At 36.7% G+C, this 144,179-nt stretch overlaps 1 protein-coding gene across 16 annotated transcripts, besides 3 other annotated features; it reads left to right on the forward strand.

Moving 5' to 3' along the window:
• Nucleotides 4,578–4,777: a silencer, noted in NCBI's record as "silent region_1107". NCBI's record gives its function as "represses an Ori minimal core promoter by ATAC-STARR-seq in GM12878 lymphoblastoid cells {active_cell/tissue: GM12878}" and the evidence as "EXISTENCE:reporter gene assay evidence [ECO:0000049][PMID:35858748]".
• Nucleotides 4,812–106,767, forward strand: PTBP2 (polypyrimidine tract binding protein 2). 16 transcript variants are annotated; one of them, NM_001300987.2, is made up of 15 exons: nucleotides 4,812–4,900; nucleotides 6,592–6,622; nucleotides 32,559–32,714; nucleotides 34,453–34,528; nucleotides 52,731–52,903; nucleotides 53,736–53,879; nucleotides 60,613–60,777; nucleotides 60,864–60,974; nucleotides 68,087–68,282; nucleotides 87,813–87,967; nucleotides 89,447–89,480; nucleotides 89,894–89,986; nucleotides 95,740–95,956; nucleotides 96,057–96,134; nucleotides 96,301–106,767. In NM_001300987.2, exons 3-15 carry the CDS (start codon nucleotides 32,643–32,645, stop codon nucleotides 96,431–96,433), a joined length of 1,647 nt encoding a protein of 548 aa, NP_001287916.1. In that variant the 5' UTR covers nucleotides 4,812–4,900; nucleotides 6,592–6,622; nucleotides 32,559–32,642; the 3' UTR covers nucleotides 96,434–106,767. The 16 variants fall into 16 exon arrangements, 14 of the variants coding, with proteins under 14 accessions (NP_001287916.1, XP_011540178.1, NP_001287915.1 ...); XM_011541876.3 differs by lacking the exon at nucleotides 32,559–32,714 and having other exon boundaries at nucleotides 4,812–4,924; NM_001300986.2 differs by lacking the exon at nucleotides 32,559–32,714 and having other exon boundaries at nucleotides 4,812–4,924; nucleotides 87,828–87,967.
• Nucleotides 5,008–5,287: a silencer, noted in NCBI's record as "silent region_1108". NCBI's record gives its function as "represses an Ori minimal core promoter by ATAC-STARR-seq in GM12878 lymphoblastoid cells {active_cell/tissue: GM12878}" and the evidence as "EXISTENCE:reporter gene assay evidence [ECO:0000049][PMID:35858748]".
• Nucleotides 44,757–45,464: an enhancer, noted in NCBI's record as "NANOG-H3K27ac hESC enhancer chr1:97227285-97227992 (GRCh37/hg19 assembly coordinates)". NCBI's record gives its function as "activates a minimal SCP1, AML or CMV promoter by ChIP-STARR-seq in primed H9 embryonic stem cells {active_cell/tissue: H9 hESC(primed)}" and the evidence as "EXISTENCE:reporter gene assay evidence [ECO:0000049][PMID:30033119]".
• Nucleotides 106,768–144,179: the final 37,412 nt, after the last annotated feature.

Genomic DNA, 144,179 nt, shown 5'->3' on the forward strand with positions numbered 1-144,179 from the left:
GGAATTGCTAATATTTTACACCAAGGCTCACGCTCATGTAGGCAACTTGACAGTCTCTTTTAAAATAAAAAATATACTCTACTCTATCTAGTAATTTTTATTTATAGTATTTATCCAGAAGACATATTCACACTTGCAGGGAACATCTCAGAAACAAGGATATTCATTGCAGAATTGTGTGTAAATAGCAAGAATGGAGGCAATCTAAATGTTCCTCAATATGATCTAGATAAATAAATCATGATTTACTTATTCAGTGGAATATTATGCAGGTGTATATAAAGAATGAGGCAGCTCTAAACATACTGATAAGGAAAGATCTCTAAGATGTAAATTTTTAAAGTCGAAAAAATGTTTCAGAATAGTGTGCATAATAGTTACCACTTTTGAATCAAAAGAAAAACTATATATATATAATCAATATATGTCTTTGAACATCTCTGAAAAAATATGTAATTAACTGGTAAGATGGTTTGCCTCTGGAACATGGAACTCAGTAGCTGGAGAGCAGGAGTAAAAAGTATATGCTTTTTATCTTTATGACACCCCCTCCAAGTAGACATAGTATAAAGTTTACAAGTACAGTACTGAGAAAAAGCATTGCTTTCCAAACTATCAATAACATGTGAAAATAGAATAAACATATCTCTGAATACACAATATATTAAAAAAAAGTGTTTCCTATGGATTTTTTTCTCTGGAACCTTCTGGAAGGTGTATTTCCTGATGAGGGAATATATCAGGAAAGAAGATATGGGATCTAGGAAACCAGAGATCCAATATAGGAGAGAATTACATATTGGTGAAAGAAGCCCCAAGCCAATAGCTATACAGCAGCTTTATTGATATATAATTTACATCCTCTGAAATTTATCAGTATTAAGTGTTTAATTCAATGAATTTTAATATATTTACAGAGTTGTACCATCATCACCACAATCTAATTTTAAAACATTTCCATCATCCTGAAGCGAAATTTGTGCCCATTTACAGTTATTCCCCATTCCCACTCCCAGCTCTAGGTGACCACTTTACTTTCTATCTCTACATATTTGTTTTTTCTGGAAATGTTGTATGTGATTTCATGTCTTTTGAATTTGTTCTCCTCTATTTTGTGTTTTGATCACTTATTCAAAAGTAAAATACTATCTAATTGATCTTATTATGATTCCTTCTTCTCAAATGAAGAAACTACAGGCTGAAAAATGTAAATGATGTCTTTGGTAGTATAAGCAGTCAAGAGGTGGGGCTAAGAATAAAATCAGAACATTATGAACCAAATCCTACTTCCTATTTTTATTGCATAAATATTAGGCCTCATTTTAGCTTAGCATACACTGAAATTTAATCATTGTTCACATAAGTGTAAATCTCTGTAAAAGGTCAAAACATTTACCATTCAGATGGGAAAGAACAAATCATTATACTGCAAAAAGATATGGGTATGAAAATAATACTGTACAGGCACTTCACTTTTTATTGCCTTATTTTGTTAGGAATCCATAAACACTAATAGAATCTTGTCATATATTACAAAGGTTGGCCATCTGCTAATGTTGAGATTAATAATCTATCCCATGGTTAACTCATAAAATCATACAAATTTAGATTTGGATAGAGGTTTAGAAATTTATCTATGACATTTTCCCAGATTTATTCCTGTAGATACCAGCCAATCTAATTACTTTAGTGACACGTTTAACCTTTGTGAAAAATCTCTATATAGATTTATTTTTATGAATATTGTTGGCTGTTAAAATCTAAGCTACAAATTTGTGGCCTGTTCCTTCTCAAACGAATAATAGTAATAACAAAAATAATAAGCATGATGATAACACTCTTTGCTAAGTATTTACTGTAAGTAAGTAGTTACTGAGCTAGGGAGGTGCCTTAGATACGTTAAGGTATTTAATTCACAGTCATCTAGGATGAAGGCCCTATTTTTTTCTTTTTTTCTTTTCTTATGAGATGGAGCCTCTCTCTGTCGCCAGGCTGGAGTGCAGTGGCGCGATCTTGGCTAACTGCAACCTCCGACTCCCTGGTTCAAGCGATTCTCCTGCCTCAGCCTCCTGAGTAGCTGGGACTATAGGCACGTTTCACCACGCCCGGCTAATTTTTGTATATTCAGTAGAGGTGGGGTTTCAACATGTTGGCCAGGATGGTCTCAATCTCCTGACCTCGTGATCTGCCCGCCTCGGTCTCCCAAAGCGCTGGGATTACAGACCTAAGTCACCGTGCCAGGTCCAAAGGCCCTATTTTTAATCCTATATTCAGCAAAGGAAAGTTTCCTGGAGAGGTTAATGAACATGCCTAATGTCACACAGGTATTAAACGAAAGAGCTCAAATCTGAATCCAGGCTTTAATCAATATGCTTTTGTGTACACTGTTGCATTAGCCTCATTCCTGACTCATGCTATGCTTTGTCCTCTTGTTTTATTCTTATTTCACTTCATGTCTTAATCTAGTACTTTATGTGCCTTGACTTGTAAATTACCTTGCATTTTTCCAAGAAACTGTTAGCTTAAATAAGCAAGCAGATTAACTATTGTATGTTTGTGGTCTTGTACCGTATTCGAAAAAAAAATAAAGAAAAATGTGTTTTTGTGAACACTGTAATTTCTTCTGCTGCCTAAGGACAAGCTTCCCTCCTCATAGAATGGTTTGTCTTTGCCAAGATAAAGTGAGAACCAATCAATCAATATCGATCGAGCGAATGTGGGGAATACCAAGAATTAATACCATAGTTCCCGCCCTTTGGTAGCTTGCACATTCAATTGTTGAGTGAAAACACATGTATGAAACCACAAATATGTGAAAAGTGATTATTAGTGGCACTAATAACAGATCCTTTATTTTAAGGTTTAAGGTGAAGTGGTTATTGTAGGAAATTTGATATGTGGTTTTTTTTTTTTTTTTTTTTTTTGAGACAGAGTTTCGCTCTTGTTGCCCAGGCTGGAGTGCAATGGCGCGATCTTGACTCACCGCAACCTCGGCCTCCCAGGTTTAAGCGATTCTCCTGCCTCAGCCTCCCGAGTAGCTGGGATTACAGACATGCACCACCACCCCGGCTAATTTTGTATTTTTAGAAGAGACGGGGTTTCTCCATGTTGGTCAGGCTGGTCTTGAACTCCCGACCTCAGGTGATCTGCTTGCCTCGGCCTCCCAAAATGCTGGGATTACAGGCGTGAGCCACCGTGCCCGGCCTTTTTTTTTTTTTTTTTTAACGATTGACAATCCCATAGGCAAATCAAGAATTTGTAAAAATTTGGGTGCTTTGAAGAGTTCTATAGCAAAGTGTTTGGACAAGATGCTCTTTAAGGGTCTATCCAATTTAAAAGTAATATTATTTATGGCCGGGCACGGTGGCTCACGCCTGTAATCCCAACACTTTGGGAGGCTGAGGAGGGCAGATCACCTGAGGTCAGGAGTTCGAGACCAACCTGACCAACATGGAGAAACCCTGTCTCTACTAAAAATACAAAGTTAGCTGGGCGTGGTGGCGCGTGCCTGTAATCCCAGCTACTCGGGAGGCTGAGGCAGGAGAATCGCTTGAACCAGGGAGGCCGAGGTTGCAGTGAGCCGAGATTGCGCCATTGCACTTCAGCCTGGGCAACAAGAGCGAGACTGGGTCTCAAAAAAAAAAATTCTAAAAATTATACACAATATCATTTAGTATATGAAATTCCAATTAGCAAAGGATAAGAGCTTTGCCTGAAGGAGACACAGAAAAACCCAGAGTGAGTATTGAGAGTAACTGGAGGGACACAGGGAGTATTTGTCATTTTTCAGAATTAGAAGTGCATTTGTCCTTGTGTGTGTTGGGGGTGGAGGTGAAGGGTGCAGGAGAAGGATGGGTACTGGCAAAGTCGCTACTCACTGAGCAAATTTTCAAGCGGGTGCCTTTCCCAATTTTGTTGAGCCTCTGATAAAAACACGTTGAAGTAAAATGTCCACTATAGTATCAAGTAAAAATTGAGACCGTAAGATATAGCAAAGGGAGTCAATTTGCATAGCCCATTTTAATGCTTCTACTTTCTCTAACCAATCTGAAGACTCAGTTGTTCCCACTCCCATCTCCACTTTCCCTTTCATGCCTCCAAATGTTAAACTCCAACTATTGTAGCATTTTAACACATGGCTCCATTTGTGTCTATTTCCACCTAGCGTATTGTGAATATTTTCTACAGGCGCACACTAATCACCAACTGAAGTGAGAATCACATTTTCCTCCACTTGGCTTGGTACTACAGGTCTTGAAGCAAAAGCCTGTATTTCAGTCTGAGGAGTTCTACTTGCTTGAGAAAGTACTGTTGTTACCAAGTGGTCTCGTTCAGTGGGGTAAAGATTTTTGTTTTAGAGGCTGGAGCCGGTCTGCAAATAAAAGATGGCTTAGGAGAAAAGCTATCCAATGTTTTTTCCTTGGCCCGCATAGGTTGACGGTAGCCAAGCTGGTACTTGGCTTGGAGTGAAAAGTGGAGGCTGCCTGGGGGCGTCCTGCAGTCAGGGCAGAGAGAGTGTGGAGAGCTGTTGGGAGGTGTCCCACCCACGCCCCCACAAGGAGGGGAAACCAGGTCGCCGCGGTCTGCAGCAGAACGCCAGGTTCCAGAGGACGGCAGGCGGAGGGCGGAGGGAGAAAGGCGCGCGAAGGCGCGGAGGAGGCGTCGGCTGCGGCGCCCACTCCCCCTAGTCCCAGCGCCCTGCCGCTCGCCTCCCGCTGCCGGGCGCCGGCGCGCTCGGCTCTTTCCGCCGCCGCCGCTGCCGCGCGGTGGCCCGTGCGCCTCGGCACCTTCGGCAATTTCCGTCGGGCCCCAGCCGCCATTTTCTCGCCGCTTGTGTGGCTCGCTGGCTGCGTGGCTCGGTTCTTGTGAGCGAAGCTTTGTCCGGTTCGGCAATGGACGGGTATGTAATCGGGCCGGCGAGAAGGTGTGTGTGAGAGAGGAGTTGGACCGTCCTTCGGCCCGGTCCCGGGCCGGGGAGAAACCCTCCCGCGGCCCCTCCCAGGGCTGGGCTGCCGTTACCCAACCCCCGCCCCATCGCACACACCCCTCCCTTTGCTTCCCCCGGCGGGCTTTGGTCGAGAAAATGAGAAGAAAGCGGGCTTGGAGGCTGGGGAGGCATAGGGGCGATGGCGGGGGTGAGGATCCCGGAGTGGGAGCGGGCACCGGCTTGGCGGCGGGGGATGGGGTGGGAACCCCATAACGTCTCCCCGGTCTGTCCCTGCCCCCTCTAGGAGCCATTTCGATCCGTACCTTGGGACCCGACCCTTGGGTTAGCGGTGCCTGTGAGAGCGAGTGGGATGGGCAGAGACAGGCCTTTGGATTGGGGGAGCCTCTAGGGGAAGAGGAGAGAGGCACCCCATGTGGACCCCAGCCATGAGCAACCTCTCCGGCCTCGCCCGGCCCTCCGTGGTCGGGAGAGATGCCGGTGGCGGGAGCTCCGGGGAAAGCCTAGTGGGAGCCGCTGGGGAAGGGGGGAGGGCGTGCGGCGGCGGGAGGAAGGGGGAGGGCAGATGTCATACTCCTTTGTTTTCATTTGAGTCTGGTAGTGGGGGCGGGAGGGAGGAAAAAATGCCTTTTTGTGGGGACTGAAAACATTCAAGGCTTGGCAAAAGGGCCCAGAAATTAAATCATCTAAAAAACGAAGTGTTTGAAGCCGACATCAGTCACATGGGCAAAGGCCAACAGCAATGGCAGAAACAAGAGCAGATAGTCAACAAAGGGCTATCTCTTTAGCTACTTTGGTCAGTTTCTGGAAAAACGACTATAAAAACCCAGAACCATGCTGCATCTTTGCGAACCTGAGTCAAGACGGAATGCTGAGTGAGGTGAGAGGCAAGACTGTGAAATGGTAGGGACCGATGTCTCGCTCATATGCTTCACACCTGAAAAGACTCAGTAATTTAACTCAATGTTAGAAAGGGGGCACGCTTAAGGTCAAAAATACAGCAGTATGCAGCTCTTTTGGGAGTGTAAACATAGTATCATTTAACAAGTACATTTATTAAAATCAGTGAGTATTTGAAGAATCAACAATTTGGTTAAGCGCCTAGAGTTTGGTGTGTTTTAAAAGGTACTAAAAACAAGATTTTATAAAAGTTAACACAGTCTCACAGAATTCAAATCATCCTAGATGTTACCTAAAGATTATTTTCCAGATGAAACAAATCCAGAGAAGTTCAGTATTCCCCCCAGATCAACACGGAAATTGATGTCAAAACTTGCACTAGAATTCATGTTTCCTGATTCCTGGTTCCTGTGGAGACTACTAAAGAGTTTAAGCGTTAAATTATTAATCTCAGTATACTGGCATTGTAGAAATGGCATAGTGTTTTGGGTTTTGTTCTTTTTGGCTATTGAATGTGTTGTTAAAAAATACCACAAGTTGTCTCACATTTGAAAGTTACTTTTAGAAAACCAGGTTGGTAACAGTACAGGTAAGTCACGGATCATCTGTGGTATTTTTTATCCCCATCTGTGTGTGAGTGGCTGGAAGATTTATGAATGATGGACTATCCTAAAAAGTTTTAGAGCCAAAGAGTGAGTGATTAGAAGAATAACAGGAGGTTGAAACTACTTATTTTTTCTTTGCAGAATCGTCACTGAGGTTGCAGTTGGCGTGAAGGTAGGAAAATACTATGTTTGAAACTGGGATTGTTGGATCTATTATCATAATTACTGGAAAATTTTAGCTTTTGCTTTTGAAAACTATAACGTAGCTAACAAAACCCAAGTGTAAAATGTTTCCTTTCATTTGTAAAGTTGGACCATATAAACAGTTTGTAATCACCATAAGTTTTTCTAGAACTGTCAGTCTGTAAGAATAACCTTTTAAAGTAAGTATGAATGATCAAGAAATTGAAAATGCTTTCACACATGGCTTCTTGTAATATAAAACGATACCCCAATTTTCTGAGGGGAAATAATGATTTTAAATGGATGGTAAGTGGTTTGACCTATATCTTATAATTTTGTTAATCTAAGTTTTTTGTTTTTTATTACTTTTTGTCATGAAAATGAATATATTTTGGTTAATAATAAAGCACATTAGAAATGAATTACACTGATCCTTAAAAAGGAAGTTGTTGAGGCAGTTAGCTTCAAATTTGAATTAGAAGTTAAGAGCTGGTTTGTCTATTAAAGAAAGTCTTTATGGTAGAGATCCTTTGGAATCCTTCCTTTTTGGCTAAGAAAACTACTCATCGTTTAAACTTTAGTTCTAATGCTTAACATTTTCTTGAGTACTTGCAACTTTTAATGTCATGATGTATTGTAATTTTTTTTTGTTTTTTGTTTTTTTGAGACGGAGCCTCACTCTGTTGCCCAGGCTGGATGCAGTGGCACGATCTTGGCCCACTGCAACCTCTGCCTCCTGGGTTCAAGCAGTTCTCCTGCCTCAGCCTCCTGAGTAGCTGGGATTACAGGTGCGCACCACCACGCCCAGCTAATTTGTATTTTTAGTAGAAATGGCATTTCACCCTGTTGGTCAGGCTGGTCTCAAACTCCTGACCTCATGATCTGCCTGCCTCTTATGATCTGCCTGCCTTGACCTCCCAAAGTGCTGGGATTACAAGTGTGAGCCACCGTGCCCGGCCTGTATTGTCATTTTTCATTTGCAAGCCTCTCTGTCCTGAGAGGCTTTCTGCTTAGTCCAGTGATGCTGACTGTTCAAACATTTTTTCGAATTCTTAAAATTGTATCCATAATGGGGGGAGGGGGAAGGGATAGCATTGGGAGATATAGGGGGGAGGGGGGAGGGATAGCTTTAGGAGATATACCTAATGCTAAATGACAAGTTAATGGGTGCAGCACACCAACATGGCACATGTATACATATGTAACAAACCTGCACGTTGTACTCATGTACCCTAAAACTTAAAGTATAATAATGATAATAATAATTGTATCCATAATGATGTGGTGTTCTTTCAAATACTTTTGGGGATGGTACTGTGTTTTCTTGCTTATTTTCTGTCCTCTTTCCTATAGTGAAATAGATATTTGCCCATTCTTTAGGCTTGTTTCTTGAGTTCATTTTGTACAGACTAAAGGAGGAATAATACGCTCTTTTTGGTGATAGTATTTTCCAAGTTGAGTTAGTCATGGGATTTAAAATCAGGAATAGCTAAAGATTGCAAAATGGTAGATGTTGTAGGTTCCATCCAAACAGATTTCTGTAAATTTTGTAAAAGAATAAATGATACAAGTGTGAGTTGTCGACTGTTAGTGGAAAAGGAGAGGAGTTTGTAGACAAGGCTCAGAATGAGTAGACAGGAAAAAACTGAGGAGACTTGGAATAGGATGTCCAGGTGTAATGTATTGGTTACACCAGTTTTTTTTTTTTTTTTTTGAGACAGAGTCTCACTCTTCGCCCAGGTGGAGTGCAGTGGCACGATCCTGGCTCACTACAAGCTCCGCCTTCCGGGTTCACTCCATTCTTCTGCCTCAGCCTCCCGAGTAGCTGGGACTACAGGCGCCCACCACCACGCCCGGCTAATTTTTTGTATTTTTAGTAGAGACGGGGTTTCACCGTGTTAGCCAGGATGGTCTTGATCTCCTGACCTTGTGGTTACACCAGTTTTTTGTTAGTTGTTTGAGGAGAACACTTTAGAAGATGATAAAAAAAAATTGCAAATCGTTTTTAAAAATCCATTGTTTAATATAAAAGTCTGAATAATTAAAGTTAATTTAATTTTCTGGAATAATGGTTAAGAATTTTTGCTTTGGTGTCAGGCCTGTGTACAAGTAATTAAGTGTTCTTTAAAACTTAAAACATTTGTGAATTTGCTTTAAAGACACTGATGCATGTGCATATTTAAAAAAATTCAGGCCGGGCGCGGTGGGTCACACCTGTAATCCCAGCACTTTGGGAGGCCGAGGCGGGCGGATCACGAGTTCAGGAGAGACCATCCTGGCTAACACGGTGAAACCCTGTCTTTACTAAAAATACAAAAAATTAGCCGGGTGTGGTGACGGGTGCCTGTAGTCCCAGCTACTCGGGAGGCTGAGGCAGGAGAATGGCATGAACCTGCGAGGCAGAGGTTGCAGTAAGCGGAGATTGCACCACTGCACTCCAGCCTGGGCGACAGAGACAGACTCTATCTCAAAAAAAAAAAAAAAAAAAAAAAAAAAAAAAAAAAAATTCAAACTGCTTCACAGCTTTTTTTGCTATTTCTTAGGTGTAGGTAATTGTGTTAAAATTTTGTGCCTTTTTTCTTGAAATTATTAATTTATATATTAGCACACATATAAACATCTTTATTTACGTGATTGAATTCAAACTATTGTTTTGGCCCACATCTTGCCTTTTTTTTTTTTTTTTGAGTCGGAGTCTCCCTCTGTCATCAGGCTGGAGTGCAGTGGCATGATCTCGGCTTACTGCAACCTCTGCCTCCTGGGTTCAGGCAATTCTCCTGCCTCAGCCTCCCTAGTAGCTGGGACTACAGGCACACGCCGCCATGCCAGACTAATTTTTTTTTTTTTTTCGAGACGGAGTCTCGCCCGGTCTCCCAGGCTGGAGTGCAGTGTCGCGATCTCTGCTCACTGCAACCTCTGCCTCCTGGGTTCACGCCATTCTCCTGTCTCAGCCTCCCAAGTAGCTGGGACTACAGGCGCCTGCCACCACGCCTGGCTTCTTTTTTGTATATTCAGTAGAGACAGAGTTTCACCATGTTAGCCAGGATAGTCTCTATCTCCTGACCTCGTGATCTGCCTGCCTCGGCCTCCCAAAGTGCTGGGATTACAAGCGTGAGCCACCGCGCCTAGCCAAAATGCCAGACTAATTTTTGTATTTTTAGTAGAGACAGGGTTTCACCATTTTGGCCAGGATGGTCTTGATCTCTTGACTCCATCATCCGCCCGCCTTGACTTCCCAAAGTGTTGGGATTACAGGCTTGAGCCACCGCGTCCGGCCCATATCTTGCCTTTAAAAAAAATAGCTTTATTGAGATATAATTTGACATAAAATAAACTACCCATATTAAATATACAATGTTTTATCTCATATATACCCTTGTGAAACCACTGCAATCAAGATAATGAACATCTATCACTCCCTACAGTATCATCTTGCGCCTTTATAGTCCCTCCTTTCTGCTTTTCTTTCCCCAAGGAACCACTGATCTGCTTTCTGTCACTATAGATTAGTTCACACTTTTTAGAATTTTAGATAAATGTAATCATATGGTATGTACATTTTTGGTCTGGGTTAGTCCACTCAGAATAATTATTTTGAAATTCACCCATGTTGTCTTTCAATAGTCCATTCTGTTTTATTGCTTAGTAATAGTACACTTTATGGCTATACAGCAATTTGTTAATCCATTCAAGTCTTGAGGGACATTTGTATTGTTTTCCGTTTTGAGCTAATAAAAATATAGTTGTGAACATTACTGTACAAGTCTTTGTATGGACATATGCTTTCATTTCTCTTGGTGGGGCAGGCTATGATTGGAAAGTCTGGATCATGTGATAGGCATATGTTTAACTTTTTAAGGAACTGCAAACTTTTTAAAAGTAGTTGTACCATCTTACATTGCCATCAGCATGGTATGAAATTTCCAGTCCTTCCACATCCTCTTTAATGCCTGTTATCTTCTGTTTTTGATTATAGATATTGTAGTGTATATGAAGTGATATTTCACTGTGGATTTAATTTGCATTCCTCTAATATCTATGATGTTGGACATCTTTTCGTGTGCTTTTTGTCAGCTGTTATCTTTGGTGAAGTGTCTGTTTATATCTTTAGCCCAATTTTTTATTTGGTTATTTATTTTAAATTGAGTTTTGAGAGGTCTTCATTGTGGTTACAAGTCCTTTATCAGCCATAAGGCCTGCAAATATTTTCTGCCACTCATCTTCTTATTCTCGCATTGTCTTTTGAAGAGCAACAGTTATTAAATCTGATGGACTCCAGTTTACCAATTTTTTCTTTTATGGATTGTAGTTTTGGGGTCTTGTCTGAGCCATTTTTGCCTGACTGTAAGCCATGAAGATTTTTTTCCTTTTGTTTGTTAATAATAATAATAATTTTTTTTTAGAGACAGGACCTGACTCTGTCACCCCAGCTGGAGTGCAGTGGTGCAATCGTAGCTCATGATAACCTTGAACTCCTGGACACAAGGGCTCCTGCTTCAGCCTCCCAAGTAGCTAGGACTATAGGCACACAGCACCATGCCCAGCTAACTTTTAAATTTTTTATAGACCCGGGGTCTCTCTGTTTTGCCCAGGCTGGTGTTGAACTCCTGGCCTCAAGCGATCTTTCTGCCTCAGCCTTCCAAAGTGTTGGGATTAAAGGCATGAGCCACTACACTTGGCCACCTTTGTTTTCTAATAGAAGTTTTATACTTTGGTTTAACATTTGGGTCTCTTTCATTTTGACTTAATATTTTGAATATGGTACAAAGTGTGGGTCAGAAGTATTTGGTTTTGCATGGGGATATCCAGTGTTTACAGCATCATTTGTTGAAAAGACTATCCTTTCTCCATTCACTTGGCTTTGCAGCTTCATGAAAAATCACTTATGTCTGTATGTGTGATTTTATGTCTGTACTCTTTTTTGTATTGACCCATTTTCCTTTATCTAGATGCTGGAAACATACTGTCTTAATCATTGTAGCTTTATATTGAGTCTTGAAACCACTTACTTAGTCTTGGCCCTCCAACTCTGTTCTTTTTCAAAGTTGTTTTTAACTCTTCTGAGTCCTTTGTATTTTCATATGAGTCAGTTCTTAGAAAAACTGCTTGGATTTTACTGGATTTGACTTGAATCTGTAGAGCAAATTTGGGGAAAATTGGCATCATGACTACAATTGATGTCTCTATTAGGTCTTTAATTTCTTTAAGCATTTTTTTTTTTTTTTTCAGTGCACACGTTTTGTGCATTGTTTGATTAGATTTACCCATAAGTATTTTATGTATTTTGAAGTACTGTAAATGATATTTTAAAAACTTAATTTCCAATTGTTTGCTAGTGTATAGAAATGATTATGGCATATTGCTCATATGTTCTGAACCTTTGCTAAACTCATTTAGTAGATCTAATAGTTTTTTTTATATATTTCATCAGATTTGCTTGAGAGGGAGTCTCAGTCACCCAGGCTGGAGTGCAGTGACGTGATCTTGGCTCACTGCAACCTGCACCTCCTGGGTCAAGCAATTCTCCTGCCTCAGCCTCATAAGTAGCTGGGACTGCAGGTGCACACCACCACGCCCAGCTAATTTTTGCATTTTCAGTTGAGGCAGGGTTTCACCATGTTGGCCAGGCTGGTCTGGAACTCCTGACCTCAAGTGATACACTTACCTAGGCCTCCCAAAGTGTTAAGATTACAGGCGTGAGCCACCACCCCCAGCCTATGCCATTAAATTTTCTACATAGATAATTTATACCCAATTGTTTTTAAATAGTTTTCTTTCTTTTCTATCTGGATGCCATTTTTTGTCTCCTTTTTTTGTCTGTGGTATCCAGTACAATGTTTAATAGAAGTGTTGAGAGAATATCTTTTCCTTGCTCCTGATATTAGGGTGAGAACTCTAAAATTTCTTCCTTAACTGACACAGTTCACTAGTGAAGCCATGTGGGGCCAGATGTTTGTTTTGTCGGGAGGTTTTAAACTACATATTCAACTTATTTAATAGATATAGGGCTATTCAGTTTGTTTAGTTCTTCTTGAGTGAACTTTGGTAATTTGTATCTTCTGTAGAACTAGTCCATTTCCTTTAAGTTGCTGAATGTATTTGTGTAGAGTTGTTCATGATACTACTATTTTTTTTTTTTTTTTTTTTTTGAGACGGAGCCTTGCTCTGTCGCCCGGGCTGGAGTGCAGTGGCACCATCTCGGCTCAATGCAACCTCCACGTCCCGGGTTCACGCGGTTCTCCTGCCTCAGCATCCCAAGTAGCTGGGATCACAGGCACACACCACCACACCTGGCTAATTTTTTGTATTTTTAGTAGAGACGGGGTTTCACTATGTTGGCCAGGTTGGTCTCGAACTTGTGATCTGCCCGCCCTGCCTCACAAAGTGCTGGGATTACAGGCGTGAGCCACTGCGCCCAGCCATGATACTACATTTTTACACTTTTGGTATCTGTTGAATCCTTAGTGATGTCAGCTTTCTCATTCCCAGTAGGGATAATTTGTGTCATCTTTTTTCCTTGTCTGTCTGGATTGAAGTTTATTGATTTTATTAATCTCCAAAATACCAGCTTTTGGTTTGAGTTTTCTCTGCTGTTTTTCTGTTTTCTATTTTATTGATTTCTGCTATTTTTATTTTGTTTTGCTTTGTGGTTAGTTTGATCTTCATTTTCTACTTAGTTAACATTGAAGTTAATGTCATTAACTTAGTACTTTTACTTATATAGGGATTTATTGCTGTATGTTTCCCTTTTAAGTACCGCTTTCACGGCATTCCTCAAATTTTGACACGTATATTTTTATTCACTTCAAAATACTTTTTTAAATATTTCTTTGACCCATGGGTTATTGGAAAGTATGTTATTTATGTTATTTAATTTCCAAATATTTGGAGTTTTCCATATATCTTTCTGTTATGTATTCATAATTTTAGTTTTATTCTGGCCAGAGAACATATTTTCTAAGACTTGGATCTTTGTAAACATGGAGACTTGTTTTGTGGTCCAAATATATATGTTGTTAAGTATTCACTGAATACTCTGATGATTCTCTGCAGATTTGGAGAAATCTCTGTGCAGTTCTTTTCTCTGGTACTTTGACCTGTATGTAAACTCTAGTTACTTTGGTCTTCTCAGGCTCTTGGCTCTTTCACAATTAAAGTAGTCTTTGAGGCTCAGCCTGCTTTCCTCATAGCTATGCTATGGCCTGGACACTCAAGGGAGTATAAGCTGAGGCAAACATGGACTCATTTGTTTTCTAACTTTCAGGGATTATTGTCCATCATTGCCTGATGTCCAGTGTCTTGAAAAGCAATTATTCTGTATAGTTGCTTGATTGTTTGGTGTTGTTTCGGCGAGGCAAATCTGGGTCATGTTATTCTGTCTTGACTGGAAGTAGAAGTCCACTGTTTTTTTTTAATTACATAATATGGTCTCAGCAGTTGTAGATCTACCTCATTCTTTGTTAATGACAATGGAGGATACTCGTGTGGCTGCACCACAGTGTAGTTACTGGACATACCACAATTTAGTTTCCTACATCGATGGACATTTAGGTTTGATTCCAGTTTGTTGTTATAACATGTGGACATATTTAGAATAGAAGTAAAAATGCTGTGTCAAATGAAATTTATACTTAAAGAGTTACTGAAAACCACAATGCCAGAACACTCATTTGTTTTTCACAAGTGTGTATGGGAGTGCCTATTTTTCCATACCCTTGGCAATTCTAGGTTTTATCAAAATTTAAGAATACTAGCTTATTTTACACTAAAAATTATTTTGTAATTTATATTTTGAAATGGGTGAGGTTTTTCAGATTTGGTTATTTATATTTCATTTTCTGTGAACTGCCTGTTTGTGTACTGGACCTAGTTAATTCAAATATATATATTTGAATTAAGTGATTTTATTGTTTAAAGTCCATTTGATGTGTAAACATTTTTAGCCTCAGCTTCTTCACCTTTTAAATTAGGATTTTAATAGTTCCACAAACTAGGTCTAATGTTAATGTATTTACATTTAGAATATCCAAGTTTTTATGGCTTTAGGATACAAATGAAATCTCATTTTCCATTATTTTATAAATTTGCTGTATTCAGCTTTTCTTGATTTTAGACTTTTTTTTGTTAGCTCAGTGAGACTATTAAGAAAGAATATTTGTGAGTTTGTAATAGGAGATTTGTTGCATTTCTTTAAAATGGCTTTTTATATTCTTCGTAATTTGTAATATCAGGGGTGTCATTTCTGTACTCTTAACCATTTTGCCAATGTGAAATCCTTGCAAAGTAATCGGCCTATTACTTGGGAAGACAGAATTGTATGAAATGACTGTAGAATAATTCAGGATGGTCCCCAATACGGTAAAATGTTAACTTTTTAGATGTAGATTTTAAGTATGGTGAAATTTGTAGCAGTGTTCTTTAGTAAGTTAACTATTAATATATCAAGACCTATAACTGGACAACTAATAAATAACCTGTTTCTTAAAATGTTAGCTTTTTCTAAATATTCTGAAAGTACTGGTTGTAAATTGCTGAACTCACAATTTAAATTATGATATGACTATTGAATTCATCCTCATTGGCTTGCATAGAAAATTACAATCAAATAATGCTAAATGTAACTTTTTTGGTAATAGTTGTGTGTAACTGGTTGTTCATTATAGATGTGTTATTCAAAACTTTGGGTTTTTAGGTTTTGACTTTTCTTAAAATACTTTTCTTAAATGCTACTTAATGCTTTCTCTAGGGTATTTTTATTAGAATTTCAATTAACAGATATTTTGATGTCTGCGAAATGACAGTACTATGTTAGAAATTGATGTATTGGCTCCTTGAGGGCAGTGACCCTATTTGTTATGTTTGTTCCTCAATCATTAATAGTACACATATTAAATAGTACATATACACTTAATATTTAATAACTCTTAGAAGTGTCATAGGCTTTAATATGCTCATACTCTAATGAGCCATTTATCAATAAAAAGATAAATAACAAGACTATGTCTTTTAGGACTTTAGTTAGAGAAATAAGGACTCAAGGTTTTAATTAAGTGCTATATGGCTACAGTAGGAAAGATTGGTTTGGGTTGGTAGGCTCAGAATAGTGGTCTGTGACCTAGCTAGATTGGGAGATAGGAGAAAGAGTGGAGAGCAACAGGCGTTGAGAGAAGGACGTAACCAAAGTTGTGTCTATAGGTTGGCATAAATTTACAGCCATTGATCAGTGAGTTGAATAGTTTGGCCTTTATGGCTAACAGCTTGTATATGGATATGAGAGAAAAGATAGAATGGCAGATAGGTTATATAGAAGACCTCAATTACAGGTAGTGAAATTTGTACTTCATCTGGTAGGCATTATTCTATATACCTGTAATTTTCCACATAAAAGTAGCTCATTACTCTGCTTTCTTTCTTTCTTTTTTTTTTTTTTTGCTATAGCAAATTTATTGTAACAACACAAAGTATTATCTTATAGTTTTGTAGGTGAGAAATCTGACACAGGTGGGCTAAAATCAAGGTGTTAGCAGGGCTGTGTTCCTTTTTGCAGGATCTGGGGGGAATTTGTTTCCTTGACATAACTCGGCTGTTAGCTTCATCTTCAAAGAAGGAATGGCAAAGAAGACTCTGTCTCACATCACATCACTCCGACACATTCTTGTGCCTCCGTTTCCCACTTACAGGGACCTTGTGATTACAATGGGCCCAACTACATAATAGAGGATAAATGTTTAAATTACAAATTAATGAAGTGGCAACTGAAACAAGTTTTAACCTATTCTCAAGAAAGGGCTTTGCTGGAATGGTGGCTCACACCTGTAATCCCAGAACTTAGGGAGGCTGAGGCAGGCAGATCACTTGAGCCCAGGAGTTTGAGACCAGCCTGGTCCTCATAGCAAGACCCCATCTCTACAAAAACTTTTAAAAATTAGATAGATCTGGTGGCATGGGCCTGTAGTCCCAGCTACTTGGGAGGCTGAGACAAGAGGATCACCTGAGCCCAGGCGGCAGTGAGCTATGATTGTATCACTACACTCCAGCCTGGGCGAGAGGAGATCCAGTCTCAAAAAAAAAGGAAAAGGGCTTTCCTGAGGGTCAAATGAAGTACAGTTGACCCTTGAACAACATGATTTTGAATTACACAGGTCCACTTATGCATAGATCCACTTATACAGAATTTTCTTCTCCCTCTTCCACCCAAGACAGAAAGACCAACTCGTCCTCTTCCTCCTTAGCCTACTCAGCGTGAAGACAGTCAGGATGAAGACCTTTATTATGACTGATCTCCAAAAAGATTGGCTTCAGTATTTCATGGAGTGCTATGAATTAGAATCCTGAGTCTCTATATTGTTAATTATTTTAGTCTCTTGGTCTACGTGTGTTCCTAAACTGTAGTAGCTTTCTTAATTTAGTTCTAGGCATACTACATTAGGGGATAAGGTGGTTAAGTGATATTTTCACTTTAAAAGTAATAAGGTGTCACAGAAAGTTATCACGAGATTTTTTTGAGCAGTACTTCTTTTTTAAAACTATTATAATGAATTTTAGACACAATAGTATCATGAACCATTGTGTATCTATCATTCAGTCCCCAAAACCATTAGTAACCCATAGCTAAAATGATGATATCCACACTCTGCTTTTCCACTTCTGTTATTTTGAGATAAATTTCAGATATTCATATTGTTTTATCTGTAAAGGCTTCAGTGTATATCTTTAAAGAATAGGGACTCTCCTCTCCTTTTTAAAATATAATCAAAAGACTGTTAGGACACACACACAAAGTTACCTCATATTATAAAATGTCAAATTTGTATTAAAATTTCTAATTGTCTCATAAAAGTCATAGTATTTTTATAGGGTTTTTTTTTTTAGTGGGGGAAGGAGTCACGATAAAATAAGATCAGCAAATTTAACAGGTCGTTATTACCTCTTAAATATCTTTTAATGTACAAGCTCTCCGTTCCTGTTTTTTGTTTTTTTTTTAAGTTGCATTTCATTTGTTGAAGAAAACTGGTTATTGGTCTTACACAGTTGCCTATAGACTACATTTACTGATTGCGTTATGATTTTGTAATTTAGTATGTTTTCCATATTTCCAGTAAATTGGTAGTTAGATCTAGAGACTTGCTCAGGGTCTCTATTTTTTTGGTAATATTTTTAAGTGGTGGGTTTTTATTTCTGTTAGACATGGTTTCTGACTTTTCGTGTATGTCATGTTTTTCCCAGGAACATTTCTTATACTTTACCTTGTTTGTGCTAGGCATAGTCTGTGCTCAATAATTGTCTCCTTTTTTTTTCTTTTTTTTTTTTTTTTTTTCCTGCTTTTTGAGAGACAAGAGTCTTGCCCTGTTGCCCAGGCTGGAGTGCAGTGGCCCAATCTCAGCTCAGTGCAACCTCTGCCTCCCGGATTCAAGCGATTCTCCTGCCTCAGCTTCCCAAGTAGCTGGAACTACAGGCGCCTGCCACTACACCTGGCTAATTTTTGTGTTTTTAGTAGGGATGGGGTTTCACCACGTTGGCCAGGCTGACTTGGAACTCCTGACCTCAAGTGATCTGCCCACCTTGGCTTCCCAAAGTGCTGGGATTATAGGCATGAGCCACTGTGCCTGGCCAATAAGTGTCTCTTAATGAGTATTCTTAAAGGATATCTAAAAAGAAATGTAACTTAAAATTCACATAATAGTAATACTATACAGTATTAACATTTAATGTAAGTTGGAACTATTGATGGTGGACAAGAATGTTTTCTTGTCAAGAACATACGATTTAGAATGAAAAGATGAGGGTTTGACTTTTATAGCATTGAACAGGTTAACCTCTGAGCTTCAGTTTTATACATTTTTAAATGGTTTCAGTTGTACCTACTTCCAAAATTATTTTGAATGTTAGATGAGATGAGGAAAAGACTTATGCTGAAAGGATGAGAATGGTTGTTGTTGTAGTTCTTTAATCTGTAAATCTACATTTGGAAGGAACACTTTTATGGAAATCAAATACAGTAAATTAATTTCTAAGAGGTCCTGGAGTTCAGGTTAAAAATAGCCTCAGACAGCACTAAATATCTTTATTAGTGAACAAAAAAATAAAAATAACTTAGAATTTAGCACAGAGAAGCAAAGAGATGAAAATAGGAGAAGCGTTAAAAATGTGTTGGAAAGGAAGAGAAGTTCTAACAAACATCTAATTAGCGTTCCAGAAATTAAAGATTGCAGAAAGGCAAAATTTGAAATGCTAAAGGCTGATAATTTTTCAGAATTGGTGAGCTATATGAGTTCTTAGATTTAGGAGGCACAAGAAAACCTGGACACATAACAGTAAAAGAGCAGAGCACCAAAGACATAGAGATCTTTAAAGCAGCCAGAGAAAATCAGATTCCCTAAAGAATAAGAACTAGAAAGTCCTAATATGCTTCATCAGCATGGGCATCCAGAAGATAGTGGAATAATATTTTCAATGTGTTGAGTGAAAATAGCTGCCCACCTGTTATTTTATAGCCAGCCAAATTATCATATAAGGAGAAGAACAAAATAAAGACACTTTTTGAAACACGTCATTCTGCCTCCAAAAAAGCAATTTAGGAAATGTATCAACAGACCCACTGAAGGAATTTCTGGAGTTTGTACTTCAGGAAGAAAGCCAATGACACCAGAAAGGAAGTCTGATATAGAAGTGAGGCTAATCAAGAAATTGGTAGGTCTGTGAGTAAATCTAATTACTGACCATATAAGAATGTAATAGCAGTGATTGATAAGGGGTTTAAAAATAGAATTAAAAATATTAAATCATAACAATATGTGAGAGAGTGGTAGAGACACTGGAGTTTGAGTTCTGATGATCTAGTATTGATTGGAGCTGTGTTGTCAGTTACAGTAGCTACTAGTCATTTGTTACTGAGCACTTGACATGTATGTAGTTTAAGTTGATCTTCTACTTAATTGAAAAATACACATTTCTGAGCCTTAGTCTGAAAGAAGAATGTAAAATATCCCAAGTTTTCATATTGGTTACATGTACAGCGGATAATATTTTGGTATTTTGGGTTAAATGAAATACATTATGTGTGTTGCCTTTTCCTCTTTTTTCCTTTCCTTTTTTTAAGATAGGGTCTTGCTCTGTCCACCAGGCTGGAGTGCCGTGGCATGATCATGGCAGCCTCAACCTCCTGGGCTCCAGTGACCCTCCCACCTCAGCCTCCCAAGTAGCTGGGACTACAGTTGTGTGCCACCACACCTGGCTAATTTTTGAGTTTTTTTTTGTAGAGACAGCGTCTCGCTGTATCGCTTAGGCTGGTCTCAAACTCCTGGGCTCAAGTGATCCTCCTGCTTTAGCCTTGCAAAGTGCTGGGATTACAGGACTGAGTCTGGCCACCTTTTTCTTTCTTTCTTTTTTTTTTAGACGGAGTCTCCCTTTGTTGCCCAGGCTGGAGTACAGTGGCTCTATCTCTGCTTCCTGCAAGCTCTGCCTCCTGGGTTCACGCCATTCTCCTGCCTCAGCCTCCCGAGTAGCTGGGACTACAGGCGCCTGCCACCACACCCGGCTAATTTTTTGTATTTTTAGTAGAGATGGGTTTTACCATGGTCTCGATCTCCTGACCTCCTGATCTGCCCACCCTGGCCTCCCAAAGTGCTGGGATTACAGGCGTGAGCCACTGCGACCGGCCCACTTTTTCTTTTTACTTTTAAAAATGTGGCTAATAGAAATTTATGAGATTATATTTATGGTTCATACTACGTTTCTTTTGGACAGTGCCAGAGTGAATCAGATAAGCTTGCATTTTAAAATCCTAAGGGTAAATGCAATAGAGATAGAACGCAAATAATTGGGGAGGGGGGTTGACTGAAATTAAAGATGTATAATCCAAAAGAAGGCAAAAAAAAAGGAAAGACACAAAGTGAGCTTATATGTTAATAGCGTGGAAAGGTTCTATGAAGGGTTGTTTAGAGCCTTTAAGGGCAAAATTTTCTTGTCTGGTTGCAGGAAAGAGTGGCATTGTTTTTGTTCACTTTTAAAGCTACAAAAACAAGTAATGATGAGGAAAATTGGGACATGTTGAGGAAGTAAGTAATTTTTTGGAATGTAGGTTGAGTTAGAGTAGTAGAAGACAAAATTTAAAAAGTAGTTTTTGACAGTAATATGGAGAGCTTTGAGTGCAAAGGATTTGCAGTGAGGACCTTTGAAAATTGAACCTGCTTTCTCCTATCAGTATTTATGTTTAAATAAACTTGATTCTTTGTGAGTATTGTTATATATGTTTTCATAACTACTGTTGTAGTAACGTTTCTTTTTTTTTACTAGCTTGCTTTCATGCCACGCTGTTGATTAAATATTTATGGGCCATTTTAAGGCTTCTAATCTTCATTTGTGATGAACTTTTGAGGAAGAGTTAGGTTTTGTAAGTGTTGAACTCCAATAAACACAGTTCCACTTTCCTTAACTTCTCAGAAAGATACTTTGCTATTTGATACAGATAGTTGTCTAGGCAAGCTATTAGCAGGGTTTCAGGTAAGACATATGTGTTTGCTATTTGTTTTAAGCACTCTTCCCTCATTTATTCAAATTGTAGCAAACATCTACTACACCCATTTCCAGTTCTTTGTCTTAATAGTTCAACTATTATAAAAAGGAGTGGTATATATATATATAAACTCTTGCTTGGCTTTGGTTTGATTGAATTAATAAGGTGAGTTTTTTTTGTTTGTTTGTTTTGAGATGGAGTCTCGCTCTGTTGCCCAGGCTGGAGTGCAGTGGTGGGATCTCGGCTCACTGCAGGCCATTCTCCTGCCTCAGCCTCCCGAGTAGCTGGGACTGCAGGTGCCTGCCACCACACCTGGCTAATTTTTTGTATTTTTAGTAGAGATGGGGTTTCACCGTGTTAGCCAGGATGGTCTAGATCTCCTGACCTTGTGATCCGCCCGCCTCGGAAATACTTTGCATTGTTGGATTGATTGGGTTTGAGCCCCTGTTGTACTTAAGTGATTATGAACAAGTCTTTTATAATCTGAATTTCCCTTTCCTAGTTTGTAATATTGAGGATAATAATTTCTAACTTGCATGATTGTTGTGAAGATTAAATAAGACAATGATATTGGTAGGAGCTCTTTATAATCTTTCTCTCTTATGTACAATTCAAATATATGTCGGTTTAAATACCAAAATACCACTTTAAAAAATCTGGGCTGAAATGGACACTTCTAATGTAGGAGTAGTGCTTTAGAAAATAATGCTTTGTTTCGTATTCTTTTCCTAGTATTTTATGTCTAGTAACTCATAAGGAAAAAATGATCAGATAAGTATATTTTTTAGATGCTGATTACAGCATTATTTAAATAGTAGAAATAACAACTGTTCAGTGATAAGACAATGAATAAATTCTGTTCATAAACATTACAAATGTTTTTTAAATATTTTTCATATGTGTGAAAAGTAGGATTAAAAATAACTTTGACAAATGCATACAATTTATATGTGTCCCCAAAAGCTGGAGGGCAGTGTACCAAAATAGAGTAGTTTTCTCCAGGTTGATGGGATTAGTTTTTTGTAATTCTTTATATATTTTCTCTATATTCCACATTTTAAGTATTTTATGATAAAGTTATTAATATTGATAAAGTTATTAATGTTGCTTAATTGATTAAACCCTGATATTTTCTTGTTTCTTTAAAAAACGTTGCATAACTTGATATAAATCTTTTTAATTGTACAAAAAAACACATAAAATTTACTATCTTAACCATTTTTAAGTGTACACTTAAATTGTTTAATTATTCTTATACGTACTTAATAATATTACATTGCAAAACCCATCTCCAGAACTTTTTGGAGAACTGAAACTCTATACTGATTTTAAAACTCCCTCTTTTGTCCTTCTGCTGGTAACCAGCATTCTATTTTCTGTGTCTATGAATTTGACTACTTTAAATACCTCACATAAGTGGAATTATACAGTATAGGTTAAGCATCCCTAATCTGAAAATCCAAAGTCTGAATGCTACAAAATCTGAAACTGGTGTGTGTTTTTTTTTTTTTTTTTTTTTTTTTTGAGACGGAGTCTTACTCTGTCGCCCAGGCTGGAGTGCAGTGGCGCGATCTCTGCTCACTGCAAGCTCCACCACCCGGGTTCACGCCATCTTCCTGAGTAGCTGGGACTACAGGCGCCCGCCACCACGCCCGGCTAATTTTTTGTATATATATATATATTTTTTAGTAGAGACGGGGTTTCACTGTAGCCAGGATGGACTCTTATCTCCCGACCTCGTGATCCGCCTGCCTCGGCCTCCCAAAGTGCTGGGATTACAGGCCTGAGCCACCGCGCCTGGCCAATCTGAAACTTTTTGAGCACTTACTTGATGCTCAAAGGAAGTGCTTAGTGGAGCATTTTGGATTTTAGATTTTCAGATTAGGAATGCTCAGGTTGTGTTTGTCCTTTTGTGACTGGCTTATATTCACTTAATATAATGTCCTCAGGGTCCATCCATTTTGTAGCATGTGACAAGATTTCCTCCCTTTTTAAGGCTACATAGCATTCCATTGTGGTACACAAAAGTTCATTTGAAGCCCCCTGTGTCATAACTCAGACTTCCATAACAAAATACCATAGACTGAGTGACTTAAAAAACAGAGATTCGTTTTCTCACAGTTCTGGAAACTGGGAAGTCCAAGATCAAGGTACCAGCAAGGCAACTTTCCTTCTGAGGCCACTTCTCTTGAAGTGAGGCCACCATTTTACTTTGTGTGCCTCACATGACCTTTTCTTTGTGAGCACACTTTGGGGGAGTGGGTGGCAGAAGCTCTCTGGTATTTCTTCTCATAAAGGCATTAATCCCATCATGAAGGCCTTACTCTCATGATCTCATGAAATCCTCCAGTTAACTCCTAAAGGCCCTGTTTCAAAATTGCATCACATTTGGGGTTAGGACTTCAGCATGTGATTTTTGGGGAAACATAAGCATTGAGTTGATAATACCCTGCATATAGTTGACCCATACTTCTCCACTCCAGGTAATTACTATACTAAATTTGATGTTTACCATTCCCATAAATTTCTCATTTACTACATGTTTATGTATTTTTATCTTAAGCAATATATGGTTTTGTTTTGCATGTTTAAACTATAGATGTACTATCATGCTGTATGTATTCTGTAATTTGCTTTTCTTGTTCAGTGTTATTTTTGTTAAGTTTATATATATATATATTTTCATTGCCATATAGTATATGATATATGAATATATCATCTTGACAAATGAGTTAATATTTGACGAGATTGATTTGTCAAATATTTTAAATTTTTTTCCATTACAAACTGCTACTGTAAGCATTAATATGCATATTCTAACGTGTTAATATTAGAGTTTCTCATAGATTGTGTCTTTTCAAATCGATTGAATATTAACATATTGCTTTCATAGGTAATTATATTAATTATACTGTTAGCGCTGCATGTAGATTCTTGTTTCTATACATTCTTTGAAAATCGGCATTGTTGGACTTTTTAATTTTGCTGATCAAATGTACATGGGAAGGATATCTTGTGGTTTTAATTTGCATTCCCTATTAATGCAAAAAAAAAAAAACATTGATTCCTGGGAGTTTTTATATACTGTGCAGACTAATTGTTTTGTTATTTTTTTTGGTTTGTTTGTTTTGTTTTGTTTCATTTTTGTTTTTGTTTTGAGAGACAGAGTCTCACTGTGTCATCCAGGCTGGAGTGCAGTGGCTCGGTCACAGTCACTGCAGTCTTGACATCCCAGGCTCTAGCAATTCTCTCACCTTTGTTTCCTGAGTAGCTGGGACTACAGGAATACACCACTATGCCCAGCTAATTTTTCAATTTTTTTGTAGAGATGGAGTCTCACTGTATTACCCAGGTTTGTTGCGAACTCCCAGGCTCAAGCAGTTCTCCCGCATTGGCCTCCTAAAGTGCTGAGATTACAGGCGTGAGTCGCTGTGCCTGGCCTGTTTTGTTAGTTACATGTCCTACAGATAACTCTCTCCTCTCTCTGACCTGTTTTTTTTACACTGATGAATAGTTGTAAATTTTAATGGGACATTTATGTTTTTCTTTTAAAAAAACATTTAACCTAAGGCCTTACGTATAGGCTTGTGTATTTTATTTTGAAAGTTTTAAAATTTTGATTTTCACATTTATGGCGTTAATCTACCTGGAATTTATTCTTTGTGTAGCATATGTTACAGGTTTAATTATTTTTTCTATATGGATAGCAAGCTTAGTATGTACTTGATTGAATAGCTCAGCTTTTCTCCAATGATCTGCTTTCTCAGCTCTTCAGGTTTCCGTATATTCACAGAACCATTTCTGTGCTATGTCTTGTAGCAGTACAACAGTGTCTTAATTACTTATGGCATCAGCATTAAGTTTTGGAATCTTGTACAGTGAGTGTCAAAACTTTGTTTTTCAAAATTGTCTTGGTGTTTTCTTCACTGCATTTATTTTAAGATCATTTGGCTAAGTTCTGTGAAGGCTCTTTGGGTCTTATTTATACTTGCCTTAAATTTAGTAGTTAATTGGGAGAACATTATAGCTGCATTATCAAAATAAAATGGCAATTTTTTTTGAGCTGAAAGGCAGAGAACTATAACATTTCTTTGAAGAATTTTCCACTTTCTTCTTCATGGTATTTTCCCTAAGAGACATGCTTAATGCAGAAAATATATTAAAAGGATTTTAAACAGCTTATATGTAAGGGATGAGGGAACAGGGATACTTGGACTAATATTTCAATATTTCTAAAATTATTGGTTTATTGAGTACGTTCCTAGAAAACTGTTTTATTGAAAGCTTCAAATTTCTCAGAATTGTATAGCATTTTTGAATTCTCTCTTTTATTACTAATATCAAGCACCTATGTTTTCTCCTATTTCTTGATTTGTCTTGTCACAGAATTTATTTTACTGGTCTTTTCAAAGAACCAACCTTTTTACTTGTTTTCTTTTTTGTTGGGGGCAGTGGAGGGATTCACTTTAATTTGATCCTGAACTCCTTTATTTTCTTTTAAAATGCATTCAAGGTTAAAGGTAATCAGCTGATAGCTTTGGCTTTTTTTTTTTTTTTTTACTTTTAGAGTTCTCTTTTTATTGTAAACTTCATTTAAAGGTTTTAAGCTACACAAAAGTAGAGGGAATGGTATATAATACACTTTTTTCTGTTGGATAATATTAATGCAAATCTCAGATCATTTCATATAATCTGCAGATATATCAGAATGTGTGTCTCTCTATTAAATGTGACATTGGTACCATTATAAAGTTTAAAATAATTTCTTAATGTCGTCTAATCTCCAGTATTCAGAATACTTTCTTTTCATTATTTTATTTTTCTTGCCTTTTCTTTTTTGTTGTTGTTAGATAAAGTGAGTCATCTGTACAATTTCCACTTTCTGGCTGGGCGTGGTGGCTCACGCCTGTAATCCCAGCACTTCGGGAGGCTGAGGCGGGCAGATCACGAGGTCAGGAGATCAAGACCATTTTGGCTAACACAGTGAAAACCTGTCTCTACTAAAAATACGAAAAAATTAGCCAGGCGTGGTGGGGGGCACCTGTAGTCCCAGCTACTCGGGAGGCTGAGGCAGGAGAATGGTGTGAACCCGGGAGGCGGAGCTTGCAGTGGCGCCACTGGACTCCAGCCTGGGTGACAGAGCAAGACTCCGTCTTAAAAAAAAAAAAAAAATTCCACTTTCTGGATTCTGCTGATTGTACCGCTGTGTTGTCATTTCATATGTTCTTCATGTAAACAAGTTTACCTGAAATACAGGGGTTTGATCAGACTCTGGTGTAATTTTTACCAAGAATATTTTGCAGATGTACTCTATGTAATTCCTGTTGTATGTCAGCTTGCTCCATCTATTACAGAGCGCATCATCCTTTCACCTAATAGTTTTTAGTAGCTAATGATTGCATACTTTTATTAGGTATTGCAAAAGTGGCGCTATTCTTTTTTTCTGTGTATATTAGAATTCTTAAGAATTATATCCATCAACTGTTTGGTCATACGTAAGTACCTTTTTATAAGAAAAGCAGGAGAGAATTTGACTTCTTAAGTTTTCTGATGAGTTGTTACCCTAAAACCTCCAGTATAATCAATATGAGTTCCTTTTTGTTGCTGTTAGTATCGTCGCAACAGCAAAGAGTTTAATAACATTTATTTTCTAGTGTATTGCAGTAATCATTCTTCTTTTTTTTAAATTTCTAAGCTGTTTTATTAAATGAAAAGAGAACAATGCTAAGCAGCTTGTATGGTGTGTGTGTTGTGTGGGTTTTTATTTTGTATGAATGTTAAAAACACGGTGGCTAAAGCCTGTAATCCCAGCATTTTGGGAGGCCAAGGTGGTTGGATCACAAGGTCAGGAGCTTGAGACCAGCCTGGCTCTACTAAAAATAAAATGTGGTGAAACCCCGTCTCTACTAAAAATACAAAAATTAGCCCTTTGTTGTTGCACGCGCCTATAGTCCCAGCTACTCGGGAGGCTGAGGCAGAAAAATTGCTTGAACCTGGGGAGGCTGAGGCAGAAAAATTACTTGAACCCGGGAGACAGAGGTTGCAGCGAGCCGAGATTGCGCCACTGCACTCCAGCCTGGGCAACAGACTGAGATTCCATCTAAAAACAAAACCATGTATATATGTAAGTTTGAGGAAAAGAGTTGTATGAAAATTCAGGATAATTAATAAAAGTAAACGAGAACTTCTTTACATATATATATATTTTTTAATTTTCTCAGTTAATGTTTGAATTTTTTTAACGTAGAAAATGTCAATGGGGTTATCTGGGGAGAAAGATTATAGTCCATGAGTCCCCCTGTTGTATATATACCTGTATTAAAATATGCAATAAATGCTATTTTAAAAAATGTCTTATTACATAGAACAGAAGACCAGAATACTAGCTCTCCACGTCTTATGTCTTGATCAGTGAAGATTAGCTAGCAAAACAACCATAACTTAGGGATAGCTTTATTTGTGGGAAGTGTCATTTAGTATGTCATGTATTAAAAATCATTTGTAGTCTTTCAGAGAGCATCTTATCTTTCTTGTAGGTGATAGTATTGGCTATCTATGTAGTGTCTTAAGTTCTTTAAATTATCCTTATTCTTACTTTTTGTGTACATTGTTTATAAAATAATGTGATCATCTTAATCTACCATTTTGATTATGGTTTGATCATTCTTTTACTATTTCCACTTGTTAGCAAAGCCTTTATACTTACTAAATTATGATAAAAATGATTATTATAACATGCCCGGTTTTACTTAAATGTCTTATTTAAACGTTCTGATTGTTATTCTTTCTTATTCAGGTTTCTTATTGTCATGTTTTATGTCTGTTTTCAGGTGTAATTGTCCTCTCACAAATGTATCCCATTTTGGGTGACAAAATACCTGATCACCTTATCCTTATAGTTTTCTCCCTAGAATCTTTTTTGTTATATTAATCAAAGTTTATTTGTGAGAATGTTATGAAATATAAGAAAATGAACATCATGAACCTGTCACTCAAATAAAAAAACTTGAATGTTACCAATACTATTGTATATTCCATATGCAGCAATATTGCTTTTTTTTTTTTAGAGTCTTGCTCTGATACCCACGCTGGAGTGCAGTGGTGTCATCTCGGCTCACAGCAAGCTTCGCCTCCCTGGTTCACCCCATTCTCCTGCCTCAGCCTCCCGAGTAGCTGGGACTTCAGGCACCCGCCACCACACCCGGCTAATTTTTTGAATTTTTAGTAGAGACGGGGTTTCACCCTGTTAGCCAGGATGGTTTTGATCTCATGACCTCGTGATCCGTCTGCCTCGGCCTCCCAAAGTGCTGGGATTATAGGTGTGAGCTACTGCGCCCAGCCCAATATTGCTTTTTAATCCCCCTTCTTACCCTGCCATGGGTAGGTGGCTGCCACAACTTTTGCCTTATTTTTTCAATATGGATTTTTCATGTAAATGACAAAAATATATTTAGTTTTTTTTTAGTTTATGGAAACGGTATGCCTATATAATGTTTTCCATGTCTTGTGTTTTAATTCAATAATGATTCTAATAAATAGCCGTATTTTTTGGATAGTTTTATAATACTCATTGCTGTGATATACTCTTTTGTGAAAATACCCATTTTATCTTTTATTGGACATTTGGGTTGATGGACATTTGAATATTTAAAGATTTTGACTTAGGCCGGGCGTGGTGGCTCAAGCTTGTAATCCCAGCACTTTGGGAGGCCAGGGCGGGCAGATCACAAGGTCAGGAGTTTGAGACCAGCCTGGCCAACATAGTGAAACCCCCATCTCTACTAAAAATACCATAATTAGCGGGGTATGGTGGTGGGTGCCTGTAGTCCCAGCTACTCAGGAGGCTGAGACAGGAGAATCGCTTGAACCCAGGAGGCGGAGGTTGCAGTGAGCTGAGACCGCGCCATTACACTCCAGCCTGTGTGACAGACTGAGACTCCATCTCAAAAACAAACAAAAAAAAACAACAACAAAAAAAGATTTTGACTTTAAGAACAATACTGCTGTGAACTTCTTTGTACTTGTTTCCTGGTGCATTTATGCAAGCGTTTTTGAGAGGGTATATTTAAAGGTATAGGTATATATTACTAGTGTGTAAAATAAACTTTATGAGACAGTACTAGATTATTTTCCAGTGTATTGTTCCTATTTATGTTCTCACCAGTAGTGCGTAGGAGTTCTTGCTGTTTCAGATCCCCACCAGCACTTGGCTAGGTATTTAATTTCTTAATTTTTAACAATTTGGTGTGTAGTATATTCTCTGGTCTTCCTTTGTCTTACCCTGATTATTAATGAGGTCTTACATCTTTTTTCCCCCCACATTTATGGCCATGGATGTTTCTCTTTTGTGAAATTCTGTTAAATGCCTATTTGTGTTTTTTGCTTGATAAAATGTGAGCTTATTATTTAACTGATTTTGTAGTTTTAAAAAATTGCTGGGGGCGGTGGCTTGCGTCTGTAATCTCAGCTTTTTGGGAGGCTGAAGGAGGAGGATTGCTTGTGGGGCCCAGGAGTTTGAGGCTGCAGTGAGCTATGATCGTTCCATTGCACTCTAGCTTGGTGACAGAGCAAGACTTTGTCTGAAAAAAAAAAAAAAAAAAGTGTGTGTTTTACAGTTACTGATTGTCTTTTGGTTATTTGTGTTGCTGGTGTCTTTTCCCAGTTTGTAGCTTGCCTTGTCACTTCTTTATGCTGTCTTGTCTGTCTGTCTGTCTGTCTCCCTCCCTCCCTCCCCCTCCCTCCGTCCGTCTGTCCCTCCCTCCCTCCCTCCCTCCCTCCCTCCCTCCCTCCCTCCCTTCCTTCCTTCCTTCCTTCCTTCCTTCCTACTTTACTTTAGATTCAGGGTTACATGTGCAGGTTTGTTACATGGGTATATGGCATGAAGCTGAGGTTTGCAATACAAGTGATCCTGTCAGCCAGAGAGTGAGCTCAGTACCCAACAGTTAGATTTACAATCCTTTCTCCCTCCCCCCACCACTAGTTCCCAGTGCATATTGTTGCGGATTAATACAGATTCTTAATGTATAGTTTTAATGTGGCCACAAATTCCCTTTGCATCTTAGATAAAAATAATTTATATGATCCCATTCTTTACACATTCCAAATTTTCCTTTGCTCTTCTGGACATCTTCCATGTTGATTGCTGGAAGTCTTGAAGGCAATCCCAAATAACAGTTTTTAGCTTTTCAACTGTTGCTGTGATACGGTTTCTTATAGAGATTTTTGTAGTAGAATTTATCAGTATTTTCTTTCATGTTCAGTTTTCTTGTGTCTTAATTTAAAAATCCTTACATACTCAGAGTTCATAAAGATACTATATTTTCTTCTGAAATTTTAAAAAATTTTGCTTTTTATATTTATCAGAAAATTATTTTTGTGTATTGTATTTAGTAGGGATCTGGTTTCATTTTTTTGCCCTTATTAAGATAGTCAATTAAATTGAAATCTCTGTAATGACTTTTTCATATTACAGGTATATATATCGTAAGGCAAAGGCTGAAAAAACTATCATAACAAAATGCAGAATATGGTGGCATAAATAAAAGAGTTTTTTTGTTTCTTTTTCTGTCATAGCAGAAGTCCTGTTGGTATAAGAAAGTGGTATCAGTCTGCTCCATAAGGTTATTCACTGGGCCAAGTTTCTTTCATATTGTTGCTTCACTGATCCCTAGGCTTTTGTTCTTGGCTATGTGGTCTGTTGATGTGTGATTGTGCTCTTCTCCTTGTTTAAAAAAAAAGTTTTCCCTGTATTTGTGTATTTCATTGTCTTTTTTTTTTAAAGTCAGCTTTTGATTTTACTGATCCTCTTCATTGTACCATTGTTTTCTCTATTTTTATTGGTTGCGTGAGTCAGGGCTTTTGCAAGTCTTTAATAGGTAGGTGGTATTCAGTCCACTTCTTCATCATCTTGGTGGCACCTCTGTTTAAGGAGACCAGGAATACTCACCTGGGTACGTACCTTTCTTCCTCTCTGATAATCTATTTTTCCTCAGGAACTTAATATTTGTGTCCTTGCCCGGTGTCTTTCTGTCATGGTTCCCTAGGCTGCCATCTCCACAGGAGAAAATGTTTGGTTAGTTCTCAGTCCCAAACCATAGCAGAGCCCAGAGACTCTTGTCACCCTCAGCCTTCAGTCCTTGGTTGCCTTCTTCGCAGACCTGGCAGCTCTTCCACCTGAAAGTGATACATGGTATTAATAGTTGGACTAGACTATTATGATAAACAGAGTATCTAATAACCATGAGAATAAAAAACAAGAAATTTGTAACATTGAAATGAGTGCTAAATGGCCTTTAATCTGTACTTGCTTTTGCACATTTTTTTTTAAGTGGTTTCTTTCTCTGACGTGTAGAGTGTATCTTCCTATTTCTGAATTTTCTTGTTTCTGTGGGATGTTAGTTTCTCTTGAAATGGTCATTGATATTACTCAGGAAGAAAAGTTTCTGTGGTCAGATTTAATAAGAGATATCTATGCTAGTCTTAACATTTAATTTCTTTTAGTTGAATCTAAAATTGATATCATTCTTAGATTAATTAAAAATTTTTTAAAGAGCATGTATTCTTTAGTATTTTGATTCTAAGTACCACTAATTTGATTTGTTTCAACAGTCATTAATGTGGGGCAGTCATCAATCACTACCATTGATCATTTATTTCATATACATTGTAAGTTAAATGACCAGGCTGAAATAATTCAGATGAAATTATTCTGTCAGTTAATGTGGTAATGTTAACATTTATCAGTAGTGCTGAATCACTTCTTTTGGGCATAATAGTGGTAAGCTTTTTGCTCAATGCAAAGACAGGCATAATTGCTTTTTTCAAATAAAAATGTAATTTGTAAAAATACTCCAGTAATTTTTGTAAAATCTCAAAATTGCAAATAATTTGACGTTATTCTCAGTAATGAAGGCTGTTAAATCTCCTCTCTTAACGGCAGGTATGAAATCATTTGAGGAAGAAAAAAGTTCATAAATACAAACTTAAAAAAAAATGGAAAGACTTTTCCATGCAAAAAGATGCATTGCAGGAAGGAGGAAGAGTGTCCTTCATAGCACACCACAAGTCAGTATTAGAGGCTTGCTTTTCTACTTGAGTAGACCCAAGATTCCCCACCTATCGTCTTCCAAAGTTACTTGTGATCCACTGCAATCACAAGTTTTACAGTGTGTATACTCTAGGTGTATGGAAGGATTTGAATTCACAAATAGTCAAACATCAGAAGAATAAGCTGATAATAATACATTTGAAAAGAGGTCAAGTATATTTTTGAAAACTAGGAGAGTTAAAGTGTTTTTGTGAACTAAGGAACAAATAAGGCATTGACAATATTTTACTTGATTAGGAATTTTGTTCAGGTGAGTAAAACTTTAAGCATCACTTAAGTTTTGTTTTTGTTTCTTACTTTTAGAATATCTGATCTGGACTTCTGTGGATTTATGGAAGAGCTGGCTTTATTTCTCTATCCTGTGGGAGGGGCAAACTTTGATTTTGTATGTGGAGTAACTTGACCTTCAGTTTTTTTGGTCTGAGAACAAAGGCCAAAAAATATGTAACAGTTAATAACGTAATTCACTTACTTAGTCAATAAATATGTGGGGACATTGTACTTGGTTGACACTTGGGAATATTGTAGTGAGCACTACTGATGTGAGCCAGGCACTTTGCCTGGTAATCACTGTTCGTGTATAATTTAATCCTAAGGGCTGTGATGTAGATGTTATCCCTGTTTTACAAATAAAGAACTTCAGGCTTAGAATGATTAAGTACTGTTACCTAACTGATAAGTGGAAGCTGAGCTCCAGAGCACCCTTTCTTAATACAGTATTTTCTACTTGTCATGAAAACATGAAGAAAGCTAGGAAACATTTTCTGTGTTGATAATGAGCCAATAATGTGTATCAGTGGTTCTTAAACTTTAGCATGCATCAGAAACACTTGGGGATTTTTTTTTTTAAACCTGGGGTTTTTAGATCCCACCCTCAGAGTTTCTTATTCAGTAGGTCTGGGATTGGACCTGAGAACATATACTGTCAGTAAGCTTCCAGGTCTAATCTTAGGATTAGGGACCACACTTTGAGAATGATTAGAGTATTCAATTAGATCTTAGGGACTACACTGTGAGAATCAGTAATGTATACAATTCTGCTCATCATGTTCTTATAAAACTATGCCATGCCAGATCTTCCATATCTTGATTAGAAATTGGTTAAGAAATTAGGCTTGGTGTAAATACAGTATCAATGTGGCTTGAAACTGGTTGTATTTTTCTGTTTTTTTTTTTCTTTGTGCATTTGATGCTAATAAGTAGAAAGCTCTTAAAATATTTAAGGGAGACAACCTATGGATATCTGTTTACTCTTCTCATATTTGTTGTAATACAGTTTATTCATTATGAGTTTAAATACAAATTAGCGTAAAGCTTATGGTTAATTTGGATTTTTTGGACTTTCTGAAATGCTTTGATAATTCATTGCCTCCTTTGCACATTTTTTTCATTTTGATGGTTGCATTTAACTTCTTTGTACTGATTTTTTAAATCAGCCAGTATTAATTTAACCTATTTTCAATACTAATATCCATGTATGTAAATATCCATAACTAAGGCAAAACAGTTGATTTTAGCTAGTTTAAATATTAGTCCATTCATATTTTTGTAAGTACATAACATTTTCAAAATAGCTAAAATGTCACTGGCTGGTTTGAACAACTGTGCAGTTACCGAAGAGATGAATGTATAACCTTTTCTGTAAAGAATTTTAAGACATGACCTTATTTTTTTGCAGAAAGAAATCTCTTCATTCCAAAGATTTTGCCTTTGCTTTCGGTGTTCTAGCCACTGAAGTATATACCTGTTTAATTTTAATAATGATGAAGATATTGATATCTAACTCACCAGAATGAAGTTCTAATTTTCTAAAGACCTGAATTATCTGGATGAATAAAGGACCATTGGGATGGAGGATTTATAGAACGTTTCTGAGAAAGTCTAGCTGTTGTGGCTTTGGTTTGTTTGTAAACAATTGAGATAGCTTTCCAAAGCTTTTGCTTATAGAATCTAATCACTTTTTCTATTTATTGTCTTTTGGGCTTAGAGTAAAGAAGGGAAGGGAACACTGTTGCCTTTGTGAGAATGGGAGAGGGATAGATGGGAGAGTAGAGGGATGAAGTTAATTTTTTATTATAGGGATTAACATTTTTAACTATTCCCAATAGTGTAACATTTGACATTTAAGTGAAAGGCTTTTAGATTAATATTTTTAAATTTAAAGATGTCTTATGCTAATTTGTTTTTGTTTTCATAGAGAGGATCTGACGAACTACTCTCAGGCAGTGTTCTCAGTAGTCCGAACTCTAATATGAGCAGCATGGTAGTTACAGGTAAGTGTTACTCTCTTAGCAGTCTGTCATTTGCCATTTTAGGGGGCAGAATGTTAAAACTCAAATTTAACCCTGTTATACCAGGAAAGCCTTTCTTTTTAAATGCGTGTTGAAACATTTTAGAGTAAATTTTACTAAAGTATATATGAGCCGAGTGGAAAAAAAAAAAAAACCTGAAGCTGGTAACTTTGGTGAACAAGTTACTCTTAAATTTGATTGCTTTTCATTTTTGAACCACAAATGTAATTCTGTCTCACATTATAGTCCCTTCATCTGCCCCTCTGGTATTTTTATTTTGTTTTTATTTTTTGTGTTTGTGTGTCATATAATATTTTTACTTTAAGTATTTATGCCACAAACCCTAAAACCCAAATTTTAAGTAAAAACCGAAGAATTCAGCTACATAGTTGTTTAAAACCATTGCAACCATAGTTGCTATGGTTTTAACTAATTTTTTGCTGAAACAGTATTTTAATTCTGAGTTGATCCTTTTATGTTGTCTACCTGCATATTTAAGATGATTTGTTTTAATCTTCAAAGTTAGAGTTAAAAAAAATTGTATATGTCTGAAATAATGTTGTTTGTAGCATCTGTCAGTAAAACAATATAGACCAAATTTTAGACCTTAGTTTTATGGCTGATGGGCCAAATTTTTTTTTGTATTTTGTTTAGTTTTGCTTGAATTGACGTGTTCTCATCTGAATGGGCCAAATTTTGAATTTGATTATTATTATTATCAAATGAATTTACCTCACAACTCCACATTTTACATTATTTACCTGAAACCAAAGTTCCTTTTTCTGTATTTTAACTTTGAATTATTTGCTTGAAGAACAAATTATATTTGGCAATAAAAGGATCATGAAAGACTAGAAGACATTTTGATTTCCCTTAGGTAGCTGTGCTTAATGTATACATACATCTTGACACACACAAACACAAACACACATCTCTGACAATTCAGTTAACTAAAAATTATAAGGACTTAACAGATAATAGTCATGATGTGAAGATAAATTTGTCAACAGGTCATTATCATTGATTTTGCTATGTAATGATTACAAAGCAAAATCACTGGGCCTTGATTTTGATAGTCAAAGTACCATGTACACATAATTGAACAAATAGGCAGAAGTGTGTAACTCTGGTTTGTCGGTTTCTCTTTTTGTTTTTACAATGCATACTGTGATCGATAATGGGAAATTAATTTGGAATTAATTTCCAAATATTTAGGGCTAGTGACAGAGTAACTAGTAGCAGCCTTGGCCCCTTTTTCAGTCTCCCCCCAAAACCAAAAAGTATGTAACTGAATAAAATACGTGGAACAACTGTTGTTTGGAAGTGATGAGCAGACGGTATAAGATCATCCTTGAGAGAAGGGGTACACGTGAGGTAAGTATCATGAACACTCTGGCTTTCTGTCTTGGACTATTTTACTGCTCTAAACCACAGAGAAGTGGAGAGCCCAGAGTATACAGGTCTCACTGAGCTGAAGAGACCAAGAGTGGGTGTCAGGGCTGCCCAATCATTTGGAATTTATGGAGAAGTCCTGGAGAAAAGAGAGCTGTCTAGGGGTTTAGGAATAGAGCAGGGGGCAGAATTTAGTATGGTCATTTCACTTCATTCACAGTTTTGGATAATGACTTGGTTACATGTGTGCAGGTTGAGGCTTTGCCAGGTCTGTCAGAAATTGTCTGCTCTGGGGCTAAATGGTGATTCCATAGGTTGCACGGTACTCTGAAACATTGGAGTTCTGAGAAGTCAGAATGCAGACATATTGCAGGGTACTTCAAACACTCCATTTAGACTACAGAAAGCCTGGACCTGAATAGAAAGGATCACACCCTATAGGAAGTGCCATCTATAAGACTGAGATAAAAACCAGAAACCTAGCCCGATAGGAAGTGAAGGATTCACCAGTTAATCTAACCAGTAACTGATGAAGGATTAATCAGTAATTTAGTTGCCTTCCAAAACAAAACAACACCCCCAAGAAAGACATGATATAGTTTTCCTGCAACTATCTTCCATAATATCTAGTATACCATCAAAAATTACAAGTGATGTGCAGAAGCAGGAAAGTAACCCATGAAATATAAAGAACACATTTAATAGGAACAGATTCCAAAATGACCTAGAGTTAGAATTAGCAGACAAGGACGATAAGTATTTTAAGCTGTAAAGGAAAAGATTGAAATAATGAGTGATGGAGGAGTGTGTTGAAGAGATAAAAAACTATAAAGAAAGCATGTAGAAATATTCTAATTGAAAAATACAGTTTTTGAAATAGTTGGGACTGATTCACTGGTTGGAACTAGTAGCAGATTGGAGACAATAGAAGAAATGTTAGTGAACTTGAATACTGTTGAATACAGTGATTAAATCTGTCAGAGAGGAGAAAGTATATCTAATGGACAATGAAGCAGTCTGACATGTAAGTTGAATTTCAGAGTGAGAATGTGGGGGAATAAAACATCTATCTGTTTGAGATAGTAATGACTGAGAACTTCTAAAATTTGAATAAAATATATCAACTTACATTCCTAAGAAGCTCAGGTAAACTCCTCATGTAGGCTAAATAAAAAGAACCATACTTAGACACATAGTAGTCAAAATATTGAAAACTAGAAATGAAGAGCAAATCTAAACAGCTGCGAAAAAAACGTCTAACAGGAGACCAACACCTCGTATTAAAGGGGGAAAAAAAGCGAATTTCTTTAGACTGAATGGCATAACTTGGCTCTACAGGGGATAAGAGGAGTACTGGGAATGGTTAATATGTGTATAAATTTTAAAAGGGCTCTCTCTTTTCCTATCAGTTTCTTTGAAAGCCTTTATGTAAACAACAACTTTGTATTATGGGGTTTATTATGTAAATGGATGTTTATATGACAACAGTTAGTACAAAGTGAAGATAAATGGAATTCTTCAGTGGTAAGGTTCTTATATTTTACCTGAAGTGATACAGTGTTAACTCTAACATAAAAAGATTCTGTTAAGGTTGCATATCAAAATTCTAAGTGTAATCTCATTTAAAAAGATAAAAAGAAGTATAACGAAAAGCCAATAGAGGAAAAATTGGAGCATTGACTACCAGTTTTCAAGAATTACTGCAAAGCTACGGTAATTAAAAATAGCATCATAATAACATAAAGATAAATAGGTCAGTGAGACAGAGCAGAGAGTTCAGAAGTTAACTCACACAATTATGGATAACTGATTTTTGACAAAGGTGCAAAGTCAATTCAGTGGAGAAAAAGTAGACTTCCAACAAAGGGTGCTACAGCAGTTGGAGCTATCCGTATGCAAAAAAATGATCTTGGATCTGTATCTCACACTGCATATGAAAATTAACTCCAAATGGATCATGGCCTAATGTAAAACCAAAAATTATAAAATCTCTAGAAAAAAATACAGAAAATCTTCGTGACTTTGGATTAAGCAGGAATGTATTTGATATGACCCTAAAAGCACAATCTATTAAAAAATGGAATTTGACATCAGAATTAAAATCTTCTGCCATTCAAAAGAAACTGCTAGGGAATGAAAAGACAAGCCATAAACTGGAAGAACATCATAACAAAGCATATAGCTGATAAAGGACTTCTATCCAGAATATTAAAAGATTCAGTATATGTAAAATCAGCAGTCAAGCAACAAACTACTCAATGAATTGGCCAAAATATTTGAACAGGTAGTACAGCACAAAAGATACACAGATGGTAAGTAAGCACGTGAAAAAGCTGGTCAGCATCATTAGTTATTAGGGAAATGAAAATTAAAACTACAGTGAGATAATATTACAAACCTATTAATAGTGACTAAAATTAAAAAGAGTGCCATCTTGGAAAGCATGAGTTGGGAAGAATGTGGAAGAATGTTAATATTCACAATACTGCTGATGGGAATGTAAAATCGTAGTACTTTGGAAAACAATCTGGTAGTTTCTCCATGATCCAGGTTATTTGTCTCCTAAGCATTTACCCAAGAGAAAAGAAGGCATCTATTCATTAAAAAACTCTCATGTTAATGTTCATAGCCATTTTATTTGTAATCACCAAAATGTGAAACAAACATTCATCAACAGATGAACTAATAAGTAGATTCCTGTTTTGGCATCATATGCTTTTCCATACAGTGGAATACAACAGCCATGTAGAATGAGCTATTGATAGACACAACAGCAAGAATGAATCTCCAAACAATTATGTTATGTAAAAGATGGGAGAAAAAAAGACTACATCCTGTATGATTCCATTTATATAAAACTCTGGGAAATGCAAACTAATCTAAAGCAAATTCATGGTTCTTAGGAGTTTAAGAGTGGGAAAGGACAGGCAGGAGGGGTGGCAAAGGGACACAGGAAAACTCGGGAGTGATGGACATATAAATTATTGTGATGGTGGTTTTATGGATGTATGCATATGTCAAAACTTGTCAAATTTTATAATTTAAATACATATACACATCCTAGAATGGCCGAACTTCAGAACATTGATAACACCAAATGCTGGCAAGGATGTGGAGCAACAGGAACTCTCACTTACTGCTCAGTGGAATGCAGAGTGGTACAGCCACTTTGGAAGACAATTTGGCAATTTCTTAGAAAACTATACGGCCGGGCACAGTGGCTTACGCCTGTAATCCCAGCGCTTTGGGAAGCCAAGGCAGGCGGATCACCTGAGGTCAGAAGTTCAAAACCAGCCTGGCCAACATGGAGAAACCCGATCTCTACTAAAAAATACAAAATTAGCTAGGCGTGGTGGTGCATGCCTGTAATCCCAGCCACTCAGGAGGCTGAAGCAGGAGAATTACTTGAACCCAGGAGGTGGAGGTTGCAGTGAGCCAGGATCACGCCCATTTCACTCCAACCTGGGCAACAAGAGCGAGACTCCATCTCAAATATACTTTCATTGTATGATCCAGCAGTTGTGCTCCCTGGTATTTGCCTAAAGGAGTTGAAAACTTAGTCTGCGCAGAAAGTAGCACATGGATGTTTATAGCACCTTTCTTTATAGTTGCCAGAACTTCATAGCAACCAAGAAGTCCTTTAGGAGGTGAATGGCCAAATAAACTGTGGTGTATATTCAGACAGTATAATGTTAATCAGCACTAAATGGAAATGAGCTATCAAGCCATGGAGAACCTTCAGTGAACATTACTAAATAAAAGAAGCCACTCTGAAAATTCTGCATACCATATGATTCCAACTATATGACATTCTGGAAAAAGCAAAATTATGGAGACAGTAAAAATCAGTGGTTGCTAGGGTTTAGGGGTGGAGGGAGGGATGAACTGGTGGAGTACAGAGGATTTTAGGGTACTGAAAATATTCTGCATGATACTATAATGATAGATACATGTCATACATTTTTCCAAACCCATAGAATGTAAGACACTTGGAGTGAACCTGGAGGTAACTACAGACTTTGAGTGATTATAATGTGTCAGTGTAGGTTCATCAGTTGTAACAATGTGCCATCTGGTGGGAGATGTTGATAAAGGGGAGGCTATTTGGGGCAGGAGGCAGGGAAATCTCTCTGCTTTCCTCTCCATTTTGCTGTGTACCTAAACTTACTCTGAAAAATGTCTTTGAAAATTTACTCATGCGCTTGCATTGCATTTCTTTTGGATATTACTGGTCTAAGTAGTCCAGTTAAAAGACAAAGATTGTCAGACTTGATTAAAAAGCAAGGCCTAACTACACTGTCAATACGAGGGTCAGGTAGAAATATCAAGATGCAGGTTGAAAGTAAAAAGATGGAAAATGATATTCCGTGCAAACAGTAAGCACAAGAAAGTTGATATGATTATATTACTAGACAGAAAAATTTAAGACAAATATTACCAGATATAAAAAAGCATATTTCACAATGTTGAAGGGTCAGTTTATCAGAAAACATTTCTTAATTTGTATGCCAATAATAACAAATCAAAGTATATTAAGAAAAACATCACAGAACTAAGTAGAGAAACAAAAATCCACAATCATAGCCTGGTTTTTTAAAACATAATTTATGGCAATTGATAGGATAGTACAGTCCTAGCCCCCAAATAAAAAGATACATAATTTGAAAAGTGCTATCATGTTGGCTTAACTCACATTTATAAAACTATACCCAGTAACTGTAAAATAACTTCAAGTGTACATAGAACATTCACAATGATAGACCTTATATTGGATTATAAAATAACTCAATAAATTTCAAATGATTGACAGCTAATGTATCTGACTGACTATAGTGGAATTAAATTAGAAATCAAAAATAGACATCTAGGAAAGTACTAAATATTAGAAATTACACAATCGTGAACAATACATGGATTATAGAAGTGTTACCACAAGGACATATTTTTGACTGAATGAAAATATATCAAAATTTGTTGGATACTACCCAAGGGTGTGTATGGTGAAAAGTATGTCTTCAAATACCTATATTACAAAAAAAGGTTTAAAACTCCCAATTTAAGACTGACCAAGGAAAAAGACATAAATTACCAATACTGGAAATCAAGGTCGAGATAATCACTTTCAGAGAAAGTGGATATATGCAGAGTATAATAGTATAACATAAATAATATAAAGTGGAGATAGCACTTTCAATAAAAGCAGAGATATATAGAATATAATAGGAAAATAAGTCAATATTAGTAATGTTGTTAAGGCTAACAAATTCAGCAACTTAGATGAAAAGTTTCTTGACAAATGCAAAACTGACTTAAGTATATAGCTTAACAGCTATATACTACTGTATTATACAAATTGGAATTTATAATTAAAAAAATCTTTCCACAAAGATTACTCTAGTCATAGATGGTTTCACTATTGAATTTTATGAAATTTTAAAGGAATACTAGCTGTCTTTGAAAATGGAGGAGGGAATACTACCCTGTTCACTTTATGAAACCACTATAACTGACAGCAAAACCTGACAAGGGTAATATATCAAGATTTCAGACTAGTATTTCTCATTAACCTAAATGCATATATTCTTAAGAAAATGTTGGTAAATCACCTCCGGTAGAATATGAGAGACAATTCTGAGACTTATCGCAGGATTGTAAGGTTTGTTTAACATTTGAAAATGAACTCAGTGTAATTTGTCACAATGATAGAATGAAGAAAGAAGAATTTCTCTCAGAAAACTAGGAAGAGAAGGAGCTTTTACAATGTAAATAAGGGGTATCTACTAAGAACCTACAACAAATTTCATACTTAATGGAGAAATATTGAATGTTTTCTTCTTAAAAACAGAAATGAAGCAAGGATGTCTGTTTTCTCAATTTTTCCCCTTAGCTTTCTGCTTACATTAAGGCAGGTGAAATAAAAGACATAAAGATTGTAAAGGAAGAAAGAAAACTGTCTTATTCACCATTCAACATGCTTTTTAAAGTAGAAGACCTGAAGGACTCTACAACAGATTTGGTAGAACTAATAAGTGAATTTAGAATAATTATAGGATACAAGTTCTATGTACAGAAATAGTCTCCTTATACTTGGCAGCAAATTCTTAGAAAATGAAATTTTAAAAAATCTGTTTATAAAAGTATCAGACAAAATATCAGGAAAAAAATTTGACAAAAGATATGTAAGACATCTACACCAATATGAAACACTGCTAAGAGAAGTTTTAAAAAGACTTACATGAAGACGTAGACCATGTTCATGAATTAGAAGGCTCAATATGTTAACATGCCAGTTCTCCCTAAATTGGGATGGCATTGAATCTATAAAGACTTATAAATTGAGAGTACATTCTAAAATTTATGTGGAAATAAAAAGGAGCTAGGACAATTAAAACCATTTTGAAAAAGTAAATTTTGCCACAGTTCTCAAGACTCACTACAAACCTGTAGTTAATCCAAAACAGTTTACTACTAGCATAGTTAGTGACACAGAATAGCGTTCAGGGAATAACTCATGCATTAAAGTTGCCTTGATCACTCAGTGAAGAAAGAGAAGGCCTTTCAACAGATGTGCTAGAACAGCTGAATATACATACAAAAAAGCAAAAGAAACTTAAACCCTACATCATTCTGTATAAAACAATGAGATTAATTATATAAAAACTAATATATAGAGTTTTTAGGAAAAAGCATAGGATATACTTGCAACTTTGGGATAAATGAAGATTTCTTAAAATAGAAAAATCTTAAAGGAATATATAAACTTGACTCCATCAAAATGGGAAATTTCTGCTTCATCAAAAGACATTGTTAAGACATTGAAAAGACAAGGCACAGACTTGGAGAATATAATATTTGTGTATCAATACATGCATATGACTGTATTAGTCCATTTTCATGCTGCTGATAAAGACGTACCCGAGACTGGGCGGGCAATTTATGAAAGAAACCAGTTTAATGAATTTACAATTCTATGTGACTGGGGAAGCCTCATAATCATGGTGGAAGGCAAGGAGGAGCAAGTCACATCTTACGTAGATGGCAACAGGCAAAGAAAAGAGAGCTTGTGCGGGGAAACTCTCCCCTTTTTAAAACCATGAGACTTACTTCACTGTCACGAGAACAGCATTGGAAAGACCTGCCCCCATGATTCAGTTAACTCCCACCAGGTCCCTCCCACAACACATGGGAATTCAAGAGGAGATGTGGGTGGGGACACAGCCAAACCATATCAATGACAAAGGACTTGTATCCCAAAGGACTTGTAAAAAAAAAACTCCTCCAATCAATAAATATGAGCAGCCCAATTTTTTTTTAAGTGGCAAAAGAAGTGACATTATAAGGATGGGTAACAAGCACATGAAAAGATAATGTTAGTCATCAGGTGATCACAAGTCAAAACCATTAGAGATAGAATTTACACCAACTAGAATGGCTAAAATTAAATAGATTGGCAATACCGAATGTTGATGAAGATGTGGAACTGTCTTTAATTACTGCTGAGTATATAACATAGTTGGGAAAATAGTTTGCTTTTTTTTTTTTTTTTTTTTTTTTGAGACAGAGTCTTGCTCTGTCACCAGGCTGGAATGCAGTGGCATGATCTCAGCTTACTGCAACCTCCGCCTCCTGGGTTCAAGCGATTCTCCTGCCTCAGCCTCCTGAGTAGCTGGAACTACAGGTGCACGCCACCACACCCGGCTAATTTTTTGTATTTTTAGTAGAGACTGGGTTTCGCCATGTTGGCCAGGATGGTCTTGCTCTCTTGACGTTGTGATCTGCCCACGTCGGCCTCCCAGAGTGCTGGGATTACAGGCCTGAGCCACTGCGTCTGACCTAGTTTACTATTTTCTTACGGAGTTAAACATTAACCTATTTTATGGTCCATAACTTCTACTTTTAGTTTTTTACCCAGTAAGAACATGTTTGCTGTAAAACTTGTATGTGTATCAAAAACTTTACTGATAATGGTCCCAAACTTGAAATAACCCAAATGTTTATCAACAGGAAAATGGATAAATTGTGGTATAATCATATAGTATATTACTACTTACTAATAACAAAAGAATGGTTAGTAGTACATGCGAAAACATGGGTGAATAGTAAGCATTGTATGAAGCAAAAGAAACCAGACAGACCTGAAAGAGTACATAGTGTGATTCCATTTCTTGAAAGTTTAAGAGCAGATCATTAATTTTTTGTTTAGAAACCAGAATGTTGGAGATTAACAGAAAGGGAATATGGTGGCATTTTCTGGTGTGATGGAAACGTCCTATGTTAATAAACTAAGTTGCAAAACAAATCCAAAAGTTGTTTGAAGCAGTAGATTATCTCTGAGAACTCTGAATTTCCAGTAGTTGTGTCTTGCTGTAATGAGAAATATGAGATTGGGAATGACTAGGTGAGTCCATGTAGCAGGGGCCTAGATGTGGGATTTGATGTGTGTGTGTGTGTGTGTGTGTGTGTGTGTGTGTGTGTGTGTAGCTTGGACTTTAACAGATTTACATTTTAGAAAGAATTTTTGTTCCATTTGTATTTCACAGGTAGGATCAGTATTGTATAGAGGGGAGAATAGTTTTAAAACATTACGGTAGTTCATTCCAAAGATACCAAGGTCCTGAATTTTAGGGTCTTGGAAGGAGAATGCAGGAAATGATAAAACGAGTTATCTGGAAGAAGACAAGTTTGGAATAATATTAAAGAGTTTTGTCTTAGAATCACTGGGTTGGTAGAAGATGATGCCATTAACAAAGGGGGAAAAGTAGGAAAAGGAGACTCGTTTTTGGTGGGAAAAAAGAATAATCCGCTACTGTTCTGTTTTTTTTTGTTTGTTTTTTGTTTTTTATTTTTTATTGATCATTCTTGGGTGTTTCTCGCAGAGGGGGATTTGGCAGGGTCATAGGACAATAGTGGAGGGAAGGTCAGCAGATAAACAAGTGAACAAAGGTCTCTGGTTTTCCTAGGCAGAGGACCCTGCGGACTTCCGCAGTGTTTGTGTCCCTGGGTCCTTGAGATTAGGGAGTGGTGATGACTCTTAACGAGCATGCTGCCTTCAAGCATCTGTTTAACAAAGCACATCTTGCACCGCCCTTAATCCATTTAACCCTGAGTGGACACAGCACATGTTTCAGAGAGCACAGGGTTGGGGGTAAGGTCACAGATCAACAGGATAAGAATTTTTCTTAGTACAGAACAAAATGAAAAGTCTCCCATGTCTACCTCTTTCTACACAGACACGGCAACCATCCGATTTCTCAATCTTTTCCCCACCTTTCCCCCCTTTCTATTCCACAAAACCGCCATTGTCATCATGGCCCGTTCTCAATGAGCTGTTGGGTACACCTCCCAGACGGGGTGGTGGCCGGGCAGAGGGGCTCCTCACTTCCCAGTAGGGGCGGCCGGGCAGAGGCGCCCCTCACTCCCCAGTAGGGGCAGCCGGGCAGAGGCGCCCCTCACCTCCCGGATGGGGCGGCTGGCCGGGCGGGGGGCTGACCCCCCCACCTCCCTCCCGGATGGGGCAGCTGGCCGGGCGGGGGGCTGACCCCCCCACCTCCCTCCCGGACGGGGCGGCTGGCCGGGCTGGGGGCTGACCCCCGCCACCTCCCTCCCGGACGGGGCGGCTGGCCGGGCTGGGGGCTGACCCCCCGACCTCCTTCCCGGACGGGGCGGCTGGCCGGGCAGAGGGGCTCCTCACTTCCCAGTAGGGGCGGCCGGGCAGAGGCGCCCCTCACCTCCCGGAAGGGGCGGCTGGCCGGGCGGGGGTCTGACCCCCCCACCTCCCTCCTGGATGGGGCGGCTGGCCTGGCGGGGGCTGACCCCCACCTCCCTCCCAGACGGGGTGACTGCCGGGCGGAGACGCTCCTCACTTCCCAGACGGCGTGGCTGCCGGGCGGAGGGGCTCCTCACTTCTCAGATGGGGCGGCTGCTGGGCGGAGGGACTCCTCGCTTCTCAGATGGGGCGGCCGGGCCGAGACGCTCCTCACCTCCCAGACGGGGTCGCGGCCGGGTAGAGGCGCTCCTCACATCCCAGACGGGGCGGCGGGGCAGCGGCGCTCCCCACATCTCAGACGATGGGCGGCCGGGCAGAGACGCTCCTCACTTCCTAGATGGGATGGCGGCCGGGAAGAGGCGCTCCTCACTTCCTAGATGGGATGGCGGCCGGGCAGAGACCTCCTTTCTTTCCAGACTGGGCAGCCAGGCAGAGGGGCTCCTCACGTTCCAGACGATGGGCGGCCAGGCAGAGACGCTCCTCACTTCCCAAACGGGGTGGCGGCTGGGCAGAGGCTGCAATCTCGGCACTTTGGGAGGCCAAGGCAGGCGGCTGGGAGGTGGAGGTTGTAACGAGCCGAGATCACGCCACTGCACTCCAGCCTGGGCACCATTGAGCACTGAGTGAACCAGACTCCGTCTGCAATTCCGGCACCTCGGGAGGCCGAGGCTGGCGGATCACTCGCGGTTAGGAGCTGCAGACCAGCCCGGCCAACACAGCGAAACCCCGTCTCCACCAAAAAAATACGAAAACCAGTCAGGCGTGGCGGCGCGTGCCTGCAATAGCAGGCACTCGGCAGGCTGAGGCAGGAGAATCAGGCAGGGAGGTTGCAGTGAGTCGAGATGGCAGCAGTACAGTCCAGCTTCGGCTCGTCATCAGAGGGAGACTGTGGAAAGAGAGGGAGAGGGAGACCGTGGGGAGAGGAGGGAGGGGGAGGGGGAGGGGGAGGGGGAGGGCTGTTCTGTTTTTTTAACTATGCTTTAGGGATGATATATAATGTACTTCATGACCAAGGAATCAATCTAATCTTTTTGTAATGATGGCATAAAATTCCTTTAAGCCTTGTTTTAATACAAGAAGTCAGTTTATTTAACCTCCATGTACAGAGGAAATACTGAGTTTTAAGATTTTTCTATTTTTTTTCTGACAAAAATGAAAGTCTGCATATATTCTAAGAGACACCAATTTGAATACTGTTGCTTATAAGAGCAAATAGCATAAAAGACCTTTAAAAATTGGTGATTATATTTGCCTGGAAAAATACTCCATGTAATTCAGATGACTCAAAAGGACGTTGGTAGACAATGTTACAAGGACACTTTTATGGTTATCAGATATAGTACAGGATTTCATTTTTATGTTCCAGCTTCCAGCTTTATCTAAAATATTTCTTGTAATAGATTTTACTGTAGAATTGTTTCCTAAGGCATCTGTCTCAACAGCCTTTCCCTTATCTGTGCAGACTTTTCTTTCTCTGTACTTGTTGAATAGGTGCTTTTTGTCAAAGAAAAAAATAATTTTACAGGTGAAAAAATTTCATGTTATTAGAAACTTAATCTCAGGTAAATAAATGTTTAATAAATTGATACAGTAAGGACATTTTCTAATGAATTGGTTCCTTCAAGAGATATAAAAGTGAAATATTTCAAAAATACAACTGTTCCTAAGTAGCATTAGAATTTGATTTTGTTAAATTTGTAACTATTTAGCAGTGACTATGAGGCTTGACAATTCTAAGGTACAGTCTCTTTAATTTTCTAGTGATTTCTTTGTAGCTACGGAACTGGAATATCCCTTTAGGTATACATATTTCTGCCAGTGGTGATTGTTACTCTGTAATAGCAGGATTTTCTGAAAATTATTGCTAAACATGACATTTTGCTCTACCTGAAAGCAGTTAAACCATTCCATAGAGTCTGGAACATTTTACTTAGAACTCTTTTAAGATTTTCATTTTAACTTTTACAGACATATTTTTGAGGTGATGTCATTCTTTTTGCTATAATGTTTTGAAAGTATTCCAGTAGATTATTTCATAGTTTTACTATTTATAAAGGTTTTAACAACTCATCTTCTTGCATATAAAGGTAGTGAGAGCCTTATTTCATAGTGTTACTATTTATGAGGGTTTTAACAACTTATCTTCTTGTATATAAAGGTAGTGAGAGCCTTCTCTAGGTGCCTTCTGTGTTTTTCCAGCTCATGCCTAATATGCTTTTGACAACTACACCACACAACTACTTGGAAATACAAGAGTTAATAGTTACCTTTTACGGAAACCTGGTGAGGCTTTTTGCGTGGTGGCTGTTGCAGAAACAGCCAACAGAATAGCAGAAGTACCACCTATCTGCACCTACCTGCTTTTTTTCTCTTTAACTCTTCTTTGGAATTTGTTTCTCATACAGGAAAGAGTAGCAGCATTCATTTTTTTTTTCTTAGCTTAGAGTCTTTTTATTTTGTTTTTTGTTTTTCTAAAGCTAGAAAACACTGCTTTGCCTTGAAGTCTAAAACTGCTTAGAATTAAAACTTCTTTGCCTCTCAGTTTCATATTTGATAAAGAGAGTTAGGAAAACTTTTATAAATGTGTGTCTCTGAAAGACTTGGAGAATGAAGATGTACCTAAGTTTTGTCACTGATTTTCATTGGACAGAAGTATAAGGTTTTGCCGTGTCGTATTTTATATTTGTACACAGTTGAAAGTATAACGGTGAATGAGTAGGACTAAAATAATTTACAAATTATATGAGAAAGTAGGCCAGGTGCTGTGGCTCATGCCTGTATTTCAGCACTTTGGGAGGCTGAGGCAGGTGGATCACTTGAGGCCAGGAGTTCGAGACCAGCCTGGCCAACATGGTGAAACCCCATCTCTACTGAAAATAGAAAAATTAGCTGGGTGTGGTGGTGCACACCTGAATTCCCAGCTACATGGGAGGCTGTGGCACGAGAATCACTTAAACCTGGGAAGTGGAGGTTGTAGTCAACCAAGATCATGCCACTGCACTCCAGCCTGGCAATACAGCAAGACTCTGTCTTAGATAGATAGATAGATAGATAGATAGATAGATAGATAGATACTGTGAAACCCAGTGCTAGAGTGTTTATATTTAATAAGTAAAGATAGGTAGAGTATCGGAACAAAAACAGCATGGGAAACTAACAATTTTGGGGAATGAATGAGTAATCAGGATTCAAAGCAAGTATCAAATGAGTCGGGAAATTAGAAAAGTAGAAATTGAAGTTTTTAGGGGTGCTATTAGAGAAATTCAGTGAGGAAGAGAGGGTTCACAGTTCCTTGTTGACTGATGGATGTGGTGATTTAACAAATTACCCATGATCCTTGCCGACACCCATTTATGTAAAAATTGCAGGTAAAAGCTAGTGGAGAACAAAGGTCAGTCAGCAGGAGAAAAGTGATGTACTGATCAGAGGTGAAGATGCTGGCTTTAGAATTGAGGTGAAAAACTGGTTTTGAGTTTGGAAGAGAAGTATTCAAGTAGAAACCATTTTAAAATTTTATTTGCTTTGAATCCGTGATTACATGAACATCTTCCCTAAGCAAGAGGCTTTGAAAGAGTTGAATAATGTATGGAAAATGGTGTGCTTAAAGATTTTTTACATTCATATACAATGAATAAAATTTATATGCATAAATAAAAGCATTACCTCATGCCTTCTTAACTGAACATAAACATTTGAATTATTACTGGTTTTACACGCCCAAACAAAAGTTCTGGGTTTACTGGAGGAATGGAAGGGAAAGATCTCTTTCATTCCCCCAGTAAACCTTTCCCATTCAGGATCATGGGAAGATGCTGAAGAATTGTAGAACTGTAACACAGGCAGACCTAATGCTTCATAAGCTAATGTTTCCATTTTTGGACCCTTTTTCGGTGTTGCTGGAGTGTGTTTATATTTGAAAATAGGCTTTGTTATATTATTAAAGGAGCCCCCATTCCCAGTTTCACATTCTCATAGTATCATTTATTTAAAATGAAGACTTTTATAATATTTGGCACTAAGATATGAATACTTAGTAGTCACCTCATGGAAGCTATTAACTGAGGGAGTGTCAGGTAGTGTAAATGTTGATAGTTTACTACAGTAACTGGCTTGGTCTTTGGGAGAAGAGGACAGATCTTTTTTAGGCAACCTGTATGTAATGTAATGTTTGTTTTTGAGATCCTACTATAGTGTAGTTGTTGAAGAGCACAGACTATGGAATCATGCTCCCTGAGTTTAATCCTTTCTCTGCTACTTCCTGTCTATACCACTTAGTAACTATCTAATCTTGGGCATTTAACTAATTGTTACCTGTAAATGGGGTTGATAGGTCATAATGATAGCAATCTGAGAGTTGTAAATTGCCCGGCATGTAGTTAATTAGCAGTGAATATTAAATATTGATGCAAAATAAAATTACATCTTTTCTATATTTTTTCCAAGAAGTCAAGATCTTTGTCTTATCCTTTGATTCTCAGAAGTTTCCTACGTTCTTTCTGTGTTATTCAGCTATTTTACTTCTGCTTAATATCCACTATCCAGAAAACATCCAACACAAATCCAAAATAAATTATTTAATTTCCTTAATAATAGGTTTAGGCAGGCTTTTGCCTTTTGGGAATTATTTTTGGAAAATCATTTGAAAGGGGAAGCCTTTTTTCTCCTTATGGGTACAGTGATAGGTAGTATCTTTATTGGTCTTTTTTTTTCCTTGTCTTTCTCCCAGAAGGAAAAGGACAGACCAAATTAGGAGAAACTGAAATTTGCTTTTTTGAGTATCCTGATACCATAACTATAACACATGGGGCTTTAGGTTGGATTGTGAAGTATTTGTTCTCGTTATTCAAACAAACTAATGAACAAGAACAAATTATCAAGTTTCTGTACTCAGACTGCTTTGTCAAAAAAAGGTCTTAGTCCTGTATCAGAATAATATGTGTTCCTTGTTGACTGATGCCGATTGTTGTGTGTGCCCATTATGTGTTTTAAAGTATATGTGTATTTTTTGGATTCTGTGCTTTAGCTTACATTTTCAATTAACGGGCCTAGAGATGATTTTGTTAGATAAGATACTACAAAATGCAAAGTTCAGTCTCTTCCTTTTGACAAATTCAGGTGCCCTGTGCGCACACAAATCTTTGTCAGTAGTGAAAGGACATGTGATAGCTTCCTGTAGTTTTTTCATATTTCTGGAGTGGTGAAGAGCTACCCAGCCAAGATTTTCAGGGCAATATATTCAGAAGCCAGAGCTTACTCTTCTGTACAAAGACAACCTAAGGGGATTTTTAAATGCATTGGCTTGCCGTTCAAGTATATAAACCTAAGTGAAACTCCTAGAGTAAAATATGACTTAAGTATAGCTTGAGTCCATATATTATCACTTAGAGATACCTTCTCTGATCATCCAATAAAGTCATTACTACTATCAATCTTCCAGTCCTAGACAAAGTAACTTTTAAGCACATCACTGTTTTACCTCACAGCATATACCGTAGAAAGTATCTGGTTCAGGTACTAGTTAGTCCAGCTCCCTACTATAAGGTATCAGGAATCATATAATCATCTTGTTCACTCTCTGTACCCTCAGAACGTAAAACATTGCTAGACACATCCCTGAATACCCAGTAAATGTTTAAGGAATTAATGAGTGAATTAATTTTGAAGATACGTTGGAGACCAAGATAATCTGACAGTCTTATAGATGTTGTTGAACATACACAAACACATTATATAGTTTATAGGTTGTGTTGAATGTTTTAGGAAATACCATAAATTACCTAAAGTTTTATACAAAATGGAGTATACATGTATATTTCTGAATGTGTCAAGATCCTTCATTTTAGCTAAGTCTCAGAAATATCCTTGAGATCCTAAAAGACTAAGAACCATTGATCTGGCATAGTAGATATACTGCAAGTCCTTCAAACAACTGTATTTAAATATTACCTATTTTATAGGCATTTTGAATAATATTTTTATTTTTTGGTGAAGTTTTGGAATGAAGACAGTTAACTAATTTGTTGATTGAATTATGTTACTTTACTTTAAATCTCACGGTAACAGAATAAGGTAATTAAGTTCATGAGTGATTTAGAGTATATTGATGTTAATAGTCACAAAATATTAGGTAGTTTAGACGGCAATAGTAATATATCAGGAGAGGCTCATTGTAGATAAGCCATAATATGGATTGACTGCATTATCATTTTTATAAACTTTACATTCTTTGATCCCACCTTCAAGTACATTTTTCAAATCAAACAATTTATAATTTCTCAGGTAAAATTATAATCTTCCTAATTTTGGTCAAACCAGTTTTTTCACTTTTTAAAAATGTTCATATTAGTTCATTATAAGATGATTAAATTACAAGATACAGTCATAAATCTTGGGGATAGTGATGAGGATACTCTCGGAGAAATGCATTGTTAGGTAATTTTGTCACTGCATAAATGTCATAGAGTACATTTGCACAAACCTGCTACACATGTAGGCTATATGGTATATGTAGCCTTTTGCTCCTAGGCAACAAATTTGACAGCATGTTACTGTTCTGAATACTGGAGGCAGTTGCAACACAGTAATAAGTATTGATGTATCTAAACAGAAAAGGTACAATAAAAATATGGTATTATAATCTTATGGGACCACCATTGTATATGTGGCCTGTCAATGACCAAAATGTAGTTATGTGGCACATGACTGTGATTGTATTCTTTAGTCATTGGACAGTTTCTTTATGAGATTACATTTTAATGTTGTTGCTTATTAATAATTACTCTTTATAATACTGTTAAGAAACATTAACAGCAATCTTAAATAGTTGATAATTTCATTTAATAATAATAGGTGGATATGATTTTATTCCTTTGAAAGCCTGGCATTTGAATTTTCAAGAATTATTTAAGTATTCTCAGCTATGTTTTTAAGTTCTTTTTGGAAATTTGTAGTTTTTTTACACAAATAGGAAAATTCATACATTCTTTTATTGTTGATATATAAGGACTGTTTTTTAATGTCTTTCAGCCAATGGTAATGATAGTAAAAAATTTAAAGGAGAAGATAAAATGGATGGTGCTCCTTCTCGTGTACTTCATATTCGAAAATTACCTGGGGAAGTAACAGAAACTGAAGTTATTGCTTTAGGCTTACCTTTTGGTAAGGTGACCAACATCCTTATGCTGAAAGGAAAAAATCAGGTACACTTCTTTCAGGGTTTATGAAATGTTAAACCCCAAACTATCCAGCAGGTGTGAATTAATTGTAAAAGGGAGAAAATAGTAGGTTATTTTTCTTAAAGAACAGAAGTCTTATTCTCACTTTTTCGAGTAGATGTCTGTGGGAAACTAATGCTAGGTAGCCAAAGTGAGTGAATCACTATAGTTTTTAAACTTTGTCTTTTGAATTGACTTTAGGGCTCTAATTGAATAATTGTTATGAAATTGTGGAAAATACAAATGAAGTATTTCTTTTACTGTGGCTCTGTTCTTTGGTATCAGAAATCAGCAGGGGTACTAGTCGCATCTTTCCTTAAGCTTTATGAGAATATGAAATTTTATTTAAAAATGTTAAATGATACCATTTAGAAGAATTTATGAAATTTAACACTCCCTTTTATATACTTGAGGTTAATCTGACATTTAATTTGTAATTTTGTTCTTTGTCTCTATATAATTATACTGCTTTTAAAATGACTTGGAAATCTTACATTCTCTAGGGTAGAAGTGGTAAAATTCTGATGCTAGAAAATGTTTACATTTTCTCTAGCATTTGTTGCAAGAATAGATTTGTGGGTGTGAAAAATCATAGGTGGAAGGCAGAAGCAGCGTGTACTCGGTTTTCTTCTGAGGTTAGCTTTAACTGTATACCTAAACTTCAACAAGAGATTTCTAATTCTGCTTATCAGAACATTTAAAAGTAACCTGAAGGATTATATTCTAGATAATTGATTAAAATCATCTGAATAGATTGCTTAGATATTAATTTTATTTGAATTTATAGTATTAAAAATTGTGCTACTTAAATTTTCAGGCATTTTTGGAACTAGCAACCGAGGAAGCAGCTATTACTATGGTTAATTACTATTCTGCTGTGACACCTCATCTTCGTAACCAACCAATATATATCCAGTACTCGAATCACAAAGAACTAAAGACAGATAATACATTAAACCAAGTAAGTATGTGTAGGTACATAAATAAAATGGCCTAGAACATATTATGAATCTCATAAACATTAATAGGAAGGAAATGTTTACCTGTTCAGATGTTCCTTATAGGCATTTTCTTGTTATTTTTAAGGTATTTTCATGCAGAATGTTTCTAAGTATTAAATACTATGTCATTTTGAATTCCTTTAATCCCCTGGTCAAATGTTCTTTTTCTTGTTGCAAGTTAAAATTTTTGTGTAGAAACTTATCAGGTAGGATTTATTATTAGCATAAACTGTTTATACAACTCTCCTGCTTAGAATTTAAGGTAAGAAGTTCAGTGCCTTTGGTTATTTGATTTTTTTTATAGGTCTTAATTTCTTACGGAAAATTTTTTTTTGAAGATGTGTTAATGGTTTTCCTGGAAAAGAAATCTTAAGGATGAAGAATATGTGAATGTATTGATGTTTTAAAAATGTAATATAGAAGATATTGTTTAAAATTAATGTATTCAAAAATAGCATTAGAATGTTTTCCGACCTACATTATAAGACTGCTGTAATGATCTAAAACTTTAGCTGTTTTAATATAGTTTTAAAACTAATGATATCTTTCTCTGTCAGTAAAATACAAACTTTTTCTTAATAAAAATGTAATGGAAAACTGTTCCTCATAGATTTTTGTCACTTTACAAAGTGACAAAATCATTTTGTTAGTTTATGGAAAATAAGCTTGTAAAACTTTTTACCTAAAAGATAGGACTGAAATTTCAGCTTTTTTAATTTGATGATGAGTTTTTAATTTCTTTTGAAAAAGAATGTATGCTTCTAATAATTTATCAAGAGGAAGAATACCAAAAGAAAATATCTGCTCTTCTTTCTTTTTACTTAGATTTTTTTGCATTTTTAACTTATTTTTAACAAATAATTGTTTATACTTATGGTGTACAATGTGATGTTTTAATACATATATATTATGGAATGATCAAATCTGGCTGGTTAACATATTCATCTCTTCAGTACTTACAATTTCTTTATGGTAAGAACATTTAAAATTCCTTTAGCTATTTTGGAAGTATACAGTGGAATGTGGAAAAACTGTTTTTCCTCTGCTCACACCACAACAATCAACACAGAAGGCTTCTGTGGCCTCAAATGTGGGGGAATTTTTTTCCACGCCAAGCAAGCAGTCAGGTCTGCAGTGTTCTCCAACTTAGCTCAGTTTCAACACTGTCTGCCGGGAGATAGCATCAGATCCCACAGGTTGAGGGCTCAGTCCCACAAGATCTCCTGAGACACCAGCAAGTCAGGCCTCTGGAACTTCTGATTGACCAGCTTCAAGTTGGGGTTCCCACAACCCCCTTTTTGGATTTCATTAATTTGCTAGAGCAGCACACAGAACTCAAGGAAACATTTACTGAGATTTACTAGTTTATTATATAGGATATTAAAAAGGATAATAAGCCTCTAATCATGCCTTGATCTTTCAGGTGACCAGTCCCCATCTTAAAGTGGGGCTGCCAGCCATCAGTCAACTCATTAGCATACAAAATATATCATTTTGGAGATTTATTAGGAATTTAGAGTTGTATGCCAGGAAATGGGGTTGAGGACCAAATGTCTATTTTACAATGTCACAATACAGTATTATGCATTACAGTAGTTGCCATGCTGTGCGGTAGATCACCAGAACCTATTCTTCCTGTCTGAAACTTTGTACTTTGACCATCATCACCCCTTCCCTGTTCACTCCTCCCTCCCCCAGCCTCTGGTGACTATTTTTCTACTCTCTACTAATGTGAGTTCAGCTTTTTTAGATTACATATGTAAGTGAGATAATGTGTTATTTGTCTTTCTTTGTTTGACTTATTCACTTAGCACACACAGTGTCCTCTTAAAATGACATTTAATATCCCATTTCTAGTTCGTTATTATTTAAGTAATTTGCAAGTACATTCTCATTTTAAAAGATTAAACGAAAGGAACATGTAAAGAATAAAGCTGGGGGCTGGGCTTGGTGGCTTATACTGGTAATCCCAGCACTTTGGGAGGCTGAGGCGGGTGGATTACCTGAGGTCAGGAGTTCAAGACCCGCCTGACCAACATGGTGAAACCCTGAGTCTACTAAAAATACAAAAAAAAAAAAAAATTAGCCAGGCATGGTGCCAGGTGCCTGTAATCCCAGCTACTTGGAGGCTGAGGCAAGAGAGAATTGCTTGAACCCGGGGGGGTGGAGCTTGCGGTGATCCCAGATGCGTCACTGCACTCCAGCCTGGGTGACAGAGCGAGACTCTATCTCAAAAAAAAAAAAAAAAAAAAAAAGAGTAAAGCTGAGGCCTACACATGGATGGATGTGGAGGAGGGGCACTTAGGATGACTAGTGGAAGCCCCATTGAGAGGGGATATTTGAATAATGAACTTCAAAGTGGTTAGGGAATAAGCCACTTATTCCAGACAGAAGGAATAATCAATGCAAAGTTCCTTCTGTTGAAAAAAATGCTTTTATAATTTTATTTTTCATCTTCTAAAGCCCTTCAGTCTCCTTTGGTCATCTTTTTTTTGTAGTTGGTTATGCCTTAACAACAGTACTTTGAGGATACTAGTTACAGTATTTAAAAAATACGTCACTATATGCTGAGTTATTTTTTCAGTGTTAGCATTTATGTTTATCTTGTTCTCATTCTCTTCATCCCCCCTTTGTTGTCTTTTCGTGTTTCAGAATGGACAATTAGATTTTGTTAAAGTTGTATGCTTTCCTCTAGGATAAAGTAATGAAGAGCGTTTACTAAGCTGTTACCCCCATTCCCCCCAAATACCAAAGAGGCTCTTATTCTGGGTCAACAAAACTCCCTTTAGAATTTCTGGTACCAGGCTGTGCGTGGTGGCTCACACTTGTAATCCCAGCACTTTGGGAGGCTGAGGTGGGCGGATCACGAGGTCAGGAGATCGAGACCATGGTGAAACCCCGTCTGTACTAAAAATACGAAAATTAGCTGGGCGTGGTGGCGGGCGCCTGTAGTCCCAGCTACTCGGGAGGCTGAGGCAGGAGAATGGTGCAGACCCAGGAGGCGGAGCTTGCAGTGAGCCGAGATCGCGCCACTGCACTTCAGCCTGGGCGACAGAGCGAGACTCTGTCTCAAAAAAAAAAAAAAAAAAGAATTCCTGGTACCAGCAGGGCACTTTGGCTCATGCCTGTAATCCCAGCACTTTGAGAAGCTGAGGTAAATTCAGGGCAGCAGTGAACTGGTCACACCACTGCACTCCAGCCTCAGCAACAAAGCAAGACACAGTCTCTTAAAAAAAAAAAAAGGAAGAAATTCTGGTTCCTTTAAGGGAGATTTGTTGTTGTTTTCTTCTTTTAATGGTGAGGGTACAAGTTGGTCACAGGAGGGAGAAGAGAAATTTAGCTCTTTTGTTAATGAACTAGACTTTCTGTTCGTCTGTTTTTCACCCACTCCCTCCTCCTGTGAACCTGCCAATTTCTGATTTGGTTCCTGTGGCTGCTACCAGTATAACACCTGTTTGCTGTGTGTTCACTGTGTCTCCAGTCCATTTGGTTCCATTCATTTTCTGTGTTCCAGGAATTTGATAAAATTATTCTCAGCTAATGATAACCTTCCCTCCCTTCAGTGTTTGTTTATTTTATATTCATTCACTTCTAGGCATTTTAATAGAGTTTCATAATAGAAGACATGCAAATGAGTATGCATTAACCATGAATTCTTTCACATCCGTTCATGAAATCACCAGGTCCTATTAGTTCACACTTTTTAATTATCTGCCTGGTTTTCTCCATCTTTCCTGCTACTTGTATTGCTCAAACACACTCACCTGTTGGCTATATTACTACGACAGTTCTCTTTATAAACTACTTTCTTTTTCTTTTCCCTTCTGGAATTTTTTTCTCGCTAGTACAGCCAGTACGTATCTTTCTCAAATGCACATATCTAAGTTACTCCCATGCAGTAGGTCCTGTTCATGCTCAGGCTAAAGGCCCTTTCTGAGCTTACTACTTTTTGTCTTGTCTTATGACTACTCCCACCCTATTTGCTTATGCTTCTGTCCCAAAAGTAATGGTGCATCCTGTAACCTGGCATGTTTTCTCTTGATGTCAGTCGTTTGCTGCCATTATGTCACTGCTCTCATGCATGGAATATTGTGGGTTGGCCTGCCTTTTGCACCACCCTTCCTCCACCTCACACTTCACATGGCCAGTGTTAAATATCTTGAGGTCTCCCTTTAGCTATTTCTTCTCCTAAAAGCTATCCCCTGATAAGCAAAGAGTAGATTAGGTTTGGATTGAGAGTGTTAACTCCGAATGAGATACTGCTATGCACATAACCAGAGTGGCTAAAATTAAAAGGATAGGTAATAAAATACTGGTGACAACCATTTTTGAAAACTCGAAATATCTACTAAAGTTGAGCATATAGCTATTCTTTGATGTAGTAAACTCGCTCCTAGTTAACATACCTGAGAACATGTACATAGGTATGTTAAAAGATATGTACAAGAAAGTTCATGGAACACTGTATGTAATAGCCCAAAAAACTATAAATCATCCAAATGTTCAACAGCAGCAGAATATGTTGTGTTGTATTCATTTAGTGGAATATTGTATAGTAATAAAAATGAACAAGCTACTGCTGCCTGCAAAACATGGGTAGTGTACATCATAATTATTGGAAGAAGCCAAACCAAAGTAGAATACATCTGATATGATTCCATTTATGTAACTTGGAGGAAGCGTGAGTATGGCTTCTAGAGTGTTGATAATATACTGTTTTTTATCTGGGTAATTATTTCACAGAGATGTCCAATTTGTGGTATTTTATGGAGCTTTATACTTAGGTTTTGTGTCCTTTTGTGTGTGTGTGTAATATTTTGATAAGAAGTTTTATTAAAATCTAGGTTTGCAAGCCAACACTGCTCCATGAATTATAAGAAAAAATATATGAAGTCATTAAAAATGAAATCATAAAGAAATGTATGAAGTAATTTGTTACTGATGTGAGAGAACATGATTGTTAAGCCATAAAAGGAAGATAGAGAACAATGAATAGTATTAAATAAAAGTATGAATAGTATTGAATAAAAATATGAATAGTATTGAAAAAAATACAGACTAAGTATAATATTTATATATATATGCTTGTAGATGTAGCTAGTATCTCTGGAAGGATATCGAAGATAATACTGTGAGGGGTTGGTAGGGGAAAATAGACTGGGTGACAGAGTTGCAGGGGAATTTTTAATCTTTAATACCACTTTTATACCATGATCATGGATTCCTATTTTAGAAAACATTTTATTATTTGAAGCAGATGTTAGTGTTTTTCTAAGTTGTGGTAGTCTATGCTTGTTATTATAGATAAATACAGTAAGAACATGTTCACTAATGAAGAAGATAATATTGCAATGAGCTACTTAAAATATTTAAATACATTTAAACATTTGAATAGATACTGCTCTATAAAACTAATTTTACCAATTTACAATTATTTTTTCAATAATAGTATCAAGATGTCTACTAAAATAATCTATCACATTTCAAAATGTTGAGTTTTAATTAGTAAGTCATTTTGACTAATACATAAATTTATAGATAAAATTAAGTAGCATTTAAATGATTGTTTAGATATATATCTGGACTCTCAAGCCGTGTGATCTGTGGTTATATAATATTTTAGTAAAATGACTTTTCTTGTTTATTCTCCTGAGTGTCCTAATTCTTTTGTATTCTCTTTCATTAACCTGTTGATATAGATTTTTCAAACTGTAAACCTATGTATAGGTATTTGTGGTATTTGTCATTGTTATATTTTAGAACTATTTGCCTTTGTATGTTTTTTGACCACAGATAAGGTAGAAAGAAATTATTTCCTTATCATAGACTGTCATCATAATAACAGGAAAGGGATAATAGTAATAAAGGCAGTCTTTTGGAGCATTTAACATAATATTTGATTGACAGATTTCCTACAAATACTGTGTTTATTCAATTTTATGGGTATATTTTTTCGCATTTTAAAATCTCAGAAATTTGATGTGTCCTGCAATAGTCTATCTTCCATAGTTCAATTGGCAACATCTTATTAGTCATACATAAAACAATAGTGCATTTTATAATTAATGGTGTATTTGATACCATAAAATGTATGGGAAATATTCTTCATATTATATCTTGAAGTTTACCTGAGAATTTTGTGGTTTTGGACTAGACTACACGTTGGTTTCTATTCTAAAAATTTTGGTGTCAGAAGTTAAGTGTAGTATGAAAAATGTATTTTCTGAATGTTCCTATTTTAAGATTGTATTAGAAATAATAAGCTTTATGGGAGTTCTTTTGGATAATTCAGTAACCCCCTTGTTGAGATTTACAACGTACCTGTTTTATGGAGTGATTAATGTTAAAGTTGTATTCTCTAAATTTCTGTTTAAAACATTTTCTGATGGTACATGTATTTATAAAACTACATCTTGTTCTTTTGAGAATAAATTACATATCATACCTTTGCATGTTCAACATTGATCCCAAAGCCTGGATAATTTTTTTGAATGAAATACTAGTAGAATATTTGATTTATTAAACAGGTAGTACCTGGCTCATGGCAGGTGCTTAAAAATATCTGTTGAGGGGCCATTTAATTTTGTTTAATCTGTGTAAGTTCTAGGAACAAAGTGAACTAGTAGTGTAACAGGTTGCAAAGTATGTGACAATAATGGGTATGTTTCTAAACTACATAATCTTAATTTCCAGCGTGCTCAGGCAGTTCTTCAAGCTGTGACAGCTGTCCAGACAGCAAATACTCCTCTTAGTGGCACCACAGTTAGCGAGAGTGCAGTGACTCCAGCCCAGAGTCCAGTACTTAGAATAATTATTGACAACATGTACTACCCTGTAACACTTGATGTTCTTCACCAAGTAAGTTTAATCTGCATAATTACCTATAAATTAGAGAAATAATAATATAGTAAATAAGTAATGTTTTGATTTTAATGTTTTAACAGATATTTTCTAAGTTTGGTGCTGTATTGAAGATAATCACATTTACAAAAAATAACCAGTTTCAAGCTTTGCTCCAGTATGGTGATCCAGTAAATGCTCAACAAGCAAAACTAGTAAGTCTTTCTTTTGAGATGGTGATTTTTTTTTATTGAAATGTATATGTAGAAAAATATATATATATGTATGTATACTTAATGATATCTTGTAGCATTACAGATAGTAGAAATTGATGGCATTAATATTAAGAAACCTTAATATTTGTCATAAAAGAAATATTTATTTTTAGGAAAATCATAGTTGTAGTTAACCATGATGTGGGTTTCTATTATTTTACTTTTTTTTTTTTTTTTTAATTTAAGGACAAAAGTTTGTACTCTTAAGAAAAAAGCAGGACTATATTGTGAATGTGCACCAGCATAAGATTTGAAGTGGCTTTTGCTGGGAATTTCAAAGTAATTAGTTTTCAAAAGAGTTTGGCTGAAATATACAGATGTGGCTCAAATGCTATGATAGGCTCTCAGTTTATTTAAAACTATATATTCTCTTTAATGTCTTTTTTTTAAAGGTTTTATGAATAGGTTTCTAGTCACTTTTTATTCATATCATTTATCTTTTTTGTCATTGTTACATATGGAGGATGTAAGGTCATTGAGAGATGTAAAATTTCCCATCAAGGCTGCCACTGAAAACTGCGCACCACATCTTTGCTTCCAAGTACCTTAATCTTCTGTTTGTATATCTTAAATCTACTTTTGCTCTGTCTCTTTAACTTTTTGTGCCATAGTATCTCATTATTATTACTATTCCATTATTAAGCCATTAAAAATTCATTATTAAGCCATTATTATGAAACCATTTAATAAGCTTACATTTATCTTAACTGGTTTTCTTCCTTTCATTCATTCTTTTACTTTCAGATTAATTATTGTCTCTAATACTTAAATGCTTCCTCCAGATCAAGATTACTTCTGTGGAGCCCAGACCATTTTTTACAATTGTTTCATTGCATTTCCATCCACACAACCTCATTTTGGGAGCAAAATTAGTTGTAGGTAGCAGAAAGGCTATACAAGTAATAATAGCATAATTGTAATAGTTTACCAAGTGCCGTAGTCTCATTTTTTCTGACCACTACTCTATATTGTCAACAAAACAGGGTTTTCCCCTGCGTTACAAGAGGATGCTAAGATTTAAAGAGGTGAATTACTTACAGTGAACACCACCTATAAGGTAGACATTTTTTCAGTCTTAGCCTTTCTCTCCAGTATGCTGCTTCTCACTGGTTCTCGGGTATAATCTAATCTTACTGTGCTTTCCGCTTCAGGCATAGGTTAATAATTAGAATTCTTTTTTTTTGTCCAAAAAATGATTATCCTCCTTTCACATGCCCTGGCTACCAAAATCAATGTGGTATGAGGTTTTATGAATAGGAGACAATCTAGAAGTCATGGTTTCTGTGACATTTTTCACAACTTCAAACGTTTAAATATAGTCTACATTTTTCTTGGTGTGGAATATTTTCCTTGCTCTTCTGACCCCAAAGAAAAGTATTTGTTAGAGGACCAATTAAATGAAATTTGAGTGGGGATTATACTGTGTTTGAGCTATAATTCTTAAGGGGAAAATTGTTTATATGTGTATCTTGTCTGAAGTAATACATAGTTACATTAAATCTCATAAAAGTACCTCAATTGTGTCAACTGTTTGACATTTTTGTTTAATCTTCTGTGAACAGATACTAAGCATCCAACTATGATATTGATGTTTGTGCACAGGTATGCACTCAGGTCTTCTTGACAAAGATCTAAAGTTATAATTCTAAGAGAGTAGATAATTGTTTTACTAAGTACTTATTCTGGTATCAGAACTCACACTTCACTTATTACAGAAGGAAAAAGAAATTTGTTTCCTAAACTTGCTTTGCCCCATTACCTTGTAATCTAGACCCTTTGGTAAAATTTGCATTTTTGATAACTACAGTAATGTTCATTTTACTTGCCTGCATCTGGGCTCTACTTAGAGAATATCACATAATATTACATAATCTGACAATTGGTACCAGTTTAAATCCATCAACGTCAACTACAAGTAAGCCCTCTACTCTACTTTAAAAATCTCTTCCCATTTCTTCAGTCAACAGTTTTTCTGTTTTTCACAATGCCTATGTCAGATAGAAATTTTCCCTTCTACCATATCTCTCCTCACTCTCACTTGCTTGAAGAGGAAAATCACATGGAAGCTTCATCAGCTTTTCTTGCAAAATCTGCTAATACTCACACTTGTCTTTCTCTTTTAATAAAAGGCATAGATGTTTAGTTATCTAAGACCAATAAACACCAAAGCCTATCGTCTTCTGCCTGTCAAGAGACTGCACTATCTGTCATCCCCTTTCTCATTTATTTCTCTCTATATTGGCCACTTTTCACCAGTTTCAAGCATTCTCAGCTTCTTTCATTTTAAATGAATTTACCTTCAACTTTCAATCCATCCATCTATAACTCTACGTACTTTCTATCACCCTGCCTCCCCTCTCCCTTTTCACTCATAACCAGACTTCTTAAATAGTCTATCTTTGTTGTTTATTATCTCATTTCTCTACTTACTATTATTTGGTTTTAGCACTGTTGACCCAAATTGCTCTTCCTCAGCGTCACCAGCGATTAGTAGAGTAGCTAAATGCTAGTGATATGATTTAGTCCTTGTCTTACTTAATACCTAGATAATATTTGGCACTGTGCACCATTGTCTTAAAATTCTCTTTCTTCCTGGTCTCTGATACTTCTCACCTGGATTTATCCTACCTCTCTATTTCTTCCTTGTCTTGTAACTCCCCTTCTACCTGGGAGGCCTCACCTGCTGTCACAGCTCCATTAAACCTCTTATGATTCAGACAGAGTTCACATCACATTTTCTAGCTCAGACCTCTCCTAAGAGACCCACACTAAGAACCTGGCGGACTAATGAATATCTTCAAACAGTGTGTTCAATCTAGCTCCTGTTTTTGGTGTCCGCTGTGTTAGGAAAGTGCAAGATACCAACTTCAGTCTCATTAACAAGCCAGTAAACATGGTATTTTTCCCTTTCCTTCCAACCTGTCATCAGATATTATTGATTATACCTCCTAAATTTTTGTTGAATCTGGCCTTTTTTCTCCAACTCTTGCTACCATTGCAGTCTAAGCCAGTGTTATTCAAGATGCTGGTCTCTCAAGGTAGTAGTGTGTGTCAAACTGAAATCAGCATACTTCTAGCAACAGTATGCTTAATGTCAATATTGGCATAAATTTTGACACAGACTTCTTATATTCATGCAGAGTAGCCTGGGCTTCTGGACCGTCAATCATAATTTAAGTAGCATTGATGTAGTAATAATTCTCTTTCATATCTCCACTTCCTTGGCCTTCTGACTGAACTCACCATTTTGACATCTTCCCCTACCTCCATTATTTTTCCACAGAGTACTAGGAATCATCTCAACGTCAAGTCATATTGCTTCTAATCACAATACCCTTTAGTGACTTTTTTGTCCTTGCAATAAAGTCCACAGTCCTTATCATGGCTTATAAGACTCTAAATCAGTCCTCAGCTTGCCTCTCCATTCTCCTCTCATGCCTTTTTAGCTATATTGGACTTCTTTAAATAGCTTGCATATACTGTATTTTCTCTGATGTCTCGATCTTACAGATTGCTGTTCCATTTGCTAATACTATTTTTTCTCTTCATCTCTTTATGCCCAACTTCTGCTTCTCTTTGTCTTTCAAGTATCAGTTTAGAAGCCTCTTCCTGAGATAAGTCTTCTGTAACATTTCAACTAGATTAGATCCCTTCCTTTCTTAGTTCTCAGTATCACACATAAAATTTATAATTTGTTAAATGTGTATATTTTCTGTCGGACTGTAAGTTCTGAGTACCATGTCTGCTTTGCTTTCTGCTGTATTTATTAAACATTGACATTCAGGGTGAAAATCAGAAGTCATAGTAACAATCTTAATTATCAATAAAAAGTATTTTATGCGATCCTCATATTTATTAAAGAAAACACCTTAATACCTTTCAGAAAATCTTGTTTATTTATTGGAAAGTAGTGTATTAGGCAAAGATGCGTCTTCTCTTGGCTTTCTAATTCAGCTTTTATAATGTTGAGGAATATAATTACTTGATGCATAAAAATATCAATCTTTTTAATAGTATAATAAGACATATAATGTAATCTCCTTTTCACCTGGGATTTAAAAATTGTTTTTACATAGTCCTTACATTATAACACACATAAGTAGGAAATGGTTCTTTTTGGTTTTTGTTATTAGAAACAGCTTTTCAGAAACATGTCTTTATTAGGAATATCTTTAGTTGACACTGGACAGTATATTGTGTCTTCTGGAAGTCCTGTTTATATGATCATTTTATTTTAACATATAAGTGGGTTGTTTCTTATTCTTTATTTCTTCCAGGAGATTCCATTTCATCACTAACTGATAATAAAAATAAATATGAGATAAAACATTTGCAGCAGTAAGATTATGTCATTCATTTCCTTCTCACAGAGTACACATTGCTTTATGCAGATTCTTTGAGAGACCTAATGGAATTATCCTTTGCTAATTTCTTGGGCAAAGATTCTCCTTGACATCTGCTTAATTTACAATCTGTATATTTTACATTCATATTAATGGAGAATTTATGATGAAATCAGTGGTTTTAGGATGCTTTAGGAAAATCCTGCATAATCTACCAGGGTGGGGTTATTTGATATTGGTAAATAATTAGTCTGAAGTATTACATTAGTATTATAAGCTTAATTTTGTGTTGTTGATTTTGATAATTTTTCATGACTTGCCAAATATTAAAAAGTAGATATTTAAAGAATTTGGAAGTTAAGGTTTCTCTCAGTGTGTGTTAAATCTGATCCCCAACAATCTCTTCAAAAAAGTAAGTTATCAATAGTAAACGATGAGAAAAATGGAAATAGTTTTATTTTGGCTTTTCATGTTTTCAGTCCATATGCAGTGTTTCATTGTGCTGCTTTAATTATGCTTTCTGTGCCTAATATCTTTCCTGTGTTTTGATTTCCATGTTTTAGCCATAAACTTTAAATTTACATGAAAACTTTTTTTTCTGATTGTTTTTGCTTACTGTCTAAACCTTCACTGTGAGTAGGCACATTTGGAAGGTCTTTCTGCAAATTATCTTGAGCTTTTAATGTCAGAAATCTTTGCTCCAACAAGATCACCACATTCCTGATTGCTGAACCACAGGACTGGTTTGTGTGCTACTGCTATTTCTTGGGATTTTGCAAATACATGAGCTTGAAGTGAGCTTGCATATATTTTTTAAATTTGATTTTACTCCCTTTCTTATTTGTGGTCACCTCCTTTAACCAACTATTTAAAATACCTGGATTTTTGCTCTCATACACCCTCAGCTCCTATTTCTTTCCTCTTTTGCCAACAGATGATTAATTTACATCTTGTTTGCTTATTTCTCTAGCTCTTGTACCTTAGGTATACTTCTGCATCTTCCACCTACATAAAGTTTTTGTTTTTGTTTTTAATGTTCAGAGGGAAAATTTCAAAGGGTCCTGGAGGGCTTTCTAACAATTGGCATATTCATTGTTAGATAATTTGGCAGTCGGACCTCAGTATTGCTGGGAAAGAATTCAACTCCTAAAAAACTTAGTGTGTGTTTAGTAATTTTGTATCAGCACTTTTAGCATTAACCTAGATACTGTGACTCAAACCCAGCTCTTTTCTCATAAGGTATCATTTTCTCTTTGATAACATTGAAGTAGTCACCTAAGAGTGAATTTTGCTACTTATCTTTTGATATTTATCTATTGTGTAGAAACATCAGTTCTATTACTTATCTCACATTTTCCCTATAGGAATGCTACATTAGTAAATGAATACCTATCTTCAGTGCTTTCTTCACCTTTACACCAGGGTATTCAATTAATAGTTATGTTATTCTGGCTGATAAAGTTGATTGATACATGGCTTCCACTTTTATGTGATGATAGGTACCTTGCCTAACCCAAATGTAATTCAAATCCTGATGTGTATGAACTCTCTTTCAGTTTTTACCAGTGCTGTATTGAAGTGGATGAATCTGTGTTGAATTATTTTCTAGGTTAGTTTTTAGGTAGGTAGATTAGTCCATAAAAAAATTCGTATATTAAGAGAAAAGGTTTTATATTCCCAGAGGTGAGAATATTTGAATTAAAAGCTTTATATACTTAAGCAACTGTAGAGGTTTACTTTTTCCATAACACGACATGTTTATTCTTCTAATGAAAAGTTAACAGTATGTTCACCTGTTCTCTAGTTTGTTTCCAGCTTATATCCAGCTGAACTAGAAATGGTGATTATATAGGAGCAGAAAAAGTACAAGATAATCATAGCGGTAACATAGTCCTTTATAATTCATGATGTATTTTCACATATGTTGTCTTTAATTTACTCCTCTTAATAACCCTTGAAGAAGCATGACAGCCATTGTCATCATTCCTGTTTTCCCGATTAAGAAATTGAGATTCAGAGAGGTCAAATAACTTGCTTAAGATGACCGAAAAGAGTCTAGGCTTTTAATTAATCCTAGACCTGGCACTCGTCAGTTTCAGAACTTTTCGGGAATGACATTGGATTTGCTAATTTCATCAAGATAATCTGATTGGGGGTGAACATTTCAGGTTAAGGAAAATACTAGTTTTTTTCTTTTTTGCCTCATTTTATGGGAATTGCTATTATGTGTTAGGATAATTTGGTTTGAAGCAACTTTGTACAATGTGGCATCAAATAGCAGTTACCTTCTAAAACTGTACTGAATCATATAAGTACTGCCATCCAGCAATAAATATATGTATAATAAAATTAACCTTATTGAGCAGAGTAGTGTGGTACTACTTTGGTAGGACTTCCTGTTTGTGATCCTTATTAGTTTTTTTAAAACTAACCTATTTGCAATTTTTAAAAATTAAAAGTATTAGCATGGATGCTTAGCTGGTTGTATTTTAGGTTGAAGTAGCATTTTCTATTTAAGGAAGATAATATTTGGGGGAAAGTAATACATGGACAGCTGGAACAGCAAAATTTGATATATGAAATTTGAATCCTTTTCCTGGTAGCTTTTAAGTTCGAGTTTTTGTTGTTGAGTTTTATTACTAAAATTATACTTTCACTAATTTTTATTTTTTGTTTAAGATTGCTGATATGCTTTATTCACTTTTACAGGCCCTAGATGGTCAGAATATTTATAATGCCTGCTGTACCCTAAGGATTGATTTTTCCAAACTTGTGAATTTGAATGTAAAATACAACAATGATAAAAGTAGGGATTATACTCGACCTGATCTTCCATCTGGGGATGGACAACCTGCATTGGACCCAGCTATTGCTGCAGCATTTGCCAAGGAGACATCCCTCTTAGGTATGATTTTTATTGTCTTAACCACTTTTCTCCCATTTTGCCAAATGGAAAAGTACCAGTAAGTATAATGAATCCCCCCATTTTGGACCTTACCAAATTGTGTTAGGTTTCGTGAGTTTTCTTTTTCTCAAGTGAGAAGGCATATGAATACTGTTAAGAAAAACCCAAAGTATTCTTTATAAGTCTAATTAAAATTATATGTTAGTTTTGTTCCTTTTAATACCTTCAGCTTCTCTTCCATGCCACTCTCCCAGAACAAAAGAAGAAAAGCTCTAATGAAGAAATACTGTTGAATTCTTAATGCCATATTTACACTTTAAACTTGATGTCACTATGCCTGAGTCTAGGCCTAAAGTTCTTGTGTGTGTTTTTCAGTGCTGATCTGATTGTTTTAATTTAGCATTGCATGGAAACAGTGAAATGTTAAGAGACAAAACATACATAATGGGTGGAGGCATATGGGATTTTTTTTGAAGCATATTGTAGTGGCCTTTTAAAAAAACAATTTAAACTAGAAGAAATTTTCTGTAAAATTAATTTTGCTATTTCTTTGCATTTTGTCTTAATCATTTATATTTTACTTTGTACCACAATGGACTTGAGCCACCTAATAAAAATACAGTGCAAACATATGCAACTTATAGTTGATAGCGTGGAATCAAGATGAAGAAAAAAATAAGGAAAATCTTACTTTGTAAGTAAAATGTGCAAAGTGATTTATAAGTTAAGATGGAATTTTAGAGTTTCCTTTTATTTGATGTATTTCTTGATTTCTAGTATTGGTAAGATTATCTTTAAGTCATGATTTTTATATATATGGAACTCAAAATTGATAGTTGACAAACTAGCTTTTACAATTTAGTTTATGTCTGTCATTTCAAAAGAAAAAATAGTATAATTAAGTAGTTATTGGAAATATTTACTTCCCAATATATAACAGTCATGCCATCAGTTTGTGAATATGAAATCTGTAAGTGGTATATATGTAGAGAGAGATACTCTAAGGCAGTTGGTATTTGATTCTGGTAACTAATAAGAATTAACTACCTGTTAATTCTGGCAGCTGCAAACAAATCTGACCCTTTATTCGAATTTTCTGGTGTATCCTAGCAGAAGTCATAGTGTTTATTATGACTGTAGTAGATGCTTTAGGTCACTTACACTCTTTCCTGACAGAATCTCTACTACCTCTGTGTGTGTCTAGCTTAATTCGTAATTCAAGTTAATAAGATTGAATATTTCACAGTGTGCAGTTTTTAAAGGCAAAGTCAGGAATGAAAGAGTGAAACATGGTTTTTGCTTATAATTATTACTATAGATTATTAAACTCTTTACTGATAGACATTGTTTTAGAAAGAATCAAAATTTATTGAGTAGCTTCTAGGTCATATTCATTCAGCTAGGCACTTGGCAGATACATTACTTTGTTAAAATAGATGGTCTCATCAAGATTTTACATATAGTTTCTAAGAAGTTGAAAAATTCACATGCAACTCATCAAAGAAACAATTTAAAGATAAAATACCAAGAAACTCCAGCTAAAGATAAAATACCAAGAAACTCCAGCTAGTATTAACAATGGACTACAATAATCACTTCTTTGGACCCTACTGAGGTGTGTGTATTTGCCCATCTGGATATACTTAGATGTGCTTGGATCCTGGGTGGGAGGCTTGGTTAGAAGTCACGTGGATTCTTCTAGGGAATTTATCACCATTTTTCTTGTGATCTTATGACCTTGCTGAAACTTTTAAAACAATAATAAAGTCATTTTTTTTCTCTTTGAGATGGAATCTCACTCTGTCGCCCGTGTCAGAGTGTGGTGGCGCAGTCTCGGCTCACTGCAACTTCCGCCTCCCGGGTTCAAGCGATTCTCCCGCCTCAGCCTCCTGAGCATCTGGGACTACAGGCGTGTACCACCACCCCTGGCTAACTTTTGTCTTTTTTCGTAGAGATGAGATTTCACCATGTTGGCCAGGCTGGTCTGGAACTCCTGATCTCAGGTGATCTGCCCGCCTCAGCCTCCCAAAGTGCTGAGATTACAGGTGTGAGCCACCATGCCTGGCCGCTTTTGTTCATTTTTTGAGCGTTGTACATTTTTACATTAAAGGCGTGTAAATTAAGTTGCTCGCTTTGCCAAAAAATTGTCTAGTGTCTTTTTCCACTTCTGTGTTGAATTTTTTAGTATAACGCATTTTTGTTTCTTCATCTCTGCCTCATAAGAAAAAGGAAAAAGTGTTTAGCCTTTCCTAAGTGACTTCTTTTTTTTATCTGTTTTAATGTTTTTGCATCTTGTTATAACTGGGCTTTTTAACTATACTCAAAAATAGGTTAAAAGTAGGTGAGTTAAAGGTTTTAAAAATCAGATAATGGACCCTGGTTTTGATAATTCACAAGAGATAACCATTTATTTTCATATTTTTTATGTAAATACATGTTTCTGTACAAAATTAAAATTGCTCTGTATTTGCAGATTTGCATTATCTTTTATTGTAATTGACATTTTACTTAGAATTTGTTTTAAAAGATAGCTTTAATACCTGCGTAGCATGTTCATGGGTATGCCATACCTTTGAAAGTGGACATGTAGGCTATTCCATACTTTTTATTAAAACACCCTTGTACTTTTTTGCCTCTCAAATTATTTTCTTAGACTAGATTCCTAGAATTAGAATTATTGGGTCAAAGAAAATGTTAAAGCCTGTTTACTTTATTTGCAAATTTCTTCATCTAAAGGTGATATTAACTTAAACTAACATTAATTATATATGAGGCTGGGTGTCCTACTTTTTCCCCTGCCAGCATACTATTTTTTAATTTCACAAGATTAATTTGATAGGCAAATGCCTATTTTAATTTCTGTTAAGATTTAGTTTACAATCTTTAAATGTTTATTTGATAGTCACAATTTGCTAAATTGCTTGCCTGCATTCTTTCTGTTAGGATGTACGGTAATTCTTATAAAATGCATAGTAAGGATATTAATATGCATATTTTGGATGAGCCAAGCCTTCAGCTTTATTCACTTATGTTAGGTCAGTTTTTGGAAAAGTATTTTTCAATAATCTCTCTTTTTAAATAATTGATCTCAATCCCAAAGTATTCATTTGTAGGACATGAAGACACAATTTTCTTCTTCATACGTTTGGTGAATATTTTGATCTCAGTTTCCACTTCTCTTTTTGCTTTTTAAACATTGTTTATGGTGATATCCAATATTGCATGAGTGAGGTCATGCCTTTTAGAATAATAACTGAATCTTTTCTTCTAATTATTTAATCAGATGACTTCAGCAAACTAATATTGGTGGGATTAACTTCCTGCTCAGTCTTCCAGTAACAGTACTTGTTCAAAATGAAATAATTGATAGAGTATTTATTTCAAAAATTTTTAAGAACACAAATATAAGGTGATACTCTTTTGCTAAAATTTGTGGGGGGCTTCACTTTACCTTGTATGATTTTTATATTAGATCTAGCTACTTGACTGAATTTAATTACTTTAGAATCAGTACTATAAATTTTAATTGATTTATTTTACACAGTAATTTTTTAAGACTAACATTTATGTCTGGCTTTTCTGTTTCCTTTAATGCTAGGTATCACAGTGTCTCAGAAAATGTAATTTGTTCAAAGAAAGGAGACTGAGTGCTTTGTAATGAGTTTAAAATCTGACATCTAAAATACATAATCACAAATGTGGCCGACTATTAGTCATTCACATATTCTGTTTCAAAGAACACAGTGATCAAAAATCCTTCAGATTATAAATTGAGACATCATTATAATGGATCATTTTATCATGTTAAGAGGTGTAGTTAATTTATTAAGGGGTAGATCACTTTTAGAAAAATTGCTGGAAGTAATTTTTCATGATCATGTTATCTACATTCTAAAAATTAGGAGAGAGACTGTGTACAAAGAGTGTTTATTTTAGAGCTTTCCTTGTATTTCAAATTGAATAACAGGCATTCTCATCATAAAGTTTTTAAAAGAAAGGCAAAGCAGACTTTCTGTAGGAAATCATTGACGTTAAAATAGTTATAATTGTGAACAGATACAACATTTATTCATGAAGGTAAACATGTAGGTCTTATAGAATATTGTTTCTCAAAATTTTGCTGCACGTTGAAGTCACCAGATTCTACCCCAGGCTGAGAATAGTTAAAGAGTGGGTCACAGGCATTCCTATGTTTTTAGGATCTCAAGATGGTTTTACTATGTAGCAAGAGTTGAGAATTACTGCTACAGAAAAGAGCTTGTAACTTAATGTCATTTAAATCTATTTTGGTACAGTTCTCCTGGCACAATTTTAATTAGCTGTTAAACTGAATTTATAATTTTCTATATGTTTGTGATACATAAAATTAACTGGAAAACTTTGATTTTCTTTCTTTGTTACATTTGTATGGGTTATTCATTTGGTAATATTTATTAATTTATTATTAGAGATTTCAGCTATTTGCTAATATAATGAATCCCATACACCTGTCATCTTGGTTCAATAGCGCTGACACTTAGTTTTATCTATTCAGTTTTTCTTTTGTGTTCTAAAGCAAATCCTTGACATTGTGACATGTCTTCTCAAATATTACCATAGTATCTCTAAAATAATTACATTTTCTTACCAAACCATAATATGATTATTACACTTACCAGAATTGACAATGATTTCTTAATGTCCTCAAATACCCAGCTTACATTAAAATTTCCCCAATTATTTTGAAAATGCTTTTAAAGTTTGATTTGTTCAGAACAAGGTCCTATGGAGGGCCGCACATAGTATTTGGTTGTTACATCTCATTAGTCTGTTTCAGTCTGTAATAGTCCTCTCCCTCTCTCTACTCCCAATCTCTCATTCATTTACTTATGAAGTGATGTTTCCTTTTAGAAAGTTTCACAGATTAGACTAGTCTGGCTGTTTCTTTAGAGTGTCATGTTAACTTGTTCCTCTATCTGCTGTGTTTCTTATATAAACTTAAAGTTAGTTCCAAAGGCTTGATAAGATTTAGAGCCTTTTTTTTTTTTGAAGTGTTTCTTGTGCTTCCTATTGTGTCTCAGTAGGAGACATCTAATATCTGGTTGCCCCACTTTTAGTGATTTTAATGATGCTTTAAGACTGATTGTGGATTTGGGTGTTGACATTCTGATCCTTTCGTTACTTTTTTTTCTACTAATGATTTTAGTATCCAATAATGGTTGCTGCCTTAATTAATTTCACTAGTGGGTTGCAAATATTGCTTTTTCTCCCCTAATTCACATATTCCTTCTCTACATTAATTAGCTGAAAATCTTTATAAAGTAGAATTTTCCTTCATCAACTAGAATTATCAACCTTGTAATTCAATTTGTGCAGGACAATTAGTTAAATTCTTGCATTTGTTTGCTAATTTTAAGTTGGTGCCCAGCTTTTGTTTTCAGGTAAGTACTTAAACCAGCTTATGAACAGGTACAGTATAGATTCTTCCCACTGTCTGCTTTAAACTTTTGAAACTGTCAGTTGTTTGCAGGTTCTGGTAGCCCAGAGTGGTTTGAAATGGTGACCTTAGCCCAGAAGTATGTAATTATTTAATTTGGCCTTGACCAGTGGCCCAAAAAAGGAAGGGGGTGGGGTGGATAAAGGACTAAACAAAATTAATTAAAATTTAGAAATTTTTCTCTCAGAAGGAATTCATGCCCATAAAACAAAGACCAGGATACATTCGTATTTTATCGGTAAATACCAATAGATTATAAATCACTTTTCTCGTATACATAATTGTGAAAAAAAAAAACCATCCAGGTATGCATGTTATTTATTCATTGAGAGGATATACATCTCTCAGGTGTTTTTTGTCGTATGTGTACTTTTGTGTAGTCTGCCTGTTTATTCTTTTTGAATAGGATGATATGTACAATTAAAAAAAATCTTTTGTGAAATGTGGTTTTCTTAAATACATTATTGCATTTCATACACAGTGATGAAGGGAAAAACTACAAAGCTAGACAGATTGCAAATTAGTATTGCAGTAGTGAGGTAATAGAGCAATACCCAAATGTTTTCTTAAAATATATGTAGGTGATGCCTGTGTTCTTTACTTTTGTGTGTGTGTATGTGTTTTTAAACAAGATTCATTGTAGTCTTTTAGATATAATTTAATAAATTTAGGCTGTTCAGGGTTTCAGTATCCTACAAAGAAGAACGCTGCTTCTAAGTTTTTGGGTTTCTTGAACCAGAGCTTAGAAAGAACAAAAATATGGCATGGTATTTTCATGGTTTAGTAAGGCTACTTTTAGTTAATTATTGTGATGTAGGCCATTAAGTAGACTTTTCTAAAACGAAACCCCAGAGGAGAGGGGTTTTGAAGATACATATATACTGGTTTCTAAGAACTAATCTTTTTGGATCATTGGTATTGGTAGAAGGGATTCGCTATGTTTTCTGCCACCATTGGATCTCTGTATAAAGTTTGGCTCCACTATCAAAATGCTTAGATAGATGCCTTTGCAATAGTTGCCACCCTAGGAATAGCTCAAAAATTATTAACTTAATACTGGTTACTTAAATTCCACCTCTGTTGCTTGGAGTTGTGCTTTTTTTTTTTTTTTTTTTTTTTGAGATAGAGTCTGGCTCTGTCACCCAGGCTGGAGTGCAGTGGCATGCAATCTCGGCTCACTGCAAGCTCCGCCTCCTGGGTTCACGCCATTCTCCTGCCTCAGCCTCCCAAGTAGCTGGGACTACAGGCGCACGCCACCACGCCCAGCTAATTTCTTCATATTTTTTTTAGTAGAGACGGGGTTTTACTGTGTTAGCCAGGATGGTCTTGATCTCCTGACCTCCTGATCCTCCTGCCTCGGCCTCCCAAAGTGCTGGGATTACGGGCGTGAGCCACCGCGCCTAGCCTGCTTAGAGTTTTTTATGTAATTATTTTGTGACACAAACATTTAAAATACTGTAGCTTAGAATGAAATTGTCTCAATCCTAGGAGCCAAAAGTTTGATGAATATGAATACTAATATTAACCATTTTTGTGTTCTGTGTCAGGCACTGTTCTTAGCCCTTTACAAGTAAGTTAATACATCATCTCTAAATGTAGTTACCATTATCGATCCCATTTTATAGATTTGGAAAGTAGGGTACAAAGAACAGTTTGCCCAGATTCCTTTAACTTTTGAGTGGCCGAGCCCTAGCACTGAAAGCCAGGTAGTCTGGTTCCAAAGTCCGTACTCCTGACTAATAAATAGTGGAATAAAATTAGATTAGCTTGACATTTTAGCCTGTCGTCTTCTCACCTGTAGAATAGTTATCAAGAATAGTAATATACATATAGTAAAAATTTAAGTCCCATCATTTTAGCTTGCTTTTTTTTTACATACTAAGATATTTTTTGTTACCAAGTCCATTAAGTATTTAGCCTGATTATCTTATTGATTAAAATACCAAAAATGTGTATTGTTCATGCATTGATTCAAAATTGGGTACAAAACGGGTAGATATGTAACATGCAAATAATAAATTGAACTTATATTTTTATCTTTTTGACAAACAACACGTTAAAATTTATGTCAATCTTATTTTTTCAAAATCCTTTTCTATATTTTATTAAGACTAATTATAGCAAATAATAGCCATAAAATTAAACCAAAAAACTCATCTACTGCAGACATATTTGAAAGCTGTCCCCCAAGAAAGACCAAAGTAATCACACATACCTAAACATGCTAGTATTTCCCAGAAATATTAAAAATACATAGATTTTGAAGCACATTGCTGAATGCCATAGTAACACCAAACTAAAAAATACATGTAAATTAAAAATTAATATTTTATTTTCAACATAAATCAGAAATACTTGGTTAGAGGTCACATGATAATACCTGTCCTAACTGTCCCATAACTTCGGCTTTCTCATTTCATGTGTTTTAATATCTAAGAAGTAAAAAATAGTTGGAGCATGCCTCTTTATATGTGCAATTTTAAATTATGTTGACTTCTTTGGATTATTGAACTGTCCTCTGCTTTGCTATAGCTGAATTTTTAAAATGTTAATTTTGAAGTCTTAAAATGTGTCTTTTGGAAAAAACATTGGAAGAGCTAAAGTAGATAGAGTTGTTCATTTAAATTGTTTATTTTTTATTTTATTTTATTTTTTTTAGTTGGAGTACTGGCTCTGTTGCCTGGGCTGGAGTGCAGTGGCGGGATCTCTGCTCACTGCAAGCTCCGCCTCCTGGGTTCACGCCATTCTGCCGCCTCAGCCTCCTGAGTAGCTGGGGCTACAGGTGCCCTCCACCACACCTGGCTAATTTTTTTTGTAGTTTTAGTAGAGACAGGCTTTCACCGTGTTAGCCAGGATGGTCTCAATCTCCTGACCTCGTGATCCGCCCACCTTGGTCTCCCAAAGTGCTGGGATTACAGTCATGAGCCACCGTGCCTGGCCTCATTTAAAATTTTTTAACACTGGGTAAAATTTTTATTTTTGAGTCACAAATTAATTTGAAGCTGTGTCTTTTAGAGAGCTTATTCAACTCTTAATTCCATTATAAATAATATTTGAATGAATGTGTTTTACATCTGGAATGATTTTTATCATCTGAGTAAAGGAAATATGTTTGATGGTAGTTGGGAACTTTGAAGGTATTACGGGCTACAGATGAGAAAAAAATGTTACTACGTCATTTCATGTTTACATACTGACCAGCATTTTCAATGAAATAAGCTTATTACTATAGGACTATAAAATGTTTTTCAAAGGTTTAACTGTCCAGGGCAGATACTTAAGACTATCTGATCATCCATTAAAAACTTTTCACATAGTCTTGCTTAAATGGATCCATTATGTTTACCCATTATATTGTTCTCAGCTGTAGTTTTAAGAAATTTATTTCATTTGTTAATACTTACTTTCCATTACCTTCCCCTTTTCTGTGACAATCCGTTGATACTTGAAGACCTCTCTTGTATTCATCTTAGGGTTAATATTTTTAAGGCCAAACAGCCTAAATTCTATGGTAATCAACTCCAGCCTTGTGTAATGAAATCTTCTGCATAAAGATAGGTTTAAATCAAATCAGATTGCAGATTTTATTGAAGAAATTGTGTTTTTAAGAGTTGACAAATATATGTTGTATGGCTAAAACAAAGAAAATACTTCTGTTGCTTCTGCATTTAGTAGAAGAAAAACTATATATGTTTGTGACCAAAGTATAAAATATGATTCTTTCCAGGGAGGTAAAGGTTATGCAGAAGATTTTCACTAGCAGCTCTAAAAGGCTACCCTCAATTAATTGCCATGAACATTTCATAGCCCTAGAAGGATGTTGGCTCATTTCAGTGTCATCCTGGTTTATTCTTTATTGTATTATTCAGCAGTCATTTTAACACTATGCTAGACACTTTAGAGATTCAGAAGAGTAACAGGGTTTCTGTTCTCATGAAGCTTATCAGAGACAGAAAACATATGAGTTAGATCTAATTGGAGGCAAACTGAAATATATAGTGGAGTTAGTGTGGTTATCAGCACATAAATGAGTGATCCATCAACAAAAGGAGAAATTGGGAGGGTTTTATGGGCCAAAAACAGCATGATTAAATGTGATAGAGTATATGTCATGTTTTAGGTGTGATGAACATTCAGTTATGTGTGACGAATAGGATAATTGAAAAAATATGAAAGGCTATGATGCCAGAAAGTATTATGGGACAAGATCTTAAAACCAGTGTTACCCAGGGAGTATGAATTTAATATGGGAATTCTTAAACTCCTTTATGACTGGAAGATGAGCATCAGAGTGTCTGCGACCATTTGATGATATTATGTACCAAGTTTTAGATGTTTGGCTTTTTTCAGGTTATGAAAGCGGGGGATGAGTTAAGAACCACTGCTGTGAAGGATTCATCAACTATTTTTAGGCAGTTGGGTAAAAATGACCAATTTAGTTTTAAGAAACTGACTGTGGCTCCAGAGTATGTTGGAGAAGTGAAAATGGAGACTAGGAATAACAGGTGGGAGACTATTAGTCTAATTAAGATGTAATTATAAATCTAAGCTAGGAACGTAAAATGAGAATGCAAAGTAAGAAACAAATATGGGGAAAATTATATGTAAAAGTAATAGGACTTGGCATCTTACTGATGTGATTGATTATGAGAAAAATGAAGCATGTGGAGGAGTCCACTGGACAGTAGGAAATTCAGCCTAAGACTTGGGTAAGAGTTCTGTGGAGTTGTGAATTCAGAGGCCAGAGATGTGATATTTAAAATTTTGGTTCAAGATTTCCCAGGTATAAGAAAGCAAGAGGATTAAAGCATTGTAATTAAACTTTAAGCAGTGCATATTTATGTTATAGATAAGATAAACAAGAAATCTAGGGATCAAATAGGATTAAAATTAGTAGTGATCATTCAGTACAGTAGTTACGTACTGTTATTCACAAGAGTATATAAATCAAATTACAAGGAATTAAGGATATAAACGTGATAAGAAAGTATGCACTGTACTCTTTGAGGAAGTTTGCCATAGAAAGGAAGAAGAAATAGGATGGTAGATCAGAAGTAAAGCAGGACCCAGTGGGGGGAGTGTTTGCAGTGAGGCAGTATGTATAATCATTTAAAACATGGGTTTGGAGTCCTCTCAGGTTCCATGTTTGTAATGGACATAATGATAATAATCCCTTTCATTTAAGGCTGTTGTGAGGATTAAATGTGTTAATGTGCAAATAACTTTACACAGTGCCTGGTATATAATAAATGCTTGCTACCTATTAACTAGTATTTGTTTCTAAGGCTAATTTAAGTCCTAGAATTGATTGCAAGGATTAGATCAGGAGTATAGTGGACATGTTGGGATTTAAATATTTAAATATAGAGATGCTTTTTAGGACCATTGTTAGAACCAGAAGAGATTTTTTACCAAGTTCACACAGAAATGTAGGTGCATTGGCTGGGCATGGTGGCTCACACCTGCAATCCCAGCACTTGGGAAGGCTGAGGCAGAAGAACTGCTTGAGGCCAACATTTTGAGACCAGCCTGGGCAACATATTAAGACCCCGTCTCCACCAAAAAAAAAAAAAAAAGAAGTAGGTGCAGAGCTGGAAGCAGAACCGAAATCATCAGTGTTACAGTCATTATTCTTTCCTGTCACCATTATATGTCTTTATGAAGCAAGGGAGAAAGAAGAACAGATGAAAGAAGTGAGGATTTTGAAGTTGGTTGAAAGATTTGATTGAATTCTGATCTAAAAATTATAAGGCACTTGTTTAACAAGTTGAAAGTAGGAAAGTAGACATAAGACTCTACTAGATTTGGGGAAACTCTCAAAAATGGACTGGAAATTCAGCTAAAAGTGGATAACAAAATATTTCTAGAATTAGCATTTGTGGGGTGTGTGTGTTTTCACTCTAGTATTTGTCAAGCCCAGATGAAAGCATAGACAGAATGTAAGACTGGATTTATCTAAGTCTGGAATTGTGTAACATTAAAGGAATAGTAGCAAATGAGCAGAGTGTTGGCTCAAGCCTAAGCTTGAGCCTAAGCTTGACTCTATGGTAAAGTCAAGTCAAGGGAGAATAGAAAGGGGGTCACCATAAAGGTCAAAAGTGGGTTTAGTGGTTGTGTGGGAATAGGCAGATCAAGAAAAGAATGAAGTTAGGAAAGGAGATATAAGTGTTGAATGACCATTACAAAAAGAGACAGAGGAAAGAAAAATGAAGATGTATCAAAAGAAGTTGCTAATATGGATGGCAAAGTAGATGTTTTTAAGAAATCATGAGACCAGAGTCTTGGAAAAGTCATAGGATGATGCAGGGAATGGAGAAGAGGGAAATAAAGCCAGGTGCTGAAGTCTTTATGTAATGGGAGGAGATGTTCCAGTAATCCAATGGCTATTTTGATGGGAAAGAGTGTGGTATGATTGGGTGGCATTGACATCGGAAGCCATCCTCATTGATGGTGGTGGAACAGCAGTTTGAAAGTAACATTGTGCGGTGAGGTAGAGTGGCACATGATGCATCCTTATTCTTACCTTTGGAGAAAAGTTGAGGGAGACCAAAAATGACTTTTTGAGGGAATTGTAGAAGTTTCATTAGAAGAAAAGTAAGTTTTTAATTAAAAAGTTAATCTGAGGAACAGGTAGAATAAAAGTGTAGTTGTTAGTGGTAGAAGAGAATGGATTCCATAGGGCAAAATAAGAACTCAAGGGAAGGTTGGTGGAAGAGGAAGAGGATTGAATTGTTTCAAGAAAGAATAGCAGTTGTCATCCTTATGAAAAGTAAAATTTTTATTTTCAAATCAGGAAATGTAAAATGTGCCTTCCAGACCCCTTGGTGGTATACATGGGAGATTGGTTCTAGGACACACACAGTCCCATCCCCCACCCTCTGACCCCATACACCCCCTGGATACTCAAATCCACTGATGCTCAAGTTCCTTGCATAAAATGGTATAGTGTTTGCATGTGACCTATACACAACCTCTTATGTGTACTTTAAATCATCTCTAGATTACTTATATTACCCAGTACAATATAAATGTTATGTAAATGGTTGTTATAGTGTATTGTTTAGGGAATAATGACAAGAACAACTTTCTATACATTTGCAGTACACCATTGTTTTACCCCCAAATATTTTTGATCCAAGGTTGGTTGAATCGGAACCCAGAGATACAGAGGGCTGACTATACTTTAAGAATTAGAATTAGCTGGGTGTGGTGGTGGGTGCCTGTAGTCCCAGCTACTCGGGAGGCTGACGCAGGAGAAAGGCGTGAACCCGGGAGGTGGAGCTTGCAGTGAGCCGAGATCGTGCCACTGCACTCCAGCCTGGGCGACAGAGCGAGACTCTGTCTCTAAAAAAAAAAAAAAAAAATTAGAAGGGGCTGTCAGGCGTGGTGTCTCATGCCTATAATCCCAGTCATGCCTGTAATCCCAGCACTTTGGGAGGCTAAGGTGGGCATATCACTTGAGATCATGAGTTCAAAACCAGCCTGGCCAACATGGTGAAACACTGTCTCTACTAAAAATACAAATATTAGCCAGGTGTGGTGGTGGGCGCCTGTAATCTTAGCTACTCAGGAGGCTGAGTCAGGAGAATTGCTTGAACCCAGGAGGTGGAGGTTGCAGTGAGCTGAGATCATGCCATTGCACTCCAGCCTGTGTGACAGAGTGAAACTCCATCTCAAAAATACAAAAAGAATTAGAAAGGGCTTTAGAGTCCCACCACTAATGCTCTTCTGTTCAGTAGTACACAAGACTAATAACTACGAGATGTTATGAACAGGGAAAAGAAGTAAGACCAAAAGAAATCATAAATTACTTTGGATGGAACTTTTAGAATGGCAGATGGAGGGATAAATTTGACATTGTTCAAAATCATAGAGTAAACTCTCAAAAGTAAGGGGAACCTAAGGAGACAAGATGATTAAATGTAATAGGAGATACTGGAACAACAAAAAAGGGACATTAGATGCAATTTGAGGAAATCTGATAATGGACTTTTGTTGATTTATCGATATTGGTTGATTAATTGCAAGAACTAATAAATTGTAATACCATACTAATGTATGATGCTAATAATGGGGGAACTGCGGTTTCCAGGTTATATAAGAACTCTGTAATGTCTTAAATTTGTTTGTAAATCTAAACCTTTTAAAATAGCTAAAAATTATAGATACAATTTCTAAATGATTTAATTAACAAAACCAGTTTAATTCTTCAGTTGAAATGAGCAAGGTTAGGGATACCTGTGTGTTTCAGTGTAATATCTGAAAGGAAAAGAATAGATACATAATTTATATCACTTCTCTCTGGACTTAGGGTCTCTTGTCATATACATGACTGGGCATCCATCAGCTTCAGTGGAGGAAAGGTTAGGAATAATAGTGTCAGAACTAACATGAGAATTTTAGGAGATTACTGAGTCACTCAAAATGTCTGGGTGACCCAGCTGATGAGGGCCATTTCACATGAAAAAGATTCCTGCAACACCTTCTTTTCTTTAGCACATGATCGTTTATGAAGCTCTTTTACATTGTTTTATCTTTATAGCAATCCTCAGAATAGATCAAGCTTTTTTTTTTTTTTTTTTTGAGATGGAGTCTTGCTCTGTCGCCCAGGCTGGAGTGCAATGGTGCGATCTCGGCTCACTGCAAACTCGGCCTCCCGGGTTCGTGCCATTCTTCTGCCTCAGCCTCCCGAGTAGCTGCTACTACAGGTGCCTGCCACCACGCCCAGCTAATTTTTTTGTATGTTTAGTAGAGATGGGGTTTCATCGTGTTAGCCAGGATGGTCTCGATCTCCTGACCTTGTGATAGATCAAGTATTTTTATCCCTCTCATCAACATGTGTAAACAGTTTTTTCCTCACATATCTGCTGCCTTAGCTAAAGATGCAAATCATTAAAGTTAAAATTATAATTTATGTAGCTAAAAGTAATCTGTTAGAGCCAGTGTATACAATATGTGTAATATGCTTTCTATAACTTTCTCAAAGGGCCCTTGGTAAGTTTATTGTTTTCTCATTTAGCTGGGAGTTAAGAACAGAACTATTTTCTAGAATGTATTAATTATATAAATAGTGCATCATGAAATATTTTGTAGGTTTTTATATTTTTATTGCAGCAGACAGCATTTAGATTAAACCTAAAAATACCTGATTGACAAAGTAGTTTTTCAGACAAAAGTATATTGAGGGAAATTGGAGAATCTTCAGAGGCTTTAAAAGTCCAGGAAAATCTTAGACTACTCCAGTGATTTAGAACGGTGTAAAGATAGCCTAAGTAGTTTTTCTAAGTTATCAGCCGCGGGGAGGAAATAATGAAAGAGAAATACATACGAGTGGCATTAAGGACAGGTGGTGGCTTCTTTTACCTATTAAAGCATTCTTACACCATACTGTGAACTGTGTAAAAGGAAGGATCATTGGACATAATAGATTATCTGACAGGGTGGTCCGGAATGGTGGAAGTAAATCGACAGGTGAGGACACTGAATTAGCATTCAGACAGTGGGGACCTCACACCTTGTATTCCCTTTTTTGGTAAGATTTTTATTACCTCCTTAGAAAGAGGTAAATTCATCTATTTCGAGCCCAAATTTTTCTGTCTAGAAGATTGGTAGTCTTATTTTTACTAAAGTACAAGATTATTTAGTAAAAGGTAGCATTCTCTGGCTTTTTTTTTTTTTTTTTTTAATGTTTCAGATCTGTCACACTAAAAAGGGCTTTAGACCAGGTGTTGTGGCTCACACCTGTAATCCCAGCACTTTGACAGGTCAAGGTGGGAGGATTGCTGGAGGCCAGGAGTTTGAGACCAGCCTGAGCAACATAGTGAGATCTCAGTCTCTACTAAAAATAAAAAAAATTAGCCATGCCTGGTGGCATGTGCCTGTAGTCCCAGCTACTTAGTAGGCTGAGGTGGGAGGATTGCCTGAGCCCAGAAGATAGAAACAGCAGTGAGCCATGATCATGCCACTGCACTCTAGCCTGGGTGACAGAGCAAACCTTGTCTCAAAAAATAAAGGGTGGGGAAGCTTTAGCCTAGGCTTTTAATTCTCAATTACCATTATAAATTTATTTTAATTATTAACTAATTACTTTAATTCTCAATTACTATTTTTCCATGAAAAGGCTTGATGTTCTAAACAGTATTATACCACCAAGTTATCTCTACTGGAAAACCCAGATTTCAAGAAAAAAAAAATGTATTTTGAAAACAATTATGTCTTAAATATTTAAAATTCTTTTAAACATGTTTTTAACCATCTTTAAATTTTTTTGGTAAGTAATTTTCATTAGATTGTTAAAATGTATAGTGGCACGGTAGGGTTGTATCTCAAGATATGAAGCAGTTTTTCATAAAAATAAAGTATTAACCTTAGGCTGGTATGTTTAGATCAATACTGTATTTAAATAGATTGATAATTTTTTATATATTTTATGAATTTATACTTTTTCCTGAGATTTCAGGAGGGAAAAATGAGTAGGAGATGACTGAGAGCTTAAAGTTTGGGAGTGTCAATTAACTCAGCATTCTTTTAAAAAACATGTGTCATATATTACAGCATTTTCTTTTATTTGAAGTGAGTAAATGTATCTTTTTAAATTCCTTAGTAATTTTTGAGCACTCCATATGTATAAAGCATGTGAATATTTGGTAGCATTTTACAAATGTCCAGAGATTTGTGAGAGTTCCTGAGATCTTCATAGGGGGCCCACAAAGTTTAGTATTACTTTTCACGGTAATACTAAAGTGTATTTTGCCTCTTTTTACTTTTTCTCTTAATAGCATACAGTGGTAACTGAAGGCTAATAGTATGTGTGTTTATGTGCTTTAAAAAGTTCGTGGTTTTGGCCAGGCGCAGTGGCTCAGACCTGTAATCCCAGCACTTTGGGAGGCTGAGGCAGGTGGATCACCTGAGGTCAGGAGTTCAAGACCAAAACCAGCCTGGCCAACATGGTGAAACCCCATCTCTACTAAAAATACAAAAATTAGCCAGGCATGGTAGTGGGTGCCTGTAGTCTCAGCTACTCGAGATGCTGAGGCAGGAGAATCACTTGAAGCTGGGAGGTGGAGGTTGCAGTGAGCCAAAATCTCGCCATTACACTCCAGCCTGGGGGACAAGAGCAAGACTCCATCTCAAAAAAAAAAAAAAAAAAGTTATTGGTTTTAATTTTGGAAATGACAACCATTAATAGAACCCACATTAGGCCGGGCGCGGTGGCTCATGCCTGTAATCCTAGCACTTTGGGAGGCCGAGACGGGTGGATCACGAGGTCAGGAGATCAAGACCATCTTGGCTAACACGGTGAAACCCCGTTTCTACTAAAAATACAAAAAATTAGCCGGGCGTGTTGGCGGGCGCCTGTAGTCCCAGCTACTTGGGAGGCTGAGGCAGGAGAATGGCATGAACCTGGGAGGCGGAGCTTGCAGTGAGCCGAGATCACGCCACTGCACTCCAACCTGAGAGACACAGCGAGACTCCGTCTCGAAAAAAAAAAAAAAAAAAAAAAGAACCCACATTAACAAAAACTCCTTGTGATTCTCCATAGTTTTAAGACTATAAAGGGGAGCTGAGACCAAAAAGTTTGAGAACTTTTTCACTGTGGGATACAAAGTTGAAGACAATTATAGTTAAATAAGCAGGAGATACAGAGTATTTTAATGAACAGTAGATGGTTATAAGAGTCAAGAGATGTACAGAGAAAATGCTAGTGATTAGAGTTTTTAGATTATTTTAATTTTGGTAACTAATTATAATTCCTCAGTTAAGATTTTTTGGCTTAGTGGGCCCTTAGAATTACTTCTTCCTGTTAGAATTAAAAGTGAAACCAGAAATTAAAGTGATTTAATTTTTTTATTGTGGCAAAGATCTAGTCCAAATATCTTTGATGGACTTTTTGAAAACAGACTTTATTGTTAAAAAGGGAATTTGAGGCTTGGTACTGAACTTCTTCTGCATGCCATATTGAAGTTGGTGGTTTTTTGTTTGTTTGCCATCAGTGGGATCTCATACAGACTATGGAATTTAATAGAATTTTTAAGATACTGTTTTTCCTAAAAGGTAGCTAACTAAAGGCAGGAAAATAGAATGATGTAACAATATAATGACTACATCTGGAGTTTCTGCTACTAATAAATAATTGTATTGTCAACTTTAGTCAAATATTCTGTGCATTCAGTCAGAGCTATCTGAAAATACTGACGAATAGTATTACAATATGGGGAGGTCACTTCTCAAGACTGCAAGAAAAAAAATTGTTGTGTGTAGGAATGTTTGCCTAGGAATTAGGAATGTATACTTGACAACAAGTGAACGTATCCATTGAATGTTAAATGAGAACAACTTATGGGGAGGATAGTGAGAGGTATAGTATTTAACATGGAAAAGTTAGTAATATAGTAGAATATTTGGTTGAAAAGATCCACATTGGTGTATTCAAAGACACACTGAAGACTATTGTGCATTAGTAAGTATTAAACATGAGAATTCTTAATTTTAAAATTGGACCCTAATTTCTGAGATTTACTTTAAGAATAAAAGGGGATGAAACGAGATTGGCCATGAGTTGATCATTGTTAAAGTTGGGTGATGGCTACTTAGAGTTGCATTATTTTAGTCACTTTTACTTTTGTATATGTTGGAAATCTTCCAAAACAAAATGTATAGCCATAAAAAAAAGGGAGCAAAGTAAGAAAAAAAGGAGAGCCTAAAAAAAAAGGTACAGGCAAAAAGGTGTGAAAAGAAACTCATCAAGAGCAAGAGTATTAAATGAGAAACATATGCCACTGACAGAGTTCTCAGAAGAGATAAAGGCTGAATTAAAAAGAGATGGAGGGGAAAGTTTTATAAGTCAAAAACTTAGGTTAAGGTTTGTGAATATTAAAGAGCGCTTCAGATTGCCAATGAAAGGTCATAGTAGTTTCTATAAAGTCAAAAGATCAAAAACTTGACTTAAAAGAGTAAGATCTCTAAAACCAAAGGTAACAGCAGATTCTTATGAAATGCACCAGAAAGCTGGAAAGAAAGAAGAAATAAAATGTGAACTTATGGAACAAGAGTGCTAAGGGCCTGTTCTACCCAGGTATGTTATGAAATCAAATTCATTTAGTTTGGGTGTTTGTTCCTTTATGTTGGGAAGATAAAAAAGAACATATAATTCGTTTCTTGAGTGAACCAGTATTTATGAGAAATAAGCTGGGTGTGTAAGAATTTAAGGGATGAAAATATTCCAAGTTGATTGGTAATTGAAAAGTAGATGAACGGTGCTAACACAAAAGGGAATTCTGTCTAGAATAAATGAAAATATGGTGACTTAAAGATAGTAGGACAGCAATAAGACTGGAAATTAGAACAATAAAATAAGAAGGAAATGATAACATAGATTGGGAAAGGATAGGAAAATACTGAAACAAAATCTGTGTTGTATAGTGATGGTTTCTTGTTCTTTCAACCGGGAGAGTGTTGTGTTGAAGGAACTTGTATTCATTTTAATTACTTGAGTGTATAATTAAGAAGGCAAGCACATTTTGCTAAGATTTTCTTTATTTGCATGAATTAAATAATGATGTTCAGAGTGATTTGTCTCTAGGAGCTGAAAGACTACTACCTTTGTTTCATAAGCTGTAATTATTTGATTTCAAGTGTGAGTTTATGAAGAAGATAGCACTTGCGGAAAAAAGTGAATTACCATTATGTCGAAAGTGATACTTTTTTACATTTGGCCTTTTACTGTAAATCGTGGAAGTGAATTTTCCAAGCCTGTGACTTGGAATTATATTTTTCATGCTTTGTTTGCTTTTCCAGAGGAAATAGAGTATTATATATTTGATATTTTAACATAATACAGGTATGTACTTTAGTTCAAATAATTAATGGTTTTGTTGAAATCAATTATTTTTCTTTACTACACATCAGCAAACAATTTTTCTAAACACTATAAAAATTAACTTTCAGGAACCATTTGGAATGGTCAGCCGTAAGCCATGCAGCCATCGTGCTTAAATTGGTTTTTGTAAACGACTTGTGTGTGTTTCGTAAAATATGCTTTATTTTAAAATTAGGGCTTCCTGTTGCAGCTGTTCCAGGAGCTCTGAGTCCTTTGGCCATTCCAAATGCTGCTGCAGCAGCTGCTGCAGCTGCTGCTGGCCGAGTGGGTATGCCTGGAGTCTCAGCTGGTGGCAATACAGTCCTGTTGGTTAGCAATTTAAATGAAGAGGTTAGTAAAATAATCTCTAATGTTTATTCTTTAACTCCATTTCATTTGTGAAAGTTTTTCATGTTTATTTCATTTTGCACTTGCCTTTCTTTTTATGTACATTCATTAGTCAAAGTATTTTCTGTATGTTTCTACTTCTGAATAAAATCTACATATTGTTTAGGTAATACTTTATTTCCTTAAACAGTCATGTCTCTTTATATCTATATCTATATATGTATATTTTTTAACCTAACCTATTTTTCCTAAGAAAAATATGGTGAAGTACTGTAGTTTGGCTTATCTTTTTGTTGTTCTCAAAGGCAAATGTGATCTAATTTGCAAATTTAACTGTAAAACAATTTTGCTCTTTGCCTTTTCTAATTATTTGCTTGTTCATTTCATGCTTATATGTCATTGCATTTTTTTTAAATCTTATTTTATGTGAACTACTCTAATACATTTTTCTTTGAAGGTTCTTCCAAAGATCTTGACGAGGCACTCTTCCCGTCTTTCTTAGTAATTTTTTCTTTGCAGTTATTAGTCATTGTCTTCTAAAAATATTTTTTAACTTTATTCCCCCACCCCTTCCTTCCTTACCACCCCCTCCACCCAGTTAAATAAAATTTATTGCTAAGTTATTTTCTTTAGTTGTACATTTTATGTCTGGTATATTTTATTTTGAATGCTATGAAAGCTGGTATGAAATGTGGGAAGCTCAGTGTATCAGTTTATGATGTCTAATTTGAATATTTGTTTCATTTTTAATTGGCCTCTGTTAATATGAACATTAGCTTATTTTATCCATTTAATACTATTATCATTCACAGTTCTGCATGCTAAAATGTTTGAATCAGAGTGCCTTTGTTTTTATTTTAAGACTTTTGCCTGCATTTCATAACCAGCCATGCTTATGCAGTTAAAGTTCAAAGTTTAAAATTCCTATGCATGCTTTCCTTCCCTATGTTGAGATGAAATGCTGTAATTTACTCTTTGATATAGATGTACTTTACCCATATTTGTCTTGGATGACTACATTTTACTCAGTTTTTCTTGTACAGTACATAAACCAACCATTTTCTGACCAAATTCCTGCATTTCCTATGTACTGACCTATATTTTATTTTGTTTTTGTTCCCCAATTCCTTATTTTTTTCTTCTGCATTGCTGTTTCCCTTCCCCATTTCATCCTTTTCCCTGTGTGTTCACCTTCCCTTTCCTTGTCTTTTCCCAAATGCCCATTCCCTTCCCTGTCTTATCCTTTATTTTCCTTGTCCTTGTCTTCATTCCCTGTCTCCATTCCCTATGTTCATGCTTCTGTGCTTGAACAAATGTTCCTCGGACCAACTTGCCCCAATTAACCGCCTTGAACCATGATCCATGACCACCTCACCATTCTGCGGGAACCACCCTTCGTTATGGATGATCTGTTCATCTCCGCTCTTCCTCGACTCTTCTCTCTTCTTGTCTTACGCTGCTTGCTCTTCTCTCCTTCTAAAGATGGTTACGCCCCAAAGTCTGTTTACCCTCTTCGGTATGTTATTGTTAGCACTATACTTTTATTATTGATTTGATTTTTGTTTCACCTTAATTCTTATTTGTAGCTAGCACTTTGGCTTAAAGTTGAATAGTAAATCTTTTGCTATTTTTCTTTGCTATTTAAAACTCTCCATAGACACAAAATTTGTTTTAATGCATGCTAATTTATTTTGCATGGTCTTTAATTTAATATCATTCACATAGCTTTGAGGGTTTATCAAAAATTATTCTTTTCAAAATTCACTGTTCAAAATCTTGATCTTCTTTATTCATTTGTGAGAATGATGAGATTGAGTGATCATGTTGATGTCTGAATGTTTCATTGATATGTCAGAAAGATAATCTTTAGGTGACTTCCACATAAAATTAATTCCATTTTTGGATTACCTCTCTGTGGCTCCAAAAAAGGTGTTTATGGAGATGTGCAGCGTGTGAAGATTTTATACAATAAGAAAGACAGCGCTCTAATACAGATGGCTGATGGAAACCAATCACAACTTGGTAAGATTAAACTATGTTTTATCTATACATCTTCACTTCTGCTTTCAAATGCATAATGTGAATGTGCGAATAAAAATAAACTCCTTTACATCAGTAAGAAATTATTTTAATGGCCAGGGCTCAAAATGTCATTTTAATGTGAATAGTTGTATGTGACGAACATATTTGTATTTTTCTGCTATCCTCCTACTGTTTTTCAAATGCACTCATAATAGGAAGAGATTTTAGCTTCAAAATTGTAATAATAGTTTCACATGAGAATTATATCATTTATATTGAAGATTCATAGTGATTTTTATTCTAGGTACTCCTTGTTAATAGAGGCTAACTGTTCATACAGTCCATAGAATCCTTCTTAATGCCATGTTATTTTAATTCTTCTAAAGTCTTGCGATACCAGGTTCTTAGAAAATGAAAAGCTTGTGCTAAAAACACTGTTGTTAATCCCTTTGGGAATCTTAAAAGGCACTTTAGTCAGGTTACACTTTATATCATTACTTAAATAAGTAATTGATTATTTTAATTAAACTTATGTCGTTTGACTTCATACATCCTCGAATACATAAATCTAGAACACACCTGCACATTCACACCAGTGATTGACTGTAAATGCCAGGATGTTCTTACATTTCTGTTCATTGAGATTCAGGGATAATGGTGCCTCAGACTGATTGTATTCACATTGTTAATTTGTAAATTTGCCATTTTTGATGTAAGGACGAGTGTATTTTTGCTCAGAGATGAACAACTTGCTATATTAGACCAATTTTGGCCTTTGACATCACATAGAAAATTTTGAATTTCAAACACATAATAGGTTTGAATTTTAGTGTTTCTTGGCAATAGTCTTAGCAACTCAGATGAGGTATAAAACTATCCATCTGGCTGTCCATTTTTAAAATGGTGGTATGTGTTTTAAAGAGATACGAAAGTGCTGATTATGTCAAGATACTTAGTACATATTTTCCTCTTTCTCTGTGTGCACTTCTGTACTCTGGTTGGAATAGTCATTGCTGTTGTTTTCATATATGTTGTAAGTAGCACTTAACAGTACTTCATAATAGGAGTATTCTCAAATATGTCATTTTTTTCCCTAATTGTTTGAGGTATGGGTGGCATTGTGTCATTTAAATAAGGGATGCATAGTCTTTATGGTTGGTAATTACCTGTGGTAGAATTACCTCAGATCTTCCAGATAGTTTTTGTTTTATGTAAAGACTGTTTTATGTAATATTTTAATTTTTTGCCATGCTCGTAGTCTGCTTGGGCTGCTGTAACCAAAATACCATAGACTGAGTAGATGAAACAACAAAAATGTATTTCTTCAAAGTTTTGAGAAATAAAACTTTGGGGTCTAGAAGTCCCAGATGAAACTGCTAGCAGATTGTTTCTGGTGAGGTCTCTCTTGGCTTGCAGCCAACCATCTTCCCCCTGTGTCCTCATGTGGCCTTTCCACTGTGCAAGCACGTTAAGAGTCTCTTCCCCTTGTAAGGATCCTAGTCCTGTTGAATCAGGGCTTTACCCTTAATGACCACATTTAACCTTAATTACCTCCTTAAAGGTCCTGTTTTTAAGTACAGTTACATTGGGGGTTAGGACTTCAACATATAAATTTGGGGAGGACACAATTCAGTTAATAGTACTTAAATTTGTAAATCATTTATCCCAAATTTTATAAGATATTGTCACTAAAGTTTTGACTTGCTAGTAGGGCTTATAATTTTTGGACTATCTGTAGTGGTAAATAATTCATCATTTCTCATTGCTGCTAGGTAGATTTTGCTTTCTTGAACTGTGTGACCATAAAAGTATGTACTGACACCATCATTTCCTTTAAAACACACACACACAAACACACACACACACACGCATACACTCCCACACAAAACTCTATGGTGTACTATTTAGTATGGTGTACTAAAAAGATTATCAAACTTGGTATTTAAAAAGTTAGCTATATACTTTTTACAAGAGACATGTAAAGCAGAAGAATATGAAAGATTGAAAGGAAAAGGATGTAAAGAGATACTAATATACTGGACAGATAGTAAGCAAGACAAAACTTAAATACCTTTATTAACTTAAGACAGAATTGATAAAGGATTTAGTTCACTAGAAAGATATAACAGTTTATGTATATGTGTGCCTAGTGAAATAGCCTCAAAATATATAAATAATAAGTAGATAGAACTACAGGTAGACTTGAGCAAATCTATTATAGTGGTGGATTTCAATTCACTTTTCTGAATTACATGTCAAACTGACCAAAAAAAGACAAAATCAACAAAGATACAAATGATACAATACAATTACCTTAACAGAATTATGTGTCTAAGTTATGCATCCAACACAGTTTTTAAACGCATATGGAACATTTTTGAAAAATCAGTCACATACTAAACCATAAAGCAAGCTTCAGCTAATTTCAAAGAGTATCATACAGACCTCATTCTCTATTGCACAAGTAAGTTAGAATTAATAACAAAAAGATGCATATAAAATCTGTATCCTGAGATTTAAAAATAAGTCTCAGTATTGCATGAGTCAGAAGTTTGTTTGTTTGTTTGTTTTTGAGCCAGTGTCTTGCTCTGTCCCCCAGGGTGGAGTGCAGTGGTGCTATTGTGGCTCACTGCAGCCTCGACCTCCCAGGCTTAAGCAGTCCTTGCACTTAAGCCTCCAAAGTAGCTAGGACTAAAAGCATGCACCACCTGCCCGGCTAATTTATTATTATTATTATTTTTTGTAGAGATGAGTTCTCACTGTGTTGCCCAGACAGAAGTTATTTTAATGGGAATATAAAATACTTAAAATTAAGCGATAAAGTACTATATACAAATTAGATATATGTGGTACAGTGAAAGAGAAGTCTTGACGGGAAGTTTTAACTTTAAGAATAACAGTGTTACCCCCAGGGAAGGAGATATTAAAGACAAGACTGGAAATCAATGGTATAAAAGACAGTTGAGAGAAAAAAACATGCCACAAGTTGGATTCTTTGAAAAGACTAAAAAAATAGACAAACATCTAAAGATTGATTAAAAAATGAGAGTGGTAACACAAAAAAATTTTTTTGAATTATAAAGGGGAGAAGCATTGATAAAGCTCCAGTTTCCACATCATATAAACACCACTATGTCTGTAAATTTCTTGAGGTCTTTTAAAATTTTTATTATTCGTTAATAATCTCTTTCATAGATGGATTAAGGGAAATGTAAAAAATTACATTAAATCAAAAATGTCATTTCAATTGTGAAACATTGACTTTTTCCTTTATTATTGCCTTGTCCATTTATGCCATATTTCTTGGAATAGGAGAGTTCAAGTGTAAGATTCACATTGTTTAAAATTTTATTCATTTAAAATTAGTAATTCAGGTAATTTCCTTCTGCTCTGTTTACTCCTTGTGTACTTTCAGTTTTTGACAAAGCTTTTGTTTTCTTTTTTACTTAAAAATTTTGGTATTCTAATTATCATCCCCCTTCCCCTTTAGATCACTTCAGATCCTATTGTCAGCAATCAGCTGGCTAGAACTCTCTTGTTACCTGGCTACTTCCTGAGGTAGCTGTTTGGTTATTTAGCTTTATTTTAATCCCATTCCTCTATCACTCATCTGTTCTGTATGCAGTTACTATGCCTGGGACTTATTTTCTTATTCTTTCCCTCCATTATCTCAAAGCTCTGCTGTTTGTGCTGTCTTTTTATTTAGACAGCTTTTTTTCTGACAACGTTAAGTCTACTTATTTATATCACTTTATTTCTCAAACTCACACTTAATAACACATTTTATCTGAGGTAGTTTATCTAAACAAAAGTTTGTTCACTTAAAATAGTTATAGAACTTTAAAATTTTATAATTCAGTGGGTTTTATTGTAAAAGGATTTTATGTACTGTCACTGTAGATAATTGGTTTTACAGGTGTAAGCGTAAATTTGCAAGTATATGAAATTAAGTATGTGAAATGCAGTGTGAGAAACAAATGAGAAAATTCAGACTTGTGAGAAGATTGTTTTGTTTTTTTTCTGTGCTTAGCCTTGGCGAAAAATCTGAGAAAACTTAAAATATATAACACTGGAGTGACAATCAGGAAGAGTGGACTCTTTTTTTTTTTAATTTTTTTAAACAAATTAGGGAAGTAAGTTCAATGGCTAGTGGTTATCATAATAAGAAAAATTTAAGGAAGTTATAGGTAAAATAAGAATTTTACTTTTGTTTCTTTTCTGAATGGTACCTCATATTTTGACAGCATTATCCTTTTCAGATCTGTTTTATATTTAATTGGTTTATTATACATGTAAGTATGATTAGATTCATGGATTTAACCAGTTCTTTGTATCTTCTGTGTCAAAATGTATACTGTAGTATACTGTTTATATTAGAAACTCTTTAAAAGTGGATGTTCTATTCTTAATTTCCTGATCTTCCACATTGTCTTTATCTGTAACTCTACTGTTTTTTGTTGGTTTTTGTTTTTGTTTTGAGACAGAGTCTCGCTCTGTCACCCAGGCTGGAGTGCACTGTGGCACCATCTCAGCTCACTGTAACCTCCGCCTCCTGGGTACAAGCAATTCTGCCTCAGCCTCCTGAGTAACTGGGACCACAGGCACGAGCCACCACGCCCAGCTAATTTTTGTATTTTTAGTAGAGATGGGGTGTTACCATATTGGCCAGGCTGGTCTCGAACTCCTAGACCTTGTGATCCGCCCACCTCAGCCTCCCAAAGTGTTGGGATTACAGGCGTGAGCCAACGCGCCCGGCATCTACTGTTAATACTTTATTATCTAGTTGATTATAGTCATTTAGACCTTCAGTTTAGCCAAAGTGCATGACATATTAGAAATGGTCTTTTTTAGTTATTTTGACTGGTGAATAAAACATATAACTTTCTAGCATCAGACCAGTTCATTTAGTTTAAAAATGATCCAGCAGCTATGTCAAGAAATAGTCATGTAATGTTCTGTTTTCACACACTGCACTATGTTCTGGGGTAGAGACAAAGGTTTGGATTTTGGAATATTTGCATTATACCAATTGAGCTTCCCAAATCTGAAATGTTCCAATGAGCATTTCCCTTGAGCATCATGTTGGCCCTCAGTTTTGGATTTTGGAACATTTCAGATTTCAGATTTCTGCATTAAGGATACTCAACCTGTACAGACTGGGAAAGGTATAAGCCATGTTAAAGAATGAGTTTCAACTTTGTCCTTAAGGGTTTTAAGCAGGTATTGACGTGATCAGATTTGTAATTTATGAAGGTCATCAAGCTGCTGTATAGAAAATGGATTGGAAAAATTATCCAACAGGAAGACAAATATGAGACTGAGTTATCCAGATAAAAAATAATGTCAGCGAGAAGTAGAGAAACAGATCATGAATTTGAGGGACAATTAGGAGGAAGGCTATCACAATATTTAGCAATTAGGATGTGTAACAGAAGGGAGAAAAAGAGCTAGGGATGCTTATTAAGTTTCTTTCTTGTGTAGCTCACTATACGATTTGTTAGCAGGATTGTTGAGGAAGATAGATATTCATAATCTGGATTTTCATTCTATGAAAGTAGCTGGCTTTTTTGCCAGAATGCCTTGTCTAGTTCAAATGAAAATGTACTTAAGTCTTATCACCAGTGGCTATGGTAAATTGGTGATTTATTTTAAAATCATAAGAAAATTCAAATTTTTAAACTGTTACGTTAAAAGAATTATGTTTGTTTTGAGCTTTGATATTGTTTGTTAATAGACATGCTTTCTTTTTATAGCCATGAATCATCTTAATGGACAGAAAATGTATGGAAAAATTATTCGTGTTACTCTGTCTAAACATCAGACTGTACAGCTACCTCGAGAGGGACTTGATGATCAAGGGCTAACAAAAGATTTTGGTAATTCCCCATTGCATCGTTTTAAGAAACCTGGATCCAAAAATTTTCAAAACATTTTTCCTCCTTCTGCCACCCTTCACCTATCTAATATCCCGTAAGTATATAAGCTAGAGTGTATTGAGATACATTCTATTTTGATAAAATATGAAATTTATTCTTAATCTTCACTTTTTCTTCCCATTCAATTTTCCTAGTCCATCAGTAGCAGAAGAGGATCTACGAACACTGTTCGCTAACACTGGGGGCACTGTGAAAGCATTTAAGTTTTTTCAGTAAGCAAGCTTCCTTATCTTTAAATTAGTGACCTGATAAAATTTTTAAGTAGTTTTTGTTCTTTTCGTTTATAGAAATTTTTGATTCCGGAATGGCCAAAATTCAAGTATTTAATAAGCCCTTTCTAATTTGTATGAAGTGTCTAATTTTATAATTTTGTTTCAGAAGAGATCACAAAATGGCTCTTCTTCAGATGGCAACAGTGGAAGAAGCTATTCAGGCCTTGATTGATCTTCATAATTATAACCTTGGAGAAAACCATCATCTGAGAGTGTCTTTCTCCAAGTCAACAATTTAAAAATGGGAAGATGAAGATTGGGGGTGAATCACATTGTTCAATGTCATCACCTATTTGACTGTTCAGAAAAGTGGGGACCAGAGTTTGATTTTTTTTGTTTTTGTTTTTTTGGGGTTTCTTTTTTTTTTCCATGCTGTTATCATTCCTTGGTTATAAAATGAAATGGCATATGTAAAGGCAGAGTTGTTAACTGCTATATTTCATCTGTTCTATAGGGAAGCCATTTTGTCTGTTTAAAATTTCAGTTTAATTTTGCTTTTTTTTTTTTTTTTTTTTTCCTTTCAACTTAGTTGACATACGTGCCTTAAAAAGGAAAACTAGTGTTGCTATTGTGCATTTACTAGAAAAAAGGAATTGGTTGTTTAGGGCACACTGTTATATGGGAATTAAAATATGTTTAGGCAGGGGTGTGTAAAAAGGTTAAGTTTTTGTTTCTCCTGCTTGGAACTTATTTTGAATTACTGGCTTGTCACCTTTTTTTCTATTTAATCAAATAAGATACATGATATTGAAAGAATAAAGCAGCATTTTTAGTTTTTACTACCTTAGGCTTTATTGCTTTGAAAACAACATTGGCCTTTTGTATCTCACAATTCTGGTCTAGATTCAGTTATGAATGTAGGCATTAGTTAAAATTAACAAGATGCAGAGTATTAATTTCTTAAGACAACAAAGTGATTTCTGTAAGTTTGAGCCCTATGTGGAAAGCATTGTGGAATCTTAACCTTTTCGTACACACTCTTGTGGGACGTATCATATAAATGTCAGCACTAAGTAATGTCTTGTTTGTGGCTGAATATTTTTCGTAGATGTTTTTGAAGTTGACATGACTTACGTGCATTTAAATATATATTGCCATCCTTAGTTTGTAATTAAGATTTGGAATATGGTTGTGGATTTCTGAGCATGTGCAGACTGGTCTAGCTAGTTCAGGAACTGGTGCATGTATTTTTCAAAGATAAAGAAAGTGTACTGCGAAAATATGCAGGAAGATTAATTTTGTGGCAGTTTTCTAAAACTGACAACCAGGTGGGACCAAAGTTTATGTGCCTTTAGTCTTAATTTACCTTGCATTGTAATATTCAGTTTTAATAAATCTTCAAAATATTTTGTATTTAGGAATAGATCTGACTTTAATAAAAACATGGCTCAGAATCTACAGGTCAAATTAATTTGAACAGTTCTTGTCAATCCGAATTGTTGATTCTGTTTAAATGACCAATACTTTTTGAAATTGATGTACTTAGTTTCAAGATTCATAGATTCTGTTATCTATGTAGACAGAATGGTCATGTATATTTTCTATTAGTTGAGTTTTTACATCTTTAGAAATGTAAAATTCAGTATAGTTTGAAAGCGGCACAATTAAAAATTAATTTTCTAACAAAGTTGGGAGGTTTGATGGTTGTTTAATTTCATTTTGTGTGTACTCTGCTTACCCCTGTAGCATGCTCAATAAACACTTCTGTAGCTCTATATTCACCTTTTCTGTCTTTCTCTGCTGCCTTTTCTCTCTCCTCTTCTTTGTTTTCACTCCACTGTGCTTCTGAATTCATGTTTATTCTCTGCCAGGGTGGGAAAGGAGTAATAATATTACAATTCTATGGCTTTATACCATAAATAAATCTAGATGCTGTGAAAATATACCAGCTGGTTTTTTTTAATTTAAAAGATGGTAACTGCTTTTCAGGAGGACACATATTAAACATTTCCCACCCTGTTATAATCTACTGCTTTAAAGACATAACTTTTATTGTAGCTTGTTAATTCTATCTCTTTTGTTCTTGTTGTTTTTTTTTTTTTTCCAGTAGATTTATGCACTAATAGATCTTTTGGATTTGCCATGCTCTCTTGCTGCAGTTTCATCTTTCATCTTTTGTGTCTGCTAAAGATTTCTTACTAATCTTAGACTACCTTGTGAGTTAACAAAAAGAACTTGATATTACTGGGAAGAAAGAGCAGCATATCTGCATATCAGCATATCTGCTTTTGCCTTGGGTGGGAAGAATGATATACATTCAAGTATTTAAAAACTTAGAGTAATTTGCATTTAACAACTGAGGATGTTACTACTGTAACTTGTTAAGCAGTTACAATTAGGGTGCTATTTATATTCAAAATATTTCGGTCAGTTTTTCTAAACAGATATATTGGTATCAAATAACTTTGGAGTTACACATGTTTCTTAGGTTTGTTCTGTTATAAAATATCCCACACTTATGCAAAACTTACACATAGGATAATAAAAAGTAAATGAAGGAACATAAAATATGTTTTACTATACTTAATGTAGTAATTCAGTTACCTCCAAGAAAGAAGAATATAATAAGTAAAATAATTTTGTTTACACTAGTGTCACTGTTGTCATCTGAAGAAGAACCATTAGAGTCAACAGTCTGGGATGATTTGGAAGCTAGGTGATCTGTGTTTTTTTCTTAAAATAACATCGTAGCACAGAGGAACTCTACCAGCATCAGATAAGTCTAAAGTCTAAAAAACCAATACCAGGGTTAGTGAATAGTAATTGAACAAAGCTTCTCAAGGTGAAGTTTTTCTCAGTAATTAGTGGTGGCTATAATATTTGAAAGTAGGTTCTGTCACCTTTTCAGGTGCTCATTGTGGGTGGGATTGCCTTGGGAAGGAGAAACTAAGTCCTGAGCTGTGTGTGTGGACTTAGTTTGTGCCAGTTGCTAAGCTGGTGGGAGTTCCCAGTCTCCCTAGTGGGAGATAACCAGAAACCAGCTCTTCCTGCCTAAGGACTACAGCAGATTCTATACTGTCTTACAGTATGCCCTAATACGGCCTTCCTTCCAAAGCACCAAGTCACTAAAGGGGGATTTTGACATTCTAGAATATTTTTAATTCAGTACATCAAATTAACCCAGGCCTTGGCATATAGTGAATTGCTTATTAAAAGTTAGGTAAAAATAAAAACAGCTTTGTCGTATATTAGTACTCTATGACTCTTAGAGTGAACAAGCTAACAAGTATTCTTAGGACTTAGCTGCTTTGTTAATAGAGGTCTTAACTTGAATATTTAGAAATAATCAGAAAAATTATTTTTTGGTATTGAAGATGTATTTTGGAAATGGGTTTTAAAGTACCTACTTAAGGAAGAGATATCTACAGTTTATATTTAACGTTAGCATTTGAAAGCAATGAAGAAAATTTTTCCTTAACCAGGAAGTGTAATGAATCATTATATTAGAGATTAAATTAACACTTTGGAAGCATTTTAGCTCCTAGAGTTAAGGTTAGTATAGTGAAATTATGGTGATTAGCTTAATTCATTCATGTACATCTATTTGTATCACCATATAATTACTAGGGAAAGGACAAATCACTTTTCAAAGCCTCAATGTTATTTGTAAAATGGAGGCAATAAGTTCTGCTCTGCTCCCCTCACAGGATTATTACAGAGGCTCAAATAGGATAAGTGAAGGAATGCTATGCAATTAGTTAACTAATGCCAGTTCCCAGACTGCCAGATTTGCCCACAGTAAACTTCATTATCCACAATACATGTTATCCTAATATGTCTTTTTGCTACAAAGAAATACTAATGTTTTAAAATTATTTACTAGTTTCATAAAGCAGAAAGATGTAAAATGCAGTTATAGAGAGCATCCCAAGCCAGATGAAAAGAAACCATGGATTTAGCTTTATATTTTCTGTTTGAACTTGATAGCCCAATCATAAAATGCACATATTTAATTATAGACTGCACTTAAGATTTCATATGTATAAAAAAGTTGCTGTGAAACAGGTAATTTTAACACTCAGGAATTTCAAGGCTAAGGAAGAAAGACATACTCTCATGAGCAGCTCTGAACTTCAAACAGGATTTTCTGGCTGCCTTAATATATTAAAATGGAGCCTAAATCTGAAAACGTTTTTTTCATTCAGAAGAAAGTACAGAATTCAGTGAAATTGAGTATACTAGGAAATCTGATGGCAAGAATTCAGCAGAAAGTCTTAATTTTAAACCGTAATATTCATTGATTATGCAAAACCTTAGTTTTATAGTTATTCTTTGTTATTTTGAATAGCTTCCCTTTAAATTTTCTAGTTTCAGATTTTGCAAATAAAAGTGTACATGTTAAAGTTATAGAGTATTAGATTATTCACATTAAGAACTGTTCAAATACGCGGAAAAATAAAACCGTAATGAACACCTATGCACTTCACTCAACTATATCACTACCTAACATATTCCATATTTTAAACGTAATTATATATTAGTTGAAAGAAAACGTTACAGAATGAACTGAAATCCCATATGAACCTCTTTCTGATCTTAGTTCAAACCTTATTCTTTCCCAAGAGGTAATTGTTACCTTCAGTTTAGTATTTTATTATTCAGTGGTTGCTTTTCAAGAGGAATTTGTCCTATATTCTGTAGGCTAAATTTCTTGTTTTGCCTAGTTATAAAAATGGCAAATAATATGATATTGGGTGTTTAAATAGTACAATATTGTTCAAAACACACTTTATAATTTTTAACAGACTGTTTGGACATTGATAATTCCCCTATCAAATCTCATGACATTTAACCAATTTTTAACAAGGATTTTAAATTGTGTTTAAGAAATAAGTCATTTGGGCCTCAGGTTTCTCTTAAGGATGTAAACAAGGAGCTATATCATTGGTATTTTAGACGCTGAATTATGTGTAAGGTCCTTAAATACAAACATACCCTTTGTAGCTTCACAGAGCCACCCGTTTTGCACTTCTCTCGCTTTTCTTCCTCCCTCTTTGGCTCCCATTTCAATGGACAGAAAGACTATGTGGCATCTCTATTTTCATTCACTTGGTTTATTGTCTTGGTATGTTGTATAGGTTTTTGAATCAGAAAATTTTAACATTTTTAGATATTTCAAACATACAAAAAATAGAAGAATATTTAACAAACCCTTGTCAGCTTCAGTTAGCAACTTAGATCTTCCTCGTTTCCTCCACCCAATTCTCATCTCCTTTATTAATGCAGATCCCAGATATATTTTATCAAGAAATTTTGTAGCATATATTTGTGTTGTTTTATTCGTGGTCATAGTTGCTTTCTCTAATATCTAGACTAGCCTAGCTGGTCAATACTACTTTTCTTCAAATCCTAGAACCTCCCTATTAAAAATATAGTCACCAGACCAGTGGCAAATTAGTATCACCTAGGAGTTTATTAGAAACTCAGTCTATGAGCCTACTGAATCTACATTTTGACAAGATTGGCAGGTGATGCATTTGGACATAAGTTGGAGAAGCACTCAATGCATTTTTTCAGTTCTATAAAAATCAGCTTCAAAGTTTTTTCCTGAGTGTGGAAATTATTTCATTAGTAATTTTAAGTTATGCAGATATAGTTAATACCAAGAAATAATTGAACTGAAAAGGAACCCGGATATCTAGTTTTAACCAGCTGTTTTAAAGATAAACAGTTCTAGAGATCAAATGAATAGTTTAGCAACATATTTATTGTAACTTACCTGTAGTTAGAATCCAAGTCCCTGGCTTTCCAATCCAGTCTTCAATGTATAATACTGATCAAAAGAAATACAGGCCTGCTATTATTCATAAATTTAAACTATTATGTACAAGTTGATAGCTTATAATAGAAATCAGTATGATTAGTGTTAAAAGTCAAATTTAGTCTGACAGGGAAGGAATGTCCATGTGAACTGATTTTTTTTAATAGAATGCAAATTAATACTCAATTCCTGATTTGTTTATTACATTTTGTGGTTTAATGAAATGATACTCAGGTCATTTTCATAAATAGCTTTTCTATTAATGCTTCCTCAGTCACATTCTCTATTCCTATTGCATAGCACAGTCTAACAGTTGAAATGCCTAAGCCTTACTGAATGATGACTGATATTCTCTGTGAGAGTTAGAGCTGTACTATAAATATACATTACCTGTGCAAAGTATGCCTTCAGGGGCTATTCCCCATAACCTTAGCAAAATTTTAAAATATTCTTATGGCTAGCAATCTTATCTATTGTCATGTCTTACTATTTCCTGCTTACCACCCCCATTTCTCTCTCAACCTTGTTGCTGCATTAGCTGTCCATCACTTAACACTGTTTATTTCTCTGTTTTTCTTCCATCATTCTCTTCTTTGCAACTAAATGATTTAGACTTTTTATAACCATAATCAACCAGTTAGATTCTTTTTATTTGTGGTTATTGAGTTGATAAATGATAGTGCATTTTATGTAATATTCAGGTGTTATGCTATTTTTATCTGGTTCACTTTAAAACCTCCCTCCCCCCACTCCCTTTTTTTGTGGGTTTTTTTTTTATTATTATTATTTTCCAGTTTTGTGTTGTTTTGCTTTTTAACTTCTGAGATTGCAGTGGTTCCAGATGGTTGAAATCACTAGTAGTGATTTACATGAAGCATTCATGTATTTATTACTGGTATATTCAACTATGGTGGAGGGAAATTGGTCGAAGAATTACGGTTAAAGAGCTCCTTTAAAAAGGAGATTTGTAGAATTCTAAAATGTGATTCTGATTCATATAGTCATGATTCTTAGAAATTAGCTACAGGAAGAGATAGAAACATTGCTATAGTTGTCTTTGCCCTAAGTTTGGAGTTTTATAGTGTAATATATATATAATAGCTCTAATTATAAATACACTTTTACTCTGGAAAAAGCATAGACATTGACATAAGAGACATTTAAAAACCATTATTTTCTCATCTGTAAAATGGAGAGAATTACTTCATATGTTCACTTATAAGGATTATGTGAAATACTGTTCCATTCCATTAGTAGTTTTTCTTTTCCTCTAATTGGGGGTGGGGGCAGTTTTTGGCATTCTATTTATGGAAGGTGTTTTTTTCCCTAAGATCATTTTGATGTCTCAGAAGACATTTGCTATGTACGTTGGACATTTGCCATGTACATTGTAGAGAATACAAAGATAAACAGAACCACAGTACAGCTGGTTCTATTAGACATTGAAAATGCATATTCTAGCATATTTAATATATTAGGGAACAATTTAAGCATAATGTGAATTTCATGTTTACTGAAGATTTCATCCTGAGAAACAAATGAAAGCAGAAAATTACAACCAACTGAACCAGCTGTGTAAGAAATATATATATGGTGTGCACACATGTACATACCTCAGACATCTATTAGCATTCTCAGTTTTCCACAAGTTAAAAGCCACGCTCATCCATATCTGGTGCTAATAACTTCCTATCCAATTTCAGATAGCTGTTTTCAACACATCTGACACCTTCTTTTTTTCAAGCAAACTTCAGGTCTTTTTCAAGATAAAGTCATTTATAGTAGTGTCTATATATTTCTTAACCATTTAACATGTAAACTGTGCTGCCTTTTAAGAAATTAATTCTATCCTTTTTAGTGTCAGAGTTGAAGATTTTGAGTGTTGTGCCCTAACCTTATCATTTTCCTCATAAGTCCTGTGGTTTTTATTGTATGATTTTGCATAGTGTGGCAATTCTTGGAAATGCTTATGTTGTGTTATAGTATAACTGACTTACTACTTTCAAATAGCTTCTAGTCTGATTCATGTTATGACAGTATACAGTATAGCAAAATAAGGACATCAGGGAACAGGAGGCTGAGCATATCACCATTTACCAATGGTAGCTTGAGCAAGGCACTTCATTTATCGAAGTCCATTTTCTCATCTGTACAATGGAGGTGATGATAGTACATGTCTTTTCTGTCTTGTGTTATTTGTAGTTTCAAGTAAGATATGAAATATGCTGTAGAAATACAGGGTTGGGAATATCTAGTGGTACAAAAATCAACTTTTGGCCCAATTTTAAGGTGAGATAATTATGAGACATTTTTCGACCTCAAAGTCTTTGTTCTTTTCTCTCTACACCATTGTGAATAACACAGTGTATATATGAGATTAATTTATTACCTCGACTTTCCATTTTTGTTTTGTAAAGTAGTTTAATTTTTTATATCTATTTATAAAGTTAACTGCAGGAGTGTACCTGCAGTTAACTTTATACAGTTAAGAAGAGGTTGGTTTCAGTTTTAAAGATTGTATGTCAGTGTAAAACATCCATTATTATGCTTTCAAGTAAAATAGCTCCTAAAAATATGGATTACTATCAACTTTCAAGGAAAATAGCTCCTAAAAATATGGATTACTACCAACTTTCAAGGAAAATAGCTCCTAGAAATATGGATTACTAGCCACATAAATTGCTAACATTTGCTTTTATTATTATTATTATTATTATTTTAGACACAGTCTTGCTCTGTCACCCAGGCTGGAGTGCGGTGGTATTATCTCGGCTCACTGCAACCTCCACCTCTCGGGTTCAAGCAATTCTCCTGCCTCAGCCTTCCGAGTAGCTGGAATTACAGGCACCCACCACCACACCCAGCTAATTTTTGTATTTTTAGTAGAGACAGGGTTTTACCATGTGACCAGGCTGGTTTCGAACTCCTGACCTCAAATGATCCACCTGCCTCAGCCTCCCAAACTGCTGGGATTACAGGTGTGAGCCACCGCTCCCAGCCTATTTGCTAATATTTAACCTCTTGAGAGTCTTTAATTCTTTTTTTCAACAAGTGTTCATTACCTGCTATGTGCCAGCTTAGATGCTTTGGATGAAATACAGGTTGGTGCGAAAGTAATTGCGATTTTTGCCGTTAAAATTAGAAAAACCACAATTACTTTTGCACCAACCTAAATAACTAAAACACAATTTCTTCCTATCATGGGGCTTTCAGTTCAGTATGAGATAAGTAAAGAATTATATGGGTTGATAAATTTTCTGGAGGAACTATTGGGTGTTATTACAGTGTGCTCAATCTTTAGCAGTTAGGAAAGGATTCTTGAAGGTAGTTGTATTACCTGGGTTGGAGGTAAGTGTTGGGGACACAAGTGTTAGAAACAGAACAGTTTGTTTAAAAGTTGGGGACAAAAAAGGACCAGAATCAAGATTACGGCACCCTGGAGAAAGTTAAGCATGGCTCGGTCATAAATTAGGAGACAAGGAACAAATAGAGAAATACGTTTGGATAGAATAGTCAGATTATAGGCTGTGCTAAGTTGTTTGGGCTCCACTAGGGTTTCTAAATGCAGTTATTGGTAAACTGGACTTAGGAGAAGGGACAGGGTTGACATGACAAATCTAGTGAATTTATGTTCATTAAAATATCCCTTTTGAATTGATTTAGTTTTTGTATGTTTCTTTTTTATAATTCCAAAAAATCATACAAATAAGTTAAACTTATCCATCTAAAAGCTGCACACAAAACTTGATGTTAGATTCTTTTAAAATTACAAAATTAAGACTTCCAAAAGAATCTTGTTGAATAAGAGTAAAAGAAAGACCCTTACTCAGTAAAGCTGCGTAATACTTTGGCAGTTTGAACCCATGGCCATGCCTCTCTGTGTGATAAGGATTTGGCAAAACCATGGAAGAAACATGCATGTTTTTGAATTGTCTTTCCATGGTAACTTAAAACATTTTTTCATGAAACATGGATATATATCCTTAGAAAACTGCAAAACATAAAGCTTGTAAGTTATAAGACAAGATTTATCTCTTTTTTTTTTTTTTCTGAGAGAGAGTCTTGCTCTGTTGCCCAGGCCGGAGTGCAACAGTGTGATCTCTGCTCACTGCACCCTCCGCCTCCCGGGTTCAAGCAATTCTCCTGCCTCAGCCTCCTGAGTAGCTGGGACTACAGGCGTGTGCCGCCAAGCCCAGCTAATTTTTTTGTATCTTTAGTAGAGACGGTTTCACCATGTTGGCCAGGCTGGTCTCGAACTCCTGACCTCAAGTGATCTACCTGCCTCAGCCTTCTAAAGTGTTGGGATTACAGGCATGAGCCATGGCACCCGGCCAAGATGAAATGTCAAGGCCATTTTAGCCACTATGCTTTTAAGACTACTTAAAGCTGTGCTTTCAGGTCTCCCCAGGAATACTTGTTCACTCTATACTATTGCTGCTGCTGTTCTGGCTTGAGAATTTTGAGAATCACTAAGATACAATTTTAAGTTTTGACATGTAAATTATTTGGTTGAGTAGAAAGAATTAATGTAGATAAGCAAAAACCCCTTTATAAAAAATGCTTACCCTTTAAAAAATGTTGAATCCTCACAGTATGATTAAATACTACTTGTAAAAGTGTCTGTTAACCATAATGTATTTTTTAGATAATTTGAGTAGAATTATACGTGCAATATATTCTTGAGTTTGTGACCAACAAAGAAACAGATTAATGATTGAAAATTCACCATACATTACTACCTATGTCTCTCCACCTGCTATCTACTTCCAATTTTTTATATATATAAAAGTCATTAAAGTCATTTGTAATTGAGTTTGTTTTTTTTTCTTGAGACAGGGTCTCACTCTGTCACCCAGGCTGGAGTGCAAATGGCATGATCACAGCTCACTGCAGCCTCAACCTCCCAGGTTCGATAGATCCTCCCACCTCAGTCCCCCACAGGCATGCATCACCATGCCTGACTAGTTTTTGTGTTTTTTTGTAGAGACAAGGTTTTGCCATGTTGCCCAGACTGGTCTCAAACTTGGGCCAAAGCCATCCACCTGCCTCGGCTTCCCAATGTGCTGGGATTACATGTGTGAGCCACCACACCCAGTCATGAGAATTATTTTAAATCAGGTAAACAAAATGTCTGTGGGAATATTGAGCTTTATGATAGATACCTAAGTTTTCCCAAAAATAATTGTGTTAGCATTTCAGTGAATCACTATACTTAACCTAGAAATCTAGGTTACCAATAACAGTCTCTTTCAGGTTTTTTTCTTTTCCTGTGTCTTTCTTTTTACTAAAATCATTCATAACTGGGATGACTTATGGAGTTGATACCTTAGGTCAAATCCCAATTTAGAAACTCCCAAAAGCCTGTCAAATTTTGACACATACTTTAAATGAACTGTTATTGAGTAGATATAATTTAGTTGTAATAGTTTAATAGTGTTTGACCTATCCAAACAGATAAAAGAACTCATTTTATTCAATCTGTATTTAATATATTTACTGCATAAATCTCAGACCCTCTTCGTCTAGCACATGGCCCTAATAAATGAAAAATAAGTGGCAAAATCAGTCCAAATTTTGTTTTCACTTATCTATTTTCACTAAATTGTGTATCTAAACACAATATACACAAGTACTAATCTGCCAGTAACAAGGTTTTCCTTTTTTTTTAAGAATAGCTAGGATTTTGTTTTCTGCTGGGGTTGGAAAGCTGAAGTATGTGGTTCCTTGTAGAATTGTTAAGGCAAACTATAGGAAGCAATTGAGATTATAAAACAAGACACACAAGAACATAGCAACATTATTTAACATGTAAGAAGATTATGTAAGAAGAAAGAACACAAACATGGTTACGTATGTCCTTTTCCATCTGCGCTACTCTCAACAATCAACTTCATGCATTGGGATCTGGAATCGTGGTGAATTTTTCTCTTTTCAGCTTCCTTTTAAAAAAAAAGTATTTCCTAAGAAGCCAATAACAGCTATTTGACAATTTGCTGAAAATTTGAGGTTCAGTATAAAAAACTAAATTTATACTGTTTTCATTTGCTCTGATGAAGACATGACAAAATCAGAATGGTGTTCCTGCCCATGGACTTAATCTAGCTTTGTTAGATTTGCAGTGCAAGAAGAGGACATACAACCAACACTAAAAGTAAACCATCCATCTGGTAGTCCTTCAGTGAAAAAAGAGGATGGAGCAAGGAATGTTTTTTGAATTTTATCCTTCTTGGTTCTGGCCCCTTATCTAGCTGTCTTATTTCTGACACAATTTTATATTAACATTTCTTCTGTCTTTTAGATGTAAGTCTTACACATTTTTATCATAAGATCTAAATGCATTTTTGCACTAAAGAGCCAGAACTTTCAGCTGTCCCCCATCTTTGTCCTGAAGTACCAGCACTGGAACTTCTGTTTTCATTTTTCAGATTAGGGCTTAGTAAAGCTTCAGGAAATGACACTCCTGTTGGAGCAGTGGCAGCAGGAAAACAAATCTGATGTCCAGTAGGCTGGATTTAAAGGTGTGGTCTTGTAGTAAGTAATAGCTAGAGCTTAGAGAATATTTTCTAGCCACATTCACTATGCCGAACTCTGTATGCATTGGCTGATTTAATTCCTGTGGCAAATATTACTTCCATATTAGAGAAAACAGGTTCAGTAGGTGTTAACTACCAAGGTCATATAGCAGATGGTAAAGCCTGAACCTGTATTTTAAACTCTGATTCTCCCGCTGTCATCCCAGGCCACAAGCTTTTAGTGATAACACTTTATCATAAGCCTCCATAAATATGCAGAATTTTCATTTGACACATTTATTTATCCTGTCTCATTGCCCTGCCTACTTAAGGCTCAGGTAGGGACAAACAAACACAAAGCTGGGCTCACTTTCCAGTGGAGGTGAGCCAGTTGCAGAGACCAGGTGATAGCATTCTTTGCTTTTTACTCTTCAAGTTGGGTAGGTACACCAGAATCTCGACTCTGCCTAAAAGGAATGTATGTGTGTTCATATATGTGTGTGTGTGTGTGTGTGTGTGTGTGTGTGTGTGTGTGTATGTATAAAATAGTTACAGTCTGCTTCAGCCATACTAGCTGCTTTCTAACAACATATACACATTTTTTGTTTTTGGAGTTAGGTTTTTGTGTTTCTCTCTCCCCTCAGCTTGCATGCTTCTAGCTCTCTGATCTCCACATATCTTTCCAGAGTCATTAAATTTCCCCTCCTCTGTAGAGCCCTCTCTGATGTCTAGAGACTACATGGCTTTCTGTACTATTTGGCTGATCACATTATTCATTCAAAACAGACTTTATGAATGACCTCTGATTACCAGGAATGCATTTGTAATTAGGGCCTGAATTTATGATTCTCTTATTTGTGGCCCTTGGACCAGTATCAACATTACTTGAGAACTTAGTATAAATGCATATTCTCAAGACTCACCCTAGATCTACTGAAATACAAATTAGGAGGGGTGGGGCTCAGCAATTTGTTTTTTTAACAAGCCTTGCAGATGACTCTGATGGACACCAAAGGTTGAGAATCATTGGCTTATACAACAAGGCCACTGATTTTCCAACACTTACTACCTGTGCTGGCTGTGAGGCTCTGATCACCTAGTATGTCTGTTACTTACCCCAGTGTAGTGAAGCCTCAGTCCACTCTGAGTTTTGCAATATGTTCACCTCCATTTCCACTCGGAACCTATTTGTACTAACTTCAACATCTACAGACCTCTGATTTCTCAAGGCGTCAGCCTACACTGGCTTATAAAACAGGCCTTCAGTGACCAGTTTCTTTCAACTTTCAACACTACCTTTGGTTTTAGCACATTAATAATAGCTACTATTTAAGAATTGCAGCTGGGTGCGGTGGCTCACTCCTGTAATCCCAGCACTTTTGGAGGCCGAGGCGGGCGGATCACGAGGTCAGGAGATCGAGACCATCCTGGCTAACAAGGTGAAACCTTATCTCTACTAAAAAAATACAAAGAAATTAGCTGGGAGTGGTGGCGGGCACCTGTAGGAGGCTGAGGCAGGAGAATAGCGTGAACCCAGGAGGTGGAGCTTGCAGTGAGCCGAGATCGCGCCACTGCACTCCAGTCTGGGCGACAGAGCGAGACTCCGTCTCAAAAAAAAAAAAAATTGCTTTTGGCAAGCTCTATATAAAGTACTTTATACGATTTCCAAAGTCACAGAGTCTGTACGTGGTAAAGCTGTAATTCTAACAGCAATTCTTTAGAGCCTGCACTCATCTGCCGCACTTCGCTCTTTCTAACCCTTGAGTCAGCCAAGTGCACTCAGATCACTGCCCACAATGTCCGTTCCTCAAATCATTTCTCATCTTCCACCTCACACTCACCCATATACTTTTCTGTGCTTTTTTTTTTTTCTGAACCAACTTCACCACTGCTACTATCTCCTTGACCTTTTTAGTGGGCCTGTGGAACGCTGTTCCTCATGCCATGGTAAACAAAACGTATCCTTAATGTTCATAAAATGTGTCTTCCTTGATCTTGTCTTAACCAATACTAACCTAGTTCTGCCCATTTTGTGTGCATCCCAGAGGATCAGAAAGTAGTGCATGTTCTTTTCTCTCAATGGCTGCTTCTCGTCATATTCTACTTTCAAGTAAAAATTCTTGCTTCAATGAAACATTTACATCTGACCATGCTCTCTTCTACCCATTTTCATCTTTACAACCCAGCAACCTCCTGTTCACTCCACATTCATTGAAAACTTTTGCACCTAGCCTTTTGTCCATTATCATCCAAGTCCTTATGTCCTGATTATTCTGATTTCCTGTTTATCACTTAAACATATTTTTATGGAATATGTTTTCCTTAGAGTTCCTTGTTCACCTAAACTCCAGGGACCCAGACTTCCACCACACTTGAGTCGTGTGTGGTCATGATGTTTTCCAGAACTGGTTTACCTCTGAACACTTGAAGATTAACAAACATCTTGGGGATTTTTGTCTTTCTTTTCATTGTTGTATCCCCAGTACCTAAAACAGTACTTGGGACATAGGAAGTGCTTAGTAAATAACCTATTGGATCCATGAATTACAGCTTTCAATTTTTCAATTCCAGCATATCTGATTTTTGAAAACATAGTCTGTGTTCCTTGATTCCTCCCAGTTCTTCTACATAGTCTGGAACCAATGACAGGTTATCTGAACCATTCACTAAGATCTTCATTATCCTTATACTTGTCTGCTTATGCCACACCTGCCCCACAAATCCCAACCCAGATCAGTATCAAACTCTATATTCTTTGTATTGCTAGGTACAATTGAACAAAATCTTACATCCTTGCAGATTAGCTCAACTCATCTGAGTCTTTAGCAACATCATTTAAACATTTGAAGGATCAGGTTCAATTCTCTTTTCTTATCCCCCTTAGCTTATATATACATTTTCCCAGCTTTACCACTAGCAAATACTTATGGATTACTGAACATGACATTTTGTACATGTTTGTCCTTCTGCTGGAATGTCCTCCCCCTTTCCCAGCTTGCTGATGTATATGTACTCCTAAGACTGAATTATTTTATGTGAGTCCTTCCTGATTTCTCAGCCTAGCCTTGGTAATTTGTACTCTGCTAACAAACTCTGTTTATTTGTATCACTGTACTTTCCAAATTCATTCAAGTAAAAATTACAAAAATGATCTATAGTCTAGCAAAGAAAACATAAGCCATACCAATATATATAACCATGGTAGTATGATTTATGTTTATAAATATATAATATGTATGTATATAAATATATATAGATATATATTTATATAAATTGTGCCATGAGAGCACATGGGAAGGATAATGCTACAGAGGAAGTGACATTCCATTAGGGTACTGAAGGTTAGGTAACCATTTGCCAGAGGAGAAAAGGATAACGTGCACATCTTGGTTAGATACAGTAAAAAATATGTGCAGTATAGTGGAAAGACATATTACGTTTAGTTCATATGAATAGTTCAATATTGATGGCAGGTGGGAAGTGGCAAGAAATAAAAGTGGGAAAGCTGATAGGTCTCATTTCTATAGATAGAAATAGTCAATATTTAAGCAAGAGCTTTATCTCATCAGATTTGTATTAGAAAGGGAACTGGTAGGAATGATGAGGATGAATTACAGTGAAGAGAGCCTGCAGTAATTGAGATCAGTCTGAGAAACTCTTGAAGTAGTGCAGGCCAAAGATAATGCTATCAGCTCGGGCAGTGGGATTGGAGAGAATTTGAGAAATTCTTTATAGATGGGTTGAAGGATTGACTAAATGAGAAAATGTGAAGGAGAAAGAAGAGCTGGTGACCAGAAGGTTAAGCTATTATTTTTTAAGGAAAAAATTAGAAAAAGTAGTTCTTGTAGTATAGTCTGAGTGTGAAAGCTAGTGATTTTCACATTAGTTTAAAGAACTATTGAAACATCTATTGGATTATAAAAGCATAATATGAATCACAGAGAATAGGTGAGAGTGAAGATAATATTTAGAGAGTCTTTGGCCATACCATGTAGATAATAGTTTAAGCAGTGGGAGTGAATAAGATAAGACTATCTCTAGAGAGTGGGTAGATATTTATATTTTTATCTGTTTCATGTTCTATCAGTTATCTCTGTCCAAGTAGACTGTGTGCACCTTGAGGGCTGAGACTGAGTCAAATTTTGTATGCCTCTAAAAGTGCAGCAGCAGAAAATGATACTTTCAACATGAATGAATATTTGCTTAAGAAGTTTTTTTCCCTCTTTGCTCCTTTATGTTTAAAGCCCTTTTCTTTCTTTGCTTATGTACTCTTTGTTAAATTCAGCACAGAGAGTAATTTAGACAGTAATTTCTGGCAAGGTGCAGAACGTAATGAAATTCCACCACAGGGAAAAATTTGAATGCTCTGTGGAACCTACTCTGGGCAGAGTTTCTTTTCACCTTAGAGATTTTTCAAGAACATTAAAAAAGTCATTTTTTTTTGTAAAGTGATGATGATGTAACTTCTATTGTTATGCTTTGAAGCTAAAATATATGCTAATTGGAATGGATACAGTATATAAATAGGGTACTGCGTGGTTTTCACCAAATGTATGAAAAGGGGCTTAGACTATCACTGCTTATTCTATAATGATATAAATTACTTACAGATATGCTGTCATAGAAAAATTGCACAATTCTACATCTATACATCTATACTCTATGTCAATAGGCTGACTCTATGCTTGTAGATACGTGTTACAATTTTATTCCTTTATATTTGGCATTTTTTCCTTCATATTTTCCTCTAACTGGCTTAGGTGAGGTGGGTTTTTCTTTTCCCCCTTCTTTTCTTTTTTTCCCTACACTCTTTTTGTTCCATTAAAATCTAAGAGTTAAATAAGCAATTTTCTAAGGTGTCCTTGTCAGGCAACATTATGGAAATTATTTGAATATCATTGCTAAGCCAGGTGAGCCTTTAAAAATGTAAATAATTTGCAATACCATGAATCTAGCTGATGAAGAGCAACCTTAATGCAGATTGATTTATTAGAATCTTATCCTGATTAGTAATTGCTTCAAAATCTCTTTTCTATGGTTCAGTTTATCATTTTATTCCCAGATCTTAATATATACCTGTATAACTATCAAATTTGTAATAAGCATTTTACATCATTAGTTACCCCATACTTTTCCAGCCAGTCAGAGAGGGCCAATAACTGTACAGTTTTTACATCGATTGACTGCTCACACTTAGTACATCATTGGTATTATTAATGATCTGATTCATAAATATTTGAAAGCTTTGCATTGGTTCTACTCAGCACTGTTTTCCTCATGGTATTCTATTTTAAAATATATAGTATAGCCACAAAACAACATTCAGGTCACTGACTTTCAGGCTTGCATTCATTCTTTAATATTACTTTAAAAGGTATAATCATGACCTTGAAGCATATTGAACTTGAGCTTTGCCTGAAATTCACAAACATGATTATAATTTCAAGAAACACTGCCTTAAAGTTGCCTTATTCCTGTAATTAAGCTGCTAGAAATTTCATTTATTCTCAAGTTAAATCTCAGGAAACCTATTTTATCATAGGAAATCAGTCAGTGCTAAAACACTGCTTTGATTCTATAGTTCAAACTTATTCATGTACCTCCTGAGAAAATCCTTTCAGTCAATCACAGAAATTTTATTGCCTATTATATTTATTTTTAATATACATTTAAATTTAGCATTCTCTGAGGGTAAGTACCCTGTGTGTTGCTACTTTTATCGTGTGAATGTCTTCTTTTATTTAACTATAGATACATCACGAAGTTTGCCATATTCTACACGTCACAGACTTTGGTTGTATAGTGCTAGTAGGATTTAAGGACAATACATGTTAACTCAAAAATCTGTGGTTATGGCTGATTGGTAGTTATCTATTTAATGGTTAAGAGATATACTATGTGCTATACAAGAATGTTTTGCACTTTGGAATTAACATGACGTTATTTTGGCAGTTATGATTATCATAAGAACCATGATTTACTGATGACAAGTTTAATACTTGCTATGTTCCTGAAAATGTTAGGACAGATCATTTATTAAAATGAGAACAAATGCATATCTCTTTTAAAATGTTCACTTGTAGCTCAAAATCTTATGCATTGAATGTCCCAAAAATATCCTTTCATGAAAACAAAAGGCATTAATTTTTATCAATTTCTCAAAATGTGACTACTTGTCTTTAAAAATGCGTAGTTATATAAACAATTTTTGTGCTAGTATCTATTACTTTAAAAGTAACTTATTCTTAAGTTGAGGTAACATATTTCAAAAATCAGGAGATAATATACACCACAGTATTGCAGATAAAATATGATTTCTCTTTGTGTATTCATCTAAAAATTGTTTTTGTACCTAGAAGTATGTATAAGTTTATTTGTTCAATGCTATACCTTTTCTTCTGAAGTGCAGGCTAGTTTCATTCCATTTACGTTTTATTTAGCAAGACTTTGTGAGGCCTAAATAGACTACTTATTTGAAATAATAGAGTACTAGAGTATAAAATGAACATGTCATTTCTGAAGTCAATAGGGAAGAAATGACAAACTGAAAGGATCCTAGCTAGAGTGAAAAATTAAGCATCTTTTTCCCCCAGATAGTTGTATTAAACTGTTTTTCTTTCAGTTGATTACATAAGATATAGTTCAAAGATGCTACACTGGAACTTAAAAGTAAATAAGCACTTCTTAAATAAAAAGTATTTATCTATTTATTTTGTTGATAAGGAAGCCTATTTGTGCAACCTAAAGACTGTGTCACCTCTGATCCATTATATTTATTTAGTACAATTGTACTTTTTCATCTATAAAATGTCCATTTTATCATGAAAAATGTTTTGTTGTAAAGTCAAAACTTAATACATAAGGGAACACATTTAAAAGTAGTTTAGGAGAATGAGCCAGTATTGAGAATGATTTAAATCTGACCTTGAATAAATCATTTAACTATTTAATGGATAAATTTTCTCATGAATAGATTGACTATATTTAATTGATAGTTTTAGAGAAACTAAAATATCTTTCTACATAGAAAAAAAATCTTTTCTTTTCTTTCTTTTTTTTTTTTTTTTTTTTGAGACGGAGTTTTGCTCTTGTTGCCCAGGCTGGAGTGCAATGGCACGATCTCGGCTCACTGCAACCTCCGCCTCCCAGGTTCAAGCAATTCTCAAGTGCTGGGATTACAAGCGTGAGCCACCGCACCCAGCCAAAAAAAAATATTTTCATCTATCTTTCCATTTCTGTAGGAAATGCTACACATTTTTTAAAGAATGCTGACAACAAATAATGTTTTTGATTATAAAATAAGTGGAAATTTTATCTCTGATGGAAGAAAAGAATCACAGGATAGTTGAAAAAAATCATACTGTGATGTAGCTGAAAAGAGCTAGGCTCCTAAGTAGTATCTAGTCTTAACTAGTTTAAGGACCCTGAATAGTGCCTGTGTCCTGAAAATCATGGTTGCTTGGAAGATCTCTACAGGACTTAAAAATCTAACGTCTTTAGTTAAGATCATCACAGACTGAGAATATGTTTAATATAAAATGATAAAGGAGAGCTCCTTGGAACATTACCACAGTTGTTTCAGAGAGATGGAGTCCTTTAAAGAGTACATCAGGCAGGATCCAAATGGCAAGTTTCTTCAAAACTTACTGCAAATAACAGTTGTTTGGTAGCATGTTTTGTCTTTACGGTCTATGTAGTCTCATAAGCAGACTTCTTCATTTACATATCTGGGCTATGGATCCAAAGATAAAGATAGGCTCACAACTATTAGATTGAGGCCATCACTTACTGCGTCCTCAATGCTCCATATCAGTCATTTTACTTGACCTTGATGAACTCCTACTCCCCTCCTTCTCCTCCTCACATTTACTCAAGCCTACTGTCTAATAAACATGCACACACACAGGTAATATGTATGTACACATGTGGTTCCACTCAGTAAAGGATCCTGTGACACCCTTCCTCTCTTCCCATCCCAAATTTGTAATCTAAATAGGAAACATCAAGTGAGACTCCCAACTTCTGTCTGCCAACATCACTGTCACATATGCACTTCTCTGCAGTCTCAGAGAATGAGCCCATTCTATACCAGGATAATTCCTCTCAAAGCCCTCTTCCTACACTTTTAAGAACTTTTCTGTGAATCACCCTCTTTCATCAATCTCTAAATTGTCCCTTTGTATTCTGTCTCAGCGTATAAACATGTTCAAATTGCCTAGAACAATCACACACACATACACACCTTCTTTGGTCTTATTTTTCCTTCTAAATACAATTTAATTTCACCTTCCCTTCTCATTCAAACTGCTTATAGGTATAATCTATACTCAATATTTCAATGCCTTATTCCTTTTTTAGTCAACTGCAGTCTGACTTCTGCCACCAACATTCCACAGAAACTGCTCTCACTAAATTATTAATGACCTTCTAATTGCCAAATTTACTATGCAAGTGGTTTACATGTATCAATGCTTGTAGTCCTCTAACATCCTATTACATGTATATTCTTATCCTAGTATTGCTTAGGACAGGAGTCATCAAACACTGGCTGGTCCACAGACCAGCCTTCCTTTTTTTGTAAATACATATTTATTTCTGTACTGTCTATGGCTTCTTTTATGTCACAATGGCAGAGCTGAATGTTGGAACAGAGACCTTATGGTTTGCGTGGCCCAAAATATTTACTATCTAGTCCTTTACAGAAACACTTGTCAGCCCCTGGCCTAGGGAGTTGAGCCTGGCTGGTCTTGTGTGAGAGCAGAAGAAATGTCTGCTATGCTTAGGTTGAGGGACTGGACACAACCACTAAGCACATAATAAGCAAATGATTTCCCATGCATTCAGAGTGGCAGAAGAGTGGAGGAAAGCCTAAGACAGACAGGTGAGTTTTTCACAACTTATGTATGGCATGGATGCAGCAGAACAATGACTATACAGAAATAACTAAGACTACCATCAGGGCTTGGGGGAGCCAGCACAGAAATGAACAAAGGATGGCCCCTCAGTTTCCCGCATGATCCAGTGACCAGGGACCCAAAGGGATGACTAATGTTATAACAGATGCTAGTCTGGACTAAGAACCTACACCACAGACCAGGTATTCTTGACTTGCCATGCCAATGCCCAATGTCCCTTTAAAGAATGGCAGAGATGGGAGAGTGGAGACCTTATATCCATTGCTTCATTCATTCATTCATTCATTCATCCATTCGGACATTCAACAAATACTCATAGAACCCATATTATCTTCCAAAATGGATCTAAGAATGGGAAGAACAACATTAAAAAAAAAAAACTTTTGCTTAATCGTTTTCACTATGAAAGACAGTGTGTAAGAAGTTTAAACAATGTTGAACTTCCCCAAAATATCACCAGACAACCTGTTAATGAAACAAAGATAAATTCATTAGAGCTTACTGCAATAAAGGAGAACACCACCTTGACAGTTTTAAGAGTGGTTCAGAAAGGAGAAGTCAAAAATTAAGTGTTGTATGACTTTGAGTTTGAGCTCAAGTAGTTTAAGGCAGGCCTTTCAAAGTGGGCACCTGAAATTGCCCACTTTGAAATTATTATAAAATTTTTCAGGATTAGTGAACATGGGAAATTGAGAATTTTGAAGAGAACTTTGATAAGTAAGCTGTGGTTGATGAGTGAACAGTTCATTGTCTCTGATAAATTGTTCTCAGGGGATTTCCTAAAGAAAACAATGAAGTTATTTATTGGCTAACAGCCTTGCCTTTTCCTCACAAAAATTTTCTGTAACAAACAGTTCATGCTGACTGACATAGTGGGTCTGCTGTCATCTACATCATATTACCACAGATGCCCTCGATGCTCATCAAAGTCCTCGTGGAGCTTCCATTTAGAAAGGGATGTCAGGCAATGAACAAATTATACCTACATCTGTCTATCTAAATCTGTCCATCATCTATCTGCTATATCATCTCAAATAGTGGCAAATGCAGTGGACACACAAACACACGCAAACAAAAAATGGAAAGAGATTGGAATAGAGTTAGGGAGTGCTATTCTGTATCATGTGATTAAGAGAGGCTTCATTGATAGAGGAACATTTGAGCAGCATTCTGAAGGGTGTGTGAGAGAGCCACAAAGACTGGGCTAGGAATTGCCTGAGGGTATCTTCACCACTTTAGAAGCAAAGGCTCCACAATTAGTTCAATCAGAGAAAAATACAGTTACATTTCTTTCTCACCTGAGACTGAAATTTGTACCTGCTCTTCCAATAAAACGCCCAATCTGCATTTTTCCCCTTTTTCTGGCCTTCCTGCTTTAGCCTCCCACCATCCTGTCTCAACTGTTCATCTATTTTTCTGAGTATATCTCACCTCCCCCAGCTCTGCGGCAGGAAAAAGCAGCTTTGGCCTTTCATATCTCCAAGTTTCTGTTCCACGTTTCATCATGCTTCACTCCCCTCTTCCACTTACTGAACTTCCCACACTTTGCTGCTCAGGAAACATTCCTTTCCTCCTCTCGCCCGGGGCACACATAGCCTCCTGGCCTGGGCAGACCACCAGGGGATGGTGAGAAGCCATGGCACTTGATACTGAGGCACAGATGGGTGAGAGTGTCCCTAGCAGACAATGTTAGGGCTGTAAGACGCAGCTGAGCTTTCCTGACACCTAGTTCTTACCTGTTGAGCCAAGAAGACTGTCTCAAGCCATGTGTGGAATGTAAGGCTTTAATCTCAGACTCTTAGGTCTAAATTTTTAATTTCATATAATTATAACTTACACTCCTGTAGCACTTTGCAGTTTGCAATACATTCCTACGTTCATTTAGGCTTGATACAAAACTTTCAGAGGTAGCTCAGCCAATGAGGAGGAGGAGGAGGATGATGATGATGATGATGATGACAATGACTTCAACAATGATAGCAGCTAAATTTTAATCAATCATTAATTATGGACCCCTGTCAGATCTAGGTGGTTTACATATATTATCATTCTGTTCTCACAAATTCCCCTATGATTACCATTCCTGCTTATTGGTTAAAATACTGAGTTAAATAACTCATCCCAAGTATGTTAGCTGTAGGTGACTGAGTCAGGAGTTAATCCCAATGGTCTGATCTGGAGTCTGCACACTCACTACTCTATTGTATACTCCTACAGTATCCCTATTTTTTTAGGTATGGAAACAGGTTTCAACATCACTGTTCAAGGATGAAACCAGAAGTGCAACCCATAGTTTTGTCATCTTTCCACCTCATAAAATCTCCCTTTTAAAACCTAGCTGTTTTTAGCTAAACTCAAAATGGAAACCATAAGAAGCAGCTTTGTTTAACCTGAAGGAGTGGATAAAAATGGATTTAGCATGAAGATAGTTTTTCACTGTTCAAGACAGTGTAAGAAGTTCCAGACTTCGCAATCTACCCCCTGTCATCTTCCCCATAGCCTGTGGTAATATAAACTACTGCATTATATGAGCTCAATGTAAGGGTCAGAAGTCCCTTAAAGAAAGACCAATTTCCATGCAATCTTGTCAAAATATTTAAAAACTCTATTCTCATAGACGGAACATGAACAGTAATGTTTTCCCTTGAGGACTGTTTGCTCTCTGACACTGAAGATTCTTATTTTCTACAGTTTCTCTTCTCCTGACTTGTAAACAGTTTGCAGCTAAAAGTTAAAGCAAAAAAGACAAGATGGATCTATTTAATAGGATCCATCTGGGCATTAGTGGCAGTTTGAAATACACAGCTTCTCCACAAACAACTTTATTTTTAGAGCATTCTCGTTTATTCTCTTGAATATTCTGTTTCTCACTGTGGTCTGCATATACTTAATATGCAGCACCCTGAGCAGTTAAAACAGGGTGAATGCAAAGTATGTGGAATAATGTCAGTATATAGTTCCACGTCTCTTCATGGTCTCTGCTGAGTCCTTTTGCTCACAGGTAGAATACTATATTTGCCCATTTTCATCTTCAAAGAATTTTTCGGGACAGTTGGTGATTAATCTTTATAACCCTCTTTAGAACTGTTTTCATTATCTCTCTTTTATGGGGGAAGAAACTGAGGTAGAAAAGTCAGGAAGTTAAGACACTTGCCAAAAGCTACGGAGTGTGTTTTATGAGAGCTGCGATTAAGATGAGGCCAGATCTTTGCCTCAAGTTCTGCGCTCATAGTTCTCCTGCTTCATGAAAAATACATGCCATTTAAATATTTACATTTTGCTAACAGTAGCAGAAATAATGCCGACAAATGTTAATTAAGCAGCCACAAGATGATTAAAACACTGGTACTGGCCTCCCCAGCAAGAGTAAATCTATTAACATTTTCTTATTGACTCTCAGATGCCTCACTGTGATCTGTCTCCATGAGCTGAAACAAAACAAAATTTCTGATCAAAGGGATTTGTCTCATGGGGGATCAACTTTGTCAGTAGATAACTCATCACTCGGCTGGCAGGGAGTTGTTGCTTATCTGAGGACAGCCAGAAATGGCAGCATGACTCTCAGAAAGGATTTGTAGTCAAAACCAGTAACTCTCTGGGTGTCAGATATGAACAAGGGCTGCTCAGTCCCCACCATTACTTGCTTCTACTATTTCTTGAACAAAGGGTTATCTCTGCTTCCTGCTTCAATAGATGAGGTCCCTATCGCTACAAGCAGTGTTGTGTTCCTCACCCAGCCCAAGGGCCTGCAGACACAAGATGCCAGGTGAGCATGAGGTTGTGTGTAGGAGTGGGGGTGGGTCAGCTTTACCTTTTTCCTCTCATCCAGCAAGTTCTTTCTGCAAAGCTGGGAACTGATTTCGTCACCTTCACTAAGCACAGAGGCAGGCTGGGTACACTCGGTTTCCTGGCCCTTTTCTTTGCATTCCAGTAGATTCATATTGGCCTCTTTACTGTCTTACTCTTTCCTGCACTCCTTGGCAAAGCAGCCATGGGAAGTCTTTCTTTTCTCTTTAAGGCAACTCTTGTGAACATGGCTGGATGAGGGCCCTCTTTATTGGCCACATTTTTCCCCAACTCCGATCTCTCTCTCTGTCTCTCTTTCTCTCTATCTCTCTCTCTTAATTTTCTTTTTTCACTAGAGTTCCTTCTTTGTGGCCTTGACACTGCCACTGAGAATTGAGGACTGTGTTTGGTAGATTGGAGGCCGCCAGTGTACATGCTCAGAGCTGACTTCAGCCTGGCTTTGTAGTACCCCCTGAAGCCACAGACACCTGTCATTGAAGGAACGGGAGCTTTTCTAACAGAATAGATTTCAGTTACAAGCAAGAATTTATAGTAAGAAGAATCTGAAAACAAGAAACACCTCATTCATTCAGTCTGAAAATATTCTTATGCGTTTTGCCCTAAAGGAACTCATGAAATAACAGGGGACATAAGGTAATTAGTGTTCAAAATAGTGAGAGAAGTACTCTGATAAACCTATTCATATGGAGCTTATATAAGGGGCACCAAAATTAGACTGTTGGGTTAAAGATGCCAGCATGGAGGAAGTAATGCTAAAGTTCTAGTTGTGGAGGATCAAGGGTAAGTGGAGATAAGACCGTACTTAGGAGGTTGTGACAGTTATCAGGTAATCCAAGTGGACAGATTTTGGCAACTAAGTAGAGGGAATATACAAGACCTCGTGAGTCATTGGCCTTGAGAAGAAGTAGGGTTGCTAGTGAGAGAAATGGAAAAATTAGGAAGAGCTCTCTGATTTCTCTTTTGAGTGTCTTGGTTTTTGGAGGTGCCAGTCATTGAGATGGGAAGGCAGGAAGTAGATTGTGTTTGTCAGGGAAGAAATGTGATTGGTTTTGGACAGGTTGCCTTTGAGATGCTTGTAGGTCATCCAAGTGAAGATGACATTCTACTTGCCTGTGTGTTTCACAGACCCATCTGCAGACTCAAAGCAACAGACACATTGCCAGGCCCTAGCAGGGCCATTTCCAATTAGCAAGGAGTCTTAGGATATCCTGAGGAGCAGAAAACTATTCAATGTTATTTATGAATGCATAGATGGTTAGAACTGGAAACACCCTTAGACAACAACAACTCACCTTATTTTGAAGATTGTCTAACCTTAGCAACATGTGTTGTGTACCACTGGAAAAAAGTACCACAGTTGGCTGCTATAGAAAGGATGAAAAAGGCCAAAGAAACATTTCTGCTGCCTCTAACACAGAATGCTAGGAATGATGAGGCCTTTCTCTGAACAAGCCTACTTTATTCACTTATGAATAAGAATCCAGAAGACATATACTTACTGAACCATGTCAAGACTAGACAACTTCACTGGGATAAAGAGACCCTCTCCTCATCAGTGCTCTGAGTTGGAAATCCTCAGTAGCCTAAGACATCTCTGTTTTTTAAAATCCTCCTGGACAATGTCTGGCAGAACTGGAAATCAGAATCTGAATAACAAGGACAATCTCCCTTGACATTTGCCACTCACACTCAATTCTATAAAATAGATACATTCAATGCTTACTGAGTTTTCTGTACCAAGTACTACTAAGTACCATGAGTCAGAGACAGAAAGAAAAATTATAAGCTATGGTCTCAACCTTCAGATTGCTTATGGCCTAGAAGAAGAAATACACATTTAAAGAAAACTTCACAACATAAATTCTTGACTTGTTCTATTGACAGTTTTATCTCTCAGGAGGTTAAGAAAGCAATTGGAGGAACAAATGCATTGGGTCTATCTGTGAGAGACATATGGGGAAGAAGCATTAAACTCACATTTTATTTTCCTATCAAAGGAAATTATTATTAGCAGAAATACTAGGTTTGACATTAGCAAGAGGGAATTAAGGCTGGAGAGAGGGTGCCATTCAAGTGTCCTGGTGTGGATGAACTTCTTCATGCTAGGTTACTCTAAGAATTTACAGGCGCAACCTTCAAATGCTACTTAGTGATTTTTGAGGAAATGAGAAGTGCTGGAGAGGTACCCCCAAACTGAAGGCAATAGTGCAGCTTTTCAAATAAAAAAGAGAAGCATATGCTTTTCAAACCACAAGCATATGAGTTTTATGACAATGCAGGACAGTATTCTAGACTAAATTTACTTTTTAGAAAACACAAATACTTAGAAAAGGAATCATAATGAACGTGAATCAACCTTTTTGAGTATAAGTTGTGCCAAACTCACCCTATTTGCCTTTCAATTCAGCCACCACACTGACGCATCATGAAAACTCAGTCAACATTGTGTTTCCAATTTATGTGGGGACACCACATGTGGTTTTAGAGCCACAATTCCAAAGATATTTCAAGAACATTAAAAATTCTCAGAACATAGCATTTTAGCTCTTACTTTAGGTGTAATTAAATTCCCCTGTATTTGCAGTGTCCTCATGACCAATCAACTGAAAGCCATCGTACAGCCCAGGAGGCTATTAGAGAGCACCCAGCGGTTACATTTTAGTTATTTATTCACTTTATCTCATGCTATTTTCTCTCATCTCTTCAACCTTTCCATTAATCTGTTAGCCTGTCTTCAGACTCTGTTTGCTTTAAGTTGCTTTTCTCAGGCCCTGGGACTTGATTAAGGAAAATATCTATGCAATTCATCAAAGCCAAAGGAAAATCCAAGCAGTCTTTCAAGTATAATGTAACCTTTTGCTTTGCCTCCATATTTATTAACTAGGTCAAGTAGTGGACATGAGGCCCTGAGTGTCTCTGTTTGACCTTGATTTGGGCCAGGCTGCCTCCAGAAAAACAAAATGAACTCAGAGTATGGATTGCTTTTTATTTTGCTGACACTAGATCAATGGCTTTCCAGTTTTTTGGCTGCGACTCATATCACTTACGGCCTTTATATCTGCACCACACTTTCATGGTTATTGCCAGATTATAGGGTGTGGCAAGGATTAGATTGGGGCAGTTTACCTGCAATTCCTGACAGCTTAGTTTTAAATCCACCTTTTCCTTTATCACTCAAGAGAACATGAGTGAAATTCATGTTATTACAGGGAAATCTTTTTTTTTTTCTTTTTCTTTTTTTTTTTTTTTTTTTTTTTTTTGAGGCAGAGTTTCGCTCTTGTTGCCCAGGCTGGAGTGCAATGGCTCAATCTCAGCTCACTGCAACCTCCACCTCCCAGGTTCCAGTGATTCTCCTGCCTCAACCTCCCGAGTAGCTAGGATTACAGGCATGCGCCACCATGCCCAGCGAATTTTGTATTTTTAGTAGAGACAGGGTTTCTCCATGTTGGTCAGGCTTGTCTCAAACTCCTGACCTTAGGTGATCCGCCCAACCTCGGCCTCCTAAAGTGCTGGGATTACAGGCGTGAGCCACCACGCCCAGCACAGGGACAATCTTGATTCTGGTCCATGTTTATGAAAAATCTGTTTGTTCCTATATCTTAGTATTATTATTAAAGGTTACAAGTTACTTACAACATCTTATAATTGATTGTTCAGTGATAGTGGGTTGTGACTCCAGTACCAAGAACTGTACCAGATAATACACAGCCAATGGCTTATGCTTCAACATAAACTACTTACTATGTTGGGGGAAAATTCAGTTTGTGAAGACCTTTGTGTTTCTAATAATTAAGCCCGTGTCAGGCCGATTGGTGAAAAAGGTCAGTCTTTCATGTTTCCGTTAATTATTTCTCAGATTAACACAAAGAAACAGGAGGGGAAAAAGGAAAGCAAAGATATCAAAGATATTAGTTACTACCAATATCTTTGCTTTCCTTTTTCCTCTCCTATCAAAATCTTCCCTCATCAAAATGACATCAGTCATTAACACTATAGTATAAATTCAAGTCAATGTACATTGTATTTCCAGAAAACGTGTATTGCTTGCATTTTTTTTTTTTTTTGCCTTATTTCAGCAGTAGAGTTAAGAGCATTTCTATCCAGTAGATGTAATTTTAAGTAACTGCTCTAACACCAGATAGCTTGATGCTGAAATCTAGTGGGGAGATGAGTTACCCTTTTCTGAAATCATTAAAAAAAAAAAAAAGGGAAATTGCAAAGAAAGGCAGTGTTGATTTGCAGCCTCCTCTGCTGGTACTTTGCAAGATTTGCTGGCTAAGATCAGTGATTTCTCTCCACTGCTGTAATAGTTCCTCTATAAAGGGCCCATTTCCCTGAAATTTAAAAATTATCCTTCTTTACAGGAAAAACAGTTTGATTCAGCCCATTTTCACAAACTAACTTTTTCACACTGGAGTGTTCTGAATTGGATAATAAAACCAGATGCCAAAGAGAAGGGGAAAAAAAGAAAATCAAGGCTTTATATCAACCATAACCCATACATAGTATAGGATCCCTCCTCAGTAATTCTTTTATAATTCCATGTATACCTTTTCTGATTTAGTTAAGTACACATGGTGGGCAGCTAATCAGGGTTTTGTTTTTTTAATTAAAAATTAGGGCTCGATACGGGGGAGGGGAATCTCCGATTGACTAATTTAAGTGCTCAGACATTGAAATTTCTTTTGAAACAAATCACATCCCGGTTTAGGTATTTGCTACATTTCAATTTCTTTAATTTTAAAAGTCACATTGGGGATAATAACAGCTATTTAAAATAAGAGGTCTAAAAGGCACCACAGACATTGAAGAAGACAGACACAGCATGGAGTTTGAGGGAGTCAGTAGCAAGTTTCCCTTCTGGAGTGTTACTCAGGCCCATAGGCCTGGGTTAGTTTCGGGGAACCAAGTTACAGTGAATAACAGGATTGTTTTACTGGCACAGTTTCTAACCTGTGAAACTCTACTCTGTCTTTAATTTATTGGCCAAGTATCTTCACACTTCAGCACTGAGGCTGTGGGGAACCCAGAAGAGAGTGCAGCCCCATAGTTTCTGTTCATATGGTGCCAGTACGAGCTTCCCCAAAATACAAATTCATTCACTGCTTCTGTTAAACCCTCTAACAAACTCGAGCTGCTCAAAAAAAAAAAAAAAAAAAAAAAAAGCCATAGACTGGGTGGCTTATGCAACAGGCATTCATTTCTCACAGTTCTGGACACTGCAAGTCTGAGATCAGGGTGTCAGCATGGTCAGGCTCTGATGAGGCCCACTTCCTGGCTTGCAGACAGCTGCTTTTTCATTGTATCCTCACATGGCAGAGAGACAAAGCTCTGGTGTCTCTTCTTCCTCTTCTGGGGCATTCATCCCATCATGAGACCCCACCATCCCTACTTTATCTAAACCTAATCACTTCCCAAAGGCCCCACCTCGTAATACCATTTACATTAGGGGTTAGGGTTCAAAATATGAATTTTCTTGGGGGACACAAACATTCAGTCCAGAACAACCTCCTTACTTCAAGTCCCCTATCCCCACCTGGAATTAGAAACCCTTTTACACACTGCTCCCTGCCTGTCTATCTCCACCCTGCATCTCTCATCCCTCCCCTTACAGGCTGATCCACATCTGTTCCAAACCACTTGCCATGTGCTTTCTGATGGCTTTTTACACCTTACGTTACAGGCCTGGAATCTCTTCCTTAACATTTTTGATCTGAGCAATTCTCATTCTTTTAAGAGTAGCCAATATAGCCTCTCTCCTCTCCACCATATTAGCCTGTAGCATTCCATCACTGAGTCAACTGGGGTATTTATTCTGCTTATTGGCTCAGGAAAAGCAGAAAGCAGAAGACAAGGACATCTATCCTTGACTTCTGAGTTTTTAAAAGCCTTAGGCCCTCAGGGAAAGGGAGGCCATGGATTTGAGAAAATAATGAGGCATAAAAGCAGCTTTTCCCCTACCATAGATGAAAGCACCAAAGATGAATTCTCTACTGGTTTAAGGAAGGAGGAGTTGGTGGAGGAGCCATGAGGAATGAGAAAGCAGGGGCAGTGGGTAGGGGTTGGAACAGGGAGAGGCAGATCTCTTAGAGAGGTGCGTGTTATTGGAGAGCACAGAAGGCTGTGTCCACACTAGGAGAAGCAGCCCCAGAGAGGGAATGGTTTCGTGGCCCATCCAAGCAGACAGGCCTAGAGCTCCAGCCAGGAGACCCTGGTTCAGGGAGCTGTGGCATCTTCACAAGAAGACAAGTGCCATAAGATTTTAGCACCCTTGTTTTTGAATGTGCAGCTGCAGCAACAGAGAGGAAATTGCTGAATGGAGTTGCTAGATTTGAATTGACCTTTTGCTGGATGTGAAGGATGACTTGGGTATGATCTGCATGGACCACCCCAGGAAGCAGGTGGGATGATGGATGTGTTTATAGATGCCAGGCCCTCAAATGCCACCATACACACAACACTTGGGCACTATAAACACCCCCAGAATGTGGATACAACCCCAAACTGACTGAGGTGAAAATTCTACCACCTGGCAGAATGGGCACACAAGATAGAAATTGATTAAAATCAATTAAAATCAATTCTAATTGCACATCAGAATTTTTAGACAGGGATTCAAACCCATACAAAATTAGGGCTTAATGCAGAGATGATCAATGCAGATTCAACGCAGAGATCATCCATACAGACCTTCTAATAAACCTTCATGAGAAAGTTAGGGGCTCTCTCTTTTTTTAAAAAAGGAAAACAATTCCTTCCTTATAGGGTTAATATAAGGATTAATGATAGCATGTTTGTAAAAGACTCAGCATAGTGCCTAATTTGTAGAAAACCCTCAATAATTTGTGGATTTGATTCCAGTTCATCTTGCTCACCTTTGTTTGCATGGTGCCTGGCACAAAGCAGACACTCGTATATGCTCACTGAATTGAACCATGATCTATAATCTAGTTAATAGAAAAGACTGGCACATGTAAAATGTGAATGTTTATAAATTATGTACCACTGTCTATATTTATAGAGTAGTATATAATCTATCAAAGCAGTAACAGTACAGAAGGGAGGGAGAGATCATTTTTGTTAGTAGTCTAACTTCCTAAAATCTGAACCACAAAGAAACAAGAAAGTTTGCTTGGCAAATAAATCAAATCACTCTACCTGGAATATGAGAAAAATTATCTAACATCCACTGGACCACTGCAAATTTAGGCTCTGATTCTAGCTTAAGGAATGTACAATAACTTCCAGTACGACTCTGTCCACACATGGATCTAAACACCCATCAAAATTCTTTTTCTTTACAACATTTGGTTAAATTTGAAAGTAATATTGAGAGAGGCCACAGAGAAATGCAAGCTACATCACAGTGGGACATGTGAGAGGCTGTTACCAGACGACAGAAAGCAAAAGTTACGTTTCCATAGGAGAAAGTTAAGGGAAGACTGTGGGTCGAAGGAGTCCGCGTGGGGCAGGAAACAGCACCCCCTACTGTCTCTGAACTGCAGGCCACCCCACCTACTGGGCATGCTGTGGGAGCATCAAAGCACAGTGCAGGATGTTCGACTCCTTGGAGAGGTCTGTGGCTGTGACTGCTTGGTGGCGTTAAGGAAGGTAACGCCAGCATCACTAATCAGATAGCTGGTAAGTGTCTTTATCTGCATGAGGTAGAAAACTAATTGGAGAACAGGCCCATTGTGAAGGTGTGAGACAACCAAGAGGGTGACTTGGTATATGCTGTGCTTGGCTGGAAAGAAGAAGTTCTGTAAATTAATTGCCAGCAAAGAATGAAATGAAATGTTTTGTTAGATACAGCAGTCCTTCCCTTTCCTTTCTGCCCACACCCCACTTCCCTCTCCTCCCCCTCTCCTTCTTTTCTCTCTCTCCCACCTCCACCCCTTACTAGACATTCATCAGTTGAACAGCCTTGGGACAGCCACAGGTTTGAGAACGTTTTTCCAAGTAAGATGTAAAAACCCCAAACCTAGGCCGGGCGTGATGGCTCACGCCTGTAATCCCAGCACTTTGGGAGGCCGAGGCGAGCAGATCACCTGAGGTCAGGAGTTCGAGACCAGCCTGGCCAACATGGTGAAACCCTGTCTCTACTAAAAATACAAAAATTAGCCAGGTGTGGTGGTGGGCGCCTGTAATCCCAGCTACTCGGGAGGCTGAGGCAGGAGAATCGCTTGAACCTGGGAGGCGGAGGTTGCAGTGAGCCGAGACTGTGCCATTAGACTCCAGCCTGGGTGACAAGAGTGAAACTCCATCTCAAACAAACAAAACAACAACAAAACACCCAGGCCTTTAATGGGATCCAGAAGGGAGAAAGGGGAAATAAACTATTTGTGTCAGAGGTCCTGTTCTGAAAGAAATGGAAATGGAGGCGCTCTTAATAAGGTGTTAGTGCTAGGAAAGCTTGTGAATATATGGACTGGTGGCTTCTGCTTTCTTCCACTGAGGTCAGAATGAGGATTAATAGACAAACTGGAATAGGGATGGGGAGGGAGGTACTGGGGGAAGAGGCTTAAGTTTATTGTGAGGCACTGAAACCTATGGAGCCAAAATACAGACTCACTTCAATTGGTTTAATGGGGGCATTTTGCTTTGTTTTTCTTTTTGTTTTGTTTTGTTTGACTAGTGTAGTGTTGAAAAGACATTAGACCACAGTTTCTTATCCCTGGCATTATAGATATTTGGGGCTGGAAATCTGCCCTGGGTATTGTAGGATATTCAGAGCATCCCTGGCCTCTACCTTCTAGCCACAGGAAGCACTCTCCTATGTTTTGACCACCAAAATGTCCCAGACATTGTCAAATGTCCCCTTGGTGGCACAATCAATCCTGGCTGAGAACCACTGCATTAGAGAGTAAAACAGCGAGACATTCACTGATGCTGGTAGCACTGTGATTCTGGGGTCTAAATTAGAGTAGAAAACTTCTTGATAGAGAACTGATGATGATTCCAGGCTGTTCCAAGTTCAGGGTAGAATGATCTGAAAATTTATAACACGTGTTGAGAAGTTTGTTGACAAATCTGGGCATAACACTGATAATAGCATTTACTTAGAGATGCATTTCTGTCTAAAACAATTATTTTAAAAACCTAAGGACAAAGAGTGTTTGTGCAGATGCCAGAGATATGGATATTAAGGGGGAAATAATGATAGAAATAAGAGCAGTTTCGTTCCTGCTGTCCAAAATTATAAGTCAGTCCACAGAGATTAAAAACAACACACAATCCACCTTAATGGCAAACTACACCCAGCACTCCATGGCAGAAAAGTAAGAATGAAAATGATGAAATGCACTGCAGCCACAGCAATACCCAGTCTCAGCCCATTATCTTTTACCCATCCAGCCCTCCATCCAGGATGAGAGCTCTGCTTTCCACACAAGGAATTCAGAATTGTACATTCGCTGCTACCCTCTTTGGAGTCCAAACACAAAGGGGAAGAGCATTTGTACTGGGTTTGAAAACTTAATAAACAATTTGAAATAAACCTGCGATAAAGTGGTGAAACCAGACAGGTGAACATGTTTCAGGAGCAAGACATAGATGAGCATTCACCTGCAAGTAAATCCCATGATGGGCTCTAGGAGAAGTAAGTACGGACTTTGGGTTAAAAAAGCAGAAGAGTAGGGTTAAAACACCCAGCCCCTGAAGTGGTAGGTAAAGAAATCTTCAGATCACAACTAAATGAGGTGTGTTCCTATAATACCTGAATTTGAGAGGCTAAAAAATATTTGGACACTGCATTACACTTCGCCCCTTTCCACTTGGTGCTTATGGTAATCCTGATGCATTTCTATTTTTTTCTAGGACACTGGACTCCAATCATACATGATATGGTTTGACTCTGTGTCGCCACCCAAATCTCATCTTGAATTGTACTCTCATAATTCCCACGTGTTGTGGGAGGGACCCAGTGGGAGATAATTTGAATCATGGGGGTGGTTTCCTCCATACTGTTCTCATGGCATTCAGTAAGTCTCATGAGATCTGATGGGTTTATTAGGGATTTCCACTTTTGCTTCTTCCTCATTTTCTCTTGCCGACGCCATGTAAGAAGTGCCTTTTGCCTCCCTCCATGATTCTGAGGCCTCCCAAGCCATGTGGAACTGTAAGTCCAATTAAACCTCTTTTTCTTCCCAGTCTGAGGTATGTCTTTATCAGCAGTGTGAAAATGGACTAATACAGTAAATTGGTACCAGTAGAGTGGGATGTTGCTGAAAAGATAACCGAAAATGTGGAAGTGACCTTGAAACTGGGTATCAGGCAGAGGTTGGAACAGTTTGAAGGGCTCAGAAGAAGACAGGAAAATGTGGGAAAGTTTGGAACCTCCTAGAGACTTGTTTAATGGCTTTGACAAAAACGCTGATAGTGATATGAACAATAAGGTCCAGGCTGAGGTGGTCTCAGATGGAGATGAGGAACTTGTTGGGAACGGAGCAAAGGTGACTCTTGTTATGTTTCAGCAAAAAGACTGATGACATTTTGCCCCTGCCCTAGAGATTCGTGGAACTTTGAACTTGAGAGAGATGATTTAGGGTATCTGGTGGAAGAAATTTCTAAGCAACAAAGCATTCAAGAGGTGACTTGGGTGCTGTTAAAAGCCTTCCATTTTAAAAGGGAAACAGAGCATAAAAGTTCACAAAATTTGCAGCCTGACAATGCAGTAGAAAAGAAAAACCCATTCTTTTTGTGGAGAAATTCAAGCTGGCTGCATAAATTTGCATATGCAACAAGGAGCCGAATGTTAATCACCAAGACAGTGGGGAAAATGTCTCCAGGACATGTCATAGGTCTTCATAGAAGCCCTTCCCATCACAGACCTGGAAGCCTAGGAGGAAAAAATTGTTTCATGGGCCGGGCCCAGGGTCCCCATGCTGTGTGCAGCCTAGGGACTTGGTGCCCTGCATCCCAGCTGCTCCAGCCATTGCTAAAGGGGGCCAAGGTACAGCTTGGCCCATGGTTTTACAGGATGTAAGCCCCAAACCTTGGCACTTCCATGTGGTGTTGAGTCTGTGGGTGCAAAGAAGTCAAGAATTGAGGTTTGGGAACCTCCACCTAGATTTCAGAAGATGTATGGAAACACCTGGATGCCAAGGCAAAAGTTTGCTGCAGAGTGGGGCCCTCACAGAGAACCTCTGCTAGGGCAGTGTGAAAGGGAAATGTGGGTCAGAGCCCCACACAGAGTCTCTACTGGGACACTGCCTAATGGAGCTGTGAGAAGCGGGCAACCATTCTCCAGACCCCAGAATGGTAGATCCCCTGACAGCTTGCACCATGTGCCTAGAAAAGCCACAGACACTCAACATCAGCCTGTAAAAGCAGTCAGGAGTGGGGCTATACCCTGCAAAGCCACAGGGTTGGAGCTGTTCAAGGCTATAGGAACCTACCTCTTGCATCAGCATGACCTGGATGTGAGACATGGAGTCAAAGGAGGTCATTCTGGAGCTTTAGAATTTGACTGCCATGCTAGATTTCGGATTTACATGGGCCCTGTAACCCCTTAGTTTTGGCCAATTTCTCCCATTTGGAACAGCTGTATTTACCCAATACCTGTACCCCCATTGTATCTAGGAAATAACTAGCTTGCTTTTGATTTTCCAGGCTCATAGGTGGAAGGGGCTTGTCTTGTCTCAGACAAGACTTTGGACTGTGGACTTTTGGGTTAATGTTGAAATGAGTTAAAACTTTGGGGGACTGTTGGGAAGGCATGATTGGTTTTGAAATGTGAGGACATGAGATTTGGAGTGTCCAGGGGTGGAATGATATGGTTTGGCTCTGTGTCCCCACCCAAATCTCATCTTGAATTATACTCCCATAATTCCCAAGTGTTGTGAGAGGGACCCAGTGGGAGATAATTTGAATCATGGGAGTGGTTTCCTCCATACTGTTTTCATGGTAGTGAATAAATATCATGAGATCTGATGGTTTTATGAGATCTTTCTTCATCTTCAGATCTTTTTGCATCTTTCTCATTTTTTCTTGCTGCCGCCATGTAAGAAGTGCCTTTCACCTCCTGCCATGATTCTAAGGCCTCTCCAGCTATGTGCAACTGTAAGTCCAATTACACCTCTTTTCCTTCCCAGTCTCGGGTATGTCTCTATCAGCAGCATGAAAATGGACTAATACAACACACAACTCACTGAGAGATTAGAAAAGCGTTGTCTAGAGAATATGAGAGTTAGTGGATAAACTTGGATGGCTTACAAAGAGTGGTTTTTATCAGGATAGTACAGGGCTGGGGTATGGGTCCTGTGTGCTCCATCAGAATATGGCCTGAGCCCACCACTTCCATGCAATCCTCCTCACCTTGAAAAGGTTAATGCAATACTGACTAAATTTGCAAATAGCAGAAATCTTGCAAGGAGGGGAGATAAGATGACATATTACAACCCCAGCAGGATATAGATAATACAGGGCATTGGTTGAACAAATGTGAAATGAGGTTTAATACAAAGCCATGCAAGAAAATATATGCACCTGAGAGAAAATAATGCTCAGCACAGATTCAAATTATGGGGGTATTACTCAGGAAGCTGTCGTGCTGAGTGAGACTTGGGAAGGATGGCGGTTAACAAATTGAATAGGAGTTCATAGTGCAATGCGATGTCAAAGAAAGGCAGTGCTATTTTGAGATGTATGGACAATATAAAGTAATCTTTGAAAATACAAGAGGGGATGCCGTGTAAAATCTCACCTTGAACTCCCTGGTGCCCTGACTTTAACAAAGACACAGTTAGATGGGAGATTTAGCAAAGATAGTCGTTTGAATGCTATTCAACATGGTGCATGGGTCTTATTAGGAAAAGCAGAATTGTCTTCTCATGCCAGGTAAACACATTTATAAAAAAGTTTTCTCATGATAAGGTCCTCCTGTCATTGTATTTTCTTTAAGGCCTTTTTGACTTTCAGTAAGGGGAAGATAACAATTTAGGCAGGAAAAAAGACAGAAGTAAGAAAACATCCGTATCAATTAGTTTAGGAAGCAGAAAAATCAGAATATAATTAAGATAGAATAAAATTAGAATACATATTCAGCAATATGTATTGGGATTAAATTCCTGCCTGCTAAAATCTTTGACTCTAACAAGAGTTGACAAAATAATCATACAAGAGTAAACTTGGCAAGAACAATATTAGTTTACAAAGAATATATGCTATAAAGTTTCAAAAGGAGAGATCTTGTCCTGCGAGCCAGTTGGGGAATTTTTCAAAGAGCTCTCTCATTCATACTCTTGATCAGTAATGTGGGAGTGGGCAGACGGTTGAATAGGGAGGAACTGGAGCCCAAGAGGCTGGTGAAGGGGATAGATGATAGGCACCTAAGCCGGCTGGTGGGAGTATTGGGAATGGAAAAAAACAGAAGGATACAAGAATTTGTATGAAGGAAAAATAGCAATACTCAGGAAGATGGCTTTGGAATCAAACATAATGGATTTTAATCTGGACTCTAGTACTTAGTAGATCTTTACATGTAATTTATTTAATCTCTCTGAGCCTAAGTTTTTTTATCAATTGAATTCTAAGAACTACTTTGCAAGATTACTATGAATTAGAAATAATATGTCAGAAGCACTTAGAAGTTAAAATCTGTAGTAAGTTCATGAAAAATGTTTATGATTTTAGTGACTGATTAGTTGCTGAGGGCATAGGAAAAAAAAACATGAGGTTTTATTCCTGGAAAGGATTTTGGTACTATTTTTAGAAATGCATAAAACAGGAGGAGGAGTTATTTGCTTGGCAAAGTGCTAGAACTGGGTTTTACCTAAGTTGAATTTAAAGAGATGATAGAACACCCTGGCTGTTAACTTTGCCAGAAATTTCCTCTTCAGGTGTTTTATGCACACTCCTGAATACAGTGAAAGCCCAGTCTCTAAAGCTGTACAGTTTTGTAAAAATTATGAACCCAGTTTTCAACACCTAGAGAGAGAAATAGAAATGGGTTAGCATTTCTGTGGAACAGATTTTTGAACATTTTGATGGGCCCAGGTCAAACTGAAAAAGAACTCAGGGCTAAGAATGCTCAGATCATTCAATTACATGTATTATTTTTGAAGAACCTAAGTATCTAGCTAAAGTATAGGAATTGTTTGTGCCCAGTTTCTAATTCAGACAAATAATTGGCAATTAAAAAATCTTTCTTCTTTTATTAAAACAATAATTTACATAATTATGGGGTACATGTGAGTGTTTGTTACATGCATAGAATATGTAATGATCAAGTCAGGGTATTTGGGTATCCATCACCTTGAGTATCTATCATTTCTATGTGTTGGTATCATTTCAAGTCCTGTCTTCTAGTTATTTTGAAATATACAAAATATTGTTGCTAAGTATAGTCACCCTAATCTGCTATCAAACATTGGAACCTATTTCTTATATCTAATTGTATTTTTGTACCCATTAATCAACTTCTCTTTATATGTCCCCTGCCCGCACCCACACTTCTCAGTCTCTGATATCTATCAATCTATTTTCTATGTCCAATTCATGAGATCGAGTGTTTTAGTTTCCATATATGAGTGAGAATATGCAGTATTTGTCTTTCTTTTCCTGGCTTATCTTACTTAACATAATGACCTCCAGTTCCATCCATGTTGCTGGAAATGACATAATTTCATTCTTCTTTATGGCTGAATGGTATTCCATTTTATATATTATATATATGTATATATATATGTGCGTGTATACATGTGTGTGTATATATATATATAATTACATTGCATACACACACACACACACACACACACACACCACATTTTCTTTTTTCCATTCATCTGTTGATGGACACTTGGGTTAATTCCATATCTTTACTATTGTGTATAGTGCTGTGATAAACATGAGAGTGGTGTTAGCATATAGTTGTTCCTAATAATCTCTGATGATTTTTGTATTTCTGTGGTATCAGTTGTAATGTTTCCTTTTTCATTTGTGATTGTGTTTATTTGGGTCTTCTCTCTTTTCTCTTTTCTTGATTAGTCTAGCTAGAAGTTTAGCAGTTATGTTTATCTTTTTAAAGAACCAACTTTTCTTTTTTTATTATTATACTTTAAGTTTTAGGGTACATGTGCACAATGTGCAGGTTAGTTACATATGTGTATACATGTGCCTTGCTGGTGCGCTGCACCCACTAACTCATCATCTAGCATTAGGTATATCTCCCAATACTATCCGTCCCCACTCCCCCCACCCCACAACAGTCCCCAGATTGTGATGTTCCCCTTCCTGTGTCCATGTGTTCTCATTGTTCAGTTCCCACCTATGAGTGAGAATATGCGGTGTTTGGTTTTTTGTTCTTGCGATAGTTTACTGAAAACGATGATTTCCAATTTCATCCATGTCCCTACAAAGGACATGAACTCATCATTTTTTATGGCTGCATAGTATTCCATGGTGTATATGTGCCACATTTTCTTAATCCAGTCTATCATTGTTGGACATTTGGGTTGGTTCCAAGTCTTTGCTATTGTGAATAGTGCCGCAATAAACATACATGTGCATGTGTCTTTATAGCAGCATGATTTATAGTCCTTTGGGTATATACCCAGTAATGGGATGGCTGGGTCAAATGGTATTTCTAGTTCTAGATCCCTGAGGAATCGCCACACTGACTTCCACAATGGTTGAACTAGTTTACAGTCCCACCAACAGTGTAAAAGTGTTCCTATTTCTCCACATCCTCTCCAGCACCTGTTGTTTCCTGACTTTTTAATGATTGCCATTCTAACTGGTGTGAGATGGTATCTCATTGTGGTTTTGATTTGCATTTCTCTGATGGCCAGTGATGGTGAGCATTTTTTCATGTGTTTTTTGGCTGCATAAGTGTCTTCTTTTGAGAAGTGTCTGTTCATGTCCTTTGCCCACTTTTTGATGGGGTTGTTTGTTTTTTTCTTGTAAATTTGTTTGTGTTCATTGTAGATTCTGGATATTAGCCCTTTGTCAGATGAGTAGGTTGTGAAAATTTTCTCCCATTTTGTGGGTTGCCTGTTCACTCTGATGGTAGTTTCTTTTGCTGTGCAGAAGCTCTTTAGTTTCATTAGATCCCATTTGTCAATTTCGGCTTTTGTTGCCATTGCTTTTGGTGTTTTAGACATGAAGTCCTTGCCCGTGCCTATGTTCTGAATGGAAATGCCTAGGTTTTCTTCTAGGGTTTTTACGGTTTTAGGTCTAATGTTTAAGTCTTTAATCCATCTTGAATTGATTTTTGTATAATGTGTAAGGAAGGGATCCAGTTTCAGCTTTCTACATATGGCTAGCCAGTTTTCCCAGCACCATTTATTAAATAGGGAATCCTTTCCCCATTGCTTGTTTTTCTCAGGTTTGTCAAAGATCAGATAGTTGTAGATATGCAGCGTTATTTCTGAGGGCTCTGCTCTGTTCCATTGATCTATATCTCTGTTTTGGTACCAGTACCATGCTGTTTTGGTTACTGTAGCCTTGTAGTATAGTTTGAAGTCAGGTAGTCAGGTAGCGTGATGCCTCCAGCTTTGTTCTTTTGGCTTAGGATTGACTTGGCAATGCGGGCTCTTTTTTGGTTCCATATGAACTTTCAAGTAGTTTTTTCCAATTCTGTGAAGAAAGTCATTGGTAGGTTGATGGGGATGGCATTGAATCTATAAATTACCTTGGGCAGTATGGCCATTTTCACGATATTGATTCTTCCTATCCATGAGCATGGAATGTTCTTCCATTTGTTTGTATCCTCTTTAATTTCATTGAGCAGTGGTTTGTAGTTTTCCTTGAAGAGGTCCTTCACGTACCTTGTAAGTTGGATTCCTAGGTATTTTATTCTCTTTGAAGCAATTGTGAATGGGAGTTCACTCATGATTTGGCTCTCTGTTTGTCTGTTATTGGTGTATAAGAATGCTTGTGATTTTTGTACATTGATTTTGTATCCTGAGACTTTGCTGAAGTTGCTTAGCAGCTTAAGGAGATTTTGGGCTGAGACAATGGGGTTTTCTAGATATACAATCATGTCGTCTGCAAACAGGGACAATTTGACTTCCTCTTTTCCTAATTGCATACCCTTTATTTCTTTCTCTTGCCTGATTGCCCTGGCCAGAACTTCCAACACTATGTTGAATAGGAGTGGTGAGAGAGGGCATCCCTGTCTTGTGCCAGTTTTCAAAGGGAATGCTTCCAGTTTTTGCCCATTCAGTATGATATTGGCTGTGGGTTTGTCATAGATAGCTCTTATTATTTTGAAATACGTCCCATCAATACCTAATTTATTGAGAGTTTTTAGCATGAAGTGCTGTTGAATTTTGTCAAAGGCCTTTTCTGCATCTATTGAGATAATCATGTGGTTTTTGTCTTTGGTTCTGTTTATATGCTGGATTACATTTACTGATTTGCGTATATTGAACCAGCCTTGCATCCCAGGGATGAAGTCCACTTGATCATGGTGGATAAGCTTTTTGATGTGCTTGCTGGACTTGGTTTGCCAGTATTTTATTGAGGATTTTTGCATCAGTGTTCATCAAGGATATTGGTCTAAAATTCTCTTTTTTGGTTGTGTTTCTGCCCGGCTTTGGTATCAGGATGATGCTGGCCTCATAAAATGAGTTAGGGAGGATTCCCTGTTTTTCTATTGATTGGAATAGTTTCAGAAGGAATGGCACCAGTTCCTCCTTGTACCTCTGGTAGAATTCGGCTGTGAATCCATCTGGTCCTGGACTCTTTTTGGTTGGTAAGCTATTGATTATTGCCACAATTTCAGCTCCTGTTATTGGTCTATTCAGAGATTCAACTTCTTCCTGGTTTAGTCTTGGGAGAGTGTATGTGTCGAGGAAGTTATCCATTTCTTCTAGATTTTATAGTTTATTTGCATAGAGGTGTTTGTAGTATTCTCTGATGGTAGTTTGTATTTCTGTGGGATCGGTGGTGATATCCCCTTTATCATTTTTTATTGTGTCTATTTGATTCTTCTCTCTTTTTTTCTTTATTAGTCTTGCTAGCAGTCTATCAATTTTGTCGATCCTTTCAAAAAACCAGCTCCTGGTTTCATTAATTTTTTGAAGAGTTTTTTGTGTCTCTATTTCCTTCCGTTGTGCTCTGATTTTAGTTATTTCTTGCCTTCTGCTAGCTTTTGAATGTGTTTGCTCTTGCTTTTCTAGTTCTTTTAATTGTGATATTAGGGTGTCAGTTTTGGATCTTTCCTGCTTTCTCTTGTCGGCATTTAGTGCTATAAATTTCCCTGTACACACTGCTTTGAATGTGTCCCAGAGATTCTGGTATGTTGTGTCTTTGTTCTCATTGGTTTCAAAGAACATCTTTATTTCTGCCTTCATTTCGTTATGTACCCAGTAGTCATTCAGGAGCAGGTTGTTCAGTTTCCATGTAGTTGAGCAGTTTTGAGTGAGTTCCTTAATCCTGAGTTCTAGTTTGATTGCACTGTGGTCTGAGAGACAGTTTGTTATAATTTCTGTTCTTTTACATTTGCTGAGGAGAGCTTTACTTCCAAGTATGTGGTCAATTTTGGAATAGGTGTGGTGTGGTGCTGAAAAAAATGTATATTCTGTTGATTTGGGGTGGAGAGTTCTGTAGATGTCTATTAGGTCCACTTGGTGCAGAGCTGAGTTCAGTTCCTGGGTATCCTTGTTAACTTTCTCTTTCGTTGATCTGTCTAGTGTTGACAGTGGGGTGTTAAAGTCTCCCATTATTATTGTGTGGGAGTCTAAGTCTCTTTGTAGGTCACTTAGGACTTGCTTTATGAATCTGGGTGCTCCTGTATTAGGTGCATATATATTTAGGATAGTTAGCTCTTCTTGTTGAATTGATCCCTTTACCATTATGTAATGTCCTTCTTTGTCTCTTTTGATCTTTGTTGGTTTACAGTCTGTTTTATCAGAGACTAGGATTGCAACCCCTGCCTTTTTTTGTTTTCCATTTGCTTGGTAGATCTTCCTCCATCCTTTTATTTTGAGCCTATGTGTGTCTCTGCATGTGAGATGGGTTTCCTGAATACAACACACTGATGGGTCTTGACTCCTTCTCCAATTTGCCAGTCTGTGTCTTTTAATTGGAGCATTTAGTCCATTTACATTTAAAGTTAATATTGTTATGTGTGAATTTGAACCTGTCATTATGTTAGCTGGTTATTTTGCTCGTTAGTTGATGCAGTTTCTTCCTAGTCTCGATGGTCTTTACATTTTGGCATGATTTTGCAGTGGCTGGTACCAGTTGTTCCTTTCCATGTTTAGTGCTTCCTTCAGGAACTCTTTTAGGGCAGGCCTGGTGGTGACAAAATCTCTCAGCATTTGCTTGTCTGTAAAGGATTTTATTTCTCCTTCACTTATGAAACTTAGTTTGGCTGGATATGAAATTCTGGGTTGAACATTCTTTTCTATAAAAATGTTGAATATTGGCCCCCACTCTCTTCTGGCTTGTAGAGTTTCTGCCGAGAGATCCGCTGTTAGTCTGATGGGCTTCCCTTTGTGGGTAACCTGACCTTTCTCTCTGGCTGCCCTTAGCATTTTTTCCTTCATTTCAACTTTGGTGAATCTGACAATTATGTGTCTTGGAGTTGCTCTTCTCGAGGAGTATCTTTGTGGTGTTCTCTGTATTTCCTGAATCTGAATGTTGGCGTGCCTTGCTAGATTGGGGAAGTTCTCCTAGATAATATCCTGCAGAGTGTTTTCCAACTTGGTTCCATTCTCCCCATCACTTTCAGGTACACCAATCAGACGTAGATTTGGTCTTTTCACATAGTCCCATATTTCTTGGAGGCTTTGTTCATCTCTTTTTATTCTTTTTTCTCTAAACTTCCCTACTCGCTTCATTTCATTCATTTCATCTTCCATCGCCGATACCCTTTCTTCCAGTTGATCACATCGGCTCCTGAGGCTTCTGCATTCTTCATGTAGTTCTCGTGCCTTGGCTTTCAGCTCCGTCAGCTCCTTTAAGCACTTCTCTGTATTGGTTATTCTAGTTATACATTCGTCTAAATTTTTTTCAAAGTTTTTAACTTCTTTGCCTTTGGTTTGAATTTCCTCCTGTAGCTCGTAGTTTGATCGTCTGAAGCCTTCTTCTATCAACTCGTCAAAGTCATTCTCCGTCCAGCTTTGTTCCATTGCTGGTGAGGAACTGCGATCCTTTGGGGGAGGAGAGGTGCTCTGCTTTTTAGAGTTTCCAGTTTTTCAGCTCTGTTTTTTCCCCATCTTTGTGGTTTTATCTACTTTTGGTCTTTGATGATGGTGATGTACAGATGGGTTTTTGGTGTGGATGTCCTTTCTGTTTGTTAGTTTTCCTTCTAACAGACAGGACCCTCAGCTGCAGGTCTGTTGGAGTTTGCTAGAGGTCCACTCCAGACCCTATTTTCCTGGGTATCATCAGCGGTGTCTGCAGAACAGTGGTTTTTTGTGAACCGCGAATGCTGCTGTCTGATCGTTCCTCTGGAAGTTTTGTCTGAGAGGAGTACCCGGCCATGTGAGGTGTCAGTCTGCCCCTACTGGGGGGTGCCTCCCAGTTAGGCTGCTCAGGGGTCAGGGGTCAGGGACCCACTTGAGGAGGCAGTCTGCCTGTTCTCAGATCTCCAGCTGCATGCTGGGAGAACCACTGCTCTCTTCAAAGCTGTCAGACAGGGACATGTAAGTCTGCAGAGGTTACTGCTGTCTTTTTGTTTGTCTGTGCCCTGCCCCCAGAGGTGGAGCCTACAGAGTCAGGCAGGCCTCCTTGAGCTGTGGTGGGCTCCACCCAGTTGGAGCTTTCTGGCTGCTTTGTTTACCTAAGCAAGCCTGGGCAATGGTGGGCGCCCCTCCCCCAGCCTCGCTGCTGCCTTGCAGTTTGATCTCAGACTGCTGTGCTAGCAATCAGTGAGACTCTGTGGGCATAGGACCCTCTGAGCCAGGTGCAGGGTATAATCTCCTGGTGGGCCGTTTTTTAAGCGCGTCGGAAAAGCGCAGTATTTGGGTGGGAGTGACCCGATTTTCCAGGTGCCGTGTGTCACCCCTTTCTTTGACTAGGAAAGGGAACTCCCTGACCCCTTGCGCTTCCCGAGTGAGGCAATGCCTTGCCCTGCTTCGGCTCACGCACGGTGCGCTGCACCCACTGACCTGCGCCCGCTGTCTGGCACTCCCTAGTGAGATGAACCTGGTACCTCAGATGGAAATGCAGAAATCACCTGTCTTCTGCGTCGCTCACGCTGGGAGCTGTAGACCGGAGCTGTTCCTATTTGGCCATCTTGGCTCCTCTGCCCAAGAACCAACTTTTCATTTTGTTAGTCCTTTGCATTTTTACCTTAGACTATATTTTGTTTAGTTCTGCTTTATTATTTTGTTTCTTCTGCTAATTTTGGGTTTGGTTTGTTCTTGCTTTTTTAGTTCCTTTATGTACATTGTGAAATTTTAGCTTTGAAATCTTTCTGTGTTGTTGATGTAGGTGCTTATTGTTATAAAATTCCATCTTAGCACTGCTTTAGCTGTATTCCACAGGTTTTCTTATATTGTTTTTGTTTTCATTTTTTTCAAGAATTTTTTTTTATTTCTGTCTTAATTTCATTGACCCAGTGGTTGTTCAGGAGCATGTTATTTGGTTTCCATATATTTGTATAATTTCCAAAGTTCCTCTTGGTATTGATTTCTAGTTTTGTTCCATTGCAGTCTAAGAAGATACTCGATATGATTTTGGTTTTTAAGAATTTGTTGAGATTTGTTTTGTGGCCTAACTTGTAGTCTATCCTGGAGAATGTTCCATGTGCTGATAAGAAAAGTGTGTTCTGCAGTTGTTGGATAAAATGTTCTTTAAATATCTGTTAGGTCCATTTGGTCTAAAGTCCAACATTAAATCTAATGTTTCTTTGTTGATTTTCTGTCTAGCTGATCTCTTTAATGCTGAAAGTGAGGTATTGAAGTCCCCCACTATTATTGTATGGAGTCTACATCTCTCTTTATATCTGATAATATCTGCTTTATTAATCTGGGTGAGTCCATATGTATTTAATCTCATTATATCCTCTTGCTGGACTGATCCCTTTATCATTATTTAATAACCTTCTTTTTTGCCCCTGTTTTTGACTTAAAGTCTGTCTTATCTGATATAAGTATAGATATTCCTGCTTGATTTTGGTTTCCATTTGTGTGGAATATCTATTTTCCATCCCTTTCAATCAGTATGTGTTTTTATGGGTAAAGTGTGTTTCTAGTAGGCAGCATATAGTTGGATAATGATTTTTTATCCTTTCAGCCAGTCTATGTATTTTTAGTGATAAATTTAATCTGTTTATGTTCAAAGTTATTATTGATATGTGAGGTTTTGTCATTTTATTATTGTTAATTGTTTTCTGGTTGTTGTGTATATTCTTTGTTCTTTTCCATTTCTCTTATTGTTTGTCCTTGTGGTTTAGTAGTTTTCTGTAGTGGTACCATTTGAATCACTTCTCTTCTTCATTAATGTGTTTGCTTTAACAGTGAGTTTTATACTTTTGTGTGCTTTCATGATGGTAACAATTATCCTTTTGCTTCCAGGTTCAGGAGTCCCTTGAGCATTTCTTGTAGGACCAGTCTGGTGGTGATGAATTCCCATAGCATTTGCTTGTCTGGGAAAGACTTTATTTTTTCCTTCAATTTATAAATTAGTCTTTATAAGGCTAATTTTGCTGGATATAGTAATATAGTATCCTTGGTGGTGACAACTTTTTTCTTTCAGCACTTTAAATATATAATCCCATTCTCTCCTGGCCTATAAGGTTCTTCTTGAGAAGTCCACTGTTGGTCTGATGGCAATTCCTTTATAGGTGACTAGATGGTTTTCTCTTCCTGTTTTTAGAATTCTCTCTTTATCTTTGACTTTAGACAGTATGATGTGTACACATAGTACTATAATGTGCTATGGAGAAAACCCTTTTTGCATTGTATTTGTTTGGGAATCACTGGGCCTCCAATATCTGGATGACTTAATCTTTTACTAGACTTCAAACTTTTCATCTATTATTTTGTTAAATGGGTTTTCAAACTCTTTTGTTCTCTCTTTGTCTTCTGAAATACTG

Source organism: Homo sapiens, chromosome 1, assembly GCF_000001405.40.
Source record: "Homo sapiens chromosome 1, GRCh38.p14 Primary Assembly".
In the NCBI taxonomy this organism is placed as follows: domain Eukaryota; kingdom Metazoa; phylum Chordata; class Mammalia; order Primates; family Hominidae; genus Homo; species Homo sapiens.

Excerpts from the sequence above, each read along its gene's own strand:
- PTBP2 (NM_001300987.2), top strand. The coding sequence starts at position 32,643 with ATGTGGAGTAACTTGACCTTCAGTTTTTTTGGTCTGAGAACAAAGGCC. Across the intron at positions 60,975-68,086 it reads ATGCTCAACAAGCAAAACTA|GCCCTAGATGGTCAGAATAT; the intron begins GTAAGTCTTTCT and ends TCACTTTTACAG. Across the intron at positions 95,957-96,056 it reads CTTCACCTATCTAATATCCC|TCCATCAGTAGCAGAAGAGG; the intron begins GTAAGTATATAA and ends CAATTTTCCTAG.